The sequence below is a fragment of the Schistocerca gregaria genome, chromosome 7 (genome assembly GCF_023897955.1).
Source record: "Schistocerca gregaria isolate iqSchGreg1 chromosome 7, iqSchGreg1.2, whole genome shotgun sequence".
Taxonomy (NCBI): Eukaryota; Metazoa; Arthropoda; class Insecta; order Orthoptera; family Acrididae; genus Schistocerca; species Schistocerca gregaria.
In genome coordinates, this window is record NC_064926.1 from 244,456,149 (window position 1) to 244,600,327 (window position 144,179).

Here is a 144,179-nt window from a genome sequence, read left to right on the forward strand (position 1 = left end):
AGAGAACGCCGTCAATTATTTCAGTGAAATGGTGCAAGCAGAGGTGATGTTGTGGCTCCGGTATTGAAAAACTGGTGTCTCGTTGGGAGGAATTTGTTTGCCGCCAGGCGACTATCCTGAGAAATAAATCTGTAGACACGAACAATAAAGATGCAGAATGTTAATAAAATTTCTTTTATTTAAAATACTTTAAGAGCTTCCAGTAAAAAGATTCGGAGTCATTACTTTGCAGCCGTCCGGAGTAGCCGAGCGGCTCTAGGACCTACAGTGTGGAACAGCGCGACCACTACGGTCGCAGGTTGGAATCCTGCCTCGGGCATGGATGTGTGTGATGTCCTTAGTTTAGGGGTCTGATGACCTCAGAAGTTAAGTCCAATAGCTATTAGAACCATTACTTGCAGCACACCCTCGTAGTCAATACTGAGGAATGTGACAGTAACGACCATTCGAAGCAAAAGTCTACTAAACATGGACTGTAAAGCGACAGCTGAAGAGATAGTGCGATAGTGTGAACCGCTCTTTGCCTTTCATATTTTAGGAGAAGGTAGTATGGAGCAAATCAAGAAAAATTTTCTCGTAAATATGAGTAAACAATGATACCATACTCTCGTTCAGTAGAAGAGATATGATTCACAACAGTGAAGATAAAAACGTGCTCACAGCTCTCAAGATGTGGAATTGAGGGCCCATGTTTACAGCACTTTGGTGCGGATGTGATACTTTTCACAGTATCGAGGGTGAAGCAGTGTTCATAGCTGTTCAGGTAGCCGTTTCAGAGCCAATGTTTTTGGTTCAAATGGTTCAAATGGCTCTGAGCACGATGCGACTTAACTCCTGAGGTCATCAGTCGCCTAGAACTTGGAAGTAATTAAACCTAACTAACCTAAGGACATCACACGCATCCATGAACGAGGCAGGATTCGAACCTGCGAACGTAGCATCAGCGAGGTTCCCGACTGAAGCGCCTAGAACCAGACGGCCACTCCGGCCGGCCACCGTTTTTTGTTTCAAATGATCGCTCCTTCCATATCCTTTCCTCCTATGTGAGCACCTAAGAATTTAGAGTAATATTTTTTATGTCGATTTGCCCTTATGCATTATTTCTAATTGCGTGATCAGGCAATGTGCAGTACTGAACTGCGTACCTTCGAATCAGTTCAGGAAGCACTCGCCTGAGTCCATTCCGTGCCAACGCGTCCTAGTACTGCCCACGGCCACTGTGCGCACACGGCCATCAGACAGATACTGGTGGCACCGAGTCGTGGTTCCAGCTCCCACACAGGTACGGAGGTGCCCGGCTGGCCCCGGGAGGCGGCGGGTAGCGAAGCGCGCAGACATCGACGGCACAGCAGCGCCGCTGCCGCCGGCGACGCTCCAGCCGGTCACGGCCGCGCTGAGCTGAGGTGATGAGCAAACAGCAGGTAACTTGGTGCGCAAACACCTGCGGCGTGTTTGGCCGCGCCGCACAGCTCAGCTCGGTGAACCCCGACCCGGGGCTGCCTGCCGGAATGCGCGCCTCATTAGTATTCCCTCACAAGTCGCGACCGACGCCGATCTAGCCCTCTCCGCGAGCGGGAGCGTCCCCCTACTCCGACACGGGTTAACTATTCAGCCTGTTTGACTTGCTATCGCTCTGTAGATCTTGATCCGAACTACATATGTAGCGCTCGAAGCACCACACAGGGTGTGACTAAGAGTTGTGCGATAAATGATACTAAGTATGAGAGGGTTAGAACTTTAACAGTGGCAGGTACACTACTGGCCATTAAAATTGCTACAACACGAAGATGACGTGCTACAGAAGCGAAATTTAACCGGCGGGAAGAAAATGCTGTGATATGCAAATGATCATCTTTTCAGAGCATTCACACAATGTTGGCGCTGGTGGCGACACTTACAACGTGCTGACATGACGAAAGTTGCCAACCGATTTCTCATACACAAACAGCAGTTGACCGGCGTTGCCTGGTGAACCGTCGTTTTGATGCCTCGCGTAAGGAGGAGAAATGTGTACCATCACATTTCCGACTTTGATAAAGGTCGGATTGGAGCCTATCGCGATTGCGGTTCATCGTATCGCGACATTGCTGCTTGCGTTGGTCGAGATCCAATTACTATTAGCAGAAAATGGAATCGGTGGGTTCAGGAGCGTAATACGGAACGCCGTGCTGGATCCCAATGGCCTCGTATCACTAGCAGTCAAGATGACAGGCATCTTATCCGCATGGCTGTAACGTATCGTGCAGCCACGTCTCGATTCCTGAGTCAAGAGATGGGGACGTTTGCAAAACAACAACCACCTGCACGAACAGTTCGACGGCGTTTGGAGCAGCATGGACTATCAGCTCGGAGACCATGGCGGCGGTTACCCTTGACCCTGCATCACAGACAGGAGCTCCTGCGATGGTTTACTCAACGACGAAACTGAGTGCGCGTATGGCAAAACGTCATTTTTTCGGATGAATCCAGGTTCTGTTTAAAGCTTCATGATGATCGCATGCGTGTTTGGCGACATCGCGGTGAACGCACATTACAAGCGTGAATTCGTCATCGCCATGCTGGCCTACCACCTGGCGTGATGGTATGGGGTGCTATTGGTTACACGTCTCGGTCACCTCTTATTCGCATTGACGGCACTTTGAACAGTGGACGTTACGCTTCAGATGTGTTACGACCCGTCGCTCTACCCTTCATTCGACCCCTGCTGAACCCTACATTTCAGCAGGATAATGCACGACCGTATGTTGCAGGTCCTGTACGGGCCTTTCTGCATACAGAAAATGTTCGACTGCTGCCCTTTCTCACCAATTGGGAACCTCTGGTCAATGGTGGCCAAGCAACTGGCCGGTCACAATACGAGAGTCACTACTCTTGATGAACTGTGTTATCGTGTAGAAGCCGCATGGGCAGCTGTACCTGTACACGCCATCCTAGCTCTGTTTGACTCAATACCCAGGCGTATCAAGGCCGTTATTTCGGCCAGAGGTGGTTGTTCCGGGTACTGATTTCTCAGGATCTATGCACCCAAATTGCGTGAAAATGTAATGACATGTCAGTTGTAGTATAATATATTTGTCCAATGAATACCCGTTTATCATCTGCATTTCTTCTTGATGTAGCAATTTTAATGGCCAGTAGTGTACTTATTTACAGCTCGTGCACAATAGATACGCGTTTCAAAGATTTACTGACCTTGAGAGTAGTCACTAGCATTGTGTCTAACCCGTTGCCAGCGATGTGGATGTCGTAGGATACAGATGTGTTGACTGTTCGAGCGGCGCGGTCTATTGCCCGACTAATTTGTAGCAGTTCTGATGCGAATGTCGTGAACTGTTTCCTTCAGTTAGGAATTCGAGTTGAATTCACGAGCGCTTAAGTCAGGGGAGTGCAGTAGGTGGTATTACACTTAGCAGTAACAGCTTGCACTGTACGTGTTTGAGCATTGTCCCGCCAAATGATTATGAGGTCCTGTAGAAAGTGTCATCACTTCTGTCTCCATGCTAATCATATTTTGAACAGAACGTACCACCAGGTTTTAATTCTAAAAGTAACTTACTCGTTTTGACTTTCGGTCATTTCCAGCGGCAGTGTTGATAGTCATATAAAATTGATCGTGAGATACACTGTATCACGTAAACATTCGCAGTCACCAGACACGTGCAGTTTGCACTTCTATCGTGATTCAGAATGTCGACGTAATACAACTTTGTATGAATGATGTATCACTACCTTTGGGGATGACGGGACGTCGAAACGCATAAGGTGATTTTGAAAACAAACAAAGTGTGGTCAACACATAAGCAAAGTTATAAAAATGAATTCGAATGGCCGCTTCGCCTTTTTTCATGCAAACTGCAACCATAATTTTGGTTTTCTCAGCGTATTGTGGTCTAGTACTTTAAAGGTTGTGTCTGTCAGTCAGGCATCGCCATGATAATGGTCTGCTGATCGACACAAGTAGCATTGAGCTCAAAACTAAATACCTGTTACTTCCTTCGTTATCCTTTGTTATCTATCCCTTATTTGTGCACCGCTACATGTCTATCTTCCTTACAGAAATTTTTGTGAGGGTTACCTTTACTCCACCACTTTATTTTTATGGCTCTCTAATTTGTCATAAACTTTTGTGTCCTGTTGCTCTTGTCACTGCCTACAATGTCCTTGGTCTTCCTGCTGATTTACGTTTACATTGTTGGCGTTTGATGCTCACGGGTTACATCTGTGGTGGCTGGTGATGCTATCCCTATTTCGCCCTACTCCGCATCTTTAGGGATTGAAGGAGGTTTCCCTCCTTCATTAGGACAGATGGTGATATCCCTACTTCATCACATGCTACGTTGTCTGTACTTTCTTTACACGCTCTATTTCATTGGAACTACTGTAGGTGGAGGCGGGGACATCAGATTGATGGCAGAAAGGTTGTCCTTTGGGTTGTAGTGTCCTTCTGAGACAACAGACTTTAAGTAATGTTTACATTTTGTTTTACCACATGCTTTGCATGTGGGGGCTTTTGTGAGATATAATGGATTGTTTTGTGCTTTGTTGCGTTTGGTAAATCTTGTGGCGGGATGCAATTTCACACTCTGTATCTTGAGTGAATTGTGTGTGTGTCTGTGTGTGTGTGTGTGTGTGTGTGTGTGTGTGTGTGTGTGTGTGTGGGCGAGCGCGAGTCGTTCTTAGTCTCCATCCCTCCCTCTCTCTTTCTCAATTAGCTCATGTTCCAATTCTTCCATCCTTAAAATTAATGCAGTCTAGAACGTAGTCCACAGCAAAGTTCACGTTGTAGCATATGCTATAGATAATCTGTATTATTAAGATAGGTGGCCCGGATGACGGCTAATCCCGCAAGACGTGTATTAACTGTGTTATTTAATTCTTACTCTTCAGTGTCTCCTGCTGCCATAAACCATGCTGCAGCCGCCATTCTACGGCGTAGCACTAGCTTATAGATCTTGTGGATGTAGTTTGTTTTTTCTTCCTACGTGTAAAACTGAAATGTTGAAATGTGTGTGAAATCTTATGGGACTTAACTGCTAAGGTCATCAGTCCCTAAGCTTACACACTACTTAACCTAAATTATCTTAAGGACACACACACACACACACACACACACACACACACACACACACACACACATGCCTGAGGGAGGACTCGAACCTCCGCTGGGATTAGCCGCTCAGTCCATGACTGTAGCGCCCAAGACCGCTCGGCTAATCCCGCAAGACGTGTATTAACTGTGTTATTTAATTCTTACTCTTCAGTGTCTCCTGCTGCCATAAACCATGCTGCAGCCGCCATTCTACGGCGTAGCACTAGCTTATAGATCTTGTGGATGTAGTTTGTTTTTTTCTTCCTACGTGTAAAAATGTCCAATTCTTGATTCAGAACATACTACGTCAATTGGACGAAATTCCTTTTCAATTACAGACCACAGTTTGCCTTCCACCGTAGAAGAGCTTGTAAGACACACAGTCGTTCTGCCTTTGGTGTAAGTCATGCGTCGTTTCTTACAGTGTAAGAATCATATTTTCTGCTTTGGTTGCGGACATTCCGCTTTGTATTGTCCTTCTGCTCCACAAGTTCTACAAATAATATGAGGGATTCTGCAGCCCTTCCACAGTGTGTCACAGGTAGCAACACTTAAAAAACTGTTAGACTACATGGTAATTTTTGGTTCCTATGGAATGGAAACCTAACAATACTCTGCTTTTCCTCAATAATTGGTTTGTTATTATAGAATTGTCTTTAAAATGTTATTTACATTAGCATTATCTCATGACTTGGTCGTAAATCTCAGTTTTACTGCATCCGTAAATTCATATCTTTATATGTGTTCTGACAAATTTGACTCATAACGTTCATTCAGGAACTTATCCTTATAAGTAGTTGGCACCTGATAGATTTCCACTAGCTGTGTTCTACTTTTTAATAGTCTCACTTAATTACTAAACTGTTATGACTTTCCCCTAAAAATCTTTTACAATCCTGTAGCGTCTCTTTTTCCACTATGACAAAGGATTGAGTTTTGCTGATTGGTCTTATCTTCCGCATCACTTTCGTTGGATCTATCCATGTTGTCAATTGTTTGACACCTCACTTGCGTATTTGTTCTATGTAGATTTAATGAAGAGACCTGTACTCCGGTTTGCCTTGGCTTCTTCTGCTTTAGTGTTGAGACTTGCCTTCACTGATGGAGCAGTCGCTACTTCAGCACAGGTCGATGGTGACTGTTCATTCAATCTCCTTCAGATATTGACTTTCTAATTTGAGCAGAAGGTTCTATACCGTATCGCTTGCATTGTTGATGTTATGAACCACTAGAACTGTAGTCTGGTCCTTGCGTTTGTAGTTCTCTCTTTTTACGGTGTTGATCTGTCCCTCTAGACGTGCTTCTACCTTCGCGTTTTGCCTTGGCCCATATCTGTACCTATAAACTTGACGTAGTCTGGTGTTATCGTTGGTCAGTGTTTGATTGTGATGAGGCGAGGGCGAATATGGTTAATCTACGTTCCAATTTTTGCACGCATGTCACTGGCGCTTTATTAGTCTCAATTTCTAGGCAAGCCCAATGACTATCGTGTCTTGGGTAGATTGATTCAGCTAGAGGTAGCAAACACTGTGCAGTCGTGGACAAAAGGAGCGAGACCCCACACCCTTTCGTTATGCTGATCCTCACAGCTTTAAAGTCTGCTACACAGCATGACACGCAAGGCGACCAAGTGCTACCTAACATACTATGCACAGGCGTGAAACTGAAACACTATTCGAACTTCGTCAGACTGTTTTCAATCATGTGTAAGACTACATTAATGTTGATTAGTGTGTTAAACACAACACGTAAATATAAGATATAAATGAAAGAGGAAGAGCTAATTAGTATGAATTGTACTAATAAAAATGAACTTCACCTTATCGAGATAACATAACTGTTTTAGTAAGACAAAGTACCCCAGATCGTTAGGGGCTAGCAAAATATTATCCACATTCGGCCATTAAACGGTCTGTGTCAACGTTCAGACCAGTCACACTGCATTACCGTTGCTGATGTACCATTAAAGTGCGCAAATTTAGCAATGCGTGAAGATTCATAACGAAATTCAGTTAAAAATCGTTCAGTGCTACACTTAAGTCAATTCAATTATTGACAGAAGCGGAAAAAGTAGGCAGTAACAAGTATGAAATTCTACAAGAGTTTCATATTGACATCCACAGGGCGCCAGTACAGAATAAAGGCAGCAATAAAAGTATTGGAGGCGCGAGAATTTCTTAAAACTGCTTTACTGATAGTCTATCTACCTCCATCGAGATTAGAGCCGAAAACAAACCAGACCTCCCTTGCAGTAGCAAACACTTTTCACTGCGGTAGCAGAAAACACAAGCAAACAGCTCTTTATTATTACCCTGATGAATAAGCCGGCAATTTCGCAATGAAAATGGCAAAATGGTCTGCAGTTTCTGTTGCATAGAGATTTCTGGACTGAAAAACGTGAATTTTCGACCTTGATGTCACCACTTATTTGACAATAATTAGGGATGTTTATCGAAATAACAAAATACTGTTATTAGCGAGTAATTTAATACGATAATTCTGCACCAACCCAGGAAATAATCAGAAACGTAGCTGCCAAAGGTATTCTACAATGTTTTGAATTCTCCATTAGACTCGTCACAGCCAGAAACGTTCATTAGCCGAAGTGTTTCTTAAGCTAGCTAGCAGTGGGAATGCTCTCACTTCTAAATCGCGGTGGCATTAATACTAGGACCACAATTACCACGTGTATAGGCAAATGGATTTTATTTGCATTCCTGTAAACGTGATTTGGATCGATAGCGTAGCTACGATTAATATGATGATGTATCGACTGCAACTAGAACATTCCGAATAAAGAGTAGGGGGAATTATTTAGGCGGCCCTCATCTTCAGTAACCGTCGTAGATATCTTCGTTCTTAGGATTTCGTCATCTAAATACTTTCATTGCTACCTTTATTCTGTACTGGCGCCCTGTGGATTTCAATATGAAGCTCTTGTAGAATTTCATACTTGTTATTGCCTACTTTTTCCGCTTCTGTCAATAACTGAACTGACTTAAGTTTGGCACTGAACGATTTTTAACTGAATTTCGTTCTGATTCTTCACGCATTGCTAAATTTTCACGCGTTCATGGTAGGTCAGCCACGGTGATGCAGTATGACTGGTCTGAACGTTGACACACACCGTTTCATGGCCGAATGCGCATAATATGTTGCTAATTTGTAACGATCTTGGGTATTTTGTCTTACTAAAACAGTTATGTTACCTCGGTAAGCTGAAATTCACTTTTGTTAGTGCAGTTCATAATAATTAGCGTTTCTTCTTTCTCTTATATCATATATTTACGTGTGGTGTTTAAAACACTAATGAGCGTTAATATAGTCTTACACATGATTGAAAACAGTCTGACAAAGTTCGAATAGTTTTTTCAATTTCAAGCCTGTGCATAGTATGTTGGTAGCACTTCGTCGCCTTGCCTGTTATGCTGTGTAGCAGACTTTAAAGCTGTGCGGATCAGCACAACGAAAAGGCGAGGGGTCCCGCTCGTTTTGTCCACAACTGTACATAGCAGGTGATCATCAATCGTTTTCGGAGCACCATTTTACGAAGCAGAGCCTGTACGTCGTTCCACTATCTTAAGTGGTTGTGATGATGTTACTTCCACCATCGACGAGGTCGTGCTTGATCTCCCCCAAGCTGGAGCAGAGGACGTAACCGCTGCCGACTGCAGATGTGTTTGTTGCTCCAGGTCTCACTCCTAGGAGCGATAGTGGAGCAATACACAGCCAAATACACGCACCTGCGTCCCAGTTTCTTCGTTAATACAAAAAACAACACGAGCCTACAATGACTGGTTGTTTGTTGATTCGGGCGAGGGGGCCAACCAGAAGATTAGTGCCATCGGATTAGGGAAGGATGGGAAGGACGTTGGCCATGCCCTTCCACAGAAACAATCCCAGCACCTACCTGAAGCGATTTATTGAAATCATTGAAAACCTAAATCAGAATGGTCGGACGCGGGTTTGAACCGTCGTCCTCCCGAATGCGAGTCGAGTGTGCTAAACGCTGCGCCATCTCGCCTGGTGCCCACACAGACATAGAGACCTAACGGCGGCTACACTAGTCCACAAACAGGTGTTTGTTCGTTGAAGCTGCAAGATGTATTTTCTTGTACTCCACTCGAAGCAAAACACACTGCATGTACATTAAGGAGCAACGTGATTTTCGTCTGTACTATTTGTGAAGTTCATCGATCGTCCTGTATATCGTTTGTTAGGTCATGCCGCGATATTAAGTCCGTTATACGTACCACGATCTAAGCTCCACGTTAGCCGGCCAGTGTGGCCGAGCGGCTCTAGGCGCTTCAGTCTGGAACCGCGTGACCGCTACGGTCCCAGTTTCGAATTCAGCCTCGGGCATTGATGTGTATGATGTCCTTAGGTTAGTTAGGTTTAAGTAGTTCTAAGTTCTAGGGGACTGATGACCTCAGATGTTAAGTCCCATAGTGCTCAGAGCCATTTGAACCATTATTAAGTTCCATGTTATACCACGAATAATATACGTTATGTGTACCAGTTGAGGTGATAGTGCGATCCTTGTTCGTTCTCTGCACTGCGATCGAAAGAACGTTCTCTGTACCACAGCTGAAGTTCGCTCTATGAAACCCCTTTCAGTGTGAGCACAATCGCTGTACAGTCCTAGTAACACCACTGAACTCCAAATAGAGAACAAAAAAGTATTTCAAGGAAATCACAACAATCATGAGTTACAACCCCTGTTCTTGTTCACTTCTGGCGGGAATTTTAGGGAGAAAAGTCACCCAGCAAGATGAAGAAGAGAGTGCAGTTTATCACTACACTTGCCAAGCCGAAAGTCCTGAAAGTACAGTCGACACACAGAGTGTTTTCTGAGATTTTCGCGTAAACTGATACGCTACTTTAAAATACTCTTTAGAGCACTGTGAAAATCCCACACGGCACTTGCGTAAAGACGGAGCTGACACCAACGACCGAATACCAGCGCCAGCATCTTGTCCCGTTAAAAGACAGCAGTCATCCAGACAAGCCTCACCGAGACATTTCCGTTCTGCCATTTCTGCAGGGGATATTTTCGTAAGAAATTACTGACTCTGAATGGCGTAAGACATGTGTTTCATGTTGGGCGTCAGTCACAGTGCGCTTATGCCATCATGTCAGAGCATCTGTAGTTCCGGGAAATTTGAGCGCAGTGAATGTCCCACATCCTCAAGGAGGAGGAGTTCAGCAGAACGTCGATTGGTTGATTGATTTGGTGGAGGGGACCAAACAGCCAAGTCGTCGGCGGCATGATCTAGGACGGTAGAGAACAAGGAAGGAAAACACAATCAGCACATTCCAGTCAAGAGGAGGGAATAAAGTGCAAACGATGAGGGAAAAGGGACGTCAGGGCAGCAGGAAGAGGAGATAACACGAAGGGATGGGTGGAAACGGAGAGAGCAAGGATGCCCAAAAATGCTGCACCCCTAACGAATAGTCCCGATACCCACACCATACCATATCGTTATAAGGAGACAACTGGAACAACACCAAATGACACAAGAAAAGGAAACAAAACAGCGTGACAGACTAGAAAAAAATGTAGTGAAAGACGAAGAGAACCGGGCTAGTGTCGAGACAAGGTCAAGGCCTCCATATCCAACGTCTATATTAACTGAGGGACTCAAATTCCGTAGGAAATGTCAAGACCATTTACCTGAGAGTAGAAACTACGTCCTCGGAAGAGGCTGACATCACTGCGTTACTCGGGACGGTATTACAGGAAGAACATCTCCTGTCCAATGTTATAGCAGAGATTGAAACACGTTGCCATTATTTTGAGCCAGAGTGCACGTGTAAGAGCCAACAACGGAAGCCCATGGATTCACGACCACCAAAAGTATTGAAACCCCTGCATCACAGCTCTTGAACAGTCGTGATTACCTATTACTTTGACTGGAAGGGCCCACTGCTCTTCTTCCTCATGGAACATGGCGCCACAAGTAACGCAGAGCTGTATGTGGACAGTTTACCAAAACTGCAGCACTCCACTAAGTCCAAACGACCAGGAATGTTGTCGGACGGCATTATTCTGTTGTAGGATAATGCCCGCTCACATGTTGCCAAGTTAGCTTCGACTGCGGTGCAAATGTTTCATTATGAAGCCCTTACACATGCTCCGCACAGTCCCGATTCTTTCCTTTGTGGATTCCATTATTTTGGAGCCCTGAAGAAAAGCAGTCGTGGTCTGATTCGGAAGAAGAGATGCGCCTCTTGGTACAATTTATTCTTAATAAGCATCTGCAAACATTTCTTGATGAAGGCGCTGACCGTTGTCTCACAGTGGGATAAAAGTATTAGTAAAAATCTTGTAACTTGTTCGTTTACTTTGGTTTAGGAGGGATTGAAATGAAAGACTTAAATAAGTTCTCCTTTTACTGTCTTCCCTGCAGTCAGATTACGAGAACGTCACCTGACGATCTGCTGCCTTCCCGACTCTGGTAGCGTAAGATACTTCTTCTGGTAATGTGGAGTTTTCTTAGCCGATTGAAATGAAGAATAAGGGGAAACTACAGTCTACTAACAGACAGCTAGAAGAAATGCAGATATAATCCAGTAAATACATTGAAATGAGAGGCAGTCTTCCCATAAATAGATGGAAACTAGCCAGTCTGCAAACTTCTGACTACACAGGCAATCCACGGTCTTGCTGCGGGCCTAGCCACAAGAACGTGGAAGTATACAAAACATTATTAAAGGTGACGTTAACTATTCCAGTCCCAAGAGAGACCTTACACAGCTTAACAAACCGTAATATTCGATTACAAGTTACGGTAGAGAGCCATGAGTGGAAACACGTTGGGAGCACATGTACAGGAGCAACGCGACAAACAATACGGAATTTGATGATACCAGAAGGCTGATATCTCTTGTTCCAAACTTAATAATTACATCTCAGACACAGTCGGCTTTATTATGAACATTCTACTATGAACGAAGTGATGAAAACTGAGTGTAATGTGCGTTGTATGGTTGCTTCAATTCTGGTGGAAGGAAGCACGTGAAGCGGAAAATGGCGGATACAGCCGTGTCACTGCTTGTCATGAAATAAGGACTCAGTGACTGCCTCGAACTAAGCCTACTAATCACAATCCTGTCGGAGGAACATCGGCAACTGAGCATTATACCAGAGATTTCTGGGCAACACTGTTGTGGAGATGAAGCAGCGATTAGTATGATTAATCAATTATTCAAAAACAGTGTTAATCGCATTCATTATTGTTATTATACCTCCAACCGGTTTCAACCCGACGTAGGGGTCATCTTCTGGCCGTTTACACCATTGGCCGACTGCTGGTGGTGTCACTCCGGTCTACATAGCGGTAATGTAAACACCCAGAAGATGACCCCTTCGTCGGGATGAGACCGGTTGGCGATATTAATAATAATTGCGATTAAGACTGTTTTTGAATAATTGATTATACAAGGGGTTAAAAATATCGCTACAGCTGTAAGGTTCTTTTATTTAAGACACGACCAGGTGCTGGCTCTTATACGCACATCTACAGGTGTAGTAACTTGCTCCTGTGACTCGGAGCCACAGCACCTAGTTACGACACCTGAAGATGGGCGTATAAGAGTCCGAAACATGTCGTGTCCTAAATAAAAGAACCTTAAAACTGTAGCGATATTTTCAACCTCTGGTGTAAGCCTACTAACGACTACAACGAGCTGATCCCGAGAGGGCGACTCGTAGTGGTGTTGTAACCTCGGGTTCTAGCATAATATATGCTTCCTTTCAGGGCAAAATGTCCATGCTGGCAAATGAGTGGGGTTGGGAATGCCGACGATCGCTTAGATTTTCTGCCGAGGCGCAGTTACACTTGCAAACGCAGGATCGGCGCCAAGAGTCTGGCCGTCGGAGAGATAACCGTTGCCCAGTTGTGGATTTTTAAACCAATGGCCACTGGATCTTCGGCAGTTCTACGCTATTCTGAGGAATTCAAGAACTAACTAACAGGTGAATTTACGAAATTGCTCAATCCCAACATTTCAAAGCCCTGTACTCATGCAAACTATTAAGATGCTACACATGGATAGAGAAATTACTCTTAATGTATAATCAAGCGACTGAAATTCATCGTCTTTCTAATAGAGGGGTGTGCAGCCCCTTGAGTAATACCTCTCAACTCGTAGTTGTATGAGCTACAAAATCAATGATTGAAACTGCAGTTGTAAATATATTCCACCCCTCCCCCCCTCTCTCTTTGGATACATACCGAACTGGTTCAAAAAATGGCTATGAGCACAATGCGACTCAACTTCCGAGGTCATCAGTCGCCTAGAACTTAGAACTACTTAAACCTAACTAACCTAAGGACATCACACACATCCATGCCCGAGACAGGATTCGAACCTGTGACCGTAGCGGTCATGCGGTTCCAAACCGTGTAAGTAGGCTGTTTACGTTTTCTTATTGGCAACGCCACCTAGCGCTCTGTATGAAAAATCACTGGCTGTGCCGTGTCCAGTCTGTGGCTGGTTTGCATTGTTGTCTGCCATTGTAGTGTTGGGCAGCGGCTGCTGGATGCCAAAAGCGCGTAGCGTTGCGCAGTTGGAGGTGAGCCGCCAGCAGTTGTGGACGTGGGGAGAGAGATGGCGGAGTTTTGAAATTTGTAAGAATTGGTGTCATGAACTGATATATATATATATTATGACTATTAAGGTAAATACATTGTTTGCTCTGTATTAAAATCTTTCATTTGCTAACTATGCCTGTCAGTAGTTAGTGCCTTCAGTAGTTTGAATCTTTTGTTTAGCTGACAGTAGTGGCGCTCGCTGTATTGCAGTAGCTTGAGTAACGAAGATTTTTGTGAGGTAAGTGTTTTGTGAAACGTATAGGTTAATGTTAGTCAGGGCCATTCTCTCGTAGGGATTTTTGGAAGTCAGATTGCGTTGCGCCAAAAATATTGTGTTTCAGTTTAAGCACAGTCTTGTATAATTTTTCTAAGTGGACGTTTCAACTGAAGCGTCTAGAACCGCACGGCCACATCGGACGGCTACCGAACTGGTGCACTATAGAGTTTTCGACACCCATTCTAAATGTGTCCGAATCGTCCCTGTGTCAAAATTTTCCAGTTTTTGTCATCTGTCCGGTTTTCATTTGCCTGCCTGTTACACAGCGTGCGGCGCTTAAATCCTGACGAATTTCAATTTGAATTTCCCGGTATGTCGTTGTTACGCCTCAGGTAGCCATTGGCGTTTTTGAAAGCCATAGGCGTCTTGAAAATTTTCGGAACTTCAAAGTGGCTGAGATATTACAGACAAGTGCGGAACTAGTTCGATTCTTTGGATACCCGATATCAACTGTTTACGATATTGTGGACAAGTATAATTCTCCGGAGAAGTCTGTGGTCACGAGTTGTGTCATCATGCCGCCACATTTCTTTGAAAAGGGACAGATGGGCACCAAAGAAGTTTATCTGCTAGTTTTGACGAATGTCATGAAACTGTGGACGGTCACTGTGTCCTCGGGGAGACAATGTATCTTTAAACAGGACGGTGCATGGTCTCACACGAGAGATTTATTCCATAACTGGCTCTCGGATGACATTGACAAGTTCTGGTGAAAGGAGTCCTGGCCCCCGAATAGCCCGTATTCCAGCCCCCTCGACTGCTATATTTGGAACGTAGTCGAATAAAACGAGGTGCCCTAAAGTCGCATCTCTACGCACCGCCATCGAAGCAGCATTCGCTAATATGCACAGCGCTGTTAGAAGAGGGCGTGCGGTGGCATCAGGACAACATAGGAGACGGTCACTGCGGGTGAAGGGGGCTACATCGAGTACTGTTATTCTTGAAAGAGACTTACATGTAAGAAGATTTCCATTTTCATTTTTATTTTGTTGTAATAAATTTGCTTTTAAGAAAAAATATCATTTGTCCGCACCATGTGTGTGGCTTTAGTTACAGATACCTTTTTTCCTTTGCTGCACAATAACCAGTTATGCTTTTTAAGACGAAGAACCGCAACCATCAGCTAAACAAATATGTGCAACTCTCTTACTCTCATCATTTATACCCCAGGCGAACTCCGAACTTGACAACTGTAGGCGTGCAAGAAGGAGTGTAAAATTTCCTGCACTTAATTCAGGCTGTGCAATCAAAATTTTGCATCATTGTCAAATTCCCGTGAGTAAAACACGTGCTAGGGTAGCACGGAAGGGAGAGACATAGGGAGAATGGTTAGAAGGGGGGGGGAGGGGGATAACCGCACATTAGTAAGCAGCGCGAGGAGCAGCCGCCACAGTATCAGCCGCGCACTGCCAACCGAACAGTGCGCTGCGCGACTCGCAATTTACATAATTATGTGGCCGGAGACTGCATACAAGTGGCGCATTGGCCGCGTATTGGCGCAGTCCGTGGGGAAATTAATCCTCTGGCACGCCACTGTAATCGCAGCACCCCCCCCCCCCCCCCCCGCCCTCCTCTTCCCACAATCCCTCACTCTCCCCATCTCTCTCCGCTGGAACCCTTGCCCCCCCCCCCCAGGCCGTGAATTGTGAATATCTGCTGGTAATAACCTGTTCCGCGGCTAGACGTGTGCTCACGATGTGAAACCCCCGTATCGCGCAGCGCTCTGACGCGGGACTGTTACCGGTCGAATCTGGAGGGCCTCATTTCAGCTGAATGCTATACAGATGGCACAACACATGGCTCACTAAACTAAAGCCTCCTGAAAATATTTCATGTGCTTAATATTAGCTCATCTAGCATGAATTCACTCTTATTGTTGTAAAACATCATCTAAGATGATCATGAATATACACTCCTGGAAATTGAAATAAGAACACCGTGAATTCATTGTCCCAGGAAGGGGAAACTTTATTGACACATTCCTGGGGTCAGATACATCACACGATCACACTGACAGAACCACAGGCACATAGACACAGGCAACAAAGCATGCACAATATCGGCACTAGTACAGTGTCTATCCACCTTTCGCAGCAATGCAGGCTGCTATTCTCCCATGGAGACGATCGTAGAGATGCTGGATGTAGTCCTGTGGAACGGCTTGCCATGCCATTTCCACCTGGCGCCTCAGTTGGACCAGCGTTCGTGCTGGACGTGCAGACCGCGTGAGACGACGCTTCATCCAGTCCCAAACATGCTCAATGGGGGACAGATCAGGAGATCTTGCTGGCCAGGGTAGTTGACTTACACCTTCTAGAGCACGTTGGGTGGCACGGGATACATGCGGACGTGCATTGTCCTGTTGGAACAGCAAGTTCCCTTGCCGGTCTAGGAATGGTAGAACGATGGGTTCGATGACGGTTTGAATGTACCATGCACTATTCAGTGTCCCCTCGACGATCACCAGAGGTGTACGGCCAGTGTAGGAGAACGCTCCCCACACCATGATGCCGGGTGTTGGCCCTGTGTGCCTCGGTCGTATGCAGTCCTGATTGTGGCGCTCACCTGCACGGCGCCAAACACGCATACGACCATCATTGGCACCAAGGCAGAAGCGACTCTCATCGCTGAAGACGACACGTCTCCATTCGTCCCTCCATTCACGCCTGTCGCGACACCACTGGAGGCGGGCTGCACGATGTTGGGGCGTGAGCGGAAGACGGCCTAACGGTGTGCGGGACCGTAGCCCAGCTTCATGGAGACGGTTGCGAATGGTCCTCGCCGATACCCCAGGAGCAACAATGTCCCTAATTTGCTGGGAAGTGGCGGTGCGATCCCCTGCGCACTGAGTAGGATCCTACGGCCTTGGCGTGCATCCGTGCGTGGCTGCGGTCCGGTCCCAGGTCGACGGGCACGTGCACCTTCCGCCGACCACTGGCGACAACATCGATGTACTGTGGAGACCTCACGCCCCACGTGTTGAGCAATTCGGCGGTACGTCCACCCGGCCTCCCGCATGCCCACTATACGCCCTCGCTCAAAGTCCGTCAACTGCACATACGGTTCACGGCCACGCTGTCGCGGCATGCTACCAGTGTTAAAGACTGCGATGGAGCTCCGTATGCCACGGCAAACTGGCTGACACTGACGGCGGCGGTGCACAAATGCTGCGCAGCTAGCGCCATTTGACGGCCAACACCGCGGTTCCTGGTGTGTCCGCTGTGCCGTGCGTGTGATCATTGCTTGTACAGCCCTCTCGCAGTGTCCGGAGCAAGTATGGTGGGTCTGACACACCGGTGTCAATGTGTTCTTTTTTCCATTTCCAGGAGTGTAGAAGCTGTATTTTGCAATGGGCCGGTCGGCGTAGCCGAGCGGTTGTAGACGCTACAGTCTGGAACCGCGCGACCGTACAGTCGCAGGTTCGAATCCTGCTTCGGGCATGGATGTGTGTGATTTCCTTAGGTTAGGTAGGTTTAAATAGTTCTAAGTTCTAGGGGACTGATGACCTTAGACGTTAATTCCCATAGTGCTCAGAGCCATTGGACAAATTATATTTTTTTTCGCAATGGATGTTGTATTGCAGTTTTTGTTACCTTATGTATGAGTAATTCCTCTTTTGATTCGTTACCAGCGTCACCCAACTGAAAATATCAGTTATGTGCAGGCATGGATCGAGTAGGAGGCACGTAAGTTTAATAACCTCTGCACAAAACACGTTGTTGTAGAAGCGTCTTCTTTTTTTTACATGCATAACCTTTGAAAGCCAATTTTGACAGACTGATGCAGTGTGAAAGTAACCGTCATTATTTTGTTATCGTCCAAAGACTGCGGTGCTACACGTCATTCAGCAACTTGCTTTGCTACAACAGCTATTAGTGATGTCTTGAAAGGGAGATGCTGAAGAAGACACGCCGCCTCTCACAGCACATCAGTGCCCATGCACGGAGGTCAATAAAGAGACGAGGCTGAAAGTTCTCTGCCCCAGTACATTACCTCAATTGAATCAGTCAACATCACTGAGTAGGGCTAAATATTTATTATGTATATATTCAGTTTTAATCAGTGATGGAAAATTTGCACCAAGGCCTGGATTCGAATCCAGGGCTCCTAGTCACTAGGTATACGTGCTAACCACTAAGTCACCCTGGCAAAGTGGCCCTGCACAACTAAAAGTTGAGCTGCAGTACGCCTCGATATTCACTTTAGATATGCTTCCCCATTTCCTTCGACGCTGAGCTGCTATCCCATTACAGCAGCAGAGACCTTGCAATGTTGTTCAAGCTGAAGGGAAATACGAAGTGGGCTAAGCCGTGAATGGGAATTTGTATTGAGGACGGGGTATGCTAGGGTAGTCCATGCTGTTGTTCAAGGGCACAACGGTCAGAGAATCCGCCAAGTGAGCAAGAGACTCAGGTTCGAAACCCAGCGTCGGTACAAATATTCATTCATCCCTCTAGTCGGCGTATATACATTGAACAACTAAAGAGTTATTCATTTCTGAGACTGAAATGTACGTCTTCAAATGATTGAAGCTGGACTTTAAGAGAAGCTGTAATTGTATGTATCGAGCGATGCTTTGAGAGTCAAAGACAGTTGCAAATTATCAAGCACTTCTGCGGAAAAGAATTGTATCAAGTTAAGTAAATATTCTTATCACTTATATAATATGATATATTTCATAAGTTGTGGCTCCGATGAACCATCTCCCAGTGCAAGGAAAGAACACACAGTTATGCCAGACGATTTCAGTTTCGTCTGGTCGTAACAATTATCATCAGCATCATCACCAGTGTTCTGTTCAAAGACAGAATTCCACATGGTATCTCTCCTTGCTCTCCTGTCTTCTGCCATTCTCTGCATTTATGTCATTTCCGCTTCTCTTTGTTATCAATCATCTTGCATCTCTTTCCTCTCAATCTCCCCCCACAAACCAGACCTTTCAAAGTGTCAGTTAGCAAGCACTCCCCTCCCAACGATATTCCCATCTAGTTCTTCCTTTCCCCTATAGCCTGTAGCAGCCTCCTCCTCTCATCAATCTTTCCCAACACCCTTTCATTACTCACTCATTCCACCCAGCTTATCCCCTCCATTCTCTTGCACACCCACATGTCAAACGCTACTAGTACGTTTTTCAAACTCTCGTCTCAGTATTCACATTCGTACCGCACAGAATTATGCACTCCAGAGAAAATACCAAGTCTTTTCCACAGACCTGTATCTAATTCCCAGCTAACAGAAAGAGTTCTGCGAGATAAATGAAAGGTGGTAGGCGAGTTCCTAAATATGAAAGAAGATGTCTATTCAAATTTCGCGTCAGTCACATAAGAGTGGAGCTAGTAGCACCATTATGAGGATGCAAACCAGAATTCGTTTAAACACGTGCTTTAGCGGTCGTAATAATTTGTTATCTTTCGCTTTGGTCACAGTGAGTTGATGTTAGTCAAGAATGACTCTCAGACGACAAAGACGCCACTATAAAAGGCACACTGAGTTTTAACAAAGTAATGTAATAGGGCTACGAGAAGCTGGATGTTTCTTCTGCGATATTACAGGAAGACTTGGCAGAAATGTAGCCACTCTACATGAGTGGTGGCAGCGGTGGTTACTGGAAAGTACTGTCGCATAAAAAGAGCAAGCTCCTAGCGGCCACGCGGCATTCTAGAGAGGGAAGACCGACATGTTCTGGGTACGGCAGTGGTGCGTGGGATTGCGACTCAAGCAGAAGTTGGAGCAACAGTTGGCACCACAGGGACACAACGAACTGTTGCAAATCGGTTACCTCAAGGACAGCTCTAAACCACCTTGCATTCAATTTTGTGGGACCTACACCGGCTATTAATGTACCAGCATTTCACATTTCGAAAGGCTTCTCTTACATTTACATTAACCTGTGAAGTTGCAACATTAATCTTTTTTTTAAGGTACCTGGACAAATTTCATTACTCTACATCAATCATTTCTTGGTGTTGGGATTTTTTTTCCAGTTAGTGTAGTGTGCCACGTATAGGTCTGCTCTTTTTATTCAATGCCTCCTTCGCTATAGCAGTGCTAGTATGAAAGAAAATGAAACAGCAGAGAATTCTAGACATTGTAAGCATATTTTAACACAGGATATTTTTCTGTTGCTCGAGTCAGGGTTCGTCCACATAGGTGGGTTTTCGACCTTACCGGCTAATTTTGAACCAGGTAAACTTGCACATTCATACGTTGGCCATACCTGCTATGAAACAATAATCTAATACAAAAAGGAAATAGTATATAATGATATCCGAATTCGTTAGTGTTGTGAAAATTGGCTGCTATTATAGCTGTTAAATCAACTGCGAGGCACATTGAGCTATTTCGAGAATTCGGTCAGCATTAGGTTAATGAAATCTGATCATCTGCATGGGCAGCATCATCATTTATGCCAGAAATTAGCAGATTCATCTCCTTCCATTCATTCCTGGTAAACGGCTGGAGGTTAATAGAATTCCGAAAATTCATATTACAATTCTACCCATAGTTGAATCTGCAATCTGACCTACACTGCTTCTTCCTATTCTGACGATAACTATTTCCATTGCCATTCGCATATTTGTTATTGTATTGGCCGCCGTCATTATTGTGAGGTGTTATCTGATGATGGGCATTTGCCTCTTGTATTTATATAGTTATTATACGCATAACCATTGCTATGATTGGAAACATGTGGAGAGAAATCACCTTGATTTGATATTGATCGAATGCCTTTATTTATGAAGTCAGCCAAATCAAAAAGTTACATGAATTCCTCTAAGTGTTTTTCGGAGGCCAGTAGAAGTTTATGTCTGATATCCGAGGGCAATTTTGCCTTAAGAATATAGAGAATATCCTTATGCGCAATTGATTCATCCCGGCACCCGTCTGTATTGAGATATTCCTCAAAATAACACATATAATTTCCTTTTCTATACAAAAAGGGATTGGAGTTGAACGCTCCCTTGTTTAATATGTCCAGAACGCCCATCCACTATTATTTCGCGAGGAATTCTATCTCAAAATCTTCATATGTACGACATCCCTCCTATTCCTGACCTAAGAGCTTCGTTAGCCTGAATAAATCCTGAGACATAAATAATTTTTTGTTGCTCGCTTCACGCACTAGAAAGTACTCATCTAACTGATCGAATGAATTTACACCATATTAAAAGTCCTTTTGTCCAGTGAAAATGTCTGTAACAGTTAATGCTTCAACAATTTTTCGTTCGCCAGCATATTAGCATACACGTTAGATGGAGAAGCTCTGATATTCAGAGCTGCACCACTACCATTAAGCTTAAAGTCTATGCGAATAACTTAAGTCAGAGAGAGTCAGTGCCCAAGGCTGGTTGTCTGGGTCTCCTTGACACGCTGCGTGACTTTTCATGTCTCTCAAACGTGTAGTTATCTCACTCTTCCATTTCAGAAAATTCGATCCTATTTGGTGACGTGCTTCCAGTAATTCTCGTTTAAACTGCTTAGAAACAGGGAGACCATTTACTAAAATATTTTCTACTGCTCACTTCTGCTATTATTAAATTATGCTATTATTAAAGCAATATAAGCCGCTTACTTTTTATCGGCTACCCAGTTATGCAGTTACGTTTTTCCACTGTTCTTTAAATTTCCTCATTGACAGTTACTCACATCTACAACGATAATCATGGACTATAAAAGCCTTCTGGCTTGCAGCTTCTTCTACTTCGTCACGTCTAATGTTGAAATCCTGATCATACTAGCTCACTCTTTGCAATTTTGCAGGAAATTAATCTTGAGATCTTTCAGTTAGATCTGTTTCTCTCGACACACCATATTGCTTCTTCATATGTCTTTAACCTCTGCTATACCACTCTCAGAATACTGTTTACTGAGAATGTTGATTAATTTATTAGTTAAATCACTCACAGTAAGTGACACATTGTAAACGAAAACGTACATTTCTAACTGTTGAGCAGCTACATTTCTTACAGTAGTTGACCGTGACCCCAACTGTTTCAAAATTTGAGTCACTGGATGATGCAGGCTAGTCAGCATAACTAAGTGGCTGCACATCTGACTCTTGTGTCCTTTGCTTTGCGAATTAAGGCGTAGTCTCAATTATTTCACAGTAGAATTTTACTGATCTCAAGGAACTGCTCTTATTGAGGACACAACTAGTTACAACAGCACACACTTCAGTTAACATAATAAAATACGTAAAAGAAAGAACAAAGACTACTGGCGTTCTACACTGAAGAGATGTTGTTGTTGTTGTTGTTGTTGTTGTTGCTGTTGTCTTCAGTCCTGAGACTGGATTGAGGCAGCTCTCCATGCTACTCTGTCATGTGCAAGCTTTTTCATCTCCCAGTACCTACTGCAACCTACATCCTCTTGAATCTGCTTAGTGTATTCATCTCTTGGTCTCCCTCTAAGATTTTTACCCTCCACGCTGCCCTCCAATGCTAAATTAGTGATCCCTTGATGCCTCACGAAATGTCCTACCGACCGATCCCTTCTTCTAGTCAAGTTGTGCAACAAACTTCTCTTCTCCCCAATCCTATTCAATACCTCCTCATTAGTTACGTGATCTATCCACCTTATCTTCAGCATTCTTCTGTAGCACCACAGTTCGAAAGCTTCTATTCTCTTCTTGTCCAAACTAGTTATCGTCCTTGTTTCACTTCCATGCATGGCTACACTCCATACAAATACTTTCAGAAACGACTGCCTGATACATAAATCTATATTCGATGTTAACAAATTTCTCTTCTTCAGAAACGCTTTCCTTGCCATTGCCAGTCTACATTTTATATCCTCTCTACTTCGACCATCATCAGTTATTTTACTTCCTAAATAGCAAAACTCCTTTACTACTTTAAGTGTCTCATATCTTAATCTAATTCCCTCAGCATCACCCGATTTAATTTGACTAAATTCCATTATCCTCGTTTTGCTTTTGTTGATGTTCATCTTATATCCTCCTTTCAAGACACTGTCCATTCCGTTCAACTGCTCATGAATATTAATACCTACTCCGAATTTTCTTTTGTTTCCTTTACTGCTTGCTCAATATACAGATTGAATAACATCGGGGACAGGCTACAACCCTGTCTCACTCCGTTCCCAACCACTGCTTCCCTTTCATGCCCCTCGACTCTTATGACTGCCATCTGGTTTCTGTACAAATTGTAAATAGCCTTTCGCTCCCTGTATTTTACCCCTGCCACCTTCAGAATTTGAAAGAGAGTATTCCAGTCAACATTGTCAAAACTTTCTCCAAGTCTACCAACGCTAGAAACGTTGGTTTGCCTTTCCATAATCTTTCTTCTAAGATAAGTCGTAAGGTCAGTATTGCCTCACGTGTTCCAACGTTTCTACGGAATCCAAACTGATCCTCCCCGAGATCCGCATCTACCAGTTTTTCCATTCGTCTGTAAAGAATTAGCGTTAGTATTTTGCAGCTGTGACTTATTAAACTGATAGTTCGGTAATTTTCACATTTGTCAGCACCTGCTTTCTCTGGGATTGGAATTATTATATTCTTCTTGAAGTCTGAGGGTATTTCGCCAGTCTCATACATCGTGCTCACCAGCTGGTGGAGTTTTGTCATGATAGGCTCTCCCAAGGCGGTCATTTTAACTAAGAAAGAGAAACAGAAAACTCTATATTCGTAATGCTACAGAAGTTGACCTAACAGCTGACTGTGATACAGGCAAGAGAGCTTAATATTAACAATTGTTCTTCCCTGTTTTTGTCCGCAGCTCGTGGTCTTGCGGTAACATTCTCGCTTCCCGCGCACGGCGTCCCTGGTTCGATTCCCGGCGTGGTCAGGGAGTTTTCCTGCCACGAGGTAACTGCGTGTTGTTGTGTCATCATCATCATCATCATCATCATCATTCATCCAGACTACCGTCGGAGGAAGGCAATGGCAAACCACCTCCGCTAGGACCTTGATTGGTACGGCAGTGCGGGTCCCCTGCATCGTCCCCTATGAACCTCCGAGTATGGGACCTCATCATCATCCTATTTGTGACTAATCTGCAACGTGAAAGTAGGCTATATGAAGAGACTTCAACAGCTCATCTGTACCCTAACTGCACATGCAGCAGACTACAAAACACAGATTATAAATACATGCCGGCCGGAGTGGCAGTGCGGTTCTAGGCGCTACAGTCAGGAACCGAGCGACCGCTATGTTCGCAGGTTCGATTCCTGCCTCGGGCATGAATGTGTGTGATGTCCTTAGGTTAGTTAGGTTTCATTAGTGCTAAGTTCTAGGCGACTGATGACCTCAGAAGTTAAGACACATAGTGCTCAGAACCACTTGAACCAAAAATACATTTTGGTATAACAGTGCTCATATATGCATGAATATACTACAAGCAATTTTATTATTTCGCCACGTACTGGACAATGAATTATTTCGTGGAAATAGTAAGAACCCAGACGACACAAATCGCAATTATTAATGACAGGAATTATCTATAATCTAACTTTAGAACTTTGTTCTTTGGTTTTGAGATAAGTTTGCTTTTTAATTGTTACCAATATAATTAGTGTCGGTTTGAGGTTAAGTAGGTATCAATCATCGAGTAATTTCAGATAATGCCTCAAAATCAGGAACAGCAGCAGCGATGGTCAGGATGTATTTGTCCGTCAGCTGCAGAATATGTATCAACGATGTACGTCCTCATGAAATCTTTAAACGTGGTGTAATTTCGCTGTTAAAAATCTCGCAGACTGCTTGAGTGCGAAGCAGTTCGAAAATATGAAGCTTGGATGTCCAACTGGGAACGAGGAAATTCTCGAATCAAATCACAGGCAATTTTTCTCCCCTGCACAGTGACAGTGGTTGCACGAACGTCAGGAAACGTCCATCATTCATATACCGAAAGTTCTACATGAATGTTTCTAATCCATATGGTTACAAAATTCAATTTCCCGTAAATGAAAAGTTTATTACCTTTCCCCTTCCTCAGACATATTGGCCATAAACATGTAATTACTTTAAAGTGATAACTGCTGTTTTTCACATCTTGTGCTGTAAAATGCATTAACTAGCTTCATTGATATTAGTGGCTGCTTTGACAGTAGGCATAATGGCCCGGAAACCTTACGTCCCTTGAGCTGTGTTGCCCCGTGTAACCAAAATTATATTCACTTTTCCCTTTGTAGGCGAGTAATCACATTTAGATATAAAACAACATGTACTTACAGTTTTCGGAGGAATGACTTTCTAATGTTATATTTGTCTGAATTCAAGTCTCTTGATCGTTATGCTAATATATGTTACTGTTAATAATGTTAAAAGGTAGAGTAACGGACGGCTATTTACATTTCGAGAGGGACTGAGAGTAAATTACAGCAGATCAAAAACCATTGAACTGGACTCTTATTTTTTAGTAGTAAGTTTCCTGGCTGGTTTTATGCGACCCACCACGAATTCCTCTCCTGTACCATCATTTCACTGCCACGTCCGGTTATATTCCAATCTGTGTCTTCCTCTACAGTTATTACGCTCTACAGATCCCTCTTCCACCAAGAAATTTACTCCATGATGCCCTGAGAGACGTCCAAACACCACACCCCTTCTTTTTGACAGGGTTTCCTATGTATCATTTCCTCTCAGGTTCTGCACAGAGCCTCCTCAGTCTTCATCTTATCAGTCCACCTAATTTTCAATAATTTCTAGCACCATATCTCGAAAACTTCGATTCTTTACTGTTCCTGTTTTCCTATAGTTCATGTTCCACTAGCATAAAATGATGTGCTCCAGATGTACATTCTGACAGTGCTAGTCCAGTTTTTATGTCCTTGCTCCATATGTCGCGGGCTATTTCGCAGCCTAGGTAGCAGAATTCCGTAACCACATCTACATGATGACCTTAAATACTGACGTTAAATTTCTCGCTGTTCTCATTTCTATTACGTCTTAATATTTCGTCTTCGATTTCCTCTCAGTGAATATTCTGTACTAATTATACTGTTCATTCCATTCAGCAGATGGTGTTATTCATCTTCACTGTCACTGACGATAGTAATGTTATCAGCGACTCTCATCATTAATTGCCTTTCACTTTGAATTTTAATTCCACTATTGAATCTTTTATTTCCGTCATTGCTTTTTCCATGTATAGATTGAACAGTCGGGACGAAATATTACATTTCGGTCTTACATTCTTCTTAATCCCAGCACTTCTTTCTCGGTTTTCCACTCTCATCATTACCTGTTTTCCCATATACGAGGGCAAGTCGATTATTATCAAATTTTATTGTAATAAAATAGGAAACTTACAAGAAAGTCATTTTTCGACACAGTTTCCTTGCGTTTCAACGCACTTGGTCCAGAGTTGTTCAAAAAATGGTTCAAATGGCTCTGAGCACTATGGGACTTAACGTCTTAGGTCATCAGTCGCCTAGAACTTAGAACTACTTAAACCTAACTAACCGAAGGACATCACACACATCCATGCCCGAAGCAGGATTTGAACCAGCGACCGTTGAGGTCGCGCGGTTCCAAACTAAAGCGCCTAGAACCGCTCGGCCACTCTGGCCGGTTCCACCGTTGTACAAACATCTTTATGCCCTCATAAAAGAAGGTTCTCGGTTGAGCTGCGAGCCAAGAATGTACGGCTTCTTTCACCGCTTAGTCAGAGCCCAATCGACGGCCCCTTACTGCCTGTTTGAGTTGACCAAACAAGTGACCGTCAGAAGGGCCAAGAATAGCACTGTGTGGAGGATAATCCAGAACTTCAAATTTGAGATTTTGGAGCGTTTCAGCAGTTTGGGCAGCAGTGGGTGGATGGGCATTTTCGTGCAAGAAAACTACACATTTAACAGCAATCCTCGGCGTTTGCTTCGAATTGCAGCCTTTAGCATGGCAGTAAGCATCCCACTGTAACGTACACTGTTTATTGTTGTGCCCCTTTCCCCATAATGTTCCAGCACTAGTACTTGTTCGTCCAAAAAACCAGTAATCTTCAGTTTTCCTTCGGTTGGTTGATTATTGAACTTTTTCTTGCACGGCGAATTTGGATGTTTCCATTCCATTCTCTGCCGTTTTCTCTCCGGCTTGTAATGATGGATCCATGTTTCGTCACCAGTAATGATCCTGTCTAAGAAGTTGTCCCCTTCGTTACCATAGCGAGCTAAATGTTTTATGCAGATGTCTAAGCGCGTTTGTTTATGCAACTGTGTGAGTTGTTTTGGGGCCCATCCTGCACAAACTTTATGAAACACAAGTCTATTGTGGATGATTTCGTAGGCAGAACCGTGACTAATTTGTAGACGATGTGTCACTTCGTCAATAGTTAATCGTCTGTCTAAGAGAATCATTCACGTTAACGCTCAATGTTTTCCTCATTTCTGGCGGTAGACGGTCATCAGGCTCCTTCATCGTGTATAACACTTGTGCGACCATTTCGGAATTTTTCAATCTATTCGTAGACCCTCCGTTGTGGCAAAACACTGATGCCGTACTGAACCGAAAGACGTCGATGAACTTCTTCGGCCCCTGATACGCCTTCCTACCACAAAAAACGGATCACTGAACACTGCTCTTCTTCTGTGCAAATAGCGGAGCAGCCATGAATAACAGGACCGCAGCGATTACGGAACTAACCTAGCAGGTTGAAAATTGCAAAGATATAAAAACAAATAAACAAAGCATGAGTCATCAACTTAAAACAATAGTTCTACCGAAATAAACAAAAATATAATTAAATTGTGGATAATAATGGACTTACACTCGTAGCTTACCCCTATTTTTAGCAGAATTTCTAACATTTTCCTCCACTGACATTAATGAATGTTTTTTCCAGGTTGACATATCGTATGAACGTGTATACTAGGAACCGCAAGGTGAGAACAGGCTCTCTGCTGCCTTTACCTTTCCTAGAGACAAACTATTCGTCCTCTCACACATCCTCACTTTTCTTTTAAGCACTACTCAGCTCATGCAGCCTTCTGAATTGTATAGATGATGATTTTCCAAAAGTGAGAGGGTACACCCAGAGACTCACATATGTTACACGATAACGTGCATATTCGTTTTCTTGCCACTTCATAAAGATCTAAAAATTCTGATATGATGTTACGTATCTCTTATGCCTCAATTGATCTTAAGTCTTCCAAAGCTCTTTCAACTCTGACTTTAATACTGCATGAAGTATGTTCCTGTATTCCATCAGAATTCCTTTCCCCTCATAGAGGCCTGCACTGTACTAGTTCTACGTAATCGATCTCTCGTCTGCACTTAACAGTAGAATTTCCACTTCATAATTAAGGTTACCACCACTGCTTATAATTTCACCAACGGTTATTTAGACTTTTCTGTATTCTTATTTAGACCAATCATTTCTTTTTCAATTTCTTCACATTTTTCATGCAGCCATTTGGCCTTCCCTGCACTTCCTATTTGTCTCATTCTTAAGCGACTTGCGTTTCTGTATCCTTGACCAACCCTGAATATTTTTGTATTTCCTTCTTTCATGGATCAACTGAAGTATTTCTTCTGTTACCCGTAGTTTCTCAGCAGTTACCTCTTGATACCCATGTTTTCCTTCCAGCTTCTGACATTCCCCTTTCTTATAGATGTCCTTTCCTCTTTAACTGAACTGACTCCTGAGCTGTTCCTTTCCGCAGATCTATAGCCATAGAGAACTTCAGCATCCCTCTTAGTTCCTTACTACTTATATTTCCCCCTCCATTATCCATTAATTCGTTAATTCTTACCGACTAGCCTTTTGGACTTCAGCCTACTCTACATCACTACTGGATTGTAATATGAGTCTCTATATGCTTCTGTGTACGCCTTACAATCCATAGTCTGGTTCCGGAATCTATGTCTGATCCCGATGTAATATACTTAAAATCTTTCTTATATCTCCCCGCCTTTTCGGAGTATATTGTTGTCACTGACAATTCGCAATTTTTGACCAACACAACTTTTATTTATGTAAGTTTACAAGTTTGATGAATGAACAACGTAAGAAAGGTAACAATAACGATGGCAGTAAAAGTCTCCTAATTGAGGCAAAGTAAAGTTCACTCCTAATTTTCCACAAAGGTTCGTGGTAACACACATACGCATTAGTAAAAGTCCAATTCAGAGACGAATATGTAATTTTCAGCGGTCGAAGTCCACGAGGTCGGCATCTGGAGTGAACTGAACTTCTTGGCTGATTCTAGCCGCCAAATTGCTGTCTCCAGTCAATCACGTATCGGCGTAATGATATTTCCTGCAGGCTGTGGATCGAGCTCCCCCTGCAGGAAGTAGTGCTCGGAATGTCTGTTTCCATTATCTTCTATCTAAATAGCCGATGTTTGCCACGGTGCGATTGGTACGCCTATGTAGCGGGTTGCCGGGTTGACGGGTTGCCGGCCCTCAGGGTCTACCTTGGCTCCGGTATAACATGCATGTCGTCCTCTTCTAACTCTGGAACAGAGTATTCGCTATTACTAATTGAAATTTATTGCACAGATCAAATGATGTTTGTCGTATTTCTTTCCTACTACAAAGTGCATATTCTCCAGTAAACCTCCCTGTTTCTTCTTCTTCCCCTAGAATTGCTTTCCAGTCCCCCATGGCTATTAAATCTTCAGTAATAAATGAAAAGCGCTAATTTCCCTTCGTTCTATAGCATTACTTTTAGTGTGTTAACCGGTTTTAGCCTTGGAAGGCCATCATCATACATTTACTGAGTGTCGTCACCAAAGTAGTTATAATGTTTGTAAACGACATAAGAAGAGATGTTAAACATTTTGATTGAAGCAGAAACCTACAGTAAATAACGTCGTTGACAGTGTGATGGTAATGCAATGTAATAATTAAATTGATGAACCGTAAATGAAGTACTAGTTAAAAGAAAGCCTTAACAATGGAAACTACAGTCTATATGGACTACATAGACAATTTCTATAAAATAAAAGAACTCAATGAATACAGGAAAATGGAGTAATAGGTAGGAACTAATGAAAAACAGAAAGGATTATGTGAGGGTTAGGAGATGGGAAGTGTTAAGCTTCTTCTGGTCATTTAAGATTAGATGTGGACTGGATTTGCAGGGCTTCCAGCAGAAGGAGTTTATAGCATTTGTAGGCTATGTCAAGGGCATAGGACTCTGGCTGGTAGCTGTGACCCTCACTGAATACATGCTAAGCAAATGCGGATTCAGAACTCTGCAACCTCCAGCTACTGGGATGAAGTGTTTATTTCAACGGCCTGCTCCTTCAGACTTTAGTGGGTAAGCGTTCAACGCCCTCTAGCACTAGCCAGAAGAGCTGTGGCTGCGGCGCAAAGAAAGACCAGTATGGCTGTTAAACTTCAAATGTCCGGCATAGAGACTTTAATAACATTCTCGTTTCCCTGTAAGAAGTCTACAGAAAATTCTATGGTCCGTTTCTAGACGAGATCGCTGGAGAACTCAACGAAATTGTGACTTGGATTAAAACTACAGTAGAGCAAACATTGTTGGCCGGATGGGAAGGAAGCGGCTAATATGGACAGGACGTTTCACTCGCATGGATAAACATTGAGTACTTTTGAAATCCTCGATTTCTACTCAGTGGGGAAGAAGAGCACAAAAGAGAAGTTAGGGAGATGGATTCAATGAGGACTCGCTGCAGATCGGCATAGAGAGTGATTGGCGACAGAAGGCACAAAACAGAATCCAGTGGAAAAGGAACCTTGTAGCTGCACGCTGTCCTCTAGGCCTAATAGCATAATGTAAAATAATGCAATTAGACCATAAAACAGAATCCAATGGAAAAGAAACCTTGTAGCTGCACACTGTCCTCTTGGCCTGATAGCATAACGTAAAGTAATGCAATTAGACACCACTTCGTGGTATTCGTAAAAAGTAGCTTCATTTCCGTCACAGATTTTCACCCTGCTTATCGCCTGTCACTAAAGAAACGAGTACGACACTACTATATCACCGTGACAGTCCAGTCTTAGACAGTACACATGTACTGAGAGATAAGCAAGGTACCAAAATATGTCCAGCAGATACGCTTGCACAAGGTAATGAGTTACATAAAAAGTGAATACTGAGGTGTGTGTGTGTGTGTGTGTGTGTGTGTGTGTGTGTGTGTGTGTATGTCTAAATGCTACCATTACACAAATAGGAGCCGTTCGGCAACCCCTGATATTCTAGTGATATGGAACACAAAATACGTAACGCCCATGAAAAAGTATCAAACACAATCTGACTCCATTAAATACATAGTTCACATTTTCATATAAACTAGCGTAGCTGAAGGATAAGGACATGCATGTTCCAAAATTACATACTTACGCAAACACCTTCGTGAAAGCAACAGGTGGTACTAATACGAGGTTTGGAACTTTAATAGTTGTAAGTATTTATTTACAGCGCGTACAAAGAAGATACGCGTTTCGAATTCTTACTGGCATTCAGAGTAGTCACCAGGATTATGTATAACCCATTGCTAGATATGTGGAGGTCGTCGGATACTCTTATCAGTGCCAGTTATGTTGTCAGTAAGAGAAGCGCTGTCTATTGTCCGACGAATTTGTAGCAGGTCAGAAGCGAATGCCGTGAAGTGTTTTCTTCAGTTGGGAAATCGAGTTGAACTCACGAGGGCTTAAGTCCGTGGAGTTAAGCAGGTGGTGTTGAACTTATTAGCCCTATCAGTGAAACATATCAGTAACAGCCTGCACTGTACGTGCTTGAACATTGTCCTGCAAAATGATGGTCAGGTCCTGCAGAGCGTGTCATCGCTTCTGTCTCTAAGCTGGTCGTACACAGTTCAAAACCACGACTATCCGCCAAAAAGTAAATAATATCATCAGAACAGTATTCTCCCACAAGTGGAGTTCTGGACCAGACAGATCTTCACATTTTAAGGCACTGAACGACGTAAGAAGAGCTGCTGTCTCGAGTCTGTAATGCAGCTGTGACACAACTGTAATGGCTGCAGTCCTTTCGAACAACGAACCACATGGCATTCTCTTTCGCCCAAGCACGTATCTGGGTGTTTGTCAACAGTTCACCAAAGATTTAGTTCCCAATGCAGTTATTAACGAAAAAGTTGGTAAAAGTATCAGAATCGATATACATTGAAGTTGGATGCGTCTTCAGCAGATTATCTCTCAATAAACGGTTTTACATGTGAAATGTGGTGCAATCCTTTACTCTTCCTAGTATGCGGAGTTTCAACTTCAAAGTGATTATCATGTTTTATACGTCGGTAAGAAATGCTAAAAAATTTTGCAAGGTTAAATTATGTTATTTTTCGCTGAGCCAGCCGGCGCACGTGGCAGCCTGCGGTGCGAGTCATTGTCTGTTTCTCTGTTGGCGCGCGCCGTTATCAGGATTAGGAGGCGTAACTTCTACAAATTCACCTTGTCTAGAGGGCCCTGCCCTGTTTGAATCCCGCCAGTTCTGATGCAATTCAGGTCTGTCGTTACGATCATATCGTCTGTCGTCATGTCGGTAGATTCCTTAGGTTCTTTCTTTTCAGACACGGGATGGGGAATTTCTCCCTGAATATTAACTGCGCCCTGGACCGTTGCGACCGTTGGATCTTTCCCTCTAATTATTACTACTCTGCCAACGGTTGTCACACGGTGGTGTCTGTTTTGGTCACGATTTACCTTGTAAAAATAGCCTTGTCGTGTCCAGTTATTATTTCTGTCATCGTGGAATAGTGACGGATGTGACCTGTAATTGCTGTGTTCCCGTTCCCGTGTCTCGCGATTGTCAGTATCAATTTCCAATTCTTGTAACAGTCCCTGAAAAGCTTCAATGTCATCTTTGCAACGTCCTGCCAAAATAATACGTCGTAAATGTTAAGGCAATTTGATTAAGCAAATGGCGATGAGTTCTGAGGGGCTGTATGAGTTTGACAAGTACTGATTCTTGTGCAACATGTCTTCAAAATATTTCATAAGACTGGAAAATTCAGATTGATCGAGATGTTTCATCATTATGATGCCATATTTTACTCGGTCTTGTGTAGCTTGACACCAATAAGCTGATAAGAAGGCATGATAAAATTCTCCTTCACTGTGGCAGTCGTGAATGACCGATCGCATTCTTACAGCTGGTTCATTCTCTGAATAGCCACACATAAATTGTAATCTGTGCTTTAATGGCCATTTGGAGAAACACACTGAGAGAATTGATAAAGCTACGCTTGTGGACGAATGCCGTTGCCAGAATTCTTAAATGTTTTGAATTACATGTGGTAATGAAAAGCATATAGTAAAAATCATCGTGTCGGCAAGTCGCATATCGGTCATTGTTACGTCGTGTCGACGGTTCCATCTCAAAATTGTGCGCACTTTGCCAATTTCGTCCATAATTTCCGAAATGCCCTGTGTTATTATTTTGCGGCTTTTTCGTATTTCTATGTCCCTCTTCCCATATTGGAGCACGTGAGTCCTCTCTAATATGTAATTCTTGTATTACTTGAGCCAACTGATCTTGTACTTCCCGGATTTCTCTTTTGTGTTGCGTATTAATTTGATTCTGATTTTGTTGGAATTTCTTAATTTGTTCATACTCTTCTGTGTCACTGAAGGCCATAGGTCTTGTGTCACTCAGATCATCATCCACCTTTGTAGATAACTCAGTGAACTGATCCGAAAGTTCGGCTACTTTCTCCGATAATGAACTTATTTCCTCAGTGTGTTTTTCTGAACCAAGTTTCAGAGTGTCCATTTGTGTTGAAATCGTACTGTGTCCTTTAAGTTTTCCTGAGTTTTTGCAAGTAGCGTAACCGAATCGGTAGATGCAACTGCGTCAATTTTAGCTTGCAGGGTCTCATGATTTTCATGAACAATAGTTTGCAGTTCTTTTGTGGCTGCTTCGTGATTCTGTAATGCATTTTCATGACGCGAAAAAATTGGTTGGAAATGCTCACAAATTTGTGTTTTTACGTCATTACAGAGTTTCTGACATTTCTATTTGATGTTATATAACTCAGTAGTTAAATCTTTACGTGTTTCTTCAAGTGTGGTGTCTAACGTTTGAAGATTTAGTTCCATTGCGTCTAACTCTTGCTGTGTTTGTCACTGATTTTGTTTCATTTGTTGCATTAATTGTAATAACAATGCACTGGTGTATGAAACATGTTCCTCAGTGCTATTCAGCAGTGCATTTGAACCGGCCATATGCACATTTTGACGAGCAGAAAATGTGTCTTGAGTTATTTGAGAAAACGGCGAGGAGGCAAAACCTGAATCTACAGTATTTGAAAGATTGCGTTATGTCATTTCTGAATCCTGAGGCGAGCTTTTGCCGACCGATCGATCGATATTGCTTCCCTGTTCACTATTTGTTTAACTGTCTACGCTATTATCTGCTGCCCGCTCCATTTCCCTAAGCACAATTACCAAATTACTACTTTAAATGTCTGTTAATTCACTACACAGTGGTGCTGATAAGCTACGCTCGTCGTCACTATTAGTTCTCATTTCACTTTGGAGCCCAGTGTTGCGTTTTTCACACGCCATTATTGTCACAATATTTCACACGCTAACACAGGAAACACAATTTGAAGAGCAAAATAAGAAAACACATTAAAGTAGCACTGAAAATAATATCTCCTTAATTGCAAGCCCAGCTGCGAAAAACGTAGTGCAAATCTACATGCAGGCCGCAACTGTTTTACTGTACAACAATGAAAACCTACAACTACAAAGGAAATTCTCTCTATAATTATGTGCTAGCAATAAACATTAGCTACACTAAATCACAAGATTCCAGTGAGGTATCCTCGGCTAAGGGTCGACATATGAAACGTCCATCTAATGAATTACTATGCTGGTTAACCCCTTACGTTATTTGAACATACTCAGACATTTCGCTCTTTACGTATTCTGATCAACATTAAACTGACACACAATATTTTTATCGCAACGCAGTCTGACTTTCAGTAATCCCTACAATAGAATGGTGCTGACTAAAATTAACCTATACCTTTCACAAATCACTTACCTCACAAAAATCTTCGTTACTCGAACTACTACAATACAGCGAGCGCCTCTGCTGCCAGCTAAATAAAATACTCTAACTACTGAAGGCACTAACTACTGATAGGCATAGTTAGCAAATGAAAGATATTGATAGAGAACAAACAATGTATTTACCTTAATAGTGTTCAAACGTCATAATATATACAGCGGTTCATGACATCCTTTCTTACAAATGTACTGTTTCTGATGGACACACGTCCAGATCATCTGTTCTCAAAATTCCGCCACTTCTTTCCCCACATCCACCACTGCTGGCGGCTCACCTCCAACTGCGCAAAGCTACGCGCTGATAACATCCAGCTGCCCAACACTACAATGGCCAACAACAATGAAAACCAGCCACAGACTAAACACAGCAAAGCCAGTGATTTTTCATACAGAGCCCTATGTGGCGTTACCAATATAAAAACCTAAACAGCCTACTTACACAGCTCACACCAGTGCCGTTAAAGTCACTCCCTGGTGCCCTATCGTCCTGACCCTTTTCCTTGTCAGTGTTTTCCACATATTCTTTTCGTCTCCGATTCTTAACAGAACCTCCTCATTCCTTACCTAATCAGTCCACCTAATTTTCAACATTCGTCTGTAGCACAACACCTCAAGTGCTACGATTCTCTTCTGTTCTGGAGCCCGTGTTTACTAGACATTTTGTAGATACTAAACCTTTAAAAAGCACGGAAACCAAAGAGTTTGGGGTAGAAGAGATTTGTTTCACAGTATCGAAATGAAGGAGTGTTCTTGACAGTATTTACTAGATATTTTTGATTCGAAGTATCTATCGTTCCTGTTATATCCCGGAATACCGGTCATTCCTTCTGGGCCAGCTTTAGGTCTGAAGTTCATCGTCATCGATACATGGAAAAAAGTATAAAGTATGGGTGTAGCAGATGGATTATGTGTGGAAGATGGCGTTCATACATACGATTCACAATCTGATCTCCACCACATTATGTCAAGCGTTAACGCCAGTATCTTAAAAAAATCAACTATTGGTAACTAATGTAATCTGTTATCGTCTTACGAAACAGTGATAGTAGTAAAGATATTTAAAAAATAGTTTAAATACGAGATCGTAACAGAATTTAGTACTTCGCAACCATGTGTCAGTGCGATATGTGGGTATGATTCTTCCACGTCCCTCAAGCCTATAACTGGACTTGCGTCAGAGTCCGAGTGACAGAGGCCAGCTGCAAGTGTCTTACTATGGACTAGTTTCCTTGTAATCTCCATTTGTCAAATTTCATTAACGTTAAAAAACGCAACAGCAGTTCTATACTGTCATCAATCTTCATGTGTAATTATTTTCGTTTATTCTGTCCTGAAAATGGTTTCGCACAATGTTGTACGTCAAACAAACACATCCCACGAGCCTGTAAATGCTGGAATGTCAGGTTCGTATCGTTCAGTCAACGTATTCATATATTTCGGGCGTATTATTGTATTTGAGGGTTGTAGCATCGCGCCTTAGTTTCTGAATAGTGCAAATTCGCGTAGTCGTCTATCTTCTGTTTTTGTTGTGAACGGCCAGTGTCGGTTGGCTCCCTGCCGCCGTTGGATAAGCAGCTGCAGCAGCAAGTCTTATAACCCTAGCCTACTTGTATGTTAGATAGTTTAATTAATTTCTTTGCGTGTTTTTGGGTACTTGCATTGTTTAATTCATATATTTCGGGCGTATTATAGCATTTGACAGTTGTAGCATCGCGCTTTAGTGTTTACTTCGTAGATTCTTATTTAAATTGCGTGTGAGTTTCGTATAGGAGGTGCAATTTCGAGTTTTAGTTACTGTAATCGTAAATTCAGCAGATTGTAGCGCAGTCGTTAGGCATTTGTACAGGTTAGTTGATACATTCTTTGCGTGTTCCGCTTGCGTTATCTAGGCACGGACTCGTGTTTCGCTAACTGTTGTTAAACATCGATTAGAATGGACAGGGACTGCGATTGCTGTTTTCGGATGAGGGCTGACTTGGCATCCCTTCGCTCACAGCTGCAATCGGCGCTGACTTCGGTCGCGCAGCTTGAGGCTGTTGCCAATGGACACCATTGTGGGGAGCCGGACTCGGGAATCACGGGGATGTCAACCTCGTCCCGTCTGTCCCCAGATCGGTCTGCCGCTGTGGTTGCCCCGGTTGCTGCCCGCAGTGGGGCTGAGCCCTCGCCTGTGGTTGATTGGGAGGTCGTTCCAAGGCGTGGCAGGCAGCGAAAGGCGTCCCCGGAGGCTGATCAGAAAGCCTCCTCGGTGCGTCTGACAAACCGGTTTCAGGCACTGTCTCTGGCTGAGCCAGATGCAGCTGCCTGCCCTGTTTCAGAGGATCATTCTCAGCCTTCAAGGTCCGGGCAATCGCAGAGGGTGGGCTTACTGGTAGTTGGGAGCTCCAATGTTAGGCGCGTAATGGGGCCCCTTAGGGATACGGCGGCTAAGGAGGGGAAGAAATCCTGTGTGCACTCCGTGTGCATTCCGGGAGGAGTCATTCCTGATGTGGAAAGGGTCCTTCCGGATGCCGTGAAGAGCACAGGGTGCAGCCAGCTGCAGGTGGTGGCACATGTCGGCACTAATGACGTGTGTCGCTTTGGATCTGAGGAAATTCTCTCTGGATTCCAGCGGCTATCTGATTTGGTGAAGGCTGCCGGTCTTGCTTACGAGATGAAGGCAGAGCTCACCATCTGTAGCATCGTTGACAGAACCGACTGCGGACCTTTGGTGCATAGCCGGGTGAAGGGTCTGAATCAGAGGCTCAGACGGTTTTGCGACCGTATTGGCTGCAGATTCCTTGACTTGCGCCATAGGGTGGTGGGGTTTCGGGTTCCGCTGAATAGGTCAGGAGTTCACTACACTCAGCTGGCGGCTACACGGGTAGCGGAGGCTATGTGGCGTGGACTGGGCGTGCTTGGATCAAGGAACAGTCGGAATTATAGTTGTAAATTGTTGTAGTTGCGCTGGAAAACTCCCTGAGCTTCAAGCGCTAATAGAAAGCACAGAAGCTGATATCGTTATAGGTACAGAAAGCTGGCTAAAGCCTGAAATAAGTTCTGCAGAAATTTTTACGAAGTCTCAGACGGTGTTCAGGAAAGATAGATTATGCAGAATTGGTGGTGGAGTGTTTGTGGCTGTCAGTAGTGGTTTATCTTGTAGTGAAGTCGAAGTAGATACTCCGTGCGAATTGGTGTGGGTGGAGGCTATACTTAACAGCCGAATTAAGTTAATAATTGGCTCCTTCTGCAGACCCCCAGACTCCGATGATACAGTTGCGGAACAGTTCAGAGAAAGTTTGAGTCTCGTAACAAATAAATACCCCACTCATACGGTTATAGTTGGTGGGGACTTCAACCTACCCTCGGTATGTTGGCCAAAATACTTGTTCAAAACCGGTGGTAGGCAGAAAACGTCTTCCGAGATTGTCCTAAATGCATTCTCCGAAAATTATTCCGAGCAGTTAGTCCACGAAACCACGTGAATTGTAAATGGTTGCGAAAACACACTTGACCTCTTGGCCACAAACAATCCAGAGCTGATAGAGAGCATCATGACTGATACAGGGATTAGTGATCACAAGGTCATTGTAGCTAGGCTCAATACCATTTCTTCCAAATCCAACAGAAACAAACGCAAAATAATTTTATTTAAAAAAGCGGATAAAGTGCCACTAGAAGCCTTCCTAAAAGACAATTTCCATTCCTTCCGAACTGACTATGCGAATGTAGACGAGATGTGGCTCAAATTCAAAGATATAGTAGCAACAGCAATTGAGATATTCATACCTCATAAATTGGTAAGATATGGAACGGATCCCCCGTGGTACACAAAAAAGGTCCGAACGCTGTTGCAGAGCCAACGGAAAAAGCATGCGAAGTTCAGAAGAACGCGAAATCCCGAAGATGGGCTAAAATTTACATAGGCGCGAAATTTGGCACGTACTTCGATGCGAGATGCCTTTAATAGGTTCCACAACGAAACATTGTCTCGAAATTTGGTAGAAAATCCGAAGAAATTCTGGTCGTATGTAAAGTACACAAGCGGCAAGACGCAGTCAATACCTTCGCTGCGCAGTGCCGATGGTACTGTTATCGACGACTGTGCCGCTAAAGCGGAGTTATTGAACACAGTTTTCCGAAATTTCTTCTCCAGGGAAGACGAATGGAATATTCCAGACTTTGAAACACGAACATCTGCTAGCATGAGTTTCTTAGAAGTAGATACCTTAGGGGTTGCGAAGCAACTCAAATCGCTTGATACGGGCAAGTCTTCAGGTCCAGATTGTATACCGATTAGGTTCCTTTCAGATTACGCTGACACTATAGCTCCCTACTTAGCACTCATATACAACCGCTCGCTCACCGATAGATCTGTACCTACAGATTGGAAAATTGCGCAGGTCGCACCAGTGTTCAAGAAGGGGAGTAGGAGTAATCCATTTAACTACAGACCTATATCATTGACGTCGGTTTGCAGTAGGGTTTTGGAGCATATACTGTATTCAAACATTATGAATCACCTCGAAGGGAACGATCTATTGACACGTAATCAGCATGGCTTCAGAAAACATCGCTCTTGTGCAACGCAGCTAGCTCTTTATTCGCACGAAGTAATGGCCGCTATCGACAGGGGATCTCAAGTTGATTCCGTATTTCTAGATTTCCGGAAAGCTTTTGACACCGTTCCTCACAAGCGACTTCTAATCAAGCTGCGGAGCTATGTGGTATCGTCTCAGTTGTGCGACTGGATTCGTGATTTCCTGTCAGGAAGGTCGCAGTTCGTAGTAATTGACGGCAAATCATCGAGTAAAACTGGTGTTCCCCAGGGAAGCGTCCTGGGACCTCTACTGTTCCTGATCTATATAAATGACCTGGGTGACAATCTGAGCAGTTCTCTTAGACTGTTCGCAGATTATGCTGTAATTTATCGTCTAGTAAGGTCATCCGAAAACCTGTATCAGTTGCAAAGCGATTTAGAAAACATTGCTGTATGGTGTGTCAGGTGGCAGTTGACGCTAAATAACGAAAAGTGTGAGATGATCCACATGAGTTCCAAAAGAAATCCGTTGGAATTCATTACTCGATAAATAGTACAATTCTCAAGGCTGTCAATTCAACAAAGTACCTGGGTGTTAAAATTACGAACAACTTCAGTTGGAAGGACCACATAGATAATATTGTCGGGAAGGCGAGCCAAAGGCTGCGTTTCATTGGCAGGACACTTAGAAGATGCAACAAGTCCACTAAAGAGACAGCTTACACTACACTCGTTCGTCCTCTGTTAGAATATTGCTGCGCGGTGTGGGATCCTTACCAGGTGGGATTGACGGAGGACATCGAAAGGGTGCAAAAAAGGGCAGCTCGTTTTGTATTATCGCGTTATAGGGGAGAGAGTGTGGCACATATGATACACGAGTTGGGATGGAAGTTATTACAGCATAGACGTTTTTCGTCGCGGCGAGACCCTTTTACGAAATTTCAGTCACCAACTTTCTCTTCCGAATGCGAAAATATTTTGTTGAGCCCAACCTACATAGGTAGGAATGATCATCAACATAAAATAAGAGAAATCAGAGCTCGAACAGAAAGGTTTATGTGTTCGTTTTTCCCGCTCGCTGTTCGGGAGTGGAATAGTAGAGAGATAGTATGATTGTGGTTCGATGAACCCTCTGCCAAGCACTTAAATGTGAATTGCAGAGTAGTCATGTAGATGTAGATGTAGATGACTGTTGCCACTGTATTTCCCACATTAAGCGGAGATTTACTACCTTTTGCCGGAAAAAAGCATGTCCTTAGAGAATTTGTTCCTCGGGATGTGTTATAGATATCAATGTCAAATTTGGTCAAAATGTTTAATGGTATTTAATCTACAAATTGGAATTTTTTTGACCCGAAAGGTCGAAGAGCAAAGGCGTAATTGCCGTCGAAACTAAACAAAATCTCGATGTAGATCTCCAAGCGCGGAATGTCACAGGTCAGCCAGGTTGTCTGAAATTAAAATTGAGTTGACGGTAACGAAGTATGAAAGATTCTTCAGGAGTTGTACCCAGCTTATTTGGTCCATAGGAAGCAAAATTACGGCCATAGGGTCTTTTTCATCCAATTTTTGACTTCGTCGCCCAAGTAAAAATAGTTATAGTTGATGCATCGGAATAAAAGTGGTACAACTGCTAGACAATTTAGTTAGCTTCGTCGGGAACAAGGAATCATGCCAATTGGTTGAGTAGATTTGATGTTACCATACCGAGCGGTTAAAATAAAAAAACGTCATATCGAGAAAAAGGCTTTTGAAGTTTTGACTAGATATAAATGCATTATTATGCAACTTACGTTCAATCTGCTATTCTGGGTCCATAAACTAGACCCTCCGCTTCCTCATAGAGGGCGTTTTGCTCGATCTGGGCCATCCTGAGCTGCCACGGCCGGTGACAAGCGTTTTTCGGCCGCTTGAATCCGGTGGTAGTCCGAATGCTTGGCGAACTGCGTCGAATAGAGTCCCAGGGTGACGTCCATCGTTGTCATGGTCTTCAGAATTACTCAATACCCTCCGTTGAAGCTGCTCACTGCCAGGAAAGTCGCATTCTCCACAGTCGTCGCACCAGAATGCAAATGCTTCGGGGCTAACTTCCAAACACGCGTTCAAACTTTCATTTGAATTTTGTATGTTTCCAACCGGGCACCAGTACAATAGCTCTTCCCCCGAAACAAAAAAAATGCAGGTGCGTCAAAAGGCCGGTTCCTGGCACGTGCATTTTTTGTTCAATTGTGAATAACATACATTTCCATTCCGTATTCGGAGAAACCGTTTCAGGGGTGGATCCTAAACAACTTTACCGATCCAAAAACGCAATTTAAAAAAATCGATCTTTGAACCAAAAGGTAGTAAACTTTCCCTTAATGTCTCATACTCAGACGTCGATTAGTCTACAGTTCTTGTCACTGTGCGTTGGAAGTAACACAGTCTGCTCGCAATAACCTAACGGACAAGCGCTCCATAACACTTTTTTCTCTGCCACATTGCAGTGAAATTATGATCCCTACGCAGTACGACGTCGTGAACCGTAAATCTCAGCCGAATCCAGTTATTTTCTCGAGCGGTAGTCATTCCAGTGACAAATCGGGTGTATTCTAGGGAACACTTACCGCACATCGGCTGTCGCTACTTTGTCGGCCCTGCGCGGCGCGGCGCCCATTGGCTGTTTGTCAGCCCAGATGAGTGGTCGCCATGCAGCGCGCCGCGATAACACGTCGTCACGCTCGGAAACGCGCAGCTGTCAGCGACAAACGATTACTGCGTTTTGACAACCAGACCTCTGCGCTCTATAAACCTTTACGCTTCCGCGACGCAATTATATCGAAACCACAGTGCTGGGTCAATAACTAAAATCAGATTGCATTTGCTGCAGAGCCGTTGTTGCGAGGAAATCTCTGCAACTGGCAACCACAGTACCTTCAAATACGAAGGCGATTGCGTGTGCTGTCAACTACGTAATACACAAATAAATTTTGGAATGTGTAATTTTCGGTCTCCTTTGCGTTTGTGTCCCGCCGGGGAATACGTTCTGTTTTTCTCTAGAAGAATACCGTAGAAATAATTCGTCAAAGAAGTTTACTATTGGTCTATAATACACAATTAACGTCAGCAATCAATAATAAAATTAAATTGCTCTGCAGTTATTAAGAAAGTGAGTGAAAGTGAAAGGAATAATTTTAAACAAACTGAATGAAACGCTGCCACTTTACAAAGTAAGAGGTTTGTATCAAAGCAATGAGACTAATTTCATATATACCAAAGTTTTCATTTTCTTTCAAACAGCAATATTGTCACCTTCAGAGAACTTCTGTTCGGTTGCTGTACACCGGTAGAGACGTTGTTCGCAACTTTGTAACAGACCTGGAATGCCCAGAATTGTAGGGACTTTAATATGTCGGTAACACTACCATCTTCTCCAGACTCAATAAATGAAGTCCTTTTAAGACATTTTTCAATTTCGGGAAAAGAAATAATTCACAAAGACTCAGATCAGGTGAACTGGGGGGCTATGGAACAACAGGAATGCCTTTAGAGGTCAAAAATTCTGTTGTGGAAGTAGCCATATGAGATGGGGCGTTGTCATGACGCTTCATTCACTTGTCTACAATGTCCGGTCTCACCCGATTCATCCTTTTCCTCAGCCTTTCAAGAGCACCTTCGTAGAACACTTGATTCACATTGGTCCTGGAGGAACAAATTCTTTATTCAATGTACGCTATCGTCAAAAAAGCTAGTGACCATTGTTCTGATCTCTGATTTCCTCATTCGTGGTGTTTTCCGTTACGGAGATGTTTCAGTGGGCCACTCCTCTCTTTGCTGCTTTGTTTCAGGACCGCACTCAAGAATCCAGGATTCATCACCCAAGATCACACGAATGAATCATTCGCAGTCATAAGCAGTCCTCCCTAGAAGATCAACGCACAGCTTTCGTCGATCTTCCTTCTGCTCAGTTGCGAGGTTTTTCGCCAGTATTTTGGCGCAGACCTTTCGCTTGCACAGTTCTGCGGTCAAAATTTGGTGTTACGTCGAAGTGTTTAACTTGTCAGTCACCATCCTTATTGTTAAAAGTCGGTCAGATCTCACAAAAGCACAATGAAGTTGGACTTTTTCGACGGTTTTATTGGTTGTAGATCACCCAGAGAGAGGTTCACCTTCAACGTGCTATCAAAAGCACTCCATCTTCTAATCACAAGTGGCTCATCTGGACCATCCGACCGCCGTATCATCCTCAGCTGAGGATACGGGTAGCAGGGGCGTGTGGACAGCACACCGCTCTCCCGGTCGTTATGATGGTTTTCTGTTTCTGGAGCCGGTACTATTCCATCGAGTAGCTCCTCAAGCGGCATCACAATGCTGAGTGCACCCCGAAAAATGTCAACAGTGCATGGCAGCCCGGATGCCTGCCACACCTGACAGCGAACTTGCTATCAACCTCCCAAATATATATTGTACCACCGAAAATTTGTGCTGGTGTTAAAGAATGTTCCACATACGCCTTTTTTAACTTTTCGAATATCATACTAGCTTATTCCCAAGCTTAACACAGGACTTGATTGCATAATGTTGCGCTAAATTCCGCTGTTCAATTTTCGTAACACTCAACAATGAACAACTTCACTGAGAGCGCTCGCAAAAACCACATGAGAGTTTTGCGGAGCGGAGAATCAGGCTGAGTGTCTGGCACAACAGTCACAACAGCACTGCGTTACCTGTTCTCTCGCAGTGTTGTCAGTCTGATTACTTTTCTCATACACCTCGCGCACAAAATCTATGTCACTTGAAGGAACTGCTGGGAAAAAGTAACCTAATGATGAGGTTGTAACAGATTCCTCCTGATCTAGCAGTTTGCTCCTATTTCCTCAGCATTTCAGGAAATGGTTCCCATTGTACCTTGTAAATAGATGAATATAGTGTTTGTGGTCCTTACGTTTTTAAAACACTTCATCAAAGAGTTATTTATCTTTCGAGCGCACGTCTTCCTGTTGTGAGTCGAAATCGGACTTCCCACAGTACCTTAAACATGGGATGTCCTAGGAGGATTGCTCAATATCCAGTGACTTGATAGAAATGACCACTTAAAGCAAATTATTTCATATGAACGTACGCTATATTAGAATGGCTTATGACAAGTAACACAATTAATGTAAATTGTTGTTTACTTTCTGCATTGTTCAGTACATTTCAGATTCACACATGTACACATAATAGTGAACACTGTTTTACAATGCACAACATGGGCGTGCGGTAGCGTTCTCGCTTCCCGCGCCCGGGTTCCCGGGTTCGATTCCCTGCGGGTTCAGGGATTTTCTCTGCCTCGTGATGACTGGGTGTTGTGTAATGTCCTTAGGTTAGTTAGGTTTAATTAGTTCTAAGTTCTAGGGGACTGGTGACCATAGATGTTAAGTCCCATAGTGCTCTGAGTCATTTGAACCATTTGAACCAGTGCATAACAAATATTCGAATATCGCACAGTGAACTTCAGAGCAATTGGGTAATTTTGATTTTACATCCCTTGTCTGAGTACCCTGCCCGCTCTCTAATGAGAACAGCTGCATCCATGATGCCTCACACGTCTGGTACAATGTTCAAAGCATCGATTATGCTGGCCGTACAGTGCAGTTCACGTGGCCAAAGGAACGATCTCAAGATGTTCTACGAACGAATTTTCCAAAAAAATCTAATCATTGTGTCCCGTCATTCGCTATTTTAAATTGACCTATCGGCGTATTACCTGTCATTCCGAGCAAAACATTGCTGGAAAAAACGAACATGGAAATTGCTTTCCACTGTAGTGACTGGATTTTCCTGTACCATCGACGGTTATTACGTGTGTTGTAGATATCAGTTCCCGTAAATGCGGCTTCAAATTTTTCAAATGGCTCTGAGCACCATGGCACCTAACTTCTGAGGTCATCAGTCCCCTAGAACTTAGAACTACTTAAACCTAACTGACCTAAGGACATCACACACACCCATGCCCGAGGCAGTATTCGAACCTGCGACATTAGCGGTCGCGCGGTTCCAGACTGAAGCGCCTAGAACCGCTCGGCCAACCCGGCCGGCAATGCGGCTTCATCAGTGAATGCTGCTAGTGGAAGTAAATGACGATTGTCGTTTAACGAGTGCCAAAATGCAGGTCATATGGCTTTGTTCTCAACGTGAGGACTGTCCCCACTCTTTATGTAGAGTACGTAGATGTTATCCCAACGTAATGTTCACTATACACGAGTTCGTGCGACGCTACTAAGTCCAGGAAGTCGCCGTTTGCTGATAAAAGGACTGCGCTGCGCCATTTCAACAATGTGTTGGTGTGGCTGTAAAGGTTGTTTAACCACACGTTCAGAAGAAAAATGAGATCATTGAAGAAAATGTGTTCACGCTATGTGCTGAAAAAACTGGCAAGCATTTAGCGATCAGTAAGCCGATGTGACGGAGAGCTTCGACGGTATTCTTTGGCATCAGCAGGAGCACTTCTATCAGTAAAGCCGTACGCATGTTCAATCCGTGCATATTCTTCATTAATGTAAATGAGTGGCTTTTTAGTTAACGCGTATACAATCTCAGTTAACAGGTTCTTCTCTCTGATACACTCTCAAACTCTCGCATCACATCTAACATATCCAACGAAAGGCGGTACAGGAAGAATGCCCTGGTTTAGATTGAATATGACGTTTTTTGTGACATACATAAACGATGTTATCCGATCGGAATTAGTTTCGAACAGAATGACTGAAAACAAGTCACATCTTGAATACTAGGACCACAATAATAATAATATCTGATTGCCGAAGGCCTACAAGTATCACAGTGAATAAGGAAACCCCAAAGCCTAGTATCCATACACGAAGCATGCCACAATAAAGGTCTGGAACAGACATGCCAAAGGTAAAGTCCCAAGAGGTTAAGAAATATCTGAAGTCCCAAAAGGACGCACAGAAGCCAAAATCTGCCGATGCCAATGAAAACAAATTAAAATTTTACCATTTCCATATGCTGGTAACGGAGCGTAGAGGCCACGAATAGTACAATTCCGTAGAAGACAGCTCGTGGAGGCAAATGTCGACGTGGACGCTGTCATCACCATAGCGGTGCTTCCAGAGTAAGGCACTTCTGTCAACATCTGGTGCAAGAAACTCATATGAAGTGATTGAGCATAGCGTGAGTGCCGGCCTAAATAATAGCTGGGCGCCAGGATATTGTAGGTACAACTTTCATTCAGATGGCCTGTGCAGAAGAAAAGATCGATAGCGCCAGCAATCTCTGGTGGTATTCAGGTTGCAGCCTGGTAGCCAGACGGAGCACAGCAATGTCCTGTCTGTCATCTGAAGAGCTACTCCCGCAGATTCCACGCTTGGTTGTGATCTGAATAGGAGCAAGGTCTAGATGCAGCAATTCTCTGTCCACCTCCACAGAAGTGCTACAACATCTTGGTGCAGGGGACAGGTCCAAACTTGAGGCAGGGTCATGGAGGGGCTGAAGTCCACCTACATCAACGTTCATACAGGTGTGGCATGTGTTCCAGCTGTAAACCATTAGAGGGAACGGCCACAGGCTGGTACTGACATAGTGCGATTTGGAATGGGCATTGTGGAGTACTCTGTGCTAGTGACAAAAGATGATGGTATACTAATGGACCCTAGAAGAGCACCACATCGAGGCCAGAATTGGCTAATGTTTTTACAGCACACTGTACTGTGTTGTAGCATTACCTCAGCGTGCCCAGCCCAGAACAATTCAGACAATCACGGGAAACCAATGCTGACTGGCTTTGGTGAGAGAGAAACAGAGGCAGTTGGACCACAAAGAGGAGGGGTGAGTGCTAGTGGATTGGATGATAGATGATTACAAACAATGAGGTCAGCCACAGAATTTTACCCCTGGGGCTGATCCGACTTGAGTTTGCACTGATAAAAAGCGAGAAACTGCATAAGTTCACCACGCTGAGGGTGATAGGAGTGGAGGGTGCACAGTTGGGAATAGAAGGTAAAACAAAGCGTTTCGCTAGATTATTAGAAGATCTATGGAAGGACCCGGACCCAGTATGTATCAGTACTACTCTGTTTACTTCTCATAAACCAGAGAAATATACAAGAGCAAATAGAAGGTCATTATCCATGAGAAGAGTTTCTGGCAGCCCTTTAATTGAAAATGTGTGGGCTGGGGTTTAGTAGTCTACCCTGTGGAAGTGACGACATGCATGAGACATAGGAGAAACCACTGCCACTCTAAGGCGATTAACATGGAATACCCCACACTATGGGGTACATGTATCTGGCCAAGACACGAACGGTTCATAGGGAGAGCTTGTTGTTCTGACAGGTTGGGAGGAAGGTAGCCACTTGCAGGGCAGCTGTATCCATGCCCTACCAGTAGAGATGTTGTTGGGCATGGCGCTTGGTGAGCACGAAAGCCTTGCTCCATAGGTACTGGAGAGACAAGACACGCTACTGGAGCATTGCTGGGATCACATTCATTTAGGGTGCAGAGCTCATTCCTATGATATGCATTCACATGGACATCTGGATGTAGCACCTGCTTGTATGCTACAGCACTAAGTCTTCAGTGACATGGCACAAAATAAGGTTGCTAGCCAATAAAAGAAAGGCCATAGCTTCCTCAGTGCCAAAGTCGTGATAAGTAGACTTCAAAATCCATACTGAATAAATGATTTAGATCCAACAGCAGGTGCTGGTAGAAGTCAGTATTAACTTGTCAGTTTGTTGAACAGCACAGAATTCCATAAGTGTACCTCGATGGAAACAGATCCCACCACTGAAGGCATAAGTGTACCTCGATGGAAACAGATCCCACCACTGAAGGCAGTGTACTGTTTGATTGGAATATTTGTCAAAACTCTTAGAAAACAGAGTGGTAGTTGCAGTCCATTGGCAGCATGAAATGGCAACAGTGTACGTAGACATGGAACTTCTTTGTCCAAATATGAATTCTAGGGTATCTTTTTCTATCTGACTCTGCAGCTGGGTGCCTTAGACACAAATTCAAATGTTTACTTCACATCATCAATGTCAAAGTAATGCCCCTAAACCACAGTCTGATGTATCAGCTGCCAATATTAGGGGCTTGGTAGGGTGGAGGAGCGTGTGTTTCAACTCCCAGGAGAGTTTATCAATTGGCAGAATCCAATTCCAGCAAACATTTTTGCGTAAGAGGTAGTGTAATGGTTCTGCAGTGGCTGCTGCAAGTACTAACTTATGGTGAGAACTGAGCTGCCTCAATACAGATTTCAGGAGGCTGGTGTTGGTTGCATCAAAATGTTTTTGCATCACTCAGTATACTTTGACGTAGGGCAGATGTCTGATACACTAAAAACGTGACCCAATAATCCACTTGGTGATCAAGTGACTAAAAATGCGGTTCAGATAATCCGCTTGGTGACCAAAAGGACAGCCCTTTCCATGACTGCATTTCAAGTTGGCCAGATGGAGGACCATGAGCAACGTGTGCAAACTGTCCCTGCCTGCGACAAGAATGCCAATTAAATTGTTTTCCATGTCTGGCACGCTAGGGGTGAGGTGCTACATATAGATCTGAAAAGTGCCTGGAACACTGGCAATGCAAAATGGATGCCCATTTTACTGAAACACTCAAAAGGAGTATTGATCACTAAGGAGTGCGGGGAGTCCTTGACAAGCTATAGCTGGAGATATGCATTCCAGAGGTATATCTTGCAGCACAATAGGCCACTCAAATTAATGGTTGCCTTGAATGCACACTGTTTCATTCGGATTTTCGATAGCGACGACGGGATCGGCTTATAGAGAAAATCTACATTCTGCAACCACTGTAGCTCCAGATGAAATTTATTTCTGAGCGCAAAGGAAACTTTCGAAGCTTTGATGAACTTAGTTGCAGCTGATGTTAGAAAAACGTCATGTGCATCAAAATCGTTATCTGTGGAAGGTTACGTGAACACTCAGATATACTTTGAGAATAGGTTTTAACGCATGGATTGGCGCCTAAAGACTTAACGTTGGGGGCAGAGTAGTGGAAGTCTAAGGAAAGAGCTTTGAACAGATCCATGTCTAAGAGAACGATGGGTCCAGGAGCGATGAAAACCAAAATGCTGACTGTGAGGGAGTTCAAACGGTTCAGAGCTTGTACTGTAAAATCCCTATTCACTTTAATGGTGTCACCTTGTAACTAAGTAGGAAAGAATTAGGTTGCCAATCAGTGATGGTTGTGATAAAATCCCCGATTATCTGCATTTCGGTAGACAGATTGTTTATGGCTACTGTGAATGATGGAAACGTCTCTAATGGAAACACATTTTGGGTGTAGGATACGTCCGAGGAAGTTGTCCTGCCTGACGTGCACCACAAATCCTTGGAGTTCAAATGTGGACAGTCAAACTTCACTTCGAGTCCTGCTTGGCAGACTTCTGCTAATGTCGGAATTTACCACAAGAAGTACATTGGCGTCTCTAGTAACTAATCGCACGGGCTGCAGGAAGGGAGCTATTTAGCGCGGTATCTGGCCATTTAGTCTTTGACTGCATTGTGTGAAGCCCACCGGGCTGCCGACCATGACTGGGAGAGAGGGGCGGCTGATTGGCTGGTGGTGAACACTTGTGATAGTTCTGTAGGCGGGTTCTGACGACCTGAGAAATAGATTTAAACATCTTACGATGGGGACATAATGGGGAGACACGTTTCCAATTAGGGGTCGTCAATTTTTTTTCTGGGGGCCGAACCGCACAATAACTTTGTGGTCTGTGTGGGGAGGTGGTGGGGTGGGTGGACTACTGTGGCCTGTTGTGGGGTGGTGTACCACTGAGGGATATGACAGGACGAAGCCTCTCCGTCGTTCCTAGGTCCCCAGTTGAAATACACGGTAAGCAGTGTTAATCTGTGCTGTTATTTTTTTCAAAGAATAGTTTTCAGTTTATCATCTAGAAACTAATAGGTGCAAAGTTAAGAGAGATGTAATTATATTATGCACATGCCCTGTACGTAAAAGCTACCAAGTTCGAGTCCGGTAAACGCTAAAAATCCTTAACAGACTGCTGTCATGACGAGGGGCAGGTACATGTCAACCGTATGTAAATGTAATAAAATGTTGGACGACATATGCATATTTTATTATTGTTTAATATTGTTTAATTTTCTTGAAAGAATTTTTTATGAGGAAATTAAATTAACAAATATGTACTGTTTGGAGTCTCTGGTTTGAGAATTGTCAATGCATTCCCAAACTACCCACCACAAATAAAAAGTTTCTGAATGCACCTATGATAGAAACTTGAAAAACTACAATTTAATAATCCAAGTTGGTGGAACCCACTTCTGCATTAAGTATAATTGTGTTTACAGCATACTGTCACAACGGAATACAAAAGAGTTAATATCCGTCAGATGCCACACTGTAAAGTGCAAAGCTGACGTGTGATGTATGAAATACGAGGCAAGGGTACGGTATGCACTCAATGAGAGGATTATTCTTTGTGTATGTAAGTTCCATTTAAGACTGCTTACCATTACGATCTTTTTACAGTTTTTGTTTTTTAGTGTAAAGGTCTATGAAGTTGTTGTGGCTTTGTGTAATGAATTATACATGAAACATTACACTAAATTAAATGATAATGCAAGGAAAACAATACTGAAAATTATAATGGTATAAATGAGATGCAAACTCACTGCTTTGCTGATAAAGTTATCAATCTGACATAGAGTTTTCAGATGAGGAAACAACATTGCTGCCAAAAGGTTTAAAATATATTCCTGAGGGTTCCTGTATGTACTAACAAGATAGGGGAAATCCAAACTCAATTGGGGCCAAAGTCAATAGCATTTGTTCGTGAGTGTAACTAACAAGCATAGCAGAGACTAGAGTCACTGTTAATACACAAAAATTGATGTTCAACGAAAAGGAGAAAGACCGAACAGTCAGTAATAAAAATAGGGGTCTAAGGTTTGCTGCGAGTGTTAACAGAAAGCTGGAGGAAAATAAAGCTTTGGCAGTGAAATCGGATAAGGGAAATACTCTGATTTTAACATAGGAATGTTAGTAAAAGGCATACGTTATGCAATATTTTAGTTAAAACGATATGAGGGTGGTAAGGGTCTAACAACATTTTTTTAGAAAGCCCTCAAACATAAAATTGAAAACGTCCAGTTTTTGTTTATCTTTTATGAAAAACGTAAATTAATAAACATAAACGCCAAGTTGCCACTATTCATTAATTTTACTTCCCAAGGAAAACGAAAACATGTGCGTAATTCTAAATGTTAGGAATTCCCCTAGGGCTAATTGGAATGGGTTGTTATGCAAAAAACTAGAGATTGGTAATACATTTTCCTTTCACTACAGTGTGTGAAACAGTATAGGTTATGCGAAGGACATTAAAGAAATTTCGAATGCTAACGAAATTATGTTTGCGTTTTTCATATGGTGAACGTACACACGAATGTGACATTTGCTGATTCTTCAAAAACTGCTAAGAACAATCTGGTTTACACCAATTCAATATGAAAGGATGAACTGCTTGAGTTTGTAGAAGTTTCAAAATTTATATTAAATAGTAACTACTTTGATTTTTAATGGTAAAATTCACCTATGAAACAAGTACTTATTTTGGATAATTCCCTAATTGTAGATATTTCATAAATAACTTAGAAACAAATGTGTTCATAAATAACTCCAGGTGGGCACAGATAACCGTTGTTTGCTTATATTACTCAGAGGAGGAGACACAGGTTTAGCAGCTCTCAAATCTGTCTTCAATCAACAATATAATATTATTAAGTATCTACTATAGAAGGAAGTGGATATAAAGATAACTTGCTTGGATTTCGTGGTTATTAGAAAGAATGATAAAATAGGTCTCCCCTTTCGTAAACAAACGCAGCAGATGCGACATACGGGAAGATTCCAAACACACATCGCTGCATAAAAACACTCTTCTGTGTAATCGTAGAACGCCTTTGTAAATTACTGATAGAAGACGTAGAGATACAACGATAACTTAGTGTCCTGGGAGACACGAGAGTAGCAAAGGACCAAGCAGTAAACGAGTTACACAAATTCTCAGAAAACAAGAACGTTTGAAATAAAGAAAAGAAAAGAAACTTATTACTTTGTCGTATTATGGTACTCTGACCGAGAAATTAACACGTGCCTTCCCTACAAATTTCAGAATTGGTTTTCAGCCAGCAGGACGTTGATATACAGGTTGAAACATAATATTAGTAATAAGGTAAAACGTAATGGTACATAATTCGACCCATCAGTTACGTATCAAATGAAATTTGGTTCAGCTAACTCGGTTCAACATTGGCCAGACTGGGCGTAACTTTCAGACAGAGTTTAATAAATGTATTGGTTGGTTAGCACCAACAAAACACGAATCATATCACTGGCAGTATCGATAGATCTATGAAAATACAGAATGAGTTTCACTCTGCAGCGGAGTGTGGGCTGATATGATACTTCCTGGCAGATTAAAACTGCGTGCCGGATCGAGACTCGAACTCTGGAACTTTGTCTTTCACGAGAAAGTGCTGTGTCATCTGAGCTATCGAAGAACGACTCAAGTCCCGTCCTCATAGCTTCACTTCCGACAGTACCTCGTCTCCTACCTTCCAAACTTCACAGAAGCTCTCCTGCGAACCTTGCAGATCTAGCACTCCTGGAAGAAAGTTCGAGTCTCGGTGCGCCACACACTTTTAATCTGCCAGGAAAGTTTCATCTATGAAAATGTTACATCTATTTCTAAAAAGACGTAGATTTATATTCTTGAAGAATTAGAAACTTGTACTAGTCAGGACAAGGAAAACGATAAAATATTACACTGAGGCCTGAGTTTAAAAATAACGGTTGCTCTACACTGTACAAAAAAGGAATGTATCCTATTCAACATGAACCATGGACCTTGCCGTTGGTGGGAAGACTTGAGTGCCTCAGCGATACAGATAGCAGTACCTTAGGCGCAACCACAACCTAGGGGTATCTGTTGAGAGGCCAGACAAACGTGTGGTTCCTGAAGAGGGGCAGCAGCCTTTTCAGTAGTTGCAGAGGCAACAGTCTGGATGACTGACTGATCTAGGCTTGTAACACTAACCAAAACGGCCTTGCTGTGCTGGTTCTGCGAACGGCTGAAACCAAGGGTAAACTACAGCCGAGGGCATACAGCTTTACTTTATGGTTAAATGATGTTGGCGTCCTCTTGGGTAAAATATTCCAGAGGTAAGATAATCCCCCATTCGGATCTCTGGACGGGGACTACTCAGGAGGATGTCGTTATCAGGAGAAAGAAAACTGGCGTACTACGGGTCGGAGCGTGGAATGTCTGATCTCTTAATCGAGCAGAAAGGTTAGAAAATTTTAAGGAGGAAATGGATGTGTTAAAGTTAGATATAGTGGGAATTAGTGAAGTTAGGTTACAGGATGAACAAGATGTTTGGTCAGTTGATTACAGGGTTGTAAATACAAAATCAAATTGGGGTAATGCAGGAGTACGTTTAATAATGAATTAAAAAGTGGGAACGAGGCAAAAATTATTGTGGCCAACATAGATACGAAGCCCATGCCTACCACAGTACTACAAGTTTATATGCTAACTAGCTCCGCAGATGACGAAGAGATTGATGAAATATATGATGAGATAAAGGAAATTATTCAGATAGGGGAGGGAATGGAGACGAAAATTTAATACTCCTGGGTGACTTGAATTCAAGAGTAGGAAAAGGAAGAGAAGGGAACGTAGTAGGTGAATATGGAATGGGGTTAAGGAATGAAAGAGGAAGCCGCCTGCTAGAATTTTTCACAGGGCGTATCTTAATCATAGCTAACACTTGGTTCAAGAATCAAAAAAGAAGACTTTATACATGGAAGAAGCCTGGAGATACTGGAAGGTGCCAGATAATTATATAATGGTAAGACAGACGTTTAGGAACCAGGTTTTAAATTATAAGACATTTTCAGGGGCAGATGTGAACTCTGACCATAATCTATTGGTTTTGAACTGTAGATTAAAACTGAAGAAACTACAAAAAGGTGGAAATTTAAGGAGATGGGACCTGGATAAATTGAAAGGACCAGAGGTTGTAGAGAGTTTCAGGGAGAGCATTAGGGAATGATTGACAAGAATGGAGGAAAGAAATAAAGTAGAAGAAGAATGGGTAGCTTTAAGAGATGAAATAGTGAAAGCAGCAAAGGATCAAGTAGGTAAAAAGACCAGGTCTAATACAAATCCATGGTAACAGAAGAGATATTGAATTTAATCGATGAAAGGAGAAAATTTAAAAATGCAGTAAATGAAACAGGCAAAAAGGAATGCAAACGTCTCAAAAATGAGATCGACAGGAAGTGCACAATGGCTAAGCAGAGTTGGGTAGAGAACAAATCTAAGGATGTAGAAACATGTATCACTGGGGGTAATATAGATACTGCCTGCAGAAAAATTAAGAGAGCTTTGGAGTAAAAAGAACAACTTGCATGAATATAAAGAGCTCACACAGAAACGCAGTTCTCGACAAAGAAGTGAAAGCAGAAAGGTGCAAGGAGTATATAGAGGGTATATACAAGGGCGATGCTCCTGAGGACAATATTATGGAAATGGAAGAGGAGGTAGAAGAAGATGAAATGGGAGATATGACATTGCGTGAAGAGTTTCACACAGCACAGAAAGACCTAAGTCGAAACAAGGCCTTGAGAGTAGACAACATACCATTAGAACTAGTGATAGCCTTGGTAGAGCCAGCCATGTGGCGAGCAAGATGTATGAGACAGGCGAAATACCCCCAGACTTCAAGAAGAATATAATAATTCCAATCCCAAAGAAAGCAGGTGCTGACGATTGTGAAAATTACCGAACTATCAGTTTCATAAGTCACATCTGCAAAATACTAATGCGAATTCTTTACAGACGAATGGAAAAACTGGAAGATGCGGACTTCGGGGAGGATCAGTTTGGATTCCGTAGAAATGTTGGAACACGTGAGGCAATACTGACCTTAAGACTTATCTTAGAAGAAAGATTAAGAAAAGGCAAACCTACGTTTCTAACATTTGTAGACTTGGAGAAAGCTGTTGACAATGTTGACTGGAATACTCTCTTTCAAATTCTGAAGGTGGCAGGGGTAAAATAAAGAGAGCGAAAGGCTATTTACAATTTGTACAGAAACCAGACGGCAGTTACTAGAGTCGAGGAGCGTGAAAGGGAAGCAGTGCTTGGAAAGGGAGTGAGACAGGCTTGTAGCCTATCCCATATGTTATTCAGTCTGTATATTGACCAAGCAGCAAAGGAAACAAAAGAACATTTCGGAGTAGGAACTAAAATCCATAGAGAAGAAATAAAAACTTTGAGGTTCACCGATGACATTGTAATTCTGTCAGAGACAGAAAAGGACCTGGAAGAGCAGCTGAACGGAATGGACAGTGTCCTGAAACGATGATATAAGAACAACATCAACAGAAGCAAAACAAGGGTAATGGAATGTAGTCGAATTAAATCGGGTGATGCTGATGCAATTAGATTAGGAAAAGAGATGCTTAATGTAGCAAATGAGTTTTGCTATTTCGTGAGCAAAATAACTCATGATGTTCGAAGTAAAGAGGATATAAAATGTAGACTGAAAATGTCAAACAGGCGTTTCTGAAGAAGAGAAACTTGTTAACATCGAGTATAAACTTAATTGACAGGAATTCGTTTCTCAAAGTATTTGTATGGAGTGTAGCCACGTATGGAAGTGAAAAGTGGACGATAAATATTTTAGACAAGATGGGTATAGAAGCTTTCGAAATGTGGTGATACAGAAGAATGCTTAAGATTATATGGATAGATCACATAACTAATGAGGAGGTACTGAGTAGAAGTGGGGAGAAGAGAAGTTTATGGCACAGCTTGATTAGATGAAGGGATCGGTTGGTAGGGATCAATAGTTAAGTATTGGAGGGCAGCGTGGAGGGTAAAAATCGTAGATGGAGACGAAGAGATGAATACATTAAACAGATTTAGAAAGATGTAGGTTGCAGTAGGTACTGGGAGATGAAGAAGCTTTCACAGGATAGAGTAGCATGGAGTGTTGCATCAAACCAGTCTCGGGACTGAAGACCACTACAACAACAACATGACAAGTTAGAACCCTTGGTATAGCTGTAGTGTCTTTGATTATCAAACAAAACGTCACCCGTTCCGGGTCCGAAACACACTACAGCTTAAATTTTGAACGGAAGTCATTGGCAATGGTGGCAAAAAATTTCGTAGCATAAGAAGTCACCCTCATTCAGCCAAAGGCACTGTCAAAGAGGACGGAGGAGCGGGCAGAGATTTAGGGCACTCCCTTGCCCGTGGTGTGTGAAAGTGCCCCTAAATGCTGAGGAATCAGCAATGATCAAGGGCAGATGAAGAAGGCAATCTGAACCACTGCATTAAAAACACAAAGTGTGTATGCTCAGGACAGGGGGCCTGCAATTGAGAAACTGTAATGATGATCTTTACAACGGATAAAGATTCCAGACTATCCCCTCTTCGGATCTCCGGGAGGGGCTAGCAAGAAGGAGATGATGATCAGAAAAGAACTAAATAAATAACGAAAGTGTAACGGTCTACTAGTCGAGGCATGGAATGTAGAAGTTTGAATGTAATAGCGACTCTAGAAAACTTTAAAAGGGGAATTTTACACCTCAGTCTAGATACAGTGTTGGTCAATGAAGTGGGATGGAAAGAAGAAAAGGGTTCTGGTGAGATGACTATAGGATAATATCAGTAGCAGCAGGAAATGACTTAGCTGGTATAAGATTCGTTGTGAATAGAAAGGTAGTGGAGAGATTTAGTTACTGTGAACAGTTCAGTGATAGGCTTATACTCATCAGAATCGACATCATATCGACACCGACAACGATACTGAAGGTTCACAAGCGGACGTCGCAATCCGGAGATGAAGAGGTACAGAAAATATATAAGGATAATGAACGAATAGTTCAGTAGATGAAAGTGGACGAAAACCTTACTGTATAGCGAAAATGGATTGAGGTTGTAGGTGAAGCAGTAGAAGAAAGGGTTACGGGAGGATATGGGCTTGGTGCTAGGAATGAGAGAGGAGAAAGAATAACTGAGGTTTGTAATAAATTTCAGATGGTAACAGCGAATATTCTGTTGAAGAATCCCAAGACGATGAGATATACTTGGAAAAGCTCACGATACGGGAAGATTTTAGTTAGATTACATGACTGTTAGGCAGAGTTTCCGAAATCGGATACTTGATTGTAAGGCGTAACCAGTAGTGACGAAGAGTAGTCTGACGTTTAAGAGTAAAGTAAAAAAGAAACAGTGCGCACATAAGTGGGATATGAGACACTAAGAAACAAGGAGATACACTTGAAATTCTCTGAGGCTGTAGATAGTGCGGTAAGGAGTAACTCAGTAGGCAGTTCAGTTGAGAATGAATGAATATCATTCAAAATGGCAAACACATAACTTGCAAAGAAAATTGTGGGTACAAGGAAGTTAACTGCGAAAAAACCATGGGTAACAGAAGAAACAGTCTAGTTGATCGACGAAAGAAGGAAGTACAAAATTGTTCATGAACATTTAGGCATACACACATCACGACACTTACGAATGAAATAAATAGGTAGGGCACGGAAGCTAAGGCGAAATGGCTGCAGGAAAAATGTGAAGAAATAGAAAAAGAAAGAAGTGAGGGAAAACACAGAAATGTCAAAACATTTGAAAATATAAACAAGGGTGACAATATTATGAAAGTAACAGTAATTCCTCTGTTAAGTGCAGAAGAAAGAGCGAATAGTTGGGTAGAGTACATTGGAGGATTCTGTGAGGGGGGAAGACTTGTCTCATGATATGATTAAAAAAGAAACAGTATTTGATATAGAAGAGCTTGGGGACCCAGTGTTAGAATCAGCATTTAAAAGAGCTTTGGAAGGCTGCCAATCGAATATGGCATAAGGGATAGATAACATTGCTTCGCTATTGCTAAGATCACTGGGGGAAGTGCAAATAAAACGACTATTCACTTTTGTGTGCAGAGGTATGAGACTGGCACTGTACCGTCCGACTTTCGGAAAGCCATCATCCACACAATTATGAAGACTGCAAGGGCCTAAATATGCGAGGATTGTCGCACAAGCAGCTTAACTGGTCATACATGGAAGTTACTGATAAAAATAATGTTTAGAAGAAAGTAAAAAAAAAAACCTGAGGAAATGACGGTCAGTTTGGGTTTAGGGATTCTGACATTGAGGTTGATAATGAAAGCAAGACTCAATAAAAATTATAACATATTTTAGGATTTGTTGACCTGGAAAAATGGTTCGACAACATCAAATTGTGCAAGATGATCGAAATTCGGAGAAAATGTGGGTGACAATGTAAGGAAAGCCCGATGTACAGGAACCAAGAGGAAACAGTGAGAATGAAAATCCAAGAACAAAGTACTCAGATAAAACAGTTTGTAAGACAGGGTTGTAGTCTTTCGCCCACACTGCTCTATCCGTACATCGAGATAAGCAATGAGCAATGACAGAAATAAAATAAAGGTTCAAGGAGGAAATTAAAATTCCAGGTAAAAAGATACGAAAGATAAGAATCGTTGAAGACATTGCTATCCTCAGTGAAAGTGAAGACGAATTGCAGGATCTGCTGAATGGAATGAACAGTCCAATGAGTCTGTAATATGGGCTGAATGTAAACAGAGGAAAGGTTACAGTAATGAGAACTAACAGAAGTGAGAGCAGCGAGAAACTTAACATAATTTCTTGTGATCACTAAGACGTGAAGTTAAGGAATTCTACTCCATAGGCAGCAAAATACTAAATGATGGAAAGAGCAAAAACGACATACAAAAAGACTAGCACAGCCAAAAGGGGAATTCCTGGCAAAGAAAAGTCTAGTAGTAGCAAGCAGAGACCTTAATTTTACGATGAAATTTCTGAGATTGTGCCTATAGGGCCCTCCTATCTGGGCCTATTAGGAAGCGCTACAGCCTGTGTGCATGTGGATCCGCCAGAGGCTGACCACGTTCTACGAAACAGGTTTTGACCCTATCGCCTCCCAGCGGGATAAATGTATTGACCCTAGTGGTTATTCATTTAGCTTCCATTCGTAATACGGCAGAGCCAGCTTCGTATCAACCAACAGCATAAGTTGGCAGCGCTGTGCCTTACAAGAGACACACTGTTTTAAACTCAGTTTAAAAACCTAAAAGTAAATGCAATTATGTTTTTAACATTGTAATAATATCTGACAGTGTTTAATTTTACCATACATCTTTCATATTTGAAATAATAAAGAAACTTTCACTCTTCATAAATGTGGCATTTCATAGAAAGTTTCTGTTAGTAAGTATATTTTGTTATTACTGGGTAAAATCACATATGAACACACACTTCTTACATCTTCATAGACTTCTTTTGTCCTTCACTCTCTCCACATCATTTATGTTTATTTTTATGAGACTGCTGGAAAAAGGAGATAATGTTATTAATTCATTTGAGCGCGAACGCGATGTTATTTGAATGTCAGCGTTTCCAGATGGCTTTGCGATCTGTGGAAGAGGGCTGATATCGGTAGGGCAGAACCTTCCCCATCATAATCGACTCGCTTGTGAAGATGAGTGTGGTGGTGAATTACCAAATTATCCTCGCTGAAAATAATTCTGTTGCACAGGACGAGCCATGTTTTTCTAATGACATTCATAGATGCTTTCATTGCTGCTGTAAGCTGCCCCAAAGAAGCTGGCTATTAAAAGTTGGGTGATTATACTACCTGAGTTATTTGTCACCCATCTTTATGTCTCTCACGCTTAGCAAGTATTCAGGAGCCCCATAAATCCCATGTCAGGTGTCCGCATTTCATGCGTTGAGTGATGCGACATACATATGATATGAACATTGTTTTCACGTTCTTTATCTAACACATCAAGATTTCTCGTTTGGGAATAATCTCCATCCAGCATCAGAATGGCAGATCATCTTGAGAGGGCTTTACATGTACTACAAAATCATCAAGCACTGAATAAAAACGTCAGGTTTTATCCATCTGCTGACATTTATCCTGCAGGTGCACCTCCCATCGCTTCCAACTCCATATTCTTCCTTTGGAAGATGAGAAGCCGTGGAACGTAAATGCGCCTGCAGTCATATAAAACACAGCAGTGAAGAGCTTTCTTGTTTCCGCTTTCTGCTTGCCTCTTCCAGCAATACCCTCCCTATATGCTTACTGCACTCTAGGTTCTTCAACACTGAATATTCGGTGTGCATTATGGTTTATTTCAAGTGGCACATACTTGTAAATACAAAGAAATCACACCATATGTTTTGGAGTAAATGCTTTCACTGTGGCTGCTGTGAGATACTGAGAATGTTCCACTGATGAAATACGAGTCTCTTGAGGTAAGCTCAGAACCATTTCATTCATGTTGAAACCCTTTTTGAACTAAGAGATTTCTTCAGAATATTCCTGACAGAAAACTGAAAGGCCGTATTTTTTATTTTTAAGAAGATCGTTTTCTAGATGCAAGACGATGATTCACGTTTTTTCTTTCGGGTTAGGAGAAAGAACATGGCTTCTACCAATATGTACCCCTATTAACTCCTCAGGTATGTAAGTTTTATTCTCCAGGTACCTCTCCAAACGAGGTTTTTAGTATAGCAACAGTTTCGAGGCTTTTAAGTAACGCATTTAATTCATCCGCATACATGTAATGGCACGAAATATGGATTCCTTGTCCCATGTCTTCCTTTTAAGTGCTCATGCCGTCCACGAAGAATAGATGAAATAATCATCAATATTCCTTAAAACACTTTAACTACATTGATTTTAACTTTTATTTTGGGAACAACTGTTGTCTGAGTACTTTCAATTTCGAAAAATACTAATTACCTTATGAACAAAATGCTGCCCTAGTAATAATGTCCGGAAAAGGCGCCATGTTTCCACTTATTGGACTATTCAAGGTAATATTCGTTTATGGGAATTTAATAAAATAAAAATAAACGCAGATATTGTACTTAATATAATATAGTCGTCTTATGATATTACTGTATAAATTTTATATAAAAATTGTGAAAGAACGAATATCCCAATGCGTGATAGGTATCTTATCGCCTCATATTTAGAGCCCCAGGATATTTTATACTTGGAATATCGACATCTTCCACAAAGAGTGACGCTCGTGCTAAGAACGATCGTTTTAAAAAGAATCTAAGTGTCAATAACTGTATTTCCGTCACAAGCAAGAACACTAGAAGCGAACTGTAATATCCACTGGCATTTAAGCACAAATGTTAACACAGCACCGATGTCACAAAAACTCCAAACGGCAAAAATTTTACAATATCCTCTGCCCACTATGTCCAAGACAGCAGTGATGCCCTTATCTCTGAGAGTCCTTGGAAACGGAAGAGATCTATTAAAGAAACTCTACATCAGAGTTTAGAAAAGTCAATATGTAGCACTTTAGGAAACTATCGCATATTAGGCACCTTTTCTCAACACAGAGTAACTCATGGGATAGCGATAAGCGTATATGCATATGGCGGTAGTATCGAGTATTCAAGGTATAACAAAGCATTAAATGGGGGAGCTGCAGTTTGTAGTTACGTGAAAAAATTTCCAACATGATTATAGAACTAACAGATTTTGCATGCAGAACGGCAATTGGAGCTAGACGCATGGGATATTCCATTTCGGAAATAGCCAGGGAATTCAACATTCCGGGATCCACAGTGTCACGAATGTCTCAAGAATACCATCATTAAATCTCATCTGGGATAACGGAATGGCCAACAGCCACCACTTACTGATCGATAGCAGCGGCGTCTGCGTAGAGTTATCAATGCTAACAGACAAGCAACACTGTGTGAAACGAACACAGAAATCAATGTAGGACTTATGATGAACGTATCCCTTAGGTCAGTGCTGCAAAATTTGGCGTTAATGGGCTATGGCAGCAGACGACCGACGCACCACGGTTTGCTACCAGCATGACATCGCCTGAGGCGTGTATCCTGGGTGCGTGACCATATCGGTTGAACCCTAGCGACAGTAAAATCGTGACTCGGTCAGATGAGTCCAGATTTCAGTTGGTACGTGCTGATGGTGCGTTTAGAGTGTAGCGCAGAACCCAGGAAGCCATGAACGCAAGTTGTCCACAAGGCATGGTGTGAGAAGGCGGTGGATCCATAATGGTGTGAGATGTGTTTATATGGGATCAACTGGGTCCTCTGGTGCAACTGTACCGATCATTGACTGGGAGTAGTTATGTTCGTACACTTGGAGACTATTTGCAGCCAAACGACGATGGAATTTTTATGTGCTATGTAATCCATGTTATAGCAGTTTGTGATTGGTCTGAAGAGCCTTCTGGACAACTTAAGTGAATGATTTGGCCACTCTGATCGTCCAAGATGAAATACACTGAACATTTTTGAGACATGATCGACATGTCACATGTGCACAAATTCCTGCACTGGAAACATTTCCGGACTTATGGAAGGCCACACAAGAAGCAAACCTCAGTATTTGTGTTGGAGATTTCCGACCACTTGTCGAGTACATGTTGAGCCGTGTGCGGCTCGTGTTCTTACCATTCATAACTTGGCGTCTTGTAGTAGCGGTAGTGGCGTCTCGCTCCCTTCTTGCGTTAATGGCGCCACTAATTCTAGTGATGTTTGTCCGTGAGTGGCAGCCGCAGCGGTTGTCGATAGCCAGTACTGTGGTACTATCTTTGGTGTGACCGCTTGTATTTCCGGGTCGTCGTGTATGTCAGGCAGTTCGTCTTCGGACAGAGCAGCGAGGAGGTCTGCAGCGCGAGGGCAGGCCGGGACCGCTGGCGGCGTGCAGGCAATGTCGGATCGAGGACACAGGATGTTTGAAGTTGAGTGAACCTTATCCACTAGTGAAATCTCCACTGTTTGAGATCTCGCTGTTGCTTGCGCGTTGGTGCTCCAAGGGTCGGTGAGACCAACAGGAGTGAAGTCTGTTAGGTTGGCGGAAGCTATTAGGCTCCATCTACTGCTTGATATTAGTTTGAATTTAATGTTATTATTGGTGAAGTGCAACCAGCGGTATCTTACTGCCTATTGGCCGCTAATGCCCCAGTTACGTGCCCTAGAGGTCAGTGTAATTTGCGGCAGTGTACTTTTCCTTGTCTTGCCAATGCTGTCTGGCATGGCGTGTAATTTGTCAGCTCCCATGATTGGAGTGTGGATAATGGTTTTCCCCGTCTACCTTAATTACAGTGGTTCCTTCTGTCTTTTGGTGATTTAAACACCGGATTCTGGAGATGCAGTGCTGTCTGTCACTTCACTCTCGGCCGAATAGTTCCATCATAGTACTGGTTACCTAGCGTTAGGCGAATTTGCTAGAAGTTTGATCGGCATTTAAACCTTTCCTCGTTTGACTTGCCCTCCTTTGGTGAAAATTACTCTTGGGTGCCTGTCTCACTGCTTACACAGCTGAAGTCACCTTCCTCAGGTTGATCCTGGGAGCACAGTTCGTGCACCACTCCATCTTACTTTCTCTAGTTGTAATAACTGTTTAAAATGTACCCTAATGTTTTAAAATGTAATTGCCTTACTCACTTGTATGTCATGCCTTCAACCGTTAATTGTTTGTAACATAGCTTTTGGCTTCCAGCCGACCAATAATTTTCAATTCTGTCTTAAGAAGGCCTTCAGCTGGCACTACGGCCTGTTACAGTTTGTTAAGATTTTCATGAAAAACGTTTTCGTATTGTTACATGTAATTGTCTTCCTCTCTTGTAATTCAGGCCTTCAGCCATTGAGAATTCTTAAAATGCTTGTGCCCTTCAGCCACCAGATAATTTTTAAGCTTTCTTGATCAGGCCTTCAGCCATAAATTGCTTGTAACGTTGCTTGTGGCTTTCAGCTGACAATGATTTTCAATTATGTCCGAAAAAGGCCTTCAGCCATCACTATAGCTTGTTACAGTTTATTAAGATTGTTACAAATGTTTTAGTATTTTTAACATGTAGTTGCCCACTTTATTTATAATTCAGGTCTTGAGTCGTTGTGTATTCCGGAATCGCTTGTGACCTTCGGTCGACAGATTAATTTTGAATTCATTCTTAATCAGGCCTTCAGCTGCTAATTGCTTGTAACGTTGCTTTTGGCCTTCTCTGACCAAATAGTTTTCACGTAATAAAATTTTAAACAGTCGACCAGTTGCAATGGATAAAGAAATTCTTTACCTAGTTTTCGACAAATATAAATTTGTCGTCTGCAGAAGGTAACAATTTTACATTAGTAAGGACCAATGTGCGCTCTGCAAGATCCATGACGTATTTTATATTAACGTGACAAACCCTAATTCCAGGGCTATATTTTATTTTGGCAAATGGATGTACTCCGACAATTGTAAAACGGCGATGGTACATTAGCCCTTACTATGTAAAAGTGCTACCTACTGGAGAACAGACATTTATATTTGTTGAAGCCTAGGTAAAGAATTTTTTTATCCATTGCAGCTGGTCGGCTGTATACAATTTTATTACATGAAACTGTTGCTGTTGTGCAGCTACGTTTAAAATATCAATAATTTTCAATTCTTTCTTAATAACGCCTTAAGCCGTTACTATAGCTTGTAACAATTTTTCATTGTTTTAGAAGATCACATCTTAGTTTAGGTTAAAGTGCAACAGCCTTCCTCAATTGTAACTCAGGCCTTCAGATGTTGAGTATACTGAAGTTCCTTGTGACCGTTATTTGACAAATAATTTTGAATTCTTTCTTAAGAAGGTTCAAATGTCTCTGAGCACTACGGGTCTTAACTTCTGAGATCATCAGTCCCCTAGAACTTAGAACTACTTAAACTTAACTAAACTAAGGACATTACACACATCCATGCCCGAGGCAGGATTCGAACCTGCAACCGTAGCGGTTGCGCAGTTCCAGACTGTTTCGCATAGAAACGCTCGGCCACACCGGCCGGCTCTTAGTAAGGCCTTCAGCAGTCAGTGTACTAAAATCTTTTTTAAGATTGTGGAAACTTACTTACGCAAGTAAAGTGTATGTGTTTACTGTAGCAAAAGGTAGCTGATTATGGCCTCATCCAGAGTCGTTGCCTTCTCATGCCTCTCCCTGACTACCAGATCACAAATGCCACATAGAGTTTCTGCACTATGCTGGGAAAAAGGAGGCCCGACACGATATTAGAGGGCATCCCATGACTTCCGTCATCTCAGCGTACATATCCATTGTAACACGCCACACCACAGTGGATATGTGTATGGGACGAATGGGGGAAGGCCACAGCCCCGGTTAGCAAGCGCAGAGAACACACTGCTTATTAGGGCGTCAAGACGGTGCGGCTATCGGAATATCCCGGCGGAGATGCTCTGGCAGATCTGACAGGTCCCGCCTCGGCCAGCCCAAGTCCAGCACTCATTACGAGTTAACCAGCAGAGGGCGGCGGCGGCGGCGGCGGCGGCGGCGGCGGCGCGCGTCGGCCGGCCCGCCGGATGGACAGCGGCCGCCACGGGGTGGTCTTTGTGGTGGCTGGCGCTGGCAGTGCCACTGCGCCTGCGCGGCCCGCGCTGCCGGCCAACTTGTAATGGAGTTGCGCAACTTGGCTCATCCCGGCCGGGCTGCGATCCGCATCCCCCGCACCGCGCAGACCGCCGCCCGCACCGCCCACTGCCCCGCCGCCCACTACATTAAACGCGTCCCCTGCTGCCGGGAAGGCGCCGCCATTACGGCCGTGCTCTGCTCTGGTGTGTGCAGCTGCTGCTTTGGCGGCGGCACGCACTCTGGAGCAACACCCGGCAGTGGCGAGTCCGGCCGACGCTATGCAACAGTCTGACAGCCGCCAGGGAGCAGTCTCGGCAGAACCTCAAACGAGGCCAGAGCTAAGAAGGCGTCGAGAGGGAACTGCGCTTGTGGAGGCTGCTGAGCGGTTGTTCATTGGCGGCGGCTGGTGATATTGGAAACTGGTTGGTGTACCGCCGTTTTCATAGTGGAATAGACATTGCTCAACATACACGGTGAAAAGTATTTAAACCGACAAACTCTGGGAGGTTGAAGAGGACATGAAAACAAATATTTTTTCCTAATATCATTTTTTCCTATGAGGATTATTGAAACCGGTGGAGGCTGTATTACGACCTTCAGTTGTTAGAGGCCATATTACGATCTATAGCTGTTACAAGACGTAATTCGCTATTTAGTTGTAGGCAAATGCTGTCCACCAGTGTAGTAGTGCATTGTCTCTCTTTACTAATGGAGCGATACGCCAGGAGTGAGTACACTGATGCGGTTGGTGCGTACTACGTAGCGCACAACGGACGAGCCGCACAGCAGATAGATCAACAACAAGTGCGGTTCTTCGTTAATATGGAGTCGGTGCTGTTGGGGACTGTTTAATTGGGCCGCATCTGCTACCTAGGCCAATAAATGGCAGGGACTATTATAATTTTCTCGCCAGACCATTTCCAGACCTGCTGGAAGACGTCGCACTCCCTACAAGACAAAGCATGTGGTTCCAACATGGCGGGGCGCCAGCACATTCCAGTCGTCGTGTGCGTCGATTCGTGGACCGACGGATCCCAAGAACGTGGATTGGCAGATGTGGTCCTGTACCATGACCTGCTCGATCCCCAGATATGTACCCTCTGGACTTTTTTGTGTGGGGAGAGATGCGCAACCTTGTTTACACAACTCCTGTTGCATCAGATGAGGATCTGGTAGCCCGGGTAGTAGCAGCTGCAGGAACAATTCAGGATACTCCTGGGGTTTTTGCCCGTGTCAGACAGAACATATGACGGTGTAAACTTTGTTTACATGTAAATAAAGACATCTTTGAAAATCTACTGTAATTCAAATTGGGTTGTGTTAATGTGTTGTCTCTTGGACATAAAAAATGGAAAAGTGTTTGTTGTTTTAATTCATTTGCCGCCAGAGAAATCTTCCTCTACCGGTTTAAATACTCCTCATAGGAAAAAATTACATTAGGGAAAAATATTTGTCTTGATGTGCCCTACAACCTCACAGAGTTTGTCGGTTTACATACATTTCACCCTGTATATGTTGCATATGGCTTTATTGTTAATACTGGACATAAAACGAAAGAAAACTATTTTTCTGCCCTGTCAGATACAGTCACAAGGAAACGAAAATAAAGAAGATAATCACAGTTCCACCTGATAAACACAAAAGAAATAAAAATCCGTAGTAAAGATTCCTCAGCAGACAGTACAGTTTTTTTCTCTTTGCCATCCTTCATACCGCATTGTTTGTAAGCTAATTGGACCTCCTCGTAGCTGGAGACACTTTAAATGCTGTTAGCAGCTATCTCGTGGGATATTGCTCCCTTCCTCCACTGCGGCCTCTGTGTGGTCTCTGCTTGGACAGGGTGAATGACAACCGCTCGTTTTAGCATGGATCATGCCTCTTCAATGCAGCTGAGATGTGGAGAGTATCGGGGCCGTTCCACACGATTTTCTGTATACTCCACAAGGAAAGTTCTCAAAAATGGCTCTGAGCACTATGGGACTTATCTTCTGAGGTCATCAGTACCCTATAACTTAAAACTACTTAAACCTAACTAATCTAAGGACATCACAGACATCCACGCCCGAGGCAGGATTCTAACCTGTAACCGTAGCGGTCTCGGAGATCCAGACTGCAGCGCCTAGAGCCGCTCGGCCACCCAGGCCGCTGTTGAAGGTCTTCCCGATTCCCACTCCAAGATGTTCAACAAGCAGAACCACAATTCGTGCAAGGATGTGGTCCCGGTAATTCACACTAGTCGTTTCCCGTCCATATATCGGCAGACGGGGATGTCCTAAGGACAAATGCGTTTCATTCCAAAACATAACTGTACTGTTTTGAAAAGTATGGCGTATATGAAACAGCTCGGACGTAAACGTTGACCTCATTGCCTCTAACACGAATATCAGTGTTGTCAGTGTGGAGACTGATACACTTATCATCGAAAGAGGGCGTTGTGTCGCACTGGTGCCTACTCCACACAGAGTGATTTCGTGCCCATGCGATGCGAGATCCTCTCCACACCCGATTTAAAGACGGAGCCTTGAAAAGTCTTCTCATAAGTAATCGCTTCTCATGTAGCCTATTTCGTATCATTTGTGTTGGCAACAGCACTCTTCCAGCTGTGTGGAACTGCCACCATCGACTTGTCGCACTGTGTTGCCTACTTGCTGTTATATGCACATATCGGTCCTGCACACCTGTTGTTCTCCCGTTGCTACTGCTGTGACGATCCATTTCTGACCGTGTCACTCGAAATTTAGATTCTAGAAGAATTACTTTCACTCACAGTGACATTCACTGCGACGTCGGTCTCATTCGCTGCCTCGTTGGACTGACTATGAGGTGCTTCTGATAATACGTTACTGTTGTACAAACCACCCTCAAACTACAGAACTCTCGTAATGAGGCACATCACAAGTAATGCAATGTTTACAGGCAATACATTTGCCAAATATTGCAACTACTGCCCCCTCACGGCCGAAACATGCACTCTTGCTGTTACAGATACATTACATAACGATGTATTGATATCATAACGTGTTTGAGGATCACAAAGTTCAATTTTAAAGTTTCGGAGAATTTAGCATTTATTTCGAACGCTATATTTGTAAGAAACTTAAAAGGAAGCGATTTTTACCTTGGAACTTCGCTTCGCAACGTGCCAACCCAAAAACTTCATTTAAAATGCTTCTTTCGAGAGCGTGCGATTGCTGCCTTACGCAGAGACACTTAAAATCAGACACGAAAATAGAAGAAAGCAAAATGTGTAAAATACGCTGACTTGTGTTAAACCTAATATTTTCGAGATGCAGACTTCTGTCATTAACGAGTAAGAACACAGGAAGGTCACACGAAGATACAGGTGTCTGACACCAAAACACTTAATCACCTCGATATACTGCAGAACTTACAGTACATGATAAGTGTAAACAAAGTCAACACCAACTGTTGGTATCAAGCCTGATAAAATATAAAACGAGGTTATGCTCATTAGAAAATATTTCACCCGAATCTCTGTCCTCATACTAAATTTGTGCATGAACCGAAGTATTTATAATTGGTGATGAAATGCCGATGTGTGTAATGATGCGGATGGAATCTAAGACGTAACATAGCGGCGCAGAAAAGGAGCTGTCGTGGCGAGAGACAAGAAAGCAAGGGTGAGTTTATCTCAGCAGTGTGGACAATCCAACGGGGAAATATGGAACGGTTTCCTTATAGGAGATTACCGAAGGGCACAGAAAGCTTTCCTTCTGTGTGCTCTTACGTACAGCCGCAGGTTCGTCCCTGCGACACCTATAGTGCAGCGAGCGTTCCACTGGGGAGTCGTAGCACAAAAGGAGCTCTCCTCAATATCCTCCTCCTTTCCCAACCCGGCCGGAGCTTGCTGCGATTATTCACCCATCAAGAAGCATTAAGACGTTGAAAGACCGAGGGCGGTGGATTTTAACATGATTCAGAGTAGACGTTCGTCTTCTTAAACTAAAACGTTATACTGAGAGGCAGCAAATATTTGTAAAATTGTTTCGAGCTGTAGAACACAGTACCAAATTCACACATCACATTGTTTCCTCAGACAAACTGTTGGAAACGAAGATTATGAGGAACGTAGTAACTAATTATCTAGCGGTTTTCATGAATGAACGTCGCAATTTCGGACATCATATGGAGGAGACAGGCGGAAAAGGTAGAAGCGTAATGCAGTAACGTGTATCGCCAGTGTGACGGAGTTACAACTTCCTATGAAAACAGAGCTTACTACCAATCCTTGGAAACAAAGATTATACAAATATGCACTAGGATCTGTGATAGGGCATGTTGCAAGGACTCATTCATTAAGGCTTGTCGAGACAGCTCCATTAGTCTGAAGAGTTAAACGAACACTATTAGAGAAATTAGCTGTACGATTCGAAATAGTGTGTCATTAGTAATTCTAGGAACACATTTGCAGGAATTAGAGATAAAAAGAAATAGGTGCTCTCTATTTGTTAAAGAAAGACAATGAAATGCAAATACGAATGATACTGTACGGTAAAATCAAAAATTAAAACAGACGCAGAATTAATGGGACACTATAGGCACAGGCACTGGAATTACCAAACATCTAAGAGATACTAAAATTAGATTTCTTCACCCGCCTAGCTGACAGTTGCTTTACCTGACCAGTCATAGTCGGTACGCTTTTTATCTGTATACTTGGGGCAGTGTGGGCTCTGTTGGGGTACTGTGCGGCCGACCTATAAGGGACAGCTAAATGGAAAGGCGACATTTACAATCGAAAGGATGGAAAGGAAAGCACTTCATTGAACCACTGAGACCGTGGCGTTATCAACAGAAATTATAAAAATCGATGTACCTATGCACGTATAAATGTTCCGTATGTACTGGTAAACCACTGGACCGATTGCAAGCAAAATTGGTACACACATCATTTGCTGCCTGGAAAGAATCACTGTGTGAGTAACAACCATTCACCTATCAATGGGGTGATTGTGCAGGCTGAAAAGCAGAGTAGCCCACGACGCGAGAATAGTTACACAGTATACGAGAATGAGAGCACCAAGAAACTTCCAACAAACTTTACACTTAATTTCAAGCTTTTACGAAACGTTTTTTCGCTGATAAATTCCACAAAAGATAAAAGGAAAGACGTTTATCGCTAATTACATTTTCGCTGTTAGTTCAGTAAAACGGACATTTGAAGGATGACATTTCATGTATCACTACGTTTTCATGTATTTCTACCAATTGTATTCGTGACATATTTTGCAGACATTATTCACAGACACGACTGAATGTACCAGAAATACTGCATCATTGTACGATACTTAGTTTGGGAGGCGTGCCGTCATAAACATTGAGATGTGTGACAAACTATCACACATGTAAGACGTTTTAAATATTTGACTTCGCTGCTACGAACTCTATGTGTAACATTTTCTCCAGACTGTATCCAGTCTACCACTGAATGTATCTTCAAAAATATATCACTATATGACACATTTTTCAGAATGAGATGGGAGAAAAAACTGTTACGTCAACTATGACTTTTAATTACTATTTCTTTACTAGTAATTATTTTTACAACTCATTTCGTAGACAGTAGGCTCATATATCACTACAAGTACATGCAAAATTATATCATTGTATAGCATACTTTTATAGATACGATTCCATAAACATTATGTTTGGTGGAAATAACAATTCAGGACTAAATTCGTTAGACTTAAAGGTGAAATGTGTCTACAAATACGCGGGAAATTTATTAGCTATGTCAGAAAGATATTTGACGTGTGTGTATGGGAGCAACGTCAACGGTAAGACACTCATCGTAAAGTCCTGAAACGATTTCATTAAAATTTTGTTCCTATATTAGGTACTACTTGGAAAGAGATCCAGTGTCAGTCAGAACCGAGGGCCTCCTATAGGGATGAGAACAATAACGTTGGGAGGTTAGGGAGGACAAGAATAAGGACAAACAGCAAGAGGAAGGAGGAGATAGCCACACATAGAAAGAGGAGTAGGAAAGAAATTTGGAAGAAAGAAATGGACAGAGATATGAAGAGAGTGAGATGGATAGGGAAAGAAAAAGGGTGAGATGGACAGAAAAAGGAAGAGACAGGAAGCGAGCTGGGGGAGATGAGGAGACACAGGGGGATGAGGAAATGGACAGAAAAACAGAGGAGGAGATCGACAGAGAGAGTGAAAAGGAGGAGATGGTCACAGAAAGGAAAGATAAGATGAACAGAGATAGAGGGTGTTAGACGGAGAGACGGCGAAAACGCTTTGGACACAGGGGGGTATAGAGGAGAATAACAGGGGTTGAAGTAGGAGATGGATTAGGATGATATGGAGGAGGAAGAGCAGAATGACAGAGACTGAGAACAACAAACTGTGGAAGGGGAGGAGGAGATAACAGACAGAGAGAGGTAGGAGGAAATGGACAGAGCGCATGTGTGTGTGGGGTGGGGGAGGGGGGAAGGGAAGTGGTGGCGATGGACAGAGGTGAGCAGGAGGATAGAGGAAGGGGGAGAGATGGATAGAGAAGGGATTGGTAGAGAGAGGGTTGGAAGGAGGAGACAGACAGAGAGGGTGAGAGGAGGTGGGTAGAGAGACAGAGAGAGCTGGAACAGAGAGATAGACAGAGAGAGAAGGGAGGAGGAGATGGTCAATTAGAAATTTGGAATAAACAAAAACCCTGGCAACGCCAGGTTTCTCAACTACTTTACCAAAGACATCTTCATTTGCTATTGAGAATAGGGAAACCGTGATAACCTTGTTTCACAAGTAATAAGCGTAATTATACAAAAACAAAATGCATTTTTTCCCGAAGTCTTCAACATTCCAGCACTTACATTTATTCACCTGCAATTTAGTTCATGAAAAGATGATGTGTTTATTATTAATGTAGTGCAATCGGAATGAAGGACTGAATTATTTAACTCTGTTCATTTATATAGCAACGTATATAGCAACAGATTATCACAAGATGCCACTAAAGCAACGTGCAACTACTTCATGCGCGGTAGTAAAGACAATAAATTAAGCTAAATAATTCAGGGAGAGCTTAGAAATATATTGTTTCTTGATATCACTACAGTGCATACGAATTGTGCAGGGCACGTTGCTCCTCAGTGTACATCATACGAAGATGAATCTCTAGAAGAACTAAGGAAATTATATGTTGTTGATGCATGTCAACCTACAAGACATGGGTGTATGACAAGCTTTAATCTACGAATGTTCAAATGTGTGTGAATTCCTAAGAGACCTAACAGCTGAGGCCATCGGCCCGTATACTTACACACTACGTAAACTTACTTAACTCTAAGAACAACACACGCACCGATGCTCGGACTCGAACATACGGCGGGAGGGGACGCACGATTCGTAACATGGCGCCTCTAACCTCGAGGCCACTCCGCGCGGCCTTTAGTCTACAAATGAGCAGATTGTAAAGGTACTGTTTCATGTTTGAGTCATCAGACTCCTGGTAGGTTTGCTGCAGCCCGCCAAAGAATCGTTGTCCTGTGGCAACCTCTTCATCTCAAAGTTCTACAAGGATCCTACATTGTTTGTTGACGATAAACAATGGTTCAAATATCTCTGAGCACTGTGGGACTGAACTTCTTAGGTCATCAGTCCCCTGCAACTTAGAACTACTTAAACCTAACTAACCTAAGGACATCACACACATCCATGCCCGAGGCAGGATTCGAACCTGTGACTGTAGCGGTCGCGTGGTTCCATCACTCGGCCACTCCGACCAGCTGTTGACGATATTCTAGTCTCTGTCTTCCTTTACAGCTTTTACCTTCTACGCTCTCTCTAGTACCACGGAGATAACACATAGTCTATCATCCTCTATCTTGTTCTGTCAGCGTTTTCCATATGCTCATTTTGGCGTCGATTCTTCAAGAACCTCTTCAATGCTTACCATGTGAGTCCATCTAATATTCAACATTCTTCTGAGAAAGACATCTCCAATACTTGGACTCTCTTCTGCTTTGGTTTCCCGAAAGTACTTGGGTGTATGACAAGCTGATTGCAATACAATACTGCGCTCCAAAACGAACATTCTCAGAAGATCTTCATGCCACTAATGTCCTCCTTGCCTAAGCGAGTCTGCTATTTATGTCCTCCTTGCTCCGGCGGTGTTGGGTTATTTTACTTCCAAGGCAGCAGAAATCCTTAACGTTATCTACTTGGTGCTTACTAGATTTGAATTTAATTTCCTTGCCTTTATAATTTCTGATACCTCTCATTACGTTCCTCTTTCCTCGGTTTACTATCAATGCATATTCTGTATTCTTTTGGCTATTCATTCAGTGCAACATATTCTGTAAAACATTTCATACTTACTGTCAGCGGCTATGTCATCAGAGAATTTTAGCGTTGATAGCCTTTCGTCATGAATTTTACTCTCACTCTTGAAACATTCTTTTACTTCCATCATTGTCTCTTCGATGTGTAGATAGAACAGCAGGAGTGAAAGACTGCATCCTCCCGTTAAGCCCACTTTAATCCTAGCACTTCGTTCTTCGTCGTCCAAATTGTTCGTTCCTCCATGGTGACATCTCCGTTTACATATGGAATTAGCTGCTCGATATAATCATAAGATCTCTCTGTTTTCTCATCTCCTTCAATAAACTCTTGTCGGTTTACTGGTCGTGTCACTTCGAATACAATGGTCGATCTTTTGTTAGCCGTCTTTGCCACAGTTCGAAAATAGTTCAAATGGCTCTGAGCACTATAGGAGTTAACATCTACGGTCATCAGTCCCCTAGAACTTAGAACTACTTAAACCTAACGACATCACACAACACCCAGCCATCACGAGGCGGAGAAAATCCCTGACCCCGCCGGGAATCGAAACCGGGAACCCGGGCGAGGCAAACAAGAACGCTACCGCACGACCACGAGCTGCGGACTTCGCTATAGTCAAAAGGAGTCTAAATACTATCGTCCGGGGCTGGCACGGTGTTGTTCTTATGCAGATGCAATGGCAGCGTGTGGAGCCTTGTAGAGAGGGCCAAGTGGCGTATGCGTGAAGACAAGTTCGCAGCTCCCACCAGCTCCGTCCCGCGAAGAGCCGGCGCCACGTTTGACATAAAACGCCCTCTACCCCTCCCCACTGTCCTACTTGAAGTGCACCCTTGGTGTCTTTTAAAACTGTTGCTATTTTTCTAATCTCGAGCGCTGCTTTTATAACAGAATCCTAATACGGTGGTGTTTTAGTCAAAACTCTCGTCTTTTCAAACTGTTTTTTGTGACCGTTTTCCAGTCAATGTTCAGCCACAGCCGACTTCTCAGTCTCCCTTCGTTTAGTATGATGTGAATGCTCTGCAGAACTCCAAGTAAGCAGTGTGAATAGTTCGACCTATATAAATGCTGCATCATTCACAGGGGACGTCATACACGGCAGGATCTTGAAGACTAATGTCTGGTCTCAGTCCATGTCTGTTCAGTGAAGATTTTATTCAAGCATGCCACGGTGGAAGAGTCTGAGGACTCTCTCCATCTCTTGGTTACGACGTACCTGAGCTAACATTGTGGTATCTGAGGGTAACAAACCTGTCACGAAACAGTTCACAGTAGCACACTGTTAGCCTTCCTTCACATTCATAGCCAGTTACTCCCGTTATACGATTTTCTGTTGCTGCTGATATTACGCTACATTCGTGTGATCAGAAAACTTTATCTCCTTCCCATTTAAGTTCCTACACACCCACTACATGTACACTGAGCCATAGCGTTTTCCATTTCTGATCCCCTAGTCTTCCTACCACGAAAAAACATGTCCCATTTCATGCTTCCACTTGTAGAATGTCATCCATTAGCTGCTCATTCCACCTTTATCTCATGACCACTTCCCACTGACTGTTCGTTCCCGGAGATACGAATGGTGGAGAAATCCGAAATATTTGGCCAATAGACTTCCAGTTATAAGCTACATATTCTTCAGATACCTGTTAATTTCGTTTCATGACTTCCACTCCATTCTGCATGCTCATGAAGTTGAAAATTGCACATTATACCACCTTTTAGGGGCTGTTATCCATCTTAAGGGCAAGTGGATGGCCTGAACCTCCGTTCGGCCTTCAGCCTTCTTTGACAAGGCTGTTGATAGAGCGAGGGTGGACTTTTGTGCCCGATGTCTTCGGCCGCCTTTAATGATGATTTTTATTCAAAATTTAAGCTGTGCAGGGGTCTGAAACCCTTGGACAATGACTTTTTGTATCAATGACAGTACACCTAGAGATTTCCTGTAAGAATAAAGATAATTTTAAACATACTGACAGTAAAAGCAAAACAGTAGAACTCCCAGTATATATTATTTATCTATAAAGTACATCAAAGCAACAAAATAATACGATCTTCCTCCGTAACTTTTGTCACTGCTGATGCTCCGCGAATATCAGTTGTAGATTAAACATAAACACAGTTGTGATGTCACTAGAGGGGATTGTGCTGTCAAATGAAGATCATATGTAAGCAAAAACAAAAAAAAACAGCAACTCAGAATCAGTCTCACCAGACCTATAAAACCCGTAAAACATATTTATCTAACAAAGTAGACGTACCTCATCCACCTAATAATCTGATAATTTTGTAGGATGAAACTGTATATTTTCAAATGGTTCAAATGGCTCTTAGAACTATGGGACTTAACATCTGTGGCCATCAGTCCCCTAGAACTTAGAACTACATAAACCTAACTAACCTAATGACATCACACACATCCATGCCCGAGGCAGGATTCGAACCTGCTGCGACCGAAGCGGTCACGCGGTTCCAGACTGAACCGCACGGCCACACAGGCCGCCGTGTATATTTTATGTTGCAGTGTTATATGAAAATAGTGAGTTCTCGAAACTAAACTCGTCGTACGTGAATAAACAGCTAATATAATCAGTGTGAAGAAGAGAAAAGAGAAAAATATCTCTCAGTGACAAAAATCAGTCAGCCACACAGTGACACTCTGAAATATCTGCAATAATCCGCATTTGCAGGAGTCTGAAGAATACACTGTGATCAAGAGTCGCACAAAAACGGTTTGAGTTTTCACGGAAATAAATGGAGTTTATTAGATTTAATTAACAGCAACCCCTCCAGCAATAACAGATGCTTCACGATTGCATGAGCTCGTAGAATTTACTTCACAGGTAAAGTTTATATAGGAAATCCATGTCCAAAAATGTTCCATTCGTATGTGAAATAACTTTCAAGATTTGACCACTTTCAAATCTCTCGCTTCGCGATACGCACATACCACAGGAAAGGAGATTTGTCGTTATCATCCGCTTATGGTGGTGACACTGATGCTCGCTTCATAACGTGTATCGGCGACGCTCCAGAAACGCTCGCGCACGCGCGCGCGCGCGCGCGCGCGTGTGTGTGTGTGTGTGTGTGTGTGTGTGTGTGTGTGTGTGTGTGTGTGTGTGTGTGTGTGTGTGTGTGTGTGTGTGCGTGTGTGTGTGTGTGTGTGTGTGTGTCCGTGGAGCACCGCAGCCAGCCATCCTTGTAGTGAACGTACCAGTTTGTAACGGCCGCTGTTTAATTCAGACTTAAATGGTATGTGACAGACAGTGGCTATAAGGTATGAATTTTCAATGTACAGTATGTGATCAAAATAATCAGAACACCCCCAAAAACATGAGTTTATAATATTAGGTGCGTTGTGCTGCCACCTACTGCCAGGTACACCACATCAGCGACCTCAGTAGTCATTAGACATCGTGAGAGAGAAGAATGGGTCGTTCTGCGGAATTCACTCGTGTCCACACTCCTAAGCGTCCCTACGTACACTGTTTTCGATGTGATAGTGAATTGGAAATGTGAAGGGATTCGTACTGCACGAAAGCTTACACCGACAGTTCAAATGGCTCTGCGCACTATGGGACTCAACATCTGAGGTCATCAGTCCCCTAGAACTTAGAACTGCTTAAACGTAAACAACACAAGGAACTCACTTGTGTCCACACTCCTAAGCGTCCCTACGTACACTGTTTTCGATGTGATAGTGAATTGGAAATGTGAAGGGATTCGTACTGCACGAAAGCTTACACCGACAGTTCAAATGGCTCTGCGCACTGTGGGACTCAACATCTGAGGTCATCAGTCCCCTAGAACTTAGAACTGCTTAAACGTAAACAGCCCAAGGAACTCACTTGTGTCCACACTCCTAAGCGTCCCTACGTACACTGTTTTCGATGTGATAGTGAATTGGAAATGTGAAGGGATTCGTACTGCACGAAAGCTTACACCGACAGTTCAAATGGCTCTGCGCACTGTGGGACTCAACATCTGAGGTCATCAGTCCCCTAGAACTTAGAACTGCTTAAACGTAAACAGCCCAAGGAACTCACTTGTGTCCACACTCCTAAGCGTCCCTACGTACACTGTTTTCGATGTGATAGTGAATTGGAAATGTGAAGGGATTCGTACTGCACGAAAGCTTACACCGACAGTTCAAATGGCTCTGCGCACTGTGGGACTCAACATCTGAGGTCATCAGTCCCCTAGAACTTAGAACTGCTTAAACGTAAACAGCCCAAGGAACTCACTTGTGTCCACACTCCTAAGCGTCCCTACGTACACTGTTTTCGATGTGATAGTGAATTGGAAATGTGAAGGGATTCGTACTGCACGAAAGCTTACACCGACAGTTCAAATGGCTCTGCGCACTGTGGGACTCAACATCTGAGGTCATCAGTCCCCTAGAACTTAGAACTGCTTAAACGTAAACAGCCCAAGGAACTCACTTGTGTCCACACTCCTAAGCGTCCCTACGTACACTGTTTTCGATGTGATAGTGAATTGGAAATGTGAAGGGATTCGTACTGCACGAAAGCTTACACCGACAGTTCAAATGGCTCAGCGCACTATGGGACTCAACATCTGAGGTCATCAGTCCCCTAGAACTTAGAACTGCTTAAACGTAAACAACCCAAGGAACTCACTTGTGTCCACACTCCTAAGCGTCCCTACATCCACTGTTTTCGATGTGATAGTGAATTGGAAACGTGAAGGGATTCGTACTGCACGAAAGCTTGCACCGACAGTTCAAATGGCTCTTCGCACTATGGGACTCAATATCTGAGCTCATCAGTCCCCTAGAACTTAGAACTGCTTAAACGTAAACAACCCAAGGAACTCACTTGTGTCCACACTCCTAAGCGTCCCTACGTCCACTGTTTTCGATGTGATAGTGAATTGGAAACGTGAAGGGATTCGTACTGCACGAAAGCTTGCACAGACAGTCCAAATGGCTCTTCGCACTATGGGACTCAATATCTGAGCTCATCAGTCCCCTAGAACTTAGAACTGCTTAAACCTAAACAACCTAAGGAACTCACTTGTGTCCACACTCCTAAGCGTCCCTACGTCCACTGTTGTCGATGTGATAGTGAATTGGAAACGTGAAGGGATTCGTACTGCACGAAAGCTTACACCGACAGTTCAAAGGGCTCTGCGCACAATGGGACTCAACATCTGAGGTTATCAGTCCCCTAGAACTTAGAATTGCTAAACCTAACTAACCCAAGGACATCACACACATCCATGTCCGAGGCAGGATTCGAACCTGCGACCGTAGCGGCTGCGCGGTTTCAGACCGTAGCACGTAGAACCGCACGGCCACTCCGGCCGGTGACCGACAGTTGAAGAGGATCGTACTGTGTAATAGGCGAGAAGTGAGAAACATCACGCCGGTAAACGCCAAACGACGCCTCGTTCGTTACAAGGACAGTAAACATTGGACGACCGAACATTGGAAGAACGTTGTGTGCAGTGACGAATCACGGTACACGATGTGGCGGTGCGATATCAGGGTGTGGGTTGGGCGAATGCCCGGTGTACGTCATCTGCCAGCGTGTGTAGTGCCAACAGTGAAATTCGGGGGCGGTGGTGTTATGGTGTGGTCGTGTTTTCCATGGAGATGGCTTGCACTCCTTTTTGTTTTGCGTGGTACTATCACAGCGCAGGCCTACATTCACATTTGAAGCACGTTCTTGCTTCCCACTGTTGAAGAACAATTCGGGATGGTGACTGCACCTTTCAAGAGGATCGAGCATCTGTTTATAGACCGATGACCTCAGTAGTTTGGTCCCACAGAACATTACCTACCTGTTAATAATGCACGGCCCGTGTCGGAGTGGTTACAAGACAATAACATTTCCGTAATGGACTGGCCTGCACAGAGCAGTGACCTCAATCCTATAGAACACCTCTGGGATGATTTGGATCGCCAACTTCGTGCCAGGGCTCATCGACCGTCATCGATACCTCCCCTCTGTGCAGCGCGCCTTGGAGAATGGGCTGCCATTCCCCAAGAAACCTTCAGCACCTGACTGAACGTATGCCTACGAGAGTGAAAGCTGTCATCAGAGGCTAACGGTGGGCCAACACTATACTGAATTCCAGCACTACCGATGGAGGGAGCCACGAACTTATAAGTCATTTTCAGCCAGATGTCAACATATTTTTGATCACATAGTTTACATGTGCTGTACAGTTCTACAACGTACGGTATCATCATGTGGAACAGACTTTTTTCTAAGTCCTCTCTACAGCCACTAGAAGATTTTAAAGTGTTTTGCAACGCCTTTTATTGAATGAAGCCGGCAAAGTTCACATGGCTACTCGCTAAATCACTACATTATCCTACATTACAATTTTTTAAACCCGTATTCCAGGTCTGTACAAGGAAAACGTGAAATGTTATATCTTTTCCGATCTGAAAAATAATTTCGTCTATTATGTGTGTGCTGATTTCAGCAGATGAAGACTAAGGCTACTTGAAATCCATATGCAACGCAGAGGCTTCAGTATACAAGAGGCTGCTTACTGCCTGCCTGCCACATTACATGTCCCACAGGACGATTCTAAAATTGTTTAAAATTTCAGCCACTTCAGCCGCTCAGGCGTGTCACGTGAAAAGATGGTCTTTTGATCCAAATTCATACCATCTCAATACTCCTGTCTTTCTCCCACTGCCTGTCCATCTATCAGATGCGAGCTGTTTGGCAGATTCATGTGCATCATTTTTAAGATGTGTTACAGCCCGGCCAAGTACCTCGATGAACCTTGGGCTAGAGATAGATGGAACTGCTGTTGTACAGTACTGAACGTACGTGACAGAAATACGCAATGAAATGGACAGAAATGACACTTTTATTCAAAGACAGTTATTTTGCTGAAGTACTCGCTATTTATGGTGGTCTCCTGGGCTATACACCACAAGGCAAGACTTGGTTATTACAGTGTGTGTGTGACCACCAAAGGACGGCTATGGATGCTCCGCAACATGCTTCCATGCTTCCTGCATTGTGGTAAGGACAGGCCGTTTTATTCCTTTGGTAGCACGTTTAACAACTGCTGGATTGCCTTTGATGCATACCGCTCTATTGTTCAAGCCCTATAGCTTCGGCATCCCTGTTCTATAGCTTCGGCACCACGGGGATTCGCATTACTGGAGTACCAGCTCGCCCCGAAAATTCTTGTTTATGGAGCTCCCTTCATATCATTCTGGTGCCGACAGCGTTCGTAAGCACGATACTATTTTCTGCAGGGAGTTTTCCAGCTGTCTTATGATAATTTTAGTAAGACTCCTCTTGAATGGCCGTATTCTTGTATCCAGTTTAAATCTTCCACGGTACCTAGTGGAACATCAAATGCTTCGCTTACCTTGATTACGGAAGCACTCGCCATTCTAGCACTAAAAATTTGCTCACTTTTGAATGCAAAGAGCGCCGATATAATGCAGTCACAGCTACACGGAACCACGTTCTTACCACGACTGAGACTTGCCAGCTATTGCATCGCACAGCTGCCGTTCGTGGTCAGATACATAAGTGTAAGCTGCAGGCTAGGCCAGCAGCTACATTTGCAACGTAAGTAACCAGACAGGATCAGTAACGTGGCCAGGATTCCAACCCAGGTCTTCTGTTCACTAGGCAAATGCGCTACCCACTACGCCACCGTGACACAGCGGCGTTCCACATCTGCACGTACTACCCTAACAGGCCCTCCTCTATCCAAAATGCCAGTTGCGCCTCAGCTTACTTGTTATTCCACTAAAATCGAACACCATTATAGAGGCTCTCCAACTGTACTGTAATAGTCGCTCAGGATCGGTCAAAATGGGGGATACTACCTGAAATCCTGGCTCAGATGCAGTATTCAAATGAAACTGTATGGTTCTTTTGAACTCCCAAACATCTATTATATACTCTACTGGCCATTAAAATTGGTGCACCACGAAGATGACGTACTAAAGAAGCGAAATTTAATGACATTAAGAAGATGCTGTGATATGCAAATAATTAGCTTTTCAGAGCATTCACACAAGGTTGGCGCCGGTGGCGACACTTACAACATGCTCACATGACGAAAGTTGCCAAAACCGATTTCTTATACACAAACTGCAGTTGACCGGCGTTGCCTGGTGAAACGTTGTTGTGATGCCTCGTGTAAGGAGGAGAAATGCGTACCATCACGTTTTCGACTTTGGTAAAGGTCAGATTGTAGCCGATCGCGATTGCAGTTTATCGTATCGCGACATTGCTACTCGCGTTGGTCGGTATCCGATTGTTAGCAGAATATGGAGTCGGTGGGTTCAGGAGGGTAATACGGAACGCCGTGCTGGATCCCAAAGGTCTCGTATCACTAGCAGTCTAGATGATAGTCATCTTATCCGAATGCCTATAACGGATCGTGATCCCTGGGTCAACAGATGGGGACGTTTGCAAGACAACAACCATCTGCACGAACAGTTCGACCACGTTTGCAGCCGCATGGACTATCAGCTCAGAGACCATGCCTGCGGTTATCCTTGACGCTGCATCACTGACAGGATAACCTGCGGTGGTGTTTTTAACAACGAACCTGGGTGCACGAATGGCAAAATACCAGTCTTTCATCCTAATCCAGGTTCTGTTTACAGCAACATGACGGTCGCATCCGTGTTTGGCGACATCGCGGTGAACGCACATTGGAAACGTGTATTCGAAATAGATATACTGTCGTATCCCCCGGCATGATGGTATGGGGTGCCATTGTTTAGACGTCTCGGTCACCTCTTGTTCTCATTGACGGCACTTTGAAGTGTGGACGTTACATTTCAGATGTTTTACGACCCGTGGCTCGTACCACTCATTGGATTCCTGCAAAACCCTACATTTCAGCAGGACAATGCACGACCGCATGTTGCAGGTTCTGCATTGGCCTTAATGCACAGAGAAAATGTTCAACTGGTGCCCTGGCCAGCACATTCTCTAGATCTCTTACTAATTGAAAACGTCTGGTCAATAATGGCCGAACAACTGGGTTGTCACAATACGCCAGTCACTACTCTTGATGACCTGTATTATCGTGTTGAAGGTGAACGGGGAGCTGTACCTCTACACGCTATCTAAGCTCTGACTCAATGCCCAGGCGTATCAAGGCCGATATTACGGCCAGAGGTCGTAGGTCTGGGTAATGATTTCTCAAGATTTATGCACTCAAATTGCGTGAAGATGTAATGACGCGTCATTTCTAGTGTATTATATCTGTCCAATGAATACCCGTTAATCATCTGCATTTCGTCTTGGTGTAGCAATTTTAATGATCAATAGTGTACATACGCAGGTTGAAGTGACGAATGCAGGCTCGACCCATTTTGCAAGAACAGTAACCACTACGCCAACCAGGCACCAAGGCTTTGCACACTTGCATGAATTACCCCGAGACTCCTCCCTCCTCAATCTAAATTCTCATTCACGCATGAGCCCAGTTGAGGGAAGGACGCGTGATACAGTAGACCGTGCATGTGCGCAACGACCTTGTGCCAAGGTGGCATTGCAGTTAGCGCATCTACCTAGTAAACAGAAGACCTTGTTTAGAATCCTGGCCTTGGTGCAAATTTTTATTCGTCGCTTCAGTCTGCATAAGTGCATTGCAGATGTCTGAGACCCAAAACGGTTTGTGGGATCTGTGAGGAGTAATTTCATTAATTGCATTTACGTACAAGCATACATTTCTCGAGGGGTTGCGATATTTTTCAGCCACCCACTGCCGTCGGATGCTATGACCAATTGTGGCTGACAAAGTCAAAGTTGTTTATTTATTTATTGTTCCGTGGGACCAAATTAAGGAAAAGTCTCCATGGTCATGGAACAAGTCAATACATGAAATTATAACACGATAGTAGAAACAGATAAAATGAAATACAAGTAACATATTCAGGCGACAAGTCGTAAGTTTAAATAAGGAAAACCAACAATCTAACACTGGAATTTGCTTAATTTTTCAGCCCTTCCAGGAGCTCCTCGACAGAATAGAAGGAGTGCGCCATGAAGAAACTCTTTACTTTAGACTTAAAAGTGTTTGAGCTACTGCTAAAATTTTTTAGTTCTTGTGGTAGCTTACTGAAAATGGATGCAGCAGAATACTGCACTCCTTTCTGCAGAAGAGTCAAGGAAGTGCATTCCACATGCAGATTTGATTTCTGGCTAGTATTAACTGAGTGAAAGCTGCTAACTATTGGGAATAAGCTAATATTGCTAACAAAAAACGACATTAAAGAAAATGTATACTGTGAGGGCAATGTCAGAATCCCCAGACTATTGAAGAGGGGTCAACAAAAGGTTCTCCAACTTACTCCACACATAGCTCGAACAGCCCGTTTTTGAGTAAAAAAATACCCTTTTTGAATCATAAGAATTACCCCAAAAAATAATACCATTTGACATAAGCATCAATGCATGTATAATGGAGACAGATTTTTCGCGAAGTAGTGTGATTTGACAGTTGTGACATCCAAGCAGATGTCTCTTACACTCCAGCTCAGCGTCCTCCTTTAAAGGACATTGTGTCTGCCCTTTGAGGCAGCCCCGTGCATTTGCGGCCAGCTGGCCGGAACTTTTAATCAGACCGATCACCCGGCCAGATTTTTCCGGCCTGCGCAATTGATATAGCATATTACCGGTCGGACGACATCGGCAGCGGTTCGCTAATTGACCCCCACAAAACGATGCGTAAAACGAGAAATCCAATTTAAATTTAGTTATCCACGTTAAATCCAGCTCGCTCTAATGAAGTGGGCCGTACTTCAAAATAATTGCCTTACAACGAGGGGGCCGTGCTGCGGCTTCGCGCCAGACCCGGCTGCGACCCGCCCACGACGGGTGAGCGCGTTCTGATTGGCGCATTGTGGGAGCTCGCGCTAAATACCAGCGGAGAGGCAAGCGGCAGTAGCCGTAATAACGCGCCAATTACAGTCTCCCTTTCAACCCGCATCGGGAAAGGTACAGTATGCAGTAATTTGGATTCCGTTCAATGGGTACTGCAACATGAGTCAACTCTAATTCGATACCTCGACAGAAATTCCACCCCTTATCAACCAGTTTTTTCTCTTTTCCTGGCTTTACATGGTCTTTGAATTTATTAATTCAGTTAACTAGAAATTGACGTGATACGAGGGGGCCGAATAAAGCGGCAAAACAAGCAACTTCATTCTATATATTAGAAAAAGGTTACAAGGAGAGAATGCTGAAATTACAGTGTATGGTACGAAATGTGCAGTCTCACTTGCTTTACACTTACTTCATGACCATTCCTGATGAGAAGAATGCATTGATAATAGTACTAAAGTCTTATTTTGGAAAACTTTCTATTTCAAGTAGTAATGGGTACAGCAATCAGTCTCAAATGATCTTTATCTCATATTTAGATTTCGGTCGTTGTATGGCCATCTTCAGTGCTAAAAAGGCATGCGAGGAAACTGTTACAATAAGGTAACATGCATGCCTCCTTAAATATGCATTGGCGCTTCAAATGTAAGTCAGTCATAAAATTTATACCGGTAAATGTTAGTTAAAATATTAAAAACATTTGTATATGCACATAATCCCAACTGGACTATGCATGTCAGAGGTTGAGTTCACACTGAGGTCGCTGTTTACAACATAGCTGGCTCCAATCCATGCCAGACCAACATACAGCACCATCCTTAAAGTATGATGCATTGAAAACATGTACTAACTTTATTTTACCTTCACAATACGTATGTTTTTCACTTTATTTGTTATGTTGTATCTCTTACAAACTTAAGTACATACACAAGTAAGATGGTTGTAACTAAAGCTCGCTATTAATGTTTTATGTCCAAAATGTTCAAATGTATGTGAAATCTTGTGGGACTTAACTGCTAAGGTCATCAGTCCCTAAGCTTATACACTACTTAAAGTAAATTATCTTCATCAACTGTCGCGAGTGTATGTTAAATAGGGGAAGTGTACTCTTTTCCAAAACATTCCTAAATCTTCAAGTATTCGCAGTTGTGTTTTTAGAGATTGTTTAGAAAATTGTGTCGCACTGCTTTAGGAAACTGATGTCCAGGCTCTGAGGTTGATATACTGTAGTCGGTAGTCCCCACATACTTTGATGTGAAAAAAATCGCAACGCCAAGAATTAATTAATTAACGAGGAGTAATGAAATTTCGGGAATACACTTGTCCATCTAACTTGAGTGATTAACATTTCAAGACCACAAGTTGATGTAAATGCGAGGCAAGCCATTGCAAATGTGAAATGTTGGTGCATTAATATCCGCTGTAAACGCCCGAATATGGAATGCAAGCTTACAAACGTACATGCATTGTGTTGAATATGAGCCGAATACCAGTTCGTGGATTGGAGTTTCACTCCCGTTGCGCTTGATCGGTAATACACAGACGGTTAATGCTGGTTATGGATTTGTCGTGCGATGATACCCCACATGTGCTCCAGTGGAGACAGATCCAGTGATCGAACAGACCAAAGAATTTCGACAACAGAATGTTTGGTTACAGCACCACACCCGATGGAAAGTTGTTCATGATTGGCTGCAAATAAGGTTGAACCAGCAGACTGACGTACAAATTTGCAGTCCGGGTGCGTGCCTTAGCCATAAGAGTGATCCTGCTGCCATACGAAATCGCACGCCAGGCCCTAACTCTAGGTGTAGTACAGTGTGTCTAACACGCAGACAGATTGGTTGTAGACCTTCAACTGGCGTCCTTCTAACCAACATACGGCCATCATAGGCACCGAGGTAGAATCAGCTATCATCAGAAAACACGTCAGACCACCACCTTGCCCTCCAATAAGCTGTCGCTGACGACATTGAAGTCGCAGATGGCGGAGGGTTGGTGTGAGGAAAATGCAAGATTCACTGCCTCTGGCTCGGAGCTGTCCTTGAAGTAACCGATTTGTAGCTTATATTGCTGCTGCATATGCAGTACGATGAGCCGGGGCCACACACCGAACTTGATTGTCTTCCTTCTCGGTAGTCCCACACGGCCGTCCAGAAGCTGCTCTTCATGCAGTCGTACACCCCGTGACCGCTGTTGCCAGCAGTCAGGTACATTGGCTACAGTACTGCGAAGTCTTTCTGTAATATCGCAGAAGAAACATCAGATTCTCCTAGCCATACTACACGAACGTGTTCACATGTTGTGAGGTCCTGATAATGGAGACTTTGTCGCCTGAAAGGCATTCTTGACTAACAGCAACTCACAACATACAATCTCAAAGATAACTAATGTCCACGAGCCTTACAATGTGTATTTCAATCATACCTGATTTGCATCCTCTGATGTGACTTGAGGGAAATCCGAATATATATCATCTTTCAAATGTATAAACACGTCTGCTAAGTAAATTTTATGTCACTTAGCTCCGTCTTAGTGTTGGGTCTTTTTCCGCCAGTGTAGTTCTTCACTTATTTGTTTTATTTGTCAAAAATTATGAAAGAGTTCTTGATAGTGTAGTTTACTCTCCTGTTTCATTACACTGGTAGTATTTGGTAGACTCAGGTTCAAGTGGTTCATATGGCTCTGAGCACTATGGGACTTAAGATCTGAGGTCATCAGTCCCCTAGAACTTAGAACTACTTAAATCTAACTAACCTAAGGACATCACACACATCCATGCCCGTCGTAGGATTATAACCTGCGACCGTAGCGGTCGCACGGTTAAAGACTGAAGCGCCTAGAACCGCTCGGCCAGCCCGGCCGGCGGTAGATTCAGGGGGACTAGCTTTCTCCATAGGTTGCCGCACACACCTGAGTCAAATAATACTAAGGTGGCATAATAATCGTTAGTGACTACAGAGTGTGCCGGCCGCGGTGGCCGTGCGGTTCTGGCGCTGCAGTCCGGAACCGCGGGACTGCTACGGTCGCAGGTTCGAATCCTGCCTCGGGCATGGGTGTATGTAATGTCCTTAGGTTAGTTAGGTTTAAGTAGTTCTAAGTTCTAGGGGACTTATGACCTAAGATGTTGAGTCCCATAGTGCTCAGAGCCATTTGAACCATTTTTGACTACAGAGTGTCATTATGCTTCGTTAAATACTTCAAAATACACAACTGTTTATGTTTTCATCATATAAAATGTTAAGTAATCTTTACGTCTGTAAGACTTTGTATTTTCATGTCACTTTTTCGGTGGGTCTCTCTAGGTCCAAGGGAAGTGGTCGTGTACCGTCAAGTAAAACTATTTTTAATGTCAAATGAGGTTAGTAAGACTGGTTGAGCCGCGTGAGGATTAGCCGAGCGGTCTATGGCGCTGCAGTCGTGGACTGTGCGGCTGGTCCCGGATGAGGTTCGAGTCCTCCCTCGGGCGTGGGTGTGTGTGTTTGTCCTTAGGATAATTTAGGTTAAGTAGTGTGTAAGCTTAGGGACTGATGACGTTAGCAGTTAAGTCCCGTAAGATTTCACACACGTTTCAACATTTTTTTGTGTATTGTTTTCGATATTTAGGATTTTTGAGTGTTTAGGATACTCAATCACATGCATTTATGACAGAAATTGATGAAAAATTTTGTGTTTCATGCAGAATGTCGCCATCTGATCGTTACGACAACACCGGTATCGTTTTGTGAAGATTTGCAATGTAACCTGCTGCAAGAAGACGTTTTACTTTATGTACTATAAAACACAGGTTGATTCAGGAAAATGTATTTTGAAGTATTTAACAAAGCATAATGAAACTCTGTAGTCACAAATGATTATAATGCTAACTAAGTATTATTTGACACAGATGTGTGCGGCGACGTATGTAGAAAAGCACATCGGGCATACATCAAGGATCACTAATCACATGAGAACCGGCAAATGCCACGAGAGGGGTTACGGTCTCGTCTGGGCAGGCGTCAACGGAGACCGTTTAACTGGGCGGTACATTCTACCGGACCGACTTGGTCGTCGCACGTACCTCGTATTCCTGCGAGAGGTTCTACCACACATGCTGAATGATGTTCCCACACCTATTCGTTGCCGCAATCGATTTCAGTACGACGGAGGCCCTGAAAGCAAGTGAGACAATATCTGCAGGAACCTTTCCCGGCTGCTGAATTGATCGCGGTGGACCAGTCACATGGTTGCCACCATCACTCGATCCTTTCCCAATACAATTTTTCCTCTGGTAGTGTTTTAACAGCTTTGTCGATGAAACGCCGGAGGACCTAGTGGACAGAATTGTTGCCGCAGCAGGATGTCTTAGAGATACACCAGTTATTTTCAAGAGGGTGCGTTGTTCAATACTGGACTAAACTGTAAGAATATGTTGTAACGGGCGTCCATCTGCAGCTTGTGACTAAATAACTGCAACGCCATTTAATAACCAAGAATGATGGTTGCGACACCCGGTTTCCATGTCGTTATTCATCAAAAAAGTTACCGGTTGGGCTGTGTCATAGTCATGCAAGTAACCTGCTGTGTGCTCACTTTACGAGATGGGAAGTAGCAACAGTCTACGAACTTTTGGCATTGTAGGCGATAATGGCGTAAAATCCGAATTCTAGATAGTGAAGGATGAAAATGGAGAAATTATGGTTTATTCTTTAACAGAATGATAATTGATCCTTAAATCGCACACTTCGTAAAAGAGGTATATTTAGCGAAGACTCCTTACGATGCACAATATACTGTTCAAATGAGAGCACGGTTAGCTTACATGTCATAATAAAGCAATCATATACACCGAAATCTTCCTCTCGCGTGTTTCACAAGAAACGTCACATAAAATGCAAAGTTATACAGTTCTAACAAACGGAGAAGGTCATACTGTATAGTGTAATACTGAGCAAATCATGTACATCAAATTTACCTCTAACATACCTCATTACAAAACAGATTTAGTTAGCCAATCTGAAAAAATAATAGTGCACCGTTAAATAGTGATTCATATCACGGCTTGCTATGCCACCTTCACGAGCAATTGCCGCCGCTACTTGATTCTTAAAGTCGTGTGTGTACAGGCATGCTCGAAAGTATCCGAATGACCCGAATTGCATTTCGCCTGATTCGTATGCAACCCACATAACGCAGTTGTCTAGCAGGTTCGCTAATCGTTCCTTGGTACAGTCGTTTGACTATTGAAAATGGTTCCAACAAGTCACCACTAGAAAACACTGCTCTGTATCGCAATAACTCAAGATGTAAAGCAATACTACGATATTACAAACATCAGGGAACACCTTATCACAGGTAAGACTGTCCTTAAGGCTTGTAAGCTCACATTTATTAAATAAATGACATACTTGAAATGTTACCACTCTCATTATTACGTCAGAAAGGTAATGCACGTAATAAGTTCGTCGTATTCATTATTTCCTCTTCAAAGTAACATAACGTACTTATCAATTAACACAAAATAACATTAAAATTTAAGTTATTCATGAGCCGCTAGTTGAGAATATGTATGAACTTCAAATGACACGACGAACCGTCTCGTTCTGCAAATGGACTCAAACCCAGACCCTGCAGACTAAGCAAAGATTTCGTGTCTGACGGAAACTAACAGTCATTCCTGACTATGCATACAGAGAGTAATATACCTCGATTTTAGAGTGTATCAGTTAACAAATATCAACTTCGCATTACATAACGCAAACATTTTTAACGGACGCGAATTCCTACCCAGCACTTATTGTACCTGTTAACGAGCGCAGTAGCTGGCCGAAGGATCATGAGACAGGCAGTCAATTTATCAGAACATTACTGACGTAAGCTGAATTTTTACTTTTCTTTGGAGGGTTTAGACCACATATGAACCTATCATCAGCCCAACAGACCACCAAATCCTCTTCACAGTGGCTCATTTTTCTATTATAACGCCGTGGTGACACACTGGCTGAGAATTCTGACACACTGGCTCCCTGTATCAAATTGCACCATGTTCAGTAAATTCATTTACTTGGTTGACCGAATCACCATGAACTAGCTGCCTCGGCTACACAGTGCATACATTCAACTTTATTTTGTAATCACCGAAATAAAATCACGTAACTGCCACCTACACAGAACTGCCAACAGCGTAGGATGCAGAAATCTAAATAGGAAGTGTTCCTTTCCACTTGAGCTACTCTATTGCACTATGTCTTTGTTGAAAACGTCGTGCAGTGCAAAATAAAAGGTATAACTGTTTGTCTCTCATAAGTACTGACCTTGCCATATGCATTATCCCACAGCGCTGTGGAATGCAGAAGTTCTGGACGAATTGTTGTTGACTTCTGGAGCTGTTATAGCTAGCTGTCAGCTAGTAGCGTAACGTTACGTATCGCGCGCGGTAGATAAGATGTCTCGAGTTCGAGTCCATTCACTGCTACATTTTTTATTGCGCAATTCTGCTGTCTGCTGAATCTGTCAATCTAATGGAACTTGTAACATAATTCCCATCACCTCCAAACCAAAAATAGTCGTATGTGGAAAAAGTGCAAGCATCTGCGACATTTTGCTCATATCAGGTTTAACAGACAGCCAGACAGTAGATGCATCTCGAAACTTTTGTATTATGGATCGGGAGAGCGCATTGTGCCAAAATACGTCGGAAAAGTATTTTCCACATTACTTGTCGTCTGGTAGTGGCATTTTTTTTTTTTTCAATTTGTTGTTTGTTCAAAACTGCAGATTTCTTAACATCTCCACATATTGCGCTTAAATGGGTTAGAATTCTGGCCCGGTACTAAGGATTTCATATGTATTATCAAGATCTAGCATGAGATCACCTATCTGCTGGTGGTTAATAATTTTGATTTTAATGTATTTTCTTTCGTCGCCTACAATAACGATATTTGACGTCTTTGACTTCCAGTGAGGCACAGAACTATTTGCGAAATCACTGTAAGTTCAAGATGTTATTCCGAGCTGCTGGTGCAGAAAAATTTGGTAGCTGATGTCTCTTTGTGTGTAGTCAACAACGATATGTGTGGGGCTTTAATCCCAGTCAGCACTGAACTCTTCGTCATATTATTTCTAGTTCAAACATGCTCACATGTAGCTGCTGGTGCTACAAACCCATATTTAACGTTCGTTTTCTCTAGATTATCACAGCGATAGGTGCTAGGTTGGAGCCCTGGGAAGGAAAAAATTAATGTTTCGTCTGGTCATTTCAATTAAAATATCTAGCTACTGCCGAGAAAATGCGATGTATCACCGTTGATTGTGCTTCGATATATATCCGATTACGATCTGGGTTCGAAACCCTGTCCAACACAAAGGTTTACCTCACGGCATTTCAAGTAAGTTGCTCGTTAAGAAGCTATATTTAACATCTCTCGTAGTTCGTTAACATGGAAAATAGGGGCTGGGTTGGAACTCGCGTCCGTTAAAAATGTTTGCGTAATGTAATTTAAAGTTGATATTTGCTAACTAATACTGTCTAAAATCGAGGTATATCACTCTCTGTATGCCTAATCAAGAATGGCTGTTAGTTTCCGTCAGTAACGAAATCTTTGCTTGGTCTGCAGGATCTGGGTTTGAATCCATTTGCAGAACGAGACGGTTCGACGTGTCATTTGAAGTTCATACATATTCTTAACTAGCGGCTTGTGAATAACTTAAATTTTTAATGTCATTTTGTGTTAATTAATAAGTACGGTATGTTACTTTGAAGAGGAAATCATGAATACGACGAACTTACTACGTGCATTACCTTTCTGTCGTAATAATGAGAGTGGTAACATTTCAAGTATGTCATTTATTTAATAAATGTGAGCTTACTAGCCTTAAGGACAGTGTTACCTGTGATAAGGTGTTCCCTGATATTTGTAATATCGTAGTATTACTTTACATCTTGAGTTATTGCGATACAGAGCAGTGTTTTCTAGTGGTGACTTGTTGGAACCATTTTCAATAGTCAAACCACTGTACGAAGGAGCGATTAGAGCACCTGCTGGACATCTGCGTTATGTGTGTTGCATACGCATCAGGTGAAATGCAATTCAGGTCCTTCGGATACCTTTGAGCACGACTGTGCCTCTGGTCATATCATTGAAGCTGTACCTTAAAGGTTTTTGACAGAGCTTACTTAAACTGTAATCTATACTTTAACAGTTCCAGACAATTTACTATCCATTTCAATTTTGAATTGTTTGTATTGCAATTGTCTGTTGCCTTAAATATTTTCATCAATTCACTTACTTTTAATTTAAAATGTGTTATGGTAGTTAGCAACAGTGTTTAATGATTTTAGTCAATTTTAATGCCTTTAAATTCAAAATAGTTTTGTTTGCAGTTGCATTACAGTTTTCTGATTGATTAAATATTTCGTGACTGCAATTTTCAATTCTGCCTTAAAGATTTATGGTTAATTAACTTGTTTATTTCTGAAGTTCTTTTATTGAAGTACCAATACCTGTAGGTATTTGATATTTAATAAACTATCTTAAGTGAAATCCTAAAGTTAAAGTCCAGTGGCTTTTAGCTACAGCTCTCTGCATCCTATCTATGCTGCTCACCCGCACTATCTGAATGCCAACATTAACTTGGCAAAATGGAAAAAACTGATTAAAGCAATACCAGGAGACAGTAATACGTCCATGTATGACGGTGATGCTTTAAAAAATGTGGCAGGTCATTTTCCGCGGCGGTCAGAGTCTAAGATAAAAGTAGGGGTTTTTTGATGACATAACTTTTATAAAGGATGTCAGATTAAACCCCTTTCATCCGCCCAGTTTCCAAACATGTTTTGTTTCGCTATCAGTTCCGCTGATTTACTACACCAACTTCAGGACTCTGACAGACGTGTAGAGAGATCCCACCGCGGTCGTAATAAAGGCAGGGTCCAGCAATACTCGTATGAGTAGATTTCTGCTTGCTAAAGCAATACCTTCAACCATCATGTTTAGACTCTGGAGTCCGGTTTTTATCACAAGCGAGGTGGGTCCTCGTACACGTCTGTCAGGGGCCTAAGGATGGTGTAGTAAATCACTGAAACTGGTAGCCAAGTAAAATAAGGTTGGAAACTGGATGGCTGAAAGGTGTTTAATTTGACATCCTGTAGGACAGCCAAGTCCCGCAACCATCTATGAAAATATAGACACAGAGAAACTTTAAAATGTGCTAATTTTTATCCGCATGATTGCTTGGCGTGGTGTGTGATGTAAAATGAACACATTTCACAGCAAGAAGATGTTGAAGACCTGAAGAAGAGAGCAGTGTCTGCTGAAACCGGTTGTCTTAAATAAACTAATATTTGTGTGGTATAGGCTGTTGACCATATTTAGCAAGTACAACACATCGCTCCTTCTGTCTTCTCAAAATGAGGAAATTCTTTCAGAATGAAAGAAATTTTAAAATTATCGTCGATATCCATTAAACAAATTTTCAACAAGATTATTGGCAACTGCAAATGTTTTCGTTACGAGAATATAGTAAGAAACAGGCTTTGACAGCTTCAAGGTATTTGATGCTTCTGGGTTTCAAGCTGCAGTTTCTGGGCTCTTCATCAGCTACTTACTCTTCAGAAATCCTATGCTCTGTGGGTGGGGAACAGGGAGAATGGTTCCATCAAGAAGTCAAACAAATGGAACTGGGTTACCAGAACCTGTGGGATGTCAGCATGAGAGCCGACACCTGACGGTGTGTGACGGTGGATACTTCTGGTGCCTCTAATTGAATCCGTCTTCCAATTCCACTCGCGAATAGCGCTTGGGAAGAATGACTGTCCGTAAGCCCCTGCATTAGATGTAATTTCTTGATGTCTTTTTAACAATGTTTTTTGAAATGTAGAGGGGGTGGATAAAATAATATAACGCAATATAGTCTATCTTGTTGGAAGTTGACACCACTGCGTGCGTGTAAACAATGTGACGCGGCTGCAACACACAGCTGGTCTTGCTTCGTTTCGTGAGGGTTAAAATCAGTAATGGATGAAATGTGTAACGTCTCAGAGTTCTAAAAAGGGCAACTCGTTGGTACGCGGTAAGGGGAGCACCTTTGACGAAAACGGCTGTTAGCCTTGGCAGCTTTAATTTTGGTGGTCATGGCACTCCGCTATCGCTGCCGATATGTAACCTGGTCATATGTTGGGGGCCAGAGTCTTTGGTCGAGGGGGGGGGGGGGGGTTGTGCTACTGGTTTTTGCCGGGCAACGCACTGACTGTTAGCTAAAGGGCATGTAACCTTCAAATTGTCGGCTTTGGAGGGCTCCTGCTCTCCGGTGCTGCCGGTGGTCAAATCGGTCGAGGGCTAGCTTTGCCGGATGGATTAAGGATTGATAGCGGTGAATTGGAGGAAGCCGGGCCAACTCTGCAAACTTAAATTTTACGGCACTTCGAAGACTGTCTTACTATTGTAGACCATAAAACCCTTGACTGGAATCCTGGAGGTTACGTTTCCTTGACATCTGAGTGGACTTGTTGTTTTTTTATTGTTCCTTGTCGTCGCAAGGCCACGTCTGCGTTAATGTGGAATTAGGCGTATCATAATAACGCTCCTCCGAGTGATTGTGTCGCAGGTCATCAGTCAGTGTAACTGATAATAATTTCGATGTACGTTCACGCTCGTTTTCTGTTGTAAATTGAATTAATGAAATTGAAATTGTAGTATGATGTGTATCGAAGGCAAGGCACCCTTTTACAAATGAGTTCCCCCAGTAATAGGATTAGCAGGTGCTGATAACTCATCTTCTTAATTTTCAAATAATTTTCACGAGTAATGAGCTTGTAATTTGTATATGTAGTCACTCGCGGAAAAAGTTAAAATTGCCTACATCCTAGACATTCTCGTTTTTAGCCTGTTTGGGAAGATTAGTGTTTGTTTCTGATGTCGGCTGGTAAGCTATTTCTGGCATCTGACGAGGCGTTCATGTTTCCTGTGCCCGGAGCAGAGATGTGTTTTCTTTCTGCTGCTGCCACACTTCCGTCGCCGCACGGCGTCTAGGTTGGCCCAGATTCAGATGCCTCTACCTAACGCCTCATGATGCCTCAAGTGAAATAAACTTGATGGTTTGATACGTGCCACGGCTGAGTGTCGGCAATTCATTCAGGGACTCTTGACCTATTCTATATTGTGAATTCAGGAAGCACATAAGCTTTGAAGCGTGTTCTGCAAGTCCGTAGTTTCTGGTCACTATTTTTTCTATTTATATGTTTAACGATTCACGGGCGACAGTATTCACGATGATTGCAGCACACACAAACCGTGTAAAACACCATCAGCGAAGAGGAATGGTGGGTGAGAGCCGATGTTAAATAGCAGGGACTGACGAGCATTGAAACATATTGTAGTAAGACAATATAAAACTACCGCGGCAACTGTGTCAACATAACAGTACGGCGGGAGCTTCATAAGGCTACCACTCACGGAAAGGATCAAGTTCGGCAGTCCTTAATAATAGAAGCCAAGGCAAAGCTGCGAAGTGGTGCCACGATCATAAAACCTGGACATCTAATGACTGGAATAATTAAGTGTGGTCCGATGAACCATCTTTTACCTTGCTTCATGTGTGGAGAACACCAAAAGAAGTCTACGATCGGCAATGCTTTGTACACTCCAGGATGTTGGAGGATCCGTTACGATTTCGGCGGCTGTATTGTGGCATTGGGCTTATGCTGTCTTTATCCTCGATGTCCGGGTTCATGAGTATGAATACCTCCACATCCTCGACAATGAAGTGCTTACTATTACTAGCATATTGTGCCCAAACGCTGACATATATCAATAAGTTAATGGGCTCATACTTACAGTCAAAAACGTTCACGCGTCGTTTGCGGAGTGTTATAATATCATCAACCATATTCCCTGGCAAGGACATCGCCAGACGTCCATACAACTAAACCGTTTTGGGGAGTTTTACAGTACAGAGCGAGGAGCAGATTTTCAGCTCCACCATCGAAGCAATTAGCGGATGCTTTGGTACATGAATGGCAGAACATAGTATTGGAAACTTTTAAGACGCTCTATGAACCTATTCTGCAAAGCACTGCAGCTTTTCTCAAAGACAGTGGTAGCCCAGCTCCATACCAACATAAATTATAATGTTGTATAATATAATACATGCTAAACTTCCTAGCCGATGAAACCTGTATCCCGTACCGAGACTTGAACTCGGGGCCTTTGCCTTTCGCGGTCAAGTTCCCTACCAACATAGCTACACAAGCACGACTCACGACGCGTACTCGTCTCGCACCATCCAAACTACACAGACGTTCTCGTGCTAAAGGCAAAGGTACGGAGTTCAAGTCTCGGTCCGGCGAGCATTTTTAATCTGCCAGGAAGTTTTGTGTCAGCGCACACTCCGCTGCAGAGTGAAAATTTCATTCTGGTTAACACATACTGTTTATAAATTAGGTATACAGTAGCAGCCATTAATTGTGACAAACGCAAATAACTTACAGATATGTTTGATACAAACATTGAACTCAATGCAGTACATCTTCAAGTTTTGTGTACAAACATTCAATGTGGCAACCTTACGTAACACATCTGAAACCTGTGTCGTGCCATATCCTAATGAGCAAGCCTCGATGAATGTTGGCAGCCGCTTGTGTTATCTGCTGTCGCCATTTGTCGATATTTAGCAGAAGTTCAGGAGCAAAGAGTCTGTCTTTACTGTAGCTTCATAGAGGCCACAGAGGTCCATTGGCATTATATCAGGTGATTCAGGTGGCCAAGACATTGCTCCATGCCGTCTGAACCGAGTTGGAACATCCCTACGGAATTTTTCCACCCCTGGTATGCGATCAGTATGACTTTTCTGAATTTCCATCATTACATTGTGAAACAGAGGGGAACCATTAGCATTTCTGAACCTACACTACTGGCCATTAAAATTGCTCCACCAAGAAGAAATGCAGATGATAAACGGGTATCAACGGACAAATATACTATACTAAAACTAACATGTGATTATATTTTCACGCAGTTTGGGTGCATAGATCCTGAGAAATCAGTACCCAGAACAACGACCTCTGGCCCTGATACGCCTGGGCATTGAGTCAAACAGAGCTTGGATGGCGTGTACAGGTCCAGCTGCCCATGCAGCTTCAAAACGATAACACAGTTCATCAAGATCAGTGACTGGCGTATTGTGACGAGCCAGTTGCTCGGCCACCATTGGCCAGACGTTTTCAGTTGATGAGAGACATAGATAATGTGCTGGCCAGGGCAGCAGTCGAAGATTTTCTGTATCCACAAAGGCCCGTAAAGGAACTGCAACATGCGGTCGTGCGTTATCCTGCTGAAATGTAGGGTTTCGCAGGGATCGAATGAGGGGTAAAGCCAAGCGTCGTAACGTATCTGAAATGTAGCGTCCACTGTGCAAAGTGCCGTCAATGCGAACAAGAGGTGACAGAGACGTGTAACCAATGGCACCCCATACCATCACGCTGGATGATACGCCAGAATGGTGATGACGAATGCACGCTTCCAATGTGGGTTCACCGCGATGTCGCCAAACACCAATGCGACAATCATGATGCTGTAAACAGAACTTGGATTCATCCGAAAAAATGACGTTTTGCCATTCATGCACCCAGGTTCGTCGCTAGGTACACCATCGCAGATTATCCTGACTGTAACCGCAGCCATGGTGTTCGAGCTGATAGTCCATGCTGCTGAAAACGTCGTCGAACTGTTCGTGCAGATGGTTGTTGTCTTGCAAACGTCCCCATCTGTTGGCTCAGGAATCGAGACGTGGCTGCACGATCCGTTACAGCCATGCGGATAAGATGCCTGCCATCTCGACTGCTGGTGATACGAGACCGTTGGGATCCAGCAAGGAGTTCTGTATTACCCTTCTGAACCCACCGATTCCATATTCCGCAAACAGTCATTGAACCAACGCGAGTAGATATGTCGTCATACGATAACCGCAATCGAGATAGGCTGCAATCCGACCTATGTCAAAGTCGCAAACGTGGTGGTACGCATTTCTCTTCCTTACACGAGGCATAACAACAACGTTTCAGCAGTCAACGCCGGTCAACTGTTTGTGTATAAGAAATCAGATGGAAGCTTTCCTCATGTCAGCACGTCGTAGGTGTCGCCACCGGCGCCAACCTTGTGTGAATGCTCTGAAAAACTAATCATCTGCGTATAACAGCTTCTTCTTCCAGTCGGTTAAATTTCACGTCTATAGCACGTCATCTTCGTGGTGTAGCAATTTTAATGAGCAGTGGTGTAGCTTGTAAAAGACATCACAGCCTCCTCAAATTATAAAAAAGAAAAGCAAATTAAAAGTACCTATGTAATTCGTGGACCACTTGATCACCGAGTGGTAGTAACGACGCGGCGTCATCACTCTGACGAACCGCCCGCAGACAAGGCCCGGCCGTCCGCCTCCGGACGTGTTTGTTATCTGCCCTGGAGGCGGCTCGCCCCTATTAGGCAGCCGGATGCGGGGGCATGCTCCCCGCCTATCGGCGCCGGCCGCGGCATGCGGAGGCACGATCGCCGGCCGGGCCGTGCCTCACGGCCACCTCCGCCCCCAGGCCAGCCCCCAGCCCGCCGACGCAGCCGATAATGGCCTCCGGAGCATCGCCGGGCCACCGCCGGCCGATCCGGTCGCCGACTTCCCACCCGCACCCACACGTTTGCGGCCGTTGCGGAAAGACCGGAAAGACCGAATGGAGACCTCCGCTTCTTGGATCATAATCCAGTGCGGAGGTAAAGGGCACGAGAGAGAAAAGCTACAGCCGCAATAACTGGTTCTAACTGACCATTTCGTGATACGATCTCCGTCAGCTGAACGTATTTCGGTCCTTTCATTTCTGCGGGGAAGTCTGTTTCATTCCAATGTGGCTTACGCTTCGCTTCAGAATAACCTTTCGGCTGATAATGAGTTTGTTAGTTACGTCCTCAACAAATGATATCCAAGACGAGGTTGTGGTGTAGAGCAGGGCTTCCCAACCTTCTCAGCTGGCGGACCCTTTCCTCAGTGGAAAACCCATGGCGGAACCCTAGTCAGCCAAGTGCACAGTAACTTTAAATTTCAGAGCGAAACCCTTGGCAACTGAAAGCTTCTTAATGCAAGTTCCATGTTCAGGATGACACCCCCCCCCCCCCCCCCCACCTAAGTATCAATAATGTTCGGTTTAGAGATGAATGAAAACAACTTGAAGGTCAAAAATCGATTTATGAAATAAGTAACGCACTGACAAAGCAAGTTTAACATTTAATTATGCCTGGGGCCGCATACGTGCTAGCGAGCGCTGTGATTGGTCGACAAAGCTCGCTCCGCGCATCCGTAAAATGTTTCAGCGTATCTACCGCCGAGAGCCGACGCACAAACGACCCACATATTGTTGCGAAACAGTCGATCAAAGAAGCCGCATTCTCCGCCACTAAACTGTGTATGCGTTCTCACTTAGGAACCGCAAAGGGTGCATGGGAATACGACCTGAAGTAAAAGTACACATGTTTTTCACACGAAAAAGAGATTGTGATGAATTTGAGTTTCATATTTTTATTCAATAATTTTACTCATTATTTGACACAATTTGGTGAAGGGTGGCCGCGGACCACCTAGAAAGAGCTTGCGGACCCCTAATGGTTCCGCGGACCACACGTTGGGAAGTCCTGGTCTAGAGCATGCCATCTGCATAAATAAACGTTGTATAAAAAGTTAAAATATTGTTATTTTTGGAACATACCGGTCATTTACATTATTTTCCGTATAAATGACTTATTCACTGAAGAGCCAGAGAAATTGCTACCCCTTCCTAATATCGTTGAACCGTGATTTATTTTAAAAGAATATTCTTAAGAATTGATTCTACTTGCTAGCGATTCATCAAGAACTTTAACACACTTTATCACACTATGTGAATGTGCAAGTACTTGCCAGGGATTAACTGATGAAATCATAAGCAAATTCCGTTTTAACAAACGGTAATTTTATTCACTTTAATGGTTCCTAAAGCATTTCTTAAAAGAAAGAGAGTTAAAATTATAATCGGAAGGCACCCTGTAAATATTAAGTTACAATTTATTCAGAGGCAGGAAGAAACAAATTTTTGACTGTTTGAGCTTTCGGGCTGAGAACCTTGCTGCTTCCTTTTGACACTGCCGTAGTTGCGACTGCTCACAAAAATCACTGAAAGACTGCACTGGTGCAAATCTGCAATACACTTTAAACTGAAAGTTTTAACAATTCACACAAGCACACAAACTATGCACCGCGTAGGAGGGATGGAAATGGTACCAAACACTAAAATTAAAGTATTAACTTTGCCACCGAAGGTGAAACTTGATTTTAACTTTTAAGAAAAGTCTTTCGGTGGAAGGGTGGAAACTTTATATACGAAAATGACCATTTAAATAAAAGCCCATGAAATGCAAACTTATACAAAATTATACAAGGTTGGCCAAAGAAGTTAATATGCTCTACAGTACACAGATACCGCCTCTCAAGATGATAGGCAAGATCAAAACATATTTCAGGAATTCGGCCGCTACACTCCAAGCAATAAATTCGAATCCGACAAACATGACAGAGGCAGCTCCGTACGACGGACACTCACTAACTGCGTAACATAGGCGATGAGAGGCAGACGAGCAGGCAAGAAAACAAGTATAATTTTAAGAAGAGTTAATGAAACAACATATCACCAATCACTTAACTTCTAATAAACTGCGATTTCTCGAGAACACCTGCCGCAGCACCCCCAAATCGCTCTCCCGAACCGTCCGCTACCAGCCGCTTTAACGGACTCAGGAAGGCGCGCCGATCTCTCGTGTTTCCTGGTCCGCACCAACCTACCGACTGCTCGTTGCTCCGTCCGCGACTGCTGCTCCGTCGCGACTGCACTCCTGGTGCGTCTCCCACTCACTTCCAGACACACGACAGCGGAAATACTCGCTAGGACCCAACCATACAGAAGTAACACGCCCACTGGCAAAACGACGTACCTGCTACAGGGAAGGACCGAGCAAAGTTCCTCAAGATTGTAACTGAAGGGGCCCAAGAGCTCAGAGGACCAGTTACACCACTGGGTCGCAGTTCGCACCGGCCAGAGTATTGTCGTGGGTTGACTCCTGTTGCTCTCGTGTCGACCGCGAAGTCACTACCCCTCGCTATACGGCGCGGCCCACTGGACTCACGTGGCGACCTCACGTGCGCCGACGCTCAAGGCGGACAAGTCATCTTGCGTCCCTGTGCGCGGCCGACCAAACGATCGAGCCAACAACCAATTCGAGCAAACTCGAGCAGACTGGCGGCCTAACGCGCAGACTCAGATGCAGGAACTAAGCCCCGACAGGACGATGACTCGCTGAGTTCTCTTTCTGGCGGAGTGGAAAATCTCTCATTTAGCCAGCTTTAGTTTGATCCGAACGAAAGACATACCAGCACTCAGGACGACAGACAGGCAATGACTGCGTCACAAATGCGGACGAGAGAAAGACTAGCAAGCTGAGGTCGAGAGACTGACCCTGACTGACCGACTGGCGCACCTTAAATGCACGTGAACAGGCAACCTCTCGCACTTCCCAGCAGAGGGAGCACCAAAGCTACGATTGCCACAGCGGCGCCACCGGAGGGCGACTGCTTTGCACTATGCACTGCGGCGCGCTCTTCTAGGGGTGTGGGTGGTCCCATTGACCATCTGTAATTGCCCAAGTCCGTCGGAATGCAGAATAGACGAGAATGTATGCAGGTGATGAGAAGTGATGCTTACGTACGTGTCACCTGTCACAGTCGCTTCAAGACGTATCGCGGGTCTCTTACCACTACCAATGCACACGGCCCACACCCTTACAGAACCTCTACCATCTTGAACAGTCCCCTGATGACATGCAGGGTTCATGGATTCATGAGGTCGTCTCCATACATGTACACGTCAATCCGCTCGATACAATTTGAAGCGAGACTCGTCCGACCACGAAACACGTTTCAGTCGTCAATAGTCCAATATCGGTGTTGACAGGCCCACACGAGGCGTAAAGCTTTTTGTCGTGCAGTCATCAAGTCATCAAGAATACACGTATGGGTCTTCGGCTCTGAAACCCCATATCGATGATTTTCTTTGAATGGTTCGCACGCTGACACTTGTTGCTGGCCCAGCATTGAAATCTGCAGCAGTCTGCGGAAGGGTCGCAGCTGTTCAGTCGTCTTTGGTCTCGTTCTTGTAGGAGCTTTTTCGGTCGCAGCGATGTCGGAGATTTGAGGTTTTTCCCGATTAACGGTACACTCGTGAAATGGATGTACGGGAGAATTCTCGCTTCATCGCTACCTCGGAGATGCTCCAACTCATCGCTCGTGCACCGTCTATAACACCACTTTCAAACTCACATAAATCTTCATAACTTGCCATTGTAGTAGTAGTAACCTATCTAACAACTGCGCCAAACACTTTCTCTGTTATATAGGCATTGCTGAGCGCAGCGCCGTATTCTGCCTGTTTACATGTCTGTGTGATTGAATACGCTTACCTATACCAGTTTGTTTGGTGCTTCCCTCTACTTCTGTTCCATAATTCCTCATTAGTACAGAAGTAGCTGTCAAGGATAATCATCTATAATATGCTTTCGATTCTATTTCATAATTCCTCATTGATACAGAAGTATCTGTCAAGGATAATCATTTATAATCTAGAAAGAGATTTTTCACTCTGCAGCGGAGTGTGCGCTGATATGAAACTTCCTGGCAGATGAAAACTGTGTGCCCGACGGAGACTCGAACTCGGGACCTTTGCTTTTCGCGGGCAAGTGCTCTACCAACTGAGCTACCGATGCATGACTCACGCCCGGTACTCACAGCTTTACTTTAGTTCTGCAAGGTTCGCAGGAGAGCTTCTGTAAAGTTTGGAAGGTAGGAGACGAGGTACTGGCAGAAGTAAATCTGTGAGTACCGGGCGTGAGTCGTGCTTCGGTGGCTCAGTTGGATAGCCGGCACGGTAGCTCAGCGTGTTCGGTCAGAGGGTTAACGGCCCTCTGTAATAAAAAAACTGAGTTCACGATCAACAATGACCTAAAACGGGTGTCTTACGACGTCCGCTCTGAGCAGATGTAACGAACGAAACCCAACAAAAAATGAGTTGGTAGAGCACTTGCCCGCGAAAGGCAAAGGTCCCGAGATCGAGTCTCCGTCGGGCACACAGTTTTCATCTGCCAGGAAGTTTCATCTATAATCTACTTTCGATAACAGTTCCGTTAAATAACAGAAATTTTTATTTATTTTTATAATAATTTGTTCATTCCTGAGAGAACACTGCAATTTCTACATTTTGTTTGGAATTGCCAGTAAGTGGTTTTGTGTCACAATGGGGAATATAGACTCGTATGACATGTTCGCGAATTCTAATTTGACTGTGGGCATGCAAGTCCATTGTGCGAGTGAGTGCAGTCAGACACGTCTCATGGCGTTTGGTGGCACTGCAGACGCGTGGGCAGAGCAGTTACAGTGGCTCACCAGAGGCAGCATCATGCAGGCTTCAGATCACAGTGACCCATCTCCGTCCGAATTTTTTATTGTGTGAAATTCACCTTCATAAACGAGTAGGTAACATTTCCCAATTCTAGTTCTACGCTGCCAGAGAGAGTGTATATATTAAGATCTAATGTCCTCACTCGTTGATCTGAAAGGCAGTTAGGTAAAGGGTGTATGACAGACGGCCATTTTGTGATTGGGAAGTTACAGTAAACTATCTCCACTTACAGAAACAAGCTATTAAACTCCATGTTTTCTGTATTGATAGGAACTATATGTGAATATGCTTGTTTTTTCATGAGGACTGTGAGATACAAATGTCGTAATTAAATTCAGTCATCTGTTCTGCATTCGTATCCCATCATCATTAAAGTTAAATAAAATGGGGCGATCCAGTTACTTACATTTAGGAATACTTTGTTGAGGTATAGATAAGTCAAGTAAAATTGTACTTGCAACATGAGGCATTTCTGGTTAATATTCTGGAGACTCTAGAGGTGAGAGACTTAGTTCACGTGATACAATCTTTTGGCTAATTATACAGTAATACACACCGGATTTAGTTTAAAATATTCGATCAAACAGCCACGGCAATTTTAGATGAAAGGGGAGCCTTTGTTTTTTTTTTTTTTTTCATTTGAAAGTATGATTAGTGATCATAGCAGCAACCACAGAACCACAGTTAACGTCATTTAGCGGTATCTATAACCTTGCATACGCAATAAACAGGGTGCATTAAGTTCGTAAAATAATTTTTTGACTCACTCAGCATATTTAAACAACCACGGCAGAATAAGGACAGTAGGTAGTTCACCATTTTAACATTTAAGCGTGTCTTAGCAGAAGATGAAATAAGTCTTAGAATACAGTGAAAAACAAATAACAATCAGCATCATCACTCTCTCTCTCTCTCTCTCTCTCTCTCTCTCTCTCTATCCATTATTCTGGAAACTAAACGTATCTTCGTAATAATCCCATAGCCTCCACTGATATTCTCTTTCGACATTCCTTACAAATAACAGTACACCTGAAATCAGTGCTAAACTTATATTGGGGAGGATAGTGCAGACCAGTTTGTGTTTGTATCTTTCTGATACTCTTAAACTCAGACACTCTCTCACGTTATGGTTAGCATTCCTAAGTGCTTCAATCGATGCCTGAAAGACGTGCGTGTGTGAAGCCGAGATACAGGATGGGACAAATAAAAGTAGTGGTGGTGGTGGTAAGTTTCTATGGGACTGCTCATGTCATCGGTTCCTAGACTTTCACACTACTTAATCTAACTTAAACTAACTTACGCTAAGGGCAACACATACACCCATGCCCGGGAAAGTACTCGGACCTCCGATGGGAAACCGCGCGAACCGTGGGAAGGCGCCCAAGACCACACGGCTACCCCGCGCAGCCCAAATAAAAGTAGCCCGGACATGTAGTTACTACTGGGCGTGACTGTATGCATATCTATAGTTACTTCCGGAAAATATCTATAATTACTTCTAACAGGATTGAGCGACTGACAATATAGCCAACCTAACCTTGGAGCTCAGTTACATAGTCTTCACGCCTAACAGATTTGTTAGCGTAGGTCAGTCGGTCGTGGCCCTAGCTGGACACCGAAGTCACTTTACCTGCCAGTGTGCGATTACTTTGAGTGAGGAGCCCTTAGGTCTAACGTGTATCGCAACATCCCTCATAGTCTTCAAGAACCACAATTCAATATTTTTGATGAGATCGCAGCAACTCCAGCAATCCACCTTCAGCAACTTGCTGACTAGCGCCAGAAGTGTCAAGAGATGAATATTGATCACTTTCAACATCTGTTATATACATATTAGTAGTTTATTTCCGTTGTTCTGCTGTGTTTCTTTGTACCCTGGAACCCTGTCCTCTGGTCACTTTTCTTTACCCCACGCTGTACAATTTTAATTACATTATTTCGTGCAAAGAATAGTTTTTGCCTAGATGAGATGTTTCCCTCGAATATTATCGCATACGAAAGCAATGAACGAAAACATGCAAAATATGTTAACTTACGAACTTCTATATAGCCCAATTGGTCAATAATTCTTACGACAAAAACAGTCAAAATTAAACGTTTTTTACACGTCAGCTGTATTGATTCTCCAAGTTAAGCATATATAAATATGTACATTATTTCTGCTTGATTTACTACGTTGGTAGGAGGTGGTATAATTTTGACAGCGCAAAACTGGATGAGGTGTGAGTTCTCGACATTTGAAGTTAATCCTTTTCTGCAAAAGTAACCAGTAACTTTCATAAGACGTCATTTACTATTTTTCCTGTTGATGCGCTTCTTCGTTCGGCTTCACAACAATGCTTACAGCTTCGGAAACTGAACTAATTCCGCCTTAATTCAAATAAAATGTTGAAACATTAACATAAACCAACAACAATACTGGGGCAATGATCGAACCGTCTGAGGCTTCCATTGTAATTTCTCGGCGTGCAAATGATATGGCTTTCCTCTTTACATTATACGAACACCCTATGGCAATGGTTCACAGAATTTCGAAGGACATTATCCCCCTCCCTTCTCCCCTCCCCCCCCCCCCCCCACCACCCCCGCCCGCACCCAAAGGTGAAATCCTGCTCACCATAGCAAACGTTAGCGGCTAATTAAAGTATAGGGCAAAAAGAAATTCACATGAACTGTTTTATTTTTAAAATGAATACAGTAAAATACGAGGTTCTCATGAGAGTTCTGTTTAGTTTGGAAGGTTGGAGACAAGATACTGGCAGAACTACAGCTGTGAGGAAGGGGCGTTAGTCGTGCTTGGGTGGCTCAGATGGTAGAAAACTTGCCTAGGAGAGGCAAAGCTCCCGAGTTCGAGTCTCGATCCGGCACACAGTTTTAATCTGCCAGGAAGTTTCATATGACCGCACACTCCACTGCAGAGTGAAAATCCCATTCTGCAAGAGGACAGTGAGATAATTTCGGTTCTATTATGGGAAGTACGTATGACTCGGAGATGGCACTGAAAGTTCCATCTGACATATACAATCAGTTTTGGTATCATAGAAGCATGATACAAAATACGTACGTATATAGTGGGTTGACAATGTGAGGAAGATGTTCACCGTTTCACTTCACAAGCTTTAACCGCTACCACCTGGTTCAAACATATTAATACTTGAATCTGAAAGAAATAAATGAATAAAACAATTTTAATCAGTGTTATAGTCTTACTAAAGGGCATTATTCTAATAATAATTTAATTTCGTGACCGAAACACAACTGAGAATTGTTGTTATTGCCCCTTAAAAAGCGTAATTTTACCGCTCAGGAAGAAATAATCTCCAAATTGGGAAACACTGGCGTAGGGTGACTCTCTCTCTACACGTATCCTGTTTCTTAATTAAGTACTAAGCCATGAATAAGCTGAACTACGTGTATACTAAAAACTTGCGTTCTGGAATAGTTTTATGTCTGATACAATCAAGTAGCTTCCGTAAGTAACAGAAAATCCAAGATGGTGATATTTTATCATTTAAAGATATTATTACTTTCTCAGTAAGTGTATAAATAATTCTCCATACTAGACTCAATTTCTTGTACGCAACGCTTAAATCTACTAAGGTGTCACATTTTGAGTTATAAGCGTTCTGTAGTATAGAAAAATTAATTTCCGTTAGCTATGAACGTATTTCCACCTAAAATGTGGTATCTAATACTAAACAAAATCTTGAAGAAGAAGTGAATGTCCTGCAATTAATAGGTAACATCTTCATGAATATTTTTGTTCTTTAAGTAAGCTTACTATTGTCTCACCACACTCAGCGATTGACTATATAAGCAGGGTGACAACGCCAGTAATTTAAGCTATGGAATCGCCTCCACTGTTGGGCGCTTTACCAAGCACGGGTGTACTTGTGTGTGTCGGAGATACGCATCGACAGGGACGCAGTGCGGTATCGGAATGTAAATCGCGTTATGTCTGACACCGTAATGCCTCTGCGACATACAAACTTGATATTGCCATTAGGAATCAGAATATCTGCCTTTACTCATCCGACGGTAAAACTTAACTGTTAATTCTGGCCACATATTTGTGATTAACCGTCTTCAAATGTCAATTGCAGCTGGGTATTTCACCTAAGACTTTGCTGGATCTACTCGATTGTGTATCTCAGCCTGCGTGTGTTGTTCTCTTTACTATGTACAGGGTTAACACTTCCAGGTACGACCTGCAGCGTCGCGGAGCCTATGTACCGTCGAAAGATGAATGACTGATATAAACAGTGTTCTGCGCTCTGGCTCGGCATTAACGAACCTGTAGCAGTACTGCGAACATTTCATTTCCAAATGCGCCACGTACGAATACAGGAAAAGTGGTGCACATTTCTAGAAAAACAATACCGAGACCAAACGAAAGGTTGTCACTCACTTTACGTTCACCATTCTCTTAATCTACCCAGTTAAAGATTGATAAACACTTTACGAGACGCATTCTTTCCAGACACTTCTGCGAAGCTTTAGAAGCTTTTCTTGTTGCAATGTTAGTACAGGAAACTGACGGTATTTTTCTTCATGATGAAATATCCATTGCTGAAATGATGCATGAGGTGGCAGTACGATTCTGAGAGCCAAAGTGAAAAATATGTCTCGCCCTTTAAGTGCTAGTCTAACGATGTAGCCGAGATCGTGCGTGGCGTCGAGTTTGATCGTCCTGAACCAGATAGTAATAGGTTTTCTACCAATGCTAGCATCTTCGTAACTAATCGTAAAATAACAGTTTCGAAAGGCCAATGTCCATGTGCTGTCAAATTCCTTTACCTCCAGCTTCGGATTTCTCTTTCTCACAACCATCATTCAAACGAAATTTTTTAACGAGGAACATGCTGCGTTATCTTTCCTTATACGCAGAGTTTAAATTGCTTTACTCTTTGTTAGTATGGCCGGTTACAATGAACTAGTAATTACTAAACAGAGAAACATATGACTACTTTTCAGAAAAATTGGATGATTTATTCAGAAGTATAAGGTATCAATCATATGACTCCTGGATTATATTGCCATCCTGAGTGAAAGTGAAGAAGAATTACAAAATCAGCTGACTAGAATGAACAGTCTAATGAATACAGAATATGGTTTGAGAATACATCAAAGAAAGAAGAAAGTAATGAGAATTAACAGAAATGAGAACAGCGAGAAGCTTAACACCGGGATTGATGGTCACGAAGTAGATGATGTTAAGGATTTCGTCTACCTGGGCAGAAAAATAACCAATGACGGAGGAAGTAAGGAGGACACCAAAAGCAGACAAACACTGGCGAGAACGTCATTCCAGGCCAACAGAACTACTAGTATCAAAAATAGGCCCTTAATTTGAATAAGAAATTTCTGGGAAAATACATTTGGAGCACAGCATTGTGAGAAAACAGGAACAGAAGAGAATCGAAGCAGTTGAGATGTAGTGCTACCAACGATTGTTGAATACTAGGTGGACTGATTAGGTAAGGAATGGAGAAGTTCTGCGCAGAATCGGAGAGGAAAGGAATATATGGGAAACCCTGACAAGGAGGACAGACAGGATGATTGGACATCTGTTGAGACATTTAGGAACGACTTCCATGGAACTTGAGGTAGCTGTAGAGGACAAAAGCTGTAGAGGACGACAGAGGTAGGAGCGCATTCAGTTGCTGAGACGAAGAGTTTGTCACAGGAGTGGAATTCGTGGCAGGCTGCAACAAACCAGTCAGAAGACTGATAACTCAGAAAATAAAATAAAATTGAAAAAGAGTGACCAAGTGAATTACGCGTTAGTCTACTTCTCGCTCTTATGCAATCAGTTATTCGGTTTGACATTATTGACTGATGCAGCTGTAGGGCATCCTACTTAGGGTGCCAAATACAGTCCAACTGACACGCTGGCATGTGTGAATATTACAGAACTATAAAATTTTCTATTTGTGAGAATCCACAGCCTCCAGATGTTTAACTAACTTTAACATGGTCTGTAGTGGGGTGTAATGTGATTTTTTTATCGTGCGACTAGCTAATTTCGACTTTCTGTTTTGTGAAGCACCTGTGAAACCAATTTGGAAACGCAGTACATTGTCTGCATACTTCGCCAAGTATAAATAACACTTTCACATCTCACACGTCACTTTAGGACGTTACTTAGTATGTACACTGAGAAAGCTGTGAAGGAAATCAACAAGAGAATTAGATTATTGAGGAACTAAACGACAGAGATGAGTTTTGGTACTTCGGAGCAATGTATCTGAAGATGGCCCAAGTAGAGAGGACACAAAATGCCGAAAGTCATAAGCAAAAAAGCATATATGTAAAAGAGCAACTCACTACCACAGAGAAAAAAAATTAAATGTTAGGAAGTCTTTATGGCGGTGTTTGTCTAGAGTCTGAAGCACGGACACTAAACAGTTACAACTAGAGAATAAGATAAAGGTTTTAGACGGGTTGCTACGGAAGAATGTTTAACTTTCTATGCGTTGATCGAATAACTAAGGAGGAAAAAGTAAATTATTCCTCAGTCCACCCAAAAACCAAGTAGGACACATCGAGTGTCATTAAGGGAACGTTAGTTCTGCAAGGGAAGGTAGTGAGACGGATAAAAATTGTAAGTCTAGAGCATGCCTTGTGTACGGTAAGCTCGTTCAAATTGCTGTACGTTGCAGTAATAGGCAAAGATCAAATTACTGGCAAAAGATAGATAAGGGTGGAGAGCTGAAGCTAACCAGTCATCGGAGTAAACATCGCAACAACAAAAGCGACAACAGCAACAATATTCGTGTAAGGTGGGGCTTTCTGAGTCGTGGAGCTATGAGGATAAAAATAATATATTCTACTGCTCAATCCATGTGCGCAGCTCGGACATCATTACGTCACAAAGCCACAACCTGACAAGTTGTGCACAAGAAGAAAGAAGTTTTTCTCGAATATATTTTTTCTAGAGGGAAATTATCTAGAAGGAAACAGTAGAGATAAGGCGATATGGCCTTCAAAAATCCGTCATCCATTATTAGGTTTGATTAAGGTAAGGTCTACAGTTGAAGTGCATGAAATCTAGCTACAAATCTTTCCGCTATCTGTTGTACAGCGCCCAACAGGTCTGTCATAAGTGCAACTAGTGACATCTGTTATAAATATGTGCAACTGTTTTAGTTAGCGAATGGGGCTATAGGATTCAGTCGTCGTAGGACTTTCTGAATCGGGACACAATATATATTATTTCCTCTTTATTAATGCATATATGTAGAATAACTATTCACAATAATCACTCAACCTCAATTTAAAAAATTGTGTTTGGTAAAATATACGGCTTCACCTGGAGACGTGGAACTAATGTAGAAAATGCTGTGAAGATATTACAGTGCAATGAAATCATCCCCTTCAGTTCCTACAAAATACCATCACACAAATTCCTTCCTTCGTTCATATTCATGAATCATGAGTCCCACTCTGCTGTTACAGAATCAGAAGTAAATCCAGTTTTACGTATTTAGCAATCATTAAGCCAATAAACATCTTGAACCACTAGCAACTCCCTGAATTTGTGCCAAAGCGAGAGGCTAACAAATTGCGACGTTAAGAAAATGACTGTCCTGTTACGTACATTACTTAGTCCACAACAATTGAAAAAAAGGGACCAACCTGTCATCCTTTGTCACAGCAGTATTGCAAATGCTGTTACTGCATCGTGCAGTTTCCTTCACCCATTAACTGATCGGCCCAGATCATCTGGACCGCCATACACAACTTGAATTTCTTGCTCAACAACATGGAGGGGAAGTCAACCAATTACAGGACCAGAGGAGTACTTCACTAAAACATACTAAGTTTATAACATTCCTGAGTCGCTACGGCTAGCTATTTAAATCTGTTTTATCTTATGAAGCCATCGCCTTCTCGGTACTAGCCGCGATGTCAGTATCGAGATGGGTATGGAGTCTCTGGTCGCCGCATATCTTTGGCGAGTTTGCTTCCCGCACGCCGCGAAGTGGACAGAACGAGGAAGAACGGGCTTTTTGGGAGTTAGGGCTGGACTGTGCGTGAGGAGCGACTTCTGTGTCGGAGGGCAAGGCTGCTTTGTCTGTGGGCCCCGCAGAAGCAGTCGGTTGGGAAAGGAACGCCGTGCGCTCGAAGATCTTGGTGTGGAGGGACGGCGTTGTCCCGAGGGCGATCACCCTGTGGCCATTCAAGAGTTGAGAAGAGATATATTGATTCTGCCCTTGGATTCTGAAGAAGAATTACGCGATGTTTGGTGCATGAGGTGAACAAAAGAGTTCTAAAAAGGTGCACGCTGTTGGCGCGTATAGCAGACTGGTGAGTGGTGTATGGGAGGAGATTGTTGATGTCGGCATTGTCATCTGTTTAGCTGCTTTAAGGTAAATGTTTGTTTTGGATCGAAGGTGGATCCAAGTGAAGGACCGAATCATTGTTTCTCTTATTAAGAAACTAAGTCGGCCCCAGTGTATTAAAATCGTTGCCTGCAGTTATAACGAGCAATTGACGCTCTGGTAGCATCCACGAGTGAGCTTTGGAGATACTGTTAAGTGTTTGTAGTAGGGGAAAGTCTGACTGAGGAGATTTTCAGCTGGAGGCTTATAAAATGTGTTAATTGTAGGTCACTTCTTATGGCATTTTGCGGTCTGCTTGTCGTGGCCAAATTGCCGATAGTATTTTCATAATTTAGCTTGGGACATTATTCTATGCTTTGGTGTGGCTCTCCCAAGATTTTAAAGTCCGAAATATTTTGTCACTGCCTTGCTGAGGATGTCTTGCAACAGTTGCTTATTTGTCTCTTGTCTACGCCACAGTACTGCTGTTGGGTGCGGTGAGGTACAGTCGAAGTGTTTTTTAGTACCTCATCTACTCCCTCACCCGTCTTATGATTTGCGAGTCGCATCTACATCGACGTATAATCCTAGTAAGCAATTTCTGTCGGTTGGCTACGTCCTGTTGACGATTTAGCCATCGCGGAAAATCTTTCCCATGCGGTATGTGATCCTGAAGGACAGCACGGTGCCCAACAGAGCATGACCACAAAGAAATGAAAAGGTATGTATTGTATATTTTTCTGACGGATGTACTCACTGAGCTTAAGAGATGATTAGCGTTGTTTGATTTTGAAAGGATAAGTTTTACATACCTTGTTAATTATAACATTTATGCATAATTATTTGTCATAATTCGTTGGCGGTAGTATGCATCACATGTAAGGATGTTTATGGTGTAATGTGTTTAAAAGGAAGGAAAATATTTGTGGCAGTGTGCATCGTAGTAGCTACGGTATTTGAGTGTACGTTGATAGTATTCATATTTTACGCCATTTGTTTTAATTAAAAAATTTTGATGAATATTTTATTGCCTTTAGAGGTCACAGATCATTTGTACGAAATATTTGGTATTCCCATGTCGCGTTAGGATCTTTCATTTAACCTTGCATTATGCGGTTTGTATTTTTTTTCCATTGCTTCAAAAGGAAATTTGAGTTTTAAGCATTGAAAATTGGTTCTGAAAGCTGTTCTTTGATCAGTTAAGATACTTAAGGAACTTTAATTAACAAACTATATTGAGGATGATAACGAATGTTCACTCACTGTTTTAAAAACATGTTAATCACGTTGTAGAATTTTAAAGATAAAAAAGTGCCTTTATTAGAGAAAGGGTACCTATCCGTGTCGCCCACAACTTCCACGTATTCAAAGCATCAGCCTTCGGGCGTTGTCTGATGTTTTTCCCGGTATCTATCTCAGCTAACGCCTGCGGGACCATGGCATTTACTAAGGAGCAATATTTGACCACTCCAAACTTATAGTACTTAGGGCGGCGCTTGGCACATGACCACTGACACAAGATTAACTCCGTTATCTGACAAGAATGAAATTGGAAATTTGTGGTACGTTCGTATGGGACTTAACTACTGAGGTCATCGGTCCCTAGGCTTACACACTACTTAGGCTAACTTAAACTAACTTACGCTAAGGACAGCACATACATCTCTATCCATGCCCGAGGGAGGACTTGAACCACCGCGTCGGGTGGTAGGGAGGGGCGGGGGGGGGGGGGGGGGAGGAGCAGCGTGAACCGAGGCAACTCAACTCTGGCAGCACGGTTAAGCGCGCGGCACAAGAATGAAAACAATGTACCACGTTACTGCCAGACTGCACTAGTAAGGTTCAGTGTATGTATTTACAGAAAGAGCAAAATGGCAAGGGAGCGTTTACAGTTGCGAATACTAACAGACTAGATAATGACCGATTCACACAGTTCCAAGCATTAAGCTCGATTCATAAGAAACGTTCACACCCATCTTGTAATCCAACTCGCCACTATAAACAGTCGTTATACTCAGGTTTGTCCGATGGCCTGCCAAGGCTCCCCGTTTCCAATCGCTGGAATTGGTTCCGTCGGGCAGCATACACAGTGGTATCAATAGACACGAGGCCACCATTTCGCATCTGCACGGACCACTATAAATAAAGACAATACTAGCCGACCGAGGCACCACCAACCGACTGAATTCGGGGCAGTCTCCACATCATGTGTGGGCCCTCAGACCTCCTCTCAACTAACCCTCATGTCCGCCATCCACACTCGTCTCCACGCTCACGCCGCTAGCCCCGACCTCTAGCTGCTATTTTTTCTACTCGATCTCTTGAAATACTAGCAAAGATGTTCTTGCAGATGGAAAAGCGTCACCTCGCAATGAGCGCGATGGCTCAACCTCTCCCACCAAAGATGCAACACACCCGCGACCGGGAAGTGGAAACTTAGCCTCAGGATCCGTACGAACCGTGATAAGACGCCCACACCTCTCGGTTACTCCGCGCGGCCGGAATGCTGAAATGCGCGGGGCCCTATCAGGCAATCTGGCCAGTTTTCCTGGGCGTAACCAGCTCCGGGGCTGTCTGTCTGTTTCGAAACAAATCTCGCGGTGCTCGAGATAAACTTCGAATTTTTTCAAGTACAAACATTACCACCAAGGCCTCACAGTCATAAACAGAGTATTTCTGCTCTGTGGCAGGAAGAGATCTCGGAGAAGAACAGCAGCATTCTCTGAATCTGAGGCATCGATCTGGACAATAAAAGGTCGATCGAAATCAGACACAAGGACCGGAGGGTCAGGCAAAGTTATCTTAATAGTCTTAAATGGCCCCTGCTACGATTCTCGCCATTCAAATCGTGAAAGCGACGGTGAACCTTCTAAAGACGATGTATGTGCCGTCCTATGGTGGCACTACAGACGACCACGCCATCTAAATAATGATACAAAGACATAAAGTTTTAACAATCTAAAAGTCTAGAAAGGCCCGCTGCCTCTGCTGATGGGCGGACTGGAACGCGTTTTGTTTCAGATACATTCCAATCCGTACAATATCTGTCTCGAATCCTCGGTCAGTAAGTTTGATGGTAGCCTTGATCATGATCCAACACAAAAAACAATCGAACAGAATAAAACCAAGTAAAACAGTGTTTAAAGTCAGATAAGGGGACTGACTCAAGACAATGTTACATTTAATTCACGACAATCGATGGCCAGTCGATATAGATCCCTGCCCCTTAGGTACGAAAAAGATGGACGAGGCGTAGGGGGAGTTAGAAGGCCTAGTAACACCATCCCGGAGCATTTGCTCAAAGAGCTGCCACAAGACCTTCATTTTATGGGGTGATAGTCGATAAGGAGACTGACGCACCGGAAAGTCACCAGTAAGACGAATCCTGAATTTGATTCTGTTAGTGACACCCACTCTATCGGTTAATAAATCGTGGAGTTGCTAAGAACCGGCAACGAGTCCTGAGCCTGCGCATCTAAAAGATGGTCTACTTGAAATTTACAGTTTCGTCTCGTGGCCGCATTAGCCTACCCCTTGTTATCGAACTGCTCTGACACAAATTAGATATTCGCCGACAACAAAACATAAATGTCTTCAAATAATTCTAAATTAGACCAGTGTCCAATCACACCACAAAATAATTTTCGCCCATAATTGTCTAGTGACCACGAAGCGAAAAGGCCAAAAAACCTGCGTAGGAACACTCACCTTACGAACTCCCACAAAAGATAACCGCTGCCCATTAGCAGTACGATATCCCTGCCGGACCGCTTCCAAAGCGGGACGTTTGCAAATATTATAATTCTGAAGGTGCACTCATAATCAATGAAGGTAGCACTGAAGATACCAATGAAGGTACCACTCATAATCAATGAAAGACTGCTCCCGGAATCGATTAAGGCTCATACCGGTTCATAGTTGAGTTCAGTGCAGGCGAAAGGCAAAAAGCAATTAACAGCTGCCCTGATGCGGTAACAAGCTTCAATAGCCAGTTTAACTCTCGAAACGCTTACTTCCCTTTGGCATCAATTGTTACCTATGTGCCACTGGACATCGGTTCACAGAATGACCAGGGTCCCCGTAATGGAAACAGCGTTTGATTTTAACACTCTTTTCCGGAGGCGGGGACGTGGGCGAACTCAACACCCGTTACGTCTTCTCGCCGTTCGTAGGCAAAACGCACGTAATAGATGTTCAATACCAGTCCATCCAGTTCGGCAAACGTGGCTGGCTTCTCACAGGACATTAGACGTGATCTGTAAGATAGTTTAATGCCTTCCAAGATGTTCTCCTGTTCACTTACCCACGACCTCTCGCGGGTAGTTTCTTTGCTCGACCTCTAGAAATTCTCTTGGCGGAGGTAAGTCTGCCATCACATTGACAGCCATGGCTTAATCATCATGATCATTTTCTTCTGTTTTGCCCACCGCAACGAAAACCACCGGTACCACACGTGCGAGGATAGAGATATATTCAGCTTTTCACCCCACTTCACCAGCTCACTCCCGTCTTCCAAGAGGGAAGAGAAAATTCCGTTTTGAAAACATTCAAAGGAAGAACCTCAGTTGTTGTGGTAATGCGCTAAATGTTCAAGGGAAACCTTCCAACGTAGACAATGATTCATCTTCATCATTACCTGAAGCTGAGCCGGAGGAGTAAAATATACATTGCTGTTTCGGCAACGAGTATATTACAAGCCTAGATCTTTGAAGAAAAGAGAATGAATCAGATGTGATAAGGGAAAGATTTTGTTTCAAGAAATTCATATGGAGGCTGCTGTTTCTAACAAATTCTGCTGGGTAAAGTGCATGTGAAAGCTTCTGGAACAGTTAAAAAGTGTAATCCTCGATACTGTTTACGATTCAGATATTTCCACAAATTTTTAATTTTTTCGTTGTTACAACATTTTAAATTCTGATATTTACAGTGGAGAAGAATAGCTCCAGTAGAAACGTATCTTTATTATACGAGTACAAAACTTTTAGCTGTCATCGAATCACAATTCAATTTGACATGTGTAATAAAGTATTTAATACCCAACATTTCTGGCTAAAAAATTTGAAATAATTCATTTAGCCATACCTACTGCTACATCGTATTGTAATTTACAGGGAATCAATTATAGCCACTCTTTTTTAAGTCAGTCAGAAACAGTATTAACACAACGTCTCTGCCACTCGTTTCAATTATTTTGTTACAATGTTTCGTTGTGTAATGGCTAACGCATTAAGTCGTTAAGCGAGTGAGATGGCTGTTAGTCTTCAAAGAGTTTCAATTAATAAAATGTCCCTGGCTCTTATGCCATGCTCGAATAGATTTCACCTTTAAAACGGACATTTCGTCCCCATCTGCGGAGGACATTTTCAAGTTGAATCGTAGGTTGTTTGGATCTGCGATTCATATCCTAGCTCGCTACTGACTACAGAACTGTTCCGCTACCTCTTGCTTCCTCGCAGTGGCGTGACGTCACATATTTTAAATGCAGGAACGCAATTGGCCGTTGTCGACTGCTATCACCCCATAGTGGAAAATTGGTACACATCCTCATCAGCACTAGAATCTTGATGTCATTCAGTTTGAAGCCCTCCTCCTTCCTACTAAAATTGCCGAGGTGTTTTACAATCTATGGCTCTTCTCAGTCTGACCTTTCATGGTATCCGCTTGTGGCTGCCAGTACTTGAGTCCTATTAAAATGAACGTGGTGGCCTCCTGGCTGCAATGCATGTTCCTCAACAGCAGATTTGTCAGTCTCCCCTCTCCTGCAATTGTAATTGTACTCTTCTAGTATTTTTTGTCCGTTCTTTTTGTAGTACACACATAACCTCCTCAAAACTACACGAAATTCCATAACTTCTCGCTTTTTCCAGAGGTTGCCAAACATCCTTGGGTGATTTTATGTGGTAATGTATTTTATGGGTGGGTTTGTATATTATAGCGATGTTCCACTTTTTAAAGGTTTTGCTATGAGGTCTGTAACGTCCTTAATGAAAGGCAGGAAAACTATCGATTTCAACGGCACTCGATCATAGCTTTAACCTCTAAGCTCTTTTCACCGCAGCGAACGAGGAATCCTTCTTGAGCAATGCAATGGTGAGATGTCTTAATTCTGCGTCAAGCAGCACTGTTTCGCAGATTTTCCTTCCTCTAAGCACCATCGTTTTATGATGTCTCGCTATTGTTGCGGATGATGTTTCGAATCCCAGTGTACGTAACGATCTGTGTGGGTGGACCGAAGCTACGTACTATATTCTTTCTTGAAAACAAGCACATCAAGAAAATTCAATCTGCCTCCTCCTACAAGGCAGCATGAATCATCGGATTGATCACGTTAAGAAGTTTATGAAAACATTGAAAGTGTCCTCCGCAAATTGGGACGAACTTTCAACAGATCAATCTCACACTTTATTAGATCTAACAAACCACCTTGTTCATGGGTACACCCCCCTAATATATCTTCCTGTCATCCATTACAATATGATGTGCGTCATACCTGAAGGAAATATATTCCTACTAACTGTTACTTTTAGCATTTTGCATGAAATTTGAACAGTTTCGAAGTTACTGTACCCTCTGTATAATTAAGTGAAAGTGGATCCAGTCTTTCTGGGAATATAAATAACAGCGTTAGGAGTTTACGTCGTAAAGTGAACATAGCGCTTATCGGCCTCGAAACAACAGCAGCTTTGGAATGAGCCCCCAAATAACCGTAGTACAATACTAAAACGTTTGTGCCTTTGAATGGAGCTACGCTATTTCTGAATCGCCAGCAAAATCAGCTCCGAAAAGGCTTGATTAAAATGCGGCGCTGGTCGCCTGAATACAAACAGCGCAATTCGTCTTGTATCTTTAATAAAACGGGCGAGAGCGTGCGGCAGACGCACAAACAACAGGGATCTTAATAAAACGCCCCCGCAGGCTCTGGGATGCGCCTCGCAGCGTCCGACGTTAATACCAGCCCGTCGGCGACGTGACACTCCGCTCGCTGCAGAGACGCGGGCCTTCTGCGAGGCTTAAACGGGCAGATGGCGCGGTTTCTGGTAAAGGCCATTAAGGCAATGAACCATGTTTCGAATTAAACTAGATAAGGAAAATATGATGATAAAGCGAATACCAAAGGTAGACGAGTATTTTCTGCTTTATACTGTTGATAATACCTCCATCATATTAAAAAACAAAAGCCCGACTATACTACTGGCCATTAATATTGCTACACCACGAAGATGACGTGCTACAGACGCGGAATTGAACCGACAGGAAAAAGATGCTGTGATATGCAAATGAGTAGCTTTTGAGAGAATTCACACAAGGCTGCCGCCCGTGGCGACACCTCTAACTTTCTGACATGAGGAAAGTTTCCAAACGATTTGTCATACACAAACAGCAGTTGACTGGCGTTGCCTGTTGAAACGTTGTTGTGATCCCTCGTGTAAGGACTAGAAATGCGCACCGTTTCCGACTTTGATAAAGGTAGGATTGTAGCCGATCGTGATTGCGGTTTATCGTATCGCGACATTGCTGCTCGCGTTGGTCGAGATATAGTGAGTGTTAGCGGAATATGGAATCGGTGGGTTCAGGAGGGTAATACGAAACGCCGTGCTGGGTCCCAACGGCCTCGTATCACTAGCAGTCGAGATGACACCCATCTTATCCGCATGGCTGTAACCGGTCGTGCAACCACGCCTCGATCCCTGAGTCAACAGATGGGGACGTTTGCAAGACAACAACCATCTGCACTATAAGCTCGGCGGCCATGGCTGCAGTTACATTTGACGCTGCATCACAGATAGGAGTGCCTGCGATGGTGTACTCAACGACGAACCGGGGTGCACGAATGGCAAAACGTCATTTTTTCGGATGAATCCAGGTTCTGTTTACAGCATCATGATGGTCGCATCCGTGTTTGGCGACATCGCGGTGAACGCAATTTGGAAGCGGGTATTCGTCATCGCCATACTGGTGTATCACCACGCGTGATAGTGTGGGGTGCCATTGGTTACACGTCGCGGTCACCTCTTGTTCGCAGTGACGGGACTTTGAACAGTGGACCTTACATTTCAGATGTGTTACGACCTGTGGCTCTACCCTTCATTCGATCCCTGCCAAACCCTATATTTCAGCAGAATAATGCACCACTGCATGTTGCAGGTCCTTTACGTGCCTTTCTGGATTCAGAAAATGTTCGACTGCTGCCCTGGCCTGAACATTCTTCAGATCTCTCACCAATTGAAATCGTCTCTTCAATGGTGGCCGAGCAACTGGCTCGTTACAATACACCAGCCACTACTCTTGTTGAACTGTGGTATCGTGTTGTAGCTGCATGGGCAGCTGTGCCTGTTCACTCTATCCAATCTCTGTTTAACGCAATGCCCAGGCGTATCAAGGCCGTTATTATGGCCAGGGGTGGTTGTTCTGGGTACTGATTTCTCAGGATCTAAGCACCCAAACTGCGTGAAAATGTAATCACATGTCAGTTGTAGTATAATATATCTGTCCAATGAATACCCGTTCATCATCCGCATACTTTTTGGTGTAGCAATTTTAATGGCCAGTTGTGTACGAATGTATTGTGTAAAGAGTAGACTTAACTGACAAATTTTCTTCAGTTTTCTTAATATTCCCAGGCACTGAAGGTGGGTGCTCGCACAATAATTTCAATTCCTCCAAAACACCTCGGTGGAGTTAACTTTGAAGAACAGAAACTCCTACCGCGTTTTTAAGTGCAAGACGTGTGGACGTTTCAACAATGACTCCAGCAGCAGCTTGCGCTACGGTCCTGTCCTACAAATTGCAACGTTAATGTTTTGAAACGTACTTGTATCAAATGCTTTTTAAACGTTTGTTGAATTCGGTAATACTAAATCGAATCTTAATTAAATAATATTGAATCATACCATTCCGCTACAGATAAGACCCTATAATTTAAACCACTAAAATACGAAACTTTTATATATTTTCGATTGTACAAACTACGAATAAACTCTAAATGGTATTAAAATCAGCATCTTTTACATACTCGCACAAAAATATGACTTTTTCGAAACCTCGTAATTGTCTCTCATTTGATGGCTAAGTTCGAAATTTGGTGTATAGAGTGTGTCTCTCCTAAGAGTCGTCAGGCGCAATTTGTCTGTTTTTTCGGCAGATATTTGCAACTTCTTCTGTGCACCATGTTCTTGGAGTCAGCCGAGCGTCGATGGAAAACTTCAGTTTTTCCCATTGCGAACAAAATGAACTTTAATGTCGCGTTTTATGTGTGCCTTCGACAGAGCGCACCCAGTTTAGTCTTGTGATATACTCCTATGATCGATGTGTGTTAACAGGGATTCTAAAACACGAAGAGTAACCAGTACTGCCAGGCTGCTCTGGCTAGTGCCAACTGCTACCAGCATGCATCGAGCGCTGCTCAGTCATTGCTGCAGTACTGATTATTCTTCGTGTTTTATTGTCAATGTTAATACACACCAATAAAACAAATAACGTATTAAACTTGTCTGGGACAGTTCTGTCGAGGAGTACGTTAAATCCCACTTTAAAAATAATTTTGTTCGCAAGGAAAGAAAGCGACGTTTCCCATCGCCAGTGGGCGGCGCATGAAAGATGTGATAATCAAGATTTGTCAGGATTGACTCCAGCTACATGTCTACGAAAATAAACTGAAAAATCTGCAAAAGCACAAGAGGTAACAGATCTGACGACCCATAGGACAGACATCCGGTGTATACATATACTGTGGAAAAAAGTATCAATTCTTCGAAAGCACTTAACTGCCTCCCATTCCGATGCATAAATTCGAAATTTCGCTCAAAGATTCCTCAGTCTTCGTTATTGCGCAAAAGCGTGCAGCGGCGTCACCATTAGGGTTCTCTGACTTTTCACACTGAAAGGTGTCCAAATACGAGGAAAAAAAGTGAACGTGATCCGAAGGAGCAATGTGTATTTATGTTCTTTCGAGGCATCTATTTCCTGCCCTTCCGTGGCGTACTGACAGAGGAGTGGAATACTGACAAATGCTAAAATAAAACGAACGCTGCATTAGACCAATATGGGGCTACTTTATCGAATGCCCAAGTAAAATTTCTCCTTACAAATCCTTCTGTTCCCAATGCGAAAGAAAAGCAGCGTTTTCCGTCGGCTCCGGACGTCGCATGAAAGACAGTATGAACATGATTTGTTTGCACTGACTCCATCTACACGTTGCAAAAACAAAACTGCAGATATGTCCTGAAACGCCAGTGGCAATACGACTGAAAACCCATAGGAGAGTTATTGTATGTAGATGAATACTGTGAAAAAAGTACAAATTCTTCTATCCCCATTCTGGCAATATGCACCGTTTCTAAGCACGTAAGCACGTAAAAAAGATACCTGTTGCAGACTTCGACATCCATGCAGCTGATTGGTGCTCCAGTGCCAGGGGGCAGGCAATTCCACCTGTGCTGAAGTGGTTGTATGGGGGCATCAGAGCTACCTCAAACATTACCGGCCCTGACCTGAAGTGATGTTGGATCTCCCCCCACATCATGTCTCCAGAGGTAACACTGCTACGCCTTGACAAAACAGTTTTCCAAGTTTGTCGCCATAGCTGGCAGTCGGCAACGATGCTCACCCGTATAGTTGGCGTATTTCCAACCTTTGTATCGTCACAGGAACCTTAGCTTACCATTTAGTGAGCAAATTGACAATACCTCTGAACTGCCTCCTCAAGCACAGGGTGTCAAATAGACATTCTAAATAAAAACGACCCTGGCGCTGGAAGGCAGCTAATATCAGGTGCACATCGTAACAAAAATCATTGGCAATGCTGCTGTCAAATATTCATCAGCTTATTGAAATCTATGTTGTCATAGCTCGTCAATGTACCGAGTTGGTGAAGCATAAATTTGCTTTATTAACCAATGAAAAATTCGCATGTACTCAATGTGAGGGTACGTCAGTATCATAGCTTTTGATATTCAATTGCCAAAGATTACGCAAGTTGGAGTGAGCAAAATCTAGACTCAACATTTACCGTGGCCCAATGCACAATGGTACTTTACCAAGTGACATTCTCAACGGCGTTGTCTCAATGCTGGACCTGAAACGCTAATTCCCTACTCTGTCCTTGACTGAATTCAGTCACAACTTTCCGGCATTCCGTACAACGTTAATCTTTCCGTAGACAAATTAATGGCTATTGCACACTCTCTATGGGTTGGAGCGACGTGAACAATCGCGTTGCAGGCAAAAATTCCAGCAGGAATATGCAACTACCGCTTTGCTATCTATCGCCACGACACGTGTAGCGTATCTTCCTCACTTCCCAGAAAGCAAACTCTCACTGCCTTCGCATATTTCCACACATTTGTGCAGTCCACTGCAATATAATGGGGAACTCCCCACCGTGTCATGTTTGCGTTGCCAAGTATGGCTTCAGCAAATCACCATCTCACTAGCGGTGAATAAACATTTTTTCCTTTTCTGTCTGGGTCGCGGTCTAGTCCTGTTAATGACGTGTAGGCGCTTATCCTTGGTTCTGGCCTTATTTACGCTAAAACGAATAATGTATTGTTTTGGTCTTATCCCTTTCTACGTTGAAGTCAAGATTGACTGTGGCGCAACATTGGGGCCACTTCTCACCCTAATCCACCACGAATCCATTTGGCCAATTCGTGACTCATGTGACCCATTTCATACCTTACCTTGTGCTAATAACCCTATCGTACATGAGTATGTGATATTTCTGTGCTCCTCACAACGATCACTCAACATCTGACTCTGTTCAAATTCCTTATAAAAGCTACAAAGAATGGTAAAAATGCTAATGCACTAATGTCACTCTAATTTTAAAGAGATTTGTAACTCTATGTGTGTATGTGCGTTAAATTATGTTCAACTTGTATTTCAGTGCTAGATGCGAAAGTCGGAAAAGTGTTCCAGGTCCAACACTCTCCTCTATAGACCCTCATTAAATGTCAAGACACTTGTCATTTTACGCACTTCATTTTAATTTTAGTGTACACTCCGGCTTTTACACTACTTGTGGTTAAGAATAAAAAGTAAGATTTGTAGGCGGGACAAATGCACGGGTCACACGAATGTTCAAGGGAACCAGTAAGAGCAACCCACTTCGTTACAGGCCCGTTATGGGGCGTCGGTTTAAATAAGTATATATTCGTCTTTGTTTACAAGAGCACAAAAAGGCTTCTTGCAGTCAGCCAGAAAGTAACGGAGAACACACTGACCATAGTTTCCAGTCGACAAATTCCACATTTGGCTTGTGATCAAAGAAAAAAATGTTTCTACTCTCTATTTATGCATCGGGATTAGGAACTATGATTATAAACAAAAATTTTGCTTCTATCTGGTTCATACATTCAATAAAAGGTAACGTGCGTGAAAGTAATAATACTTATGAAAATAATAAGTATAATATCACTATCATAACTTTACTGGGAGTTATTTGCTCGCCACAAAAGCGCAAAACAATCTCACAACTTGCCACGCATTTTTCTGAATATTACGGGAGGCACAAAAACTCATACTTCCGTGAAAGCATGTGTTTAGCAGCAATAGAGGCTGTGACGTCATCCGAGACAGCGCGTGAGCTGGATTTGACTGACGCGGACCGATAGATTTATGGGTGTGAAGTGTGTCCTCACTGCCTCTCAAGCCGAATTTAGGTATGAGCGCAACAGACGGCCTAACGGAAAATCTGCTCTATTCCCAGTCTAAATGGCCACTTTCTCGAACACATATTATTTGATGACATCATTGTGTATCAATTTGCAATTTTCGTAATTGACATTTGAAATGTGATAAGATCACTTTAATCACGGAAAATATCTTAGTGGAACTGCATTTAAACTTCGCTGCCAAGAATTTTTAGAATAGAACCGACAATAGAATATGAGCTCCGAACTACATCTTAAAGAGACCTAGTTATATATTTTTATTTACACTAAAGTCTTGAAATCTGTTATAGTTTTACTGAAAGGGCTCTGAGCACTATGCTACTGAACTACTGAGGTCATCAGTCTCCTAGAACTTAGAACTAATTAAACCTAACTAACCTAAGTACATCACACACATCCATGCCCGAGGCAGGATTCGAGCCTGCGACCGTAGCGGTCGTTCGGTTCCAGATTGTAGCGCCTAGAACCGCAACGACTATAGTTTTACTATATTGTGGATGTAATCAAGTGCTGTAATCACAACTTTCTATCCTTAATGTAAATGATACTTGTTGTTGTTGTTGTTGTTGTTGTCTGCAGTCTTGAGACTGGTATGATACAGCTCTCCAAGCTACTCTATACTGTGCAAGCTTCTTCATCTCCCAGTACTTACTGCAACCTACATCCTTTTGAATCTGTTTAGTGTATTCAGCTCTTGGTCTCCCTCTACGATTTTTATCCTCCATGCTGGCCTCCAACGCTAAATTTATGATCCCTTGATCCCTCAGAGCATGTCCTACCAACCGATCCCTTCTTCTTTTCAAGTAGTGCCACAAACTCCTCTTCCCAAAACTCTATTCAATACCTCCTCATTAGTTATGTGATCTACCCACCTAATCTTCAGCATTCTTCTGTAGCACCACATTTTGAAAGCTTCTATTATCTTTTTGTCCAAACTATTTATCGTCCATGTTTCACTTCATACATGGCTACACTCCATACAATTACTCTCAGGAACGACTTCCTGACGCTTAAATCTATACTCAATGTTAACAAATTCCTCTTCACCATAAACGCTTTCCTTGCCATTGCCAGTCTACATTTTATATCATCTCTACTTCGACCATCACCAGTCATTTTGCTCCCCAAATAGCAAAACTCCTTTACTACTTTAAGTGTCTCATTTCCTAATCTAATTGCATCAGCATCACCCGACTTAATTCGACTACATTCCATTATCCTCGTTTTGCTTTTACTGATGTTCATCTTATATCCTCCTTTAAAGAAACTGTCCATTCCGTTCAACTACTCCTCCAAGTCCTTTGCTGTCTCTGACAGAATTACAATGTCATCGGCGAACCTCAACGTTTTTGTTTTTTCTCCATGGACTTTAATACCTCCTCCGAATTATTCTTTTTTTTCTTTTACTACTTGCTCAATATACAGATTGAATAACATCGGGGAGAGGCTACAACCCTGTCTCACTCCTTTCCCAACCACTGCTTCCCTTTCATGCCCTCGACTCTTATGACTGCCATCAGGTTTCTGTACAAATTGTGAATAGCCTTTCGCTCCCTGTATTTTACCCCTGCCACCTTTAGAATTTTAAAGAGAGTATTCCAGTCAACATTGTCAAAAGCTTTCTCTAAGTCTACAAATGCTAGAAATGTATGTTTGCCCTTCCTTAATCTATTTTCTAAGATAACTCGTAGGATCAGTATTGCCTCACGTGTTCCAACATTTCTACGGAATCCAAACTGATTTTAGCCGAGGTCGGTTTCTACCAGTTTTTACATTCGTCTGTAAAGAACTCGCATTAGTATATTGCAGCTGTGACTAATTAAACTGATTGTCCGGTAATTTTCACATCTGTCAACACCTGCTTTCTTTGGGATTGGAAGTATTATATTCTTCTTGACGTCTGAGGGTATTTCACCTGTCTCATACATCTTGTTCACCAAATGGTAGAGTTTTGTCAGGACTGGCTCTCCCAAGACCGTCAGTAATTCCAATGGAATGTTGTCTACTCCCGGGGCCTTGTTTCGACTTCGGTCTTCCAGTGCTCTGTCAAACTTATCACGTAGTATGGTATCTCCCATTTCATCTTCTTCTACCTCCTCTTCCATTTCCATAATCTTGTCCTCAAGTACATCGCCCTTGTATATATCCTATATATACTCCTTCCACTCTTCGTCTTTCCCTTCTTTGCTTAGAACTGGGTTTCCATCTGAGCTCTTGATATTCATAGAAGTGGCTGTCTTTTCTCTAAAGGTCTCTTTAATTTTCCTTTAGGCAGTACCGATCTTACCCTTAGTAAGATAAGCCTGTACATCCTTACATTTGACCTCTAGCTATCCCTGCTTAATCATTTTGCACTAACTGTCGATCTCATTTTTGAGACGTTTGCATTCCTCTTTGCCTGCTTCATTTACTGCGTTTTTATATTTTCTCCTTTGATCAATTAAATTCAATATTTTTTCTGTTACCCAAGGACTTTTACTAGCCCTCGTCTTTTTATCTACTTGATCTTCTGCTGCCTTTTCTACATCATCCCTCAGAGCTACCCATTCTTCTTCTACTGTATTTCTTTCCCCATTCCTGTCGATTGTTCCCTTATGCTGTCCCTGAAACTCTGTACAATCTCTGGTTTAGTCAGTTTATCCAGGTCCTATCTCCTTAAATTCCCACCTTTTTGCCGTTTCTTCAGTTTTAATGTACAGTTCATAACCAATACATTGTGGTCAGAGTCCACATCTGCCCCTGGAAATGTCTTATAATTTAAAACCTGGTTCCTAAATCTCTGTTTTACCATTATATAATCTATCTCATACCTTCTAGTATCTCCAGACTTCTTCCATGTACACAACCTTCTTTTATCATTCTTGAACCAAGTATTAGCTATGATTAAGTTGTGCTCTGTGCAAAATTCTACCAGACGGCTTCCTCTTTCATTTCTCTCTCCCAGTCCATATTCACCCACTATGTATCCTTCTTTCCCTTTCCCTACTACCGAATTCCAACCACACATGAATATTAAATTTTTGTCTTCCTTCACTACCTGAATAATTTCTTTTATCTCATCATACATTTCATTACTTTCTTCATCATCTGCATAGCTAGTTGGCCTATAAACTTGTACTACTCTAGTAGGCACGGGCTTCCTGTCTATCTTGGCCACAATAATGCGTTCCCTATGCTTTTGGTAGTAGCTTATCCGCACTCCTATTTTTTATTAATTATTAAACATACTCCTGCGTTACCCCTATTTGATTTTGTATTTATAACCCTGTATTCAGCTGGCAACAAGTCTTGTTCCTCCTGCCACCGAACTTCACTAATTCCCTCTATATCTAACTTCAACCTATCCATTTCCCTTTTTATACTTTCTAACCTACCTGTCCGATTAAGGGATCTGAAATTCCACGCTCCGATCCATAGAATTCCAGTTTTCTTTCTCCTGATAACGACGTGCTCCTGAGTAGTCCCCGCCAGGAGATCCGAATGGGGGACTTCTTTACCTCCGGAATCTTTTACCCAAGAGCACGCCATCATCATTTAACCATAAAGTAACGCTACATGCCCTCGGGAAAAATTACGGCTGTATTTTCCCCGTGCTTTCAGCCGTTCGCAGTACCAGCACAGCCAGGCCGTTTTGGTCAGTGTTGCAAGACCAGATCGGTCAATCATCCAGACTGTTGCCCCTGCAACTACTGAAAAGGCTGCTGCCCCTCATCAGGAACCACACATTTATCTGGCCTCTCAACTGATACCCCTCCGTTGTGGTTGCACCTAATGAACGGCCATTTGTATCGCTGAGGCACGCAAGCCTCCCCACCAACGGCAAGGTCCATGATTTATGGGGGTAGGAAAAACGATACTTAATCTATCACAAATAACACATTTTTGCTCCAAATTTAGTTTTTCGTAAATTACTTGAAAACTATTAGAAGTATCTTAATGGGGTCACATAGTTTATATTTATATCACAAACAGAAGATTCATGCGGATTTTCGTGCTTCTGAGTCTAATATTTAGTGCTTTCAATTTGTCGTATGAACGCTGATTTTTACCAAAATATTGCTCCTATTCAGTTGCGACGTGTAACCGTTGCTCCTGACCTACATCGGAACTTTCTGAACAGTTTCTGTCTACCTACCTTTATTACTTAGGGCCACTTGTTTTCTACTTAAAACAATTTATTAATGAAACATTTGCACTGAAATGAGGTCTTCCCCAGTCGTGAGTGATAGGCTGGAATGTTCCGTGCTCCCTAAGACGCCGAGCAATTCCTTGGAATGTCTTCCTGTCGGGACACCTTCGTTCAGGAAATCTGTCTCGATACAAACGTACCGCGCCATGGCTATTGCCCCGTGCTAATCCATACATCAAATGGACATCTGCCAACTCTGCATTTGTAAACATTGCACTGACTGCAAAACCACGTTCGTGATGTACACTAATCTGTTGATGCTACGTACTGCTCTGCTTGATGCTAGTACTGCAGAGCAATTAGTCGCATGTCAACACAAGCACCGAAGTCAACATCACCTTCCTTCAATTGGGCCAACTGGCGGTGAATCGAGGAAGTTTAGTACATACTGACGACACTAAAATGAGCTCTAACATGGAAATTAAGCGTTTCCGGACGTATATCCTCATAACATCTTTTCTTTATTTGTGTGTGAGGAACGTTTCCTGAAAGTTTGGTCCTACCTTTTGTAACACCCTAATTATACATGGTAGTCCAGGCCAAATATCTGACGATATAAGGGCCAAACGAAAAGTCTACACACAACGAAACTTGTCTAGCTTGAAGGCGTAAACCAGATGGCGCTATGGTTGGCCTGCTAGATGGCGCTTCCATAGATCAAACGGATATTAACTGCATTTTTTAAAATAGGAACCCCGTGTAATACCTAAAGAAATATGAATGTTTTAGTTGGACCACTTTTTTCGCTTTGTGGTAGATGGCGTTGGAATAGTCACAAACATATGGCGCACAATTTTAGATGAACAGTTGGTAACAGGTAGGTTTTTTAACTTAAAATACAGAACATAGGTACGTTTGAACATTGTATTTCGGTTCTTCCAATGAGATACATGTAGCTTTGTGAACTTATCATTCCTGAGAACGGATGCTGTTACAGCATGATTACCTGTAAATACTTCATTAGTGTAATAAATGCTCAAAATGGTATGCGTGAACCTCAGTGTATTTGGCAATACGTGTAACGACATTCCTCTCAACAGCGAGTAGTTCGCATTCCGTAATTTTCGCACATGAATTGATTATGCGCTGACGCATGTTGTGAAGCGTTGTCGGTGGATCACGATAGCAAATATCTTTCAACTTTCCCACCGAAAGAAATCCAGGGACGTCAGATCGGGTAAACGTGCGAGCCATGGTATAGTGCTTCGACGACCAAGCCACCTGTCATGAAATAAGCTATTCGATACCGCTTCAACCGCACGCGAGCTATGTGCCGGACATCCATCATGTTGGAAGTACATCGCCATTCTGTCATGCGGTGAAACATCTTGTAGTTACATCGGTAGAACATTACGTAGGAAATCAGCATATATTGCACTATTTAGATTACCATAGATGAAATTGGGGGCTAATTATCCTACGTCCCATAATGCAGCACCATACATTAACCCGCCAAGGTCGCTGATGTTCCACTTGTCGCAGCTATCATGGATTTTCCGTTGCCCAGTAGTGCATATTATGCCGGTTTAGTTTACCGCTGTTGGTGAATGACGCTTCGTCGCTAAATAGGACGCGTGCCATAAATCTTTCATCGTCCCGTAATTTCTCTTGTCTCCAGTGGTACAACTGTACACGACGTTAAAAGTCGTCGCCATGCAATTCCTGGTGCATAGAAATATGGCATAGGTGCAATCGATGTTGATGTAGCTTTCTCAACACCCACCTTTTTGAGATTCCCGATTCTCGTGCAATTTATCTATTACTGATGTGCGGATTAGCACCGACACCCGCTAAAGCACCTACTTGGGCATCACCATTTGTTGCAGGTCGTGGTTGACGTTTCACATGTGGCTTAACACTTCCTGTTTCCTTAAATAACGTAACTATCCGGCGAACGGTCCGAAACCTTGGATGATGTCGTCCTGGATACTGAACAACATACATAGCACGTACCCGATGGGCATTTGGATCACAATAACCATACATCAACACGGTATCGACATGTTCCACAATTGATAAACGGTCCATTTTAACATAGGTAATGAATCACGAAGCAAATACCGTCTGCACTGGCGGAATGTTGCGTGATACCACGTACTTACACGTTTGCGACTATTACAGCGCCATCTATCACAAAGCGAAAAAATGGCCCAACTAAAACATTCATATTTCTTTACGTACTACAAGGATATGTAATAAAAATGGGGGCTGCTGTTTTAAAAAAATGCTGTTAATATCCGTTTAATCTATGGCAGCGCCATCTAGCAGGCCAACCATAGCGCCATCTGCTTTCCCCCTTCAAGCTAGACGAGTTTCGTTCTTTGTAGTTTTTTCGTTTGATGCTTATTTCGTGCTTTTTATCTCTTTCTGCGCACCTTGCGGACCATCAGCCTTTTAGCGTCTTAACACATTGTGGCCTTCAGCCTTCAGTAATCATCATAGCATATTTGCAAATTTGAAGATTTAATCCGGCGGCCTTCAGCCGCTCCGCATGCCGATTTCATATATGTTTACGATTTATCTTATTCGTAAATTTAACTGTATGTCATGTCTTTTTCAAAATTGAACTTATTGTAAAGTATATGTTTGGAGGCGTTCAGCCACGAAGCAAATTTAACTCTTTCAAAAGTGTATTTGTGAAATAAATGATAATAAATTACAATAGTGAAATGATTCCGACCGCAACTCGCCTGGCCCTTTCCACAACCATAATTACCTGTTAGCCCTGCGTGATTTAGTGGGCATTTCAGAGTGGTTTAGCGCATCACAGGTACTGCCTGTTTCTATTTCATCATCCCTATTATCAGTTTTTGTTTGCTGACTAACTGTGACTTGTGATTTTGTTGTTGGCTATGTCACTGATCCAGACTTGTGTGCGCCAGTTTCCTCTTAGACATTTTCCCACACGCGGTCTGTTCATCTGATACAGAACAGATTGTTCAGCATTCTTCTCTGCGTCTAGTCTCAGCGGTGATTTTACGTTCCTACTTTTGCCATAATAATTTCTATGGAAGCGCAGTGGCCGTCTATCAGTCTTCTTCTACGGCGACCCTTACTACAATAGTTAGATCTTGTATTTTGAGCTCACACGTTTCTAACATTGACGTCCCCAATGATATTATTTCTGTTGTTCATATTGTTGTTAGAGGACCTATTACTATTTACCTGCTCCTCAACAGCAGCGACTCTTTCTACTCGCTCTATGTAATCAGTGACCCTATGCACATTATCTCTAGTTGCGGAAATGATTCTTTTCTGTTAATACCAAGGCATCTTACCTTCAAGTCCCATAATATTCATTTACTGTTGCATCCTTTCTATTAGATGCGATAGCCATGTAACCGACTTTCAATTGAATTCTTTTGCTGTTTCACGACCTGGAGCAAACCTTTTGGCACTCCAAAACTCTCTCAAGACATCGTTTTCTTGGGTGTGTCACTAGTACTCATTATGAAATGCAGTTTTACGTTCGGAAAGAGTCTTGCATCTAATCATTATGTCAGCTGACCATCGTAAAGCATCTCCTGCCAAATCTTATGAAACAAATTTTCTCTCTCTCTGACCATGAATTTGGTAAAACATCATGAAAATCACTCAAGGACTCTAATGGGTAAACGTGTTCCTCTGGATCAGAACGTAAAATCTGACGTCATTGCAAAAGGTGTAAACTGAAGAAATCTATTATACAGCAGTATTACAAGAACTACCGGAGGTTACCAGTTTTTAGCTCTTCTACTTGTAGTTCTACAGCTTCCATTCTATCAGAAAAGCTTTTATCAATGTACCCATATAATTTCACACACTCCGATCTTACTCTCTTAATATCATTTTGGCAAGTATTGACTTCAGTATGAAACGTCCCCTTTGAAAAATTATACACGAATGTGCTTAAACTGACACACAATAGTTTTTTTTTTTTTTAGCGCAACGCAATCTGACTTCCAAAATTCCCTACGAAAGAATGGCCCTGACTAACATTAACCTATACGTTTCGCAAATCAGTTACCTCACAAACTACTGAAGGCACTAACTACTGATAGGCATAGTTAGCAAATGAAAGATTTTAATAGAGACCAAACAATGTATTTACCTCACTAGTCATAATATATATATATATATATATATCAGTTCGTGACACAAATTCTTACAAATTTCAGAACTCCGCCATCTCTCTCCCCATGTCCACCACCGCTGGTGGCTCACCTCCAACTGCGCAACGCTACGCGCTGTTGGCATCCAACTGCCGCTGCCCAACACTACAATGGCAGACAACAATGCAAACCAGTCACGGACTGCACACGGCACAGCCAGTGATTTTTATACAGAGTGCTACGTGGCGGCGGCGTTACCAATAAAAAAACCTAAACAGCTTACTTACATAGCCCCCATGCTCCCCACAAAAAATTTTTACAAATTGTTTTGGGAAGTGGCCAATAATGATTTGATAAAATTTTTCATAATTACTATAACAAAGATATCAAATGCACACACTTATCTATACAATGTTGGTCAAAAGCTAAAATTTTCGCACAGTCCATAAAGACAGTCCTTATCATTCATCAAAGTAAAATTGCACTGTTTTTCTCAAAGTCTAAGTAGTAAAAGAAAATGCATACGGAAGTAGTGGATTTCCATGCTTTCCTGAAGAAGTAGTGTTGTCCTTCCAACGGAAAGACAGTGCTGACTCTTGACATGCAGACAGGTAATGGGCCACAACAGAGCAAACCCACAGCAGAGTCAGTCGAAGTTTTAAAGAATATTGGTAGGTAGGTCGTCACAGAATAGACCCACTGTAGTCCTGGTAGAGATTACGGTATTGGTGGGCCAACAGAGTAGCAGACCCACTACAGTCCTTGTAGAAATAATGGTATTGGTGGGCCATCAAAGGTGCAGACCAACTGTAGTCCTTGTAGAGATGGCCAGCAGCCATCTGTTTGACTGTGAAGGCGCATAATCACCATTGAAGAGTCTTGCGGATAATATAGCAAGTCCATAACCACCACTTGTGGACTCACAAAAATTGTTTTTGAAATGTTCTTACAACCAGCAATGCTGTTATCCAGTCCCTTACTGAATTATTAACACACGTGCAAACACTATCAGTCCCTACTTCTCACATATTGTCCATATACTATGACCAACAGAAATGTGTGCAGTGAAATGTAATTTACAAGTTACTTAATTTGATGAACTGGTGTCAATTACAATTTTATAACATGAGAATACAATAACAATGGTACAAAAAAAATCATTAAAGAACATAATAGTACAGATAACATTTGCAGTAATACAGGCTTTACAAAAGAATCGAAATAACATATACATCAGTGTTAGAGGAATTGTGACATGAGTACATACATCAAAGATCAGAATAGCTTTTGAAACATCAACTTCACACATGAGCATTAAAACAAAACACTATAAATAATGTCTGAACATATTTAGAAAGAAAATGACATAGTATTTGAAAAATTCTACAACATAAATCTTATTAGCTAAACACATAAAGACAGGAAAAAGACAAATACACAAAGGTACTTAAACACATAGAGGGATAATACGAAATGAAAGGACAGGGTTTGTTTCACTGCAGTATTTTGCTTAGAGATCTCCCTTAGTTCATCATTATTTCCAAAAAGTCCTATCTATACCTGCTTTCTGTACTTTTCTCATATAACCTCTCAGTGCATTTCTTCAAATCCATCGCAACTCACTCTCTTATATAGGCTACCCCCTCTTAAGCTAACTTAAATCTACTGAGCTCAGACGCTAAACTAAGGGACGAGGCAATGCAGCAGCACAAAACAATTTACACAAACAGCAATGATAAAAAAATGGAAATTGGCAAAAAAAGGCAGCAATATTACAACTAATCTAAGGCAATGAGCAACAAACAAGAAAAATAAATCATAATAAAATTGGCTTAAGCTAGTAATACAAAGTGACATTCAGTATCAATATGAATTTCAAACAGCCGCAGCAAATGCTATAACTTATACCTAAACATGACAAACCCACAAGCAGAAAAAATAGCACACTAAAGACAACAATGCAGATAAGGACAATGTCTATTCACATCTTAATGTCCATGGAGTTAAAGTGGTGCACCACAAAAACTAATGCTACAACAAATTAGCAAGTACTTGAAAAGAAAATTACATATACAGTTACAGTTATTAGTCGCTTCTTATTGCTCTTTCCATTCCAAGAGCTCCTTTTTCGCAGAATGTGGATCATAAAATAATTATTTAATAGATCTGTCGACAGAAAGTGTTCACATTAGCAAATGCATTTAATTTTATAAAACCAATGCTGCAACACAGCTGGAAAAAAGATATCAAATGAAATAAGCAACTATGGACAAAGCATAAAAATATCATTCAATAGTCATGTGACATTTCATAAGTTAGTAGAATTCTCTCAACTCTTGTAGAAAGACGTTTGTTATAATCAGGTGTCAGATGTAAGTATCTTTCTCAGTAATGAGCGTGTCGTATTTGCAGTGCTTTCTACAATGGAATGTCAATAGAGAGGATAATGGCCCTTTTTTCTTACCTGTGCCTCTGAAAGGCACACACTAATGGTTCTCTTTTGTCAGGTGGTTGTCACGCAGCTGGGTGCCCACGACGCATTACGTGCAGGTGGTCACTTAATTGTCTTACCGAAATATTTACGACACCAGTTTCCGCTACAGTGGCAGTCTCATATAAAAAATTCACAGGTCAAGAATTTGCGTTACAAATATGTAGAAATAAAATCCTTTAAATAGAATAGTGTCCAAAAAATTTTCGTCGGCATTGTAATACATTCAAGCATTTACATACATTTCATAACTTTTAAAGTAGATTCTTGGTTTTCAACAACCTTTTTCACAAACCAGAGTCCCTAACCACTACTCATAATTCCTTACCTTATTCGTCGTCACTTCTTCAATATTTCATCATAACAGATACATAGCATAACCAAATAACTCATATAGCATCAGCTTAAACATACCTCAGCAGCATAATTCACATCGTAGTCGTAATAATAACATCATAACACCTCAGTCAAATTCTCAAAATCGTCGTAGCTTCCTCTAATAATTTCAAAACCTAAAAAAAAATTCTCTGCTCATGTCAAGTGTCATCTGCCTCAAACGTACTTTAAAAATCATGATCTCATACCAAATATGTCATTCAAAGTTCCTATAGTATCACAATGGTTCTGAAAAAATATGAACAGTTCACAAAGTACAGACAAAATACAATTTCGTAAGTATGAAGTTATCCAACTGTTTAATTAGGTAAACATCTGTCACTGATGTAGTAAAATGAATGTTTGTCTCTCCCAGTTAAATGATCAGATAGCTGTGTAATTTATGTGTTAGATAAATATGGTACCGATGTGTAGAGTTGTATAAGCAAATACCATATTAGCTAGGGCTCCTTGTGCTTGCCAAACACATGGAACACAAAGTAAGCGTGTACCCCCCTGAGGATTAATGTAATTATATCCTCAGGTGTTACAGATTACAGCAATGGAATGAAATGTATCACGGAAAACCTTTGTATCATTGTACTTCAAATATCTTTAAAAATAAATGTTTTAAGTACAAAATTAATCACTCAAATACGTGTAGTGTAGCGATAAACTGTGCGTCTAGTTGTAAGATAATTATGTGGAAGTGTCGTAGTTATCGTCCTCTGTAAGCAAAGTTCTGCTGAAGTCAAGGTACTTACCTTGTAATAAAGGAAGTGAATTGCTTTGCGTATAAATATCTTAGTTATTACGCTTATTGCCGTGATGAAGAAAGTACTGTGCTGTAACGTATTGCTGTGCTATGGAAAAGGCTGTCTAATGGTAGCTATACCACAATAGTTACCACTAAAACATGTTTTACTTTCCAGAATAATTAAGAAAAACTGTGCAGATATAAAACAGATACACCGCAAAAGCACAATGTAAATTGTGTCACACATTAGTAGCGTCGTGATATAATCGTGTAGCTATCAAAGAAACCAAATGCAAAGTCATCTTTAATCTCACAAAACTGCAAAGCAATTATCATGTTGTATAAGTCGGTAAAGAATGCTAAAATTTTTCTCAAGGTTAGCGTCTATGTTATTTTTTTCGGAGCCAGCGGGCGCACGTTGCTGCCTGCGGTGCGAGTCATTGCCTATTGTGTCTTTGTTGGCGAGCGTCGTTCTTGGGATTTGGACACCTAACTTCTACAAATTCATCTTGTCGAGAGGGCCCTGCTGTGTTTGAATCCCGCCAGTTCTGATGCACTTACTACTTTGAACATTAATTCATTACACGGTGGCGCTAACACACTGCTTTCGTCTTCACTGTCATTTCTCAGTTTACTTTGGAGCCTAGTATTACGTTTTTCACACGCCATTATTGTCACAATATTTCACACGATAACACATAAAAGCACAATTTGAAGAGCAAAAATAAGAGAACACATTAACATAGCACTGAAAATAATATCTAGTTAATTGCAAGTGAAGCGGCGAAGTACTTGGTGCAAATCTACATACGTGCCACATCTGTTTTACTGTACAATAATGAAAGACTGCAACTACAAAGCAAATTCTTTCTATGATTACGCGCTAGCAATAAACAAAGGCTACACTAACTACACAAACTACAAGAAAAAATCAGAAGATTCCAGTGAGGTATCCTCGGCTAAGGGTGGACATATGAAACGTCCACTTAGAAAAATTATACACGAGTGACCTATGTGAAACGTCCTCTTTGAACAATTATACATGAATGTGCTTAAACTGACACACAATAGTTTTTTTTTTAGGGCAACGCAATCTGACTTCCAAAATTCCCTACGAAAGAATGGCCCTGACTAATATTAACCTATACGTTTCGCAAATCACTTACCTCACAAAAATCTTCGTTACTCAAGCTACTGCAATATAGCGAGCGCCACTACTGCCAGCTAAATAAAAGATTCAAACTACTGAAGGCACTAACTACTGATAGGCATAGTTAGCAAATGAAAGATTTTAATAGAGAACAAACAATGTATTTACCTCACTAGTCATAATATATATATCAGTTCGTGACACCAATTCTTACAAATTTCAGAACTCCGCCATCTCTCTCCCCACGTCCACCACCGCTGGTGGCTCACCTCCAACTGCGCAACGCTACGCGCTGTTAGCATCCAACTGCCGCTGCCCAACACTACAATGGCAGACAACAATGCAAACCAGTCACAGACTGCACACGGCACAGCCAGTGATTTTTATACAGAGTGCTACGTGGCGGCGGCGTTACCAATAAAAAAACCTAAACAGCTTACTTTCAAGTAGTTACTTCTTCAGATCGATCAGAGCAAATTTTAAATTCATTGCTTGTTCCTTCTGACAATCTCTCTTCCATAAGTTCAAGTGAGTCTTTGCATTGTCGGCAGCTGTAGCCGAGTGGTTCTAGGCATTTCAGTCCGGAACCGCTCTGGTGTTGCGGTCGCAGGTTCGAAGGCTGCCTCAGGTGTGGATGTGTTAATGTCCTTAGGTTAGTTAGGTTTAAGTAGTTCTATGTCTAGGGGTCTGATCATCTCAGAAGTTAAATCCCATAGTGGTTAGAGCCAATTGAAGCATTTTTCGTTGCATTCTTTGCGAACTTCGCCAATTTCAGTATGTAAAGTATTATGCAATTTATTTAACTGTTGCCCCCCTACTTTGACTTGCAAATCATGGTGTTTAGCATCAATTTCATAATTTAAACTATTCACTTTTGAGGTTATTTCATCCTATAATGCTCTTTATTACTATCCTTTAGTTCTTTACTACTGGATTCAATCTTAGTGTTCAGTTCTTTACGACTGTCCTTTATTTCTTTACTATTAGATTCAGTCACACTGTTTAGTTTTTTGTGGTGCGGTTGAAGTTTAGAAAATAGTAATTGCATCCAATTTGGTGCTTCTACATTGCCACTTGGCATTTTCACCAGTTTTAAAGGAGTTTCTAGCACTCTCTGACTTCGCAGAATTTCAGTAATACTGGAGACATTTTCTTCATCTCATACCTCTATTAATTCTATTTTTTATTGTGTGACTTCAATTTCAATTACTTCCTCAGAAAATGGTTCTAACATTACAGTTAGGTTGAAATTTACTCAGCCTTTACTATTAACAAATCACTTTCCGGTCTTGGTTTCATTGATTTGATGGAGCCATCCACATTAATATCAGTTTCTGGCCCTGATGATTCATGCTCAGAGACTGGTTCTATCTTATATTTGGCCTTTTTCTTTTCAGCACGTTCCATGTTCACTAGCCTACTGGAAGCAATTAAATATTGTTGACTTAACTTAACTGCTTGCCAGTGCGGTGTACCAGTAAACGTGATGATACGCGTCCGAAATGCAGGCAGCAGCAGCAGCTATGGCGGTGATGATTTTAGCCAGTGTCGTCTACTCCAGTGGCTCATGGAGTTGGTTGGGGGGGGGGGGGGGGGGAGTTACTGGGCAGCGATGAGCGGGCTTACTAGTATGCAGGTAACTCTAACTGATAGGTTCACACAACTCGGTGACGATGCACCGTCTTCTTCTAACCTCAGTGCCAGTAGTAGCCCCGATCTAGTGTCGTCTTCTTTCCCCCTTCCGTCACGATCAAGGTTACTGTGTCTAACATTTGCAGTCAGTTTCCTCACCCGCGAGCAAATCTTAAAACTGTCCTCGCACTGCTTTGTGCATATTTCTCTTCGTTATCTTGTTAGTGCCTACCGAGTTTGCTGTTTTGTGCCTATCACTTCCACTTTTCGTAAACATATATTCGCTATCGCTTACAAGAGCCTGAAAGTTATTTTTGTCGTAAACCAGAAAGTGATGGAGCACATACTGACCGTATTTTCCAGCCTGCAACTCCACAGTCTTTTTGTGCTCATTCAAAGACATGTTTATTTCTCTATTTACGCACCGGGATCAGGAGCTATGATCATAAATAAAAGTTCTTACTTCTATCTGATTCATACATTCAGTAGACGTTCGCATGTACAAACCGAATAAAATTCCTGAAAATAATATTTATAATGTCATTATCATAACAGCACTGTGCGCAGTCAGAGGCGACCTCTTTGGTACGTTCCAGTTACATCTAATCGTCGAAGTTAGCTGCTCGCCAACAAAGTGGCAAATAATAGACCACATGTCACGCTGTTCTGTTAACATTACGGGTGGCACACAAACAGTTACTTCCGTGAAAGGTAGGTGATCCACGACGTTGTACAGTCCTTCGAGTTCACTTCCTATTTGTACCAAAAACATGCGTATAGTAGAAGACTGACTGTGACGTCATCCGAGGCTGTGCGTAAGCTGGTGTTTGACGCGGACCGATTGATAGCTGGGTGTGAAGTATGTCCCTCACAGCCTCTAAGGTCATGTTTAGATATGGGCGCAGCGGACAGCCCAACGGAAAGTCTGCCGTCATCTGCGCTATGCCCAGGTAGCTCCATCTAAATAGTCATTTTCTCGAACACATATTACTTTATGACACCATTGTGTATCAATTTATAATCTTCGTAATTTTCATATGAATGGAATTTAGACCACTTTAATTACAGAAAATGTCTTAACTCGACTGTATTTGAAATTTGCCTGCAACAATTTTTAGAACAGAACCGACAGTAGAACATGACCTGTGTACTGTATCTTTAAGAGACCTTGTATTGATTGTAATTTATATTCGAGTTTTGAAACTGATTACAGCGTTATTATTTAATGGATGTAATCAAATGCTGTAACCAGAACTTTTTATCCTTAATGTAAATCGTACTTAATCTATTACAAATAAGACAATTTTGTTCCATATTTAGGTTTCAGTAAATTGCTTGGAAACTATTAGACGTATCTTAATAGGGTCACAAAGTTTATGTTAATATGACATGGTGAAGCTATAGTTTATGTATATATCTCAAACTGAAACTTCTTACAAATTTTCGTGCATCTGAGTCTAATACTTAGCTCTTTCAATTGTTCGTAAAAATGCCGATTTTGACGAAAATAGTGCTCGGATCCAGTTGAGACTTGTGACAGTTGATTGTGACAAACATCAACACATTCTGAAAAATTTCTGGCTTTCTATCTTTACTATTTAGCGCCATTGGTTTTTTACTTAGTCCAATATGTTAATTAAACATTCATCAAATGATCCTGAAATTTAAAAATTTTAACATGAATATACTGATGCATGTGTTGACAAAGTTTGGAAAAACTACTTTAAATTTTACTTTCATCCTTAGATTACGATGCAATACTTTTCTATGCCACACAGAGACTCTTTATGAAGGCGTGGCGCTAGTAAATGTGAACTGGAATAAGTGTTGGCACACTCGCTCGCCTCTGTATCTGTCAAATGGTACAGCGCTTGTTTCGCCACACCGTATCATTAACGTCGATAAGCAGCAGGATTTTGGAATTTACTCTGTGTTCCAGAATTATGAATTACTTCCAAGAGAAGATGACTTTTGACACTGTACTCGTTGTAAAGATCTGTTCAAAATACTGGGGATTTTAGTTGCTCCATGTGAATACATGTGCCCGTCAGTTATACACATCAAAAGTAACATTGGTAATTACTGCACAAACAGCTCTCTGCATGAGCATGCAGCAAGAGAGAGATTCAACTTACATTTACCAAGGAAAAATAAACATAAAACTCAAAACAGCATTTTCTACCAAGGAATAAAACTGTACAATAAATTACCAAAAGAGATCAAAGAAATTGCAAAAACACACTTCTTTAAAAAGGCAGCAAAAAAGCACCTGTTATGCAATACATTTTATACAATGAATTATTACTTACATAAAACAGAGTAAGGGCTTTGATAAAAAAAATAGTTGTACAAATAAATAATAACAATAATGATTATAAACCATCCAAAATTCCACATAACACCTTCACTTTATTTTTTCCTCTTCTTTTCTCCTTTTTACAAATACTTATCCCCAAGCTATACATAGCACAATAATAACAGCTCTTCCTCTTTCTGAGCTGAACATCTCACTCATTATGGAGGGATGCTGGCTTAGTTTTTCAGGACAGCAAATGGGAAGCTGCGGTACAGAAAATGGCCTAGAGATCACCAGTGTGTGTGCGTGTGCGTGTGTGTGTGTGTGTGTGTGTGTGTGTAGTGAGTGAAGTGTTTTGAAGCAATGTGTGTGTAGCGTTTGCAGTGACTGATAATGCGTTATGAATGAATGGTGTGGATTTACATTATTTTAATAAATTTTTTGTAAGAAAGGTATTGTATATTAGGAGAAATTCTAACGTTCATTTCTAACTAGAAGTCTGTAACTAGATATGTATAGGAATTAGCGTATTTTAAATTGATCTAAGCTTGTACGTACTTTGACATGCCCTATAACCTTGTAAATAGAGATATACGGATGGGTAAATCTGTTACTACTACTACTTCACAAGCGGCTTGTAATCAAATTGCGTGGTTATGGAATATCGGCTCAGATTTTTGATTCGAATCGTGAATTCCTATCAGAGAGGTCAGTTTTTAACAGTTTACGGAATGTCTTCAAGTAAAACAGAAGTGATTTTCGGCTTTCCCCAAAGTAGTGTTGTAAGCTCACTGTTGTTCATTATCTATATAAACGATTTTGGAGAGATTATGAGCAGGCTTCTTAGGTTGCTTGCAGATGATGCTGTAGTTTATCACTAGTAAACTCAACAGAAGATCATAAGCAATTGCAAAACGATATAGTTATTATATAGTGTCATGCAGAAACTGGCAGTTGGTCGTAAACAATGAAATGTGTGACGTCATCCACATGGGGGCTAAAAGAAATGCATTAAACTACAGTTACAAGAAAAATCAATCGAATTGAAAGGCGGTAAGTTCAGCTAAACATCTAGGAACTACGATTACGAGGAATTTAAGTTGCAAAGAACACATAGAAAATCTTGGGGGAAAGAAGAATCAAATATGTGTGTTACTGCGAGAATATAAGATGTAACAGATCTGCTAAAGAGACTGCCTACACTGCGTTTGTCGGTCCTCTTTTGGAGTACTGTGGGATCCTTACAGATAGGCCTAAAGGAGTACATAAAGAGAGTTGGGTTTTGAGGTGGACATCATTAAAACAAAGGCGTTTGTCTTTCCCTAGGGATCTTCTTAAGATATTTCAGACACCAAATTTCTTCTCCCATTGCTGAGATATTTTGTTGATTCTGACCTACAAAGAGCTGAATGATCACCATAATAAAACAAGGGAAATCAGAGATCGCACGGAATGATATAGGTATTTGTTTGTTTCGTGCGCTGTCGAAGAGTAGAATAACAGAGAATTATTGTGAATGGGGCTCTCCCAGGCAGATAAGTGTGTTTTGGAGAATAGCCATGCAGGCGAAGATATTCATGTTAATGCAGGTAG

General features: G+C 42.5%; 1 protein-coding gene across 1 annotated transcript; it reads right to left on the reverse strand.

The window, feature by feature from the left end:
• Positions 1-1,234: 1,234 nt before the first annotated feature.
• Positions 1,235-99,836, reverse strand: LOC126282365 (protein FAM117B-like). Its single transcript, XM_049982023.1, has 3 exons — positions 99,658-99,836; positions 65,848-66,197; positions 1,235-1,500 (listed from the first exon to the last, which is right to left on the reverse strand). Exons 1-3 carry the CDS (start codon positions 99,834-99,836, stop codon positions 1,235-1,237), a joined length of 795 nt encoding a protein of 264 aa, XP_049837980.1.
• Between the last annotated feature and the right edge of the window lie 44,343 nt (positions 99,837-144,179).

Coding starts and splice junctions, on each gene's coding strand:
- LOC126282365 (XM_049982023.1), bottom strand. CDS start 99,836: ATGATCCAAGAAGCGGAGGTCTCCATTCGGTCTTTCCGGTCTTTCCGC. Junction 66,198..99,657: donor GCCTGGGGGCGGAGGTGGCC/GTGAGGCACGGC, acceptor GTGTTGCTCCAG/AGTGCGTGCCGCCGCCAAAG. Junction 1,501..65,847: donor GCCGCCGCCGCCCTCTGCTG/GTTAACTCGTAA, acceptor GCATTCCGGCAG/GCAGCCCCGGGTCGGGGTTC.